The 104,688-nt window shown below is 33.0% G+C and overlaps 10 protein-coding genes, 2 long non-coding RNA genes and 1 pseudogene across 16 annotated transcripts; 1 reads left to right on the forward strand and 12 right to left on the reverse strand.

Annotated features, from left to right (window-relative positions):
• Positions 1–5,382: 5,382 nt before the first annotated feature.
• Positions 5,383–8,951, reverse strand: LOC107635699 (receptor-like kinase TMK4). Of its 3 annotated transcripts, none has more exons than XM_016339251.3 (3): positions 7,547–8,951; positions 6,851–7,408; positions 5,383–6,657 (listed from the first exon to the last, which is right to left on the reverse strand). In XM_016339251.3, exons 1-3 carry the CDS (start codon positions 8,679–8,681, stop codon positions 5,462–5,464), a joined length of 2,889 nt encoding a protein of 962 aa, XP_016194737.1. In that variant the 5' UTR covers positions 8,682–8,951; the 3' UTR covers positions 5,383–5,461. The 3 variants fall into 3 exon arrangements, with proteins under 3 accessions (XP_016194737.1, XP_088339756.1, XP_016194736.1); XM_088483630.1 differs by having other exon boundaries at positions 6,851–7,081; positions 7,547–8,937; XM_016339250.3 differs by having other exon boundaries at positions 6,851–8,937.
• Positions 8,952–12,163: 3,212 nt separating this feature from the next.
• On the reverse strand, positions 12,164–16,114 carry LOC107635702 (receptor-like kinase TMK3). The gene is made up of 3 exons (XM_016339257.3): positions 13,827–16,114; positions 12,509–13,717; positions 12,164–12,371 (listed from the first exon to the last, which is right to left on the reverse strand). Exons 1-2 carry the CDS (start codon positions 15,679–15,681, stop codon positions 12,516–12,518), a joined length of 3,057 nt encoding a protein of 1,018 aa, XP_016194743.3. The 5' UTR covers positions 15,682–16,114; the 3' UTR covers positions 12,164–12,371; positions 12,509–12,515.
• A 272-nt stretch (positions 16,115–16,386) lies between these two features.
• LOC110271397 (LEAF RUST 10 DISEASE-RESISTANCE LOCUS RECEPTOR-LIKE PROTEIN KINASE-like 2.5) lies at positions 16,387–20,490 on the reverse strand. Its single transcript, XM_088483581.1, has 4 exons — positions 19,630–20,490; positions 18,333–19,221; positions 17,965–18,006; positions 16,387–17,784 (listed from the first exon to the last, which is right to left on the reverse strand). The coding sequence occupies exons 1-4, from the start codon at positions 20,488–20,490 to the stop codon at positions 16,550–16,552; spliced, it is 3,027 nt and encodes a 1,008-aa protein (XP_088339707.1). The 3' UTR covers positions 16,387–16,549.
• LOC107635698 (receptor-like kinase TMK4) lies at positions 20,350–25,578 on the reverse strand. 2 transcript variants are annotated; one of them, XM_088483629.1, is made up of 3 exons: positions 23,544–25,578; positions 21,013–22,205; positions 20,350–20,430 (listed from the first exon to the last, which is right to left on the reverse strand). In XM_088483629.1, exons 1-2 carry the CDS (start codon positions 25,399–25,401, stop codon positions 21,028–21,030), a joined length of 3,036 nt encoding a protein of 1,011 aa, XP_088339755.1. In that variant the 5' UTR covers positions 25,402–25,578; the 3' UTR covers positions 20,350–20,430; positions 21,013–21,027. The 2 variants fall into 2 exon arrangements, with proteins under 2 accessions (XP_088339755.1, XP_016194735.1); XM_016339249.3 differs by lacking the exon at positions 20,350–20,430 and having other exon boundaries at positions 20,979–22,205; positions 23,544–25,527.
• Positions 25,579–28,160: 2,582 nt separating this feature from the next.
• LOC107635703 (receptor-like kinase TMK4) lies at positions 28,161–31,576 on the reverse strand. 2 transcript variants are annotated; one of them, XM_021122270.2, is made up of 3 exons: positions 30,133–31,576; positions 28,383–29,564; positions 28,161–28,296 (listed from the first exon to the last, which is right to left on the reverse strand). In XM_021122270.2, exons 1-2 carry the CDS (start codon positions 31,574–31,576, stop codon positions 28,384–28,386), a joined length of 2,625 nt encoding a protein of 874 aa, XP_020977929.2. In that variant the 3' UTR covers positions 28,161–28,296; position 28,383. The 2 variants fall into 2 exon arrangements, with proteins under 2 accessions (XP_020977929.2, XP_016194745.2); XM_016339259.3 differs by having other exon boundaries at positions 28,161–29,564.
• A 7,445-nt stretch (positions 31,577–39,021) lies between these two features.
• On the reverse strand, positions 39,022–40,327 carry LOC107624448 (uncharacterized). Its single transcript, XR_015880810.1, has 2 exons — positions 40,124–40,327; positions 39,022–39,653 (listed from the first exon to the last, which is right to left on the reverse strand). It is a non-coding gene; the product is annotated as an uncharacterized LOC107624448 (long non-coding RNA).
• Positions 40,328–43,598: 3,271 nt separating this feature from the next.
• On the reverse strand, positions 43,599–47,543 carry LOC107637470 (uncharacterized). The gene is made up of 2 exons (XM_088483627.1): positions 45,572–47,543; positions 43,599–44,892 (listed from the first exon to the last, which is right to left on the reverse strand). The coding sequence occupies exons 1-2, from the start codon at positions 47,427–47,429 to the stop codon at positions 43,703–43,705; spliced, it is 3,048 nt and encodes a 1,015-aa protein (XP_088339753.1). The 5' UTR covers positions 47,430–47,543; the 3' UTR covers positions 43,599–43,702.
• Positions 47,544–66,762: 19,219 nt separating this feature from the next.
• On the forward strand, positions 66,763–70,726 carry LOC107637472 (receptor-like kinase TMK2). Its single transcript, XM_088483628.1, has 2 exons — positions 66,763–68,720; positions 69,400–70,726. Exons 1-2 carry the CDS (start codon positions 66,869–66,871, stop codon positions 70,590–70,592), a joined length of 3,045 nt encoding a protein of 1,014 aa, XP_088339754.1. The 5' UTR covers positions 66,763–66,868; the 3' UTR covers positions 70,593–70,726.
• Positions 70,727–72,207: 1,481 nt separating this feature from the next.
• On the reverse strand, positions 72,208–73,419 carry LOC107637474 (PR5-like receptor kinase). Its single transcript, XM_021122273.2, has one exon. It carries the CDS (start codon positions 73,346–73,348, stop codon positions 72,347–72,349), a length of 1,002 nt encoding a protein of 333 aa, XP_020977932.2. The 5' UTR covers positions 73,349–73,419; the 3' UTR covers positions 72,208–72,346.
• A 1,221-nt stretch (positions 73,420–74,640) lies between these two features.
• Positions 74,641–75,261, reverse strand: LOC110271398 (uncharacterized). Its single transcript, XM_021122277.2, has 2 exons — positions 75,098–75,261; positions 74,641–75,013 (listed from the first exon to the last, which is right to left on the reverse strand). Exons 1-2 carry the CDS (start codon positions 75,259–75,261, stop codon positions 74,641–74,643), a joined length of 537 nt encoding a protein of 178 aa, XP_020977936.2.
• Positions 75,262–77,333: 2,072 nt separating this feature from the next.
• Positions 77,334–81,241, reverse strand: LOC148569608 (uncharacterized). The gene is made up of 2 exons (XR_002358951.2): positions 80,614–81,241; positions 77,334–78,374 (listed from the first exon to the last, which is right to left on the reverse strand). It is a non-coding gene; the product is annotated as an uncharacterized LOC148569608 (long non-coding RNA).
• LOC148569609 (L-type lectin-domain containing receptor kinase VII.1 pseudogene) lies at positions 79,197–80,079 on the reverse strand (annotated as a pseudogene).
• A 16,046-nt stretch (positions 81,242–97,287) lies between the features above and the next one.
• Positions 97,288–101,410, reverse strand: LOC107635697 (receptor-like kinase TMK4). The gene is made up of 2 exons (XM_016339247.3): positions 99,399–101,410; positions 97,288–98,602 (listed from the first exon to the last, which is right to left on the reverse strand). Exons 1-2 carry the CDS (start codon positions 101,263–101,265, stop codon positions 97,431–97,433), a joined length of 3,039 nt encoding a protein of 1,012 aa, XP_016194733.1. The 5' UTR covers positions 101,266–101,410; the 3' UTR covers positions 97,288–97,430.
• Between the last annotated feature and the right edge of the window lie 3,278 nt (positions 101,411–104,688).

The raw sequence follows: 104,688 nt of genomic DNA on the forward strand, positions 1-104,688 counted from the left end.
AATTAATAACTAAATAATGGCCAAAAATAAAAAATTTTGATAACCCCTAGCATTTCTCTTAGTTATTTATGTATTACATTGAGTTTCAGGTGTCTGTCAATTTTGTCTTCCTTTGCTGCCAGATTCATTAACTGCCAGACATACTAAAGGGTTTAACACTGCCCATTATTTTTGTAACATTTGCGTGACCTGCACAGTGAGAATAGGAAAGGATGCAAACCACAAACTAATTATGATTCATATTTACTTTTAATCTAAGTAGCCAAGAAGTGGAGTAAATTTTGGATATATGTTATTATTTGTAGATCAGGAAGGGGACCCTTTGGGAAAAAGAAAGGAAAACAAGAAAACAAGAGATAAACAGACTGCAGAACTTGAAACAAGTTGTAGAATGGTGCTCTGCCAAGGTTATATTTCTTTTCTTTTCTCACCCTTTTCCTATTATTATATATCCTCGCACTTGGATCATTATAGCTAACAAATTTAATATCATCAATTATCTCTCATCTCAATCAAATATCAATGGACAAAATCATCACCAATTATCACAGTCTTTCTGTTTTTTGCTTCATGATTCCAGGGAGCCATCTTTCACCATGGTAATTGAATTGGACTGATCATCCATGTTGCTGGAAAGATATATGTGAAATTTGTAAGAAGTAGAATACAAGAAAGGCTTCGGAGAAAATGGTATTTAGTGTAGTCGTCCTTTTAATATTTTTACTACTTTATTTATTGATAGTTTATTTGATGTATTTGTTTGAATGCACCACAAACTCTCCAAAGTAAGTTTTTTTTATCAGATTATTTTTTTTCATCCGTCATAAGTGAGTACGAGATGATATATTGCATTGCTCAAGATTTTTATAAATCCAATCTAAAAAGTATATTTCGTTGAAATTTGACAATCAACTCTCCTAATTCTTTTTTCGTCCAATTATTTCAAAGAATTAACATGGCATAACTTTATACATTATATTTGTAAGAAATACCATCATACATGCGACTAAATACATTGATGGTTATCAGTGGCTAAGAGAAGGGGGAGTTGAATCTTAGCCCCCTTTTTCGCTTGATAATACTTGCTGACCTTTGAAACCAACTTTGAAAACTTCTTGTCTTTTTATCTCGTTACTAGCCACGAGACTTTTTCTTTTGTCTCGTCCCTGGCCACGAGATTTTTCTTTTTGTCTCATCACTTGACACGAGATATTTTTTGTTTTTGCTCTTGTGCAGTAGAAACAGAAATGGAGTAGAGAAGAGAGAAAATTACACCCAGATATATCCTGGTTCGGCTGCTAAGTGCAGTGCAGCCTACATCCAGTCTCCATCACAAACATGATGGAATTTCACTATAATCTTCCTGATTACAATTATGACTTTTTCTTTTAATTTTGCACTCTCTGTCTTTTTCCGCTCTATGGCTTTTTCATACAAACCTCACTGTTTGCCTTTTTCCATGAGACTCAAGACATGACAAAATTAAACAGAAAAATTACAAAACAGAATACATTGAAGGAGAAGAAAAATCTGTTAGCTCAGGTAGCTCTGAGAACTCTGTGCCTTGCACTCTCAAACTTTCTCCTTACTTCAAACAGTGACTGTTCTCTCTTTTTATAGAAGAGGGAAGCCTCCACTTTTGAAGCCAAAAACCAAGCCAACTTCTTCTTCTCCAAGAAACAAAACCGGTTCGGCCACATAGAGAGAGAAGAGATAACCATGCAAAACCCAACATGCAATTACCTCTAGTCCTTTCTTGGTCATCACCATTCATCAATCCGAACGCTCCATCCTTGGCTTGCTCTCCAAGATGGATTTCTGACCCTTGATACTTCATGATGATGATGGCTTCATCTGCTCCAGTCTCTGCCTCTTCCATCACTTCGCCACTCTAGCTACTTCCTGTGGTGGTTGAGCAGAATCAAAGACAAGTCATGCCTCCAAGAATCTCTTTCTTGTTGGCCGAGATCTTCTTCTACCATTTTTGGTATGAAAAAGCCAAGATCTCATCACCATATCTTACCATTCATGGTTGAAGATCTTAGCCACAGCATACTTTTCTTTTTCTTTTTCGTGCCATCATTTTGATGGTCTTGTAGCGTGCTTCTTTTTCTCTTCGGTGGCTATGCTTAGCTTCCATGGTTTCTCTGTGTTATGACCGAAGGTTAGAAGCAAAAGAGAGAAGAAAGGAAGGTATGAACATTAACTAAAGGATTTAGACAAAATAAATTAAATGTCCACTTCCTTTTTGTTTCTTGGTAGTGTGCCTTTCATTAAAGGCCATCAATCAAATCAATGAAACTTTCTCTCTCATATTTCCCATGCATTTATTAGCTTTACTCAATAAAATTTTGAATTCTACTTTTTGATGAGTAAAGAAGTTCTGTTGGAAGCAATAGAACTTTGCTTTCTATGCTTAGTGGATTCAGATCATGCATTGGATCTTGTAGCATCAATATTAATTTGGGCTTGTAACAATAATAGCTTCAATTTGGCCCAAATAATATCACATCAATATTAATTTGGGCTTGTAACAATAATAGCTTCAATTTGGCCCAAATAATATCACAACAATTCAGCCATACTTCTTTGAACATTTTTGAATCAAATCTGAATTAGAAATAAAATCACACTTGGGCTTGTAGCAATTATATTTTATTTTCGGCCCAATTATAAAACCTGCAACACAAAATTATTAATTAACATATGTTAGATGAAAATCAAATTAATAAATTTGCAATTAATTATTTTAATAATATTTAATCATCACAAATATTAATTTAGAGTTTTCCAAACTCATCATACATCAAGTGCAATAGTTCTCCTTGTTCCCAACACAGACACAATACTCTCTTTTGACATATTTTGGGACAAAAATTTCCGTTCAAAAGAATATTTTGAGATTTAATATCAAAATACAAATATTCTAGTCCACAAGCTATGTCAATTGCAATTTGAATATTTGATACAATGTGTTGCAATCCAAATTACAAGTAAGAGTTCGAGATCCATTTCCATAGATGGGAACTATTAAAAACGAACTTAGAAATGAGTGCCCTTTTATTTCTCTCATACAAAACCCAAAAGTGAGACAATATTCACGTGCAAATGGTTTACTGATACTAACAACTTCATTTTCGAATTATTCTCCACTCCCTCTTCATTCACTTTTCACTTTCACTGCAACAAGAGAACCATCAGCTAACTTCCATTCTTCCACGACACCATATCCTTCCTTGCCTAATTGATCACAAAATGAATTTGTGATTCTCTTCACTTCTGAATAATTATGTGATTCATTGAATATTACGTGAATTAAATAGAAAAACATGCGTCAGATTTAATTACCTTATGGCAAATATAATAAATCTTGCGAATTCCAATGGATCAGGGTGAGTAAAAAGTAGCTGTTAATGAAGTAATGCACAGTGTTTTCCCGTAAACTATCAAGAATTATGTTTAATCTAAGTCATCCAAGTGTAACTGAAATTGCTGCTTTTAATATTGATTGATAAGTCACTTTCTTAGTTAAATCTCCTCCCTCTTTGATAAGTCACTTTCAACCCGGTATCACCGGTTCTTAATTCACAAACCTGTAACTAGAAACTATAAAATTAAAGCATATCAGATTCATAAATTAATTTAATTTTAATTGGATTTATAAGAACCTCTCTTTCTATAAGTACTAATAGGCATTTTGAGGCAATGAGTAATAGCTCAAATGACATAGTCTCCCTATACTCAATTAAGAGGTTGCGGGTTCGAATCTTCTATCTTTGGTAAAAAAAAAAAAAAATAGGCATTTTGAGTATTTCTTGCTTAACTTACACACCACCATCTACTCGTCCATATACATATTCAACTCATTGAAACTTAAATGAAATATAATTTATTCTATATATATATTTATTATCTGTCCATGTGTTGATAAAAATGCATTAAAAAAAAAAACCTCATTCAAACATAGCTTCACAGAGGAATTCAATACCAACCTGTCTTTGAGGTATCAGCTTATACATTGCTTCAATTCAAGCAACGGATTGTTTTGCAATCAAATAGTGTGAGAAGTGACTCATTCCCTGCAATTGTTTTTACTATTTTTAAGAGTTAAATCTCAAAGTGGTCCGAGATTCACGGTTTGCACCAATTTAGTTCCTGACTTACCAATTGCACCATTGGGCAAATTAATGAACGCCGGCAGTGACCTGGCACTAGAAGCCACGCCCGCCCAACCTTCTTTCTTTCTTCACTTCTTCTCTGAAACCCAGCCCAGCCCGCAGACCTCCACACCAGCCTTCTGTCCGTCCGTCCGTCCCTACCGCCGGCGACCACCGTCGCTAACCCTCCCTCCTCCCTTCTTCCTTTTCTTTCTTCCCTATTTCTCCATTTCTTTCCTCCTGTACGCAACACCCCTGTTCGTGGCGCCACCTATGTCTGCACCTTCCAGTTCCGGTGAAAACCACCAGCGGCGGCGAAACTCTGTGCCACTACGACACTACCTCCGCTCCTTACGCTATCTTCTTTTTTCACTCCTCAACGCAGGTTCCATTCCATCCTCTGTGTCTGTTTCTTTTTTTTTCTAATTATTTTTTTTTATTTCAGTGCCTTTTGATTCTGCTTTTACTGATCTTGTTAGACTTAGGATAGTTGATTATTTGTGTTTCTGGACTGAATGTGTATTGGCTGGTTGAAATTTTTGGGTTGATTGATGCTTACATTAAATTGAAATTGCTGTTTATGAATCCTGCATACAACCTGTTCGATAAATTGCCTGAAAGTTAAATCTTATGTCTGATCATCATAGGCTTCAAATTTTGTTTTCATTAGGCATTGTAACTCATATTGTGCAGTTTTCTATAAGTTTTTATGATGATTTAGATTGAATTTTGGTTATGCACTTGGTGAATGTTCTTGCTTAACACCAAATTGAACTAAAATAGTAGAATTCATTCCTTGTTTAGTGTTATATGTTAAGTGCATACAGAGTTAGCAAGTGAATTGATGATATTGCGTATCCCTGTAGTTGTTGAACATAAATGATCATATACACAATCACACGACGATGCCATGCTAGAAATTGGGATTAAAACTAGGTATAGGGACCACATTGGGTCAAACAGTTTCAATTGCCACCTCAGCTTGCCGTTATCTACGCCAGCGTGGCTTCTCAGTGCCAGGTCACTGCTGACGTTCATTAATTTGCCCGGAAATGTGGCTAGGGACAACCTTGGTGCAATTTTTACAAAGTCAGGGACATAAATAGTGCAATTGGTAAGTCAGGGACTAAATTGGTGCAAACTGTAAATCTCAGGAACCACTTTGGAGTTTAACTCCTATTTTTAATAGAAGGAATGCAAGGGCCAAAAAGGAGAAAGAAAAAAGTTATGGAAAGCAATATATGTCTCATAAGGGGAAAATGCATGCAAAACTACAATCACAATGAGTATTACTTACATTACATTTATTTTGCAAATTTTGAATTATTGATGGAAATAGTCTCCTCAACAATCTCAGAATCCTCCTCATCTGTACTGTTATAGGAGATTCGTGAAAACTGTGAGATAGACATTTGAGGAGAATATAAGACAGGTTTTGGAGGATATGGCACTGACTGAAGTGGTCCTTCTAACATTTCTACTACTTTGTTTATTGATGGTCTATCCAATGGATTTGTTTGAATGCACCATAAACTCACCAAAGTAATTTTCTTTATCATATCATTTTCTTCTTCAGTAGTGGACAAACCCCGTCCAAGGATATTTTGCTCTTCGAGATCCTTGTAAATCCAATCTGGAAAGTACATTTCATTGGTAAGTGATCCGCCGGTGTCGTAGTTCTTTCTACCTCCCACCAATTCAAGAATCAACATTCCATAACTATACACATCAGATTTGTGAGAAACTTTACCAAAGGTTCGGCTAAATACTTCTGGTGCAATGTATCCAGGAGTTCCTCTTGTACCTTGTATAGATACAATACTCTCTTTCTTTTTGCATATTTTTGCCAATCCAAAATCAGCAATTTTTGGACAAAAATCTTCATCTAACAGAATATTTTGAGGTTTAATATCAAGATGCAAAATTTTTGTCGCACATCCTCGGTGCAAATATTCTAATCCTCGTGCAATACCAATTGTAATTTGAAATAATGTATTCCAATCCAAAATACAAATAGCATTGGGAGATTCTTGTTTATAGATAAACTTATCCAAAGAACCATTTGGCATGAATTCATAGATGAGTGCCCTTTTATATTTTTCATAGCAAAATCCCAACAGCGAGACAATATTCATATGAGAAGTTCTACCAATACTAGCTACCTCATTCAGGAATTCCTCCCCACTTCCGCTAGATTCGGTCAACACCTTCACTGCTACTGGACAACCATCACTTAAGCATGCTTTGTATACAATGCCATATCCTCCTCTTCCTAATTTATCACGAAATGAGTTTGTCATGCTTTTCACTTCAGAATAACTATATCTCCTTAACATCAAAGATCCATAAATTTTCATAAATTCTTCAAATTCATTATCAATAAATGGTCCTGTTTTCTTCCACAAAATCCATTGTAAGAAGCTAAGACACCTCTTTCGGTTACAAATAACTATAACCAAGGAAACAAGACCTCCAATACCTGCTGCTGCTGCTATTGCGCCTGCATGCTTGAAATGAAAAGTATAATTACAAACAGCGACTTTTATCCATAAAAGAAAGCCCTACAACTATAAAACTGATACTGCATTGTAAGTTCATATATACACACACACTCACAGACTCATATATACTTGCAAACAAGCTAAACATGCATACATAGACTGATGCACAATGCAAATAGATCATTAGTGTACCTTTGATCCAAGCAGGTGGATTTCTCTTGAACAAAGGGTTACCTTCAGTATTCAGGTATACTCCACGTGAGAAATGGGGAATTTTTCCTGATAAGTTGTTGTGGGAGACATCGAGATTCTTGAGCTGATGAAGAGTGGTCAAGTTTTCAGGTATTGAACCTTTTAAATTGTTACCACTCAGATACAAGTTTTCCAAATGAGTTAATTTACCAAACGCACCCGAGATAGTTCCTGTCAAATTCTGCCTTGTCAAATTCACGGTTGTAATCATAGTCGCAGTACATGCAACAAAACTCCAATTATGACATGGATTATTTCCTCGCCATGAACTGGCCAACAAATAAGGATATCCAAATGCAGATGCAATTTCAAGCAAAATGGTAACTCTCTCGTCACAAGGATCAAAGTTGTCTCGACAAAAGGCATCGGTGGTGTTATCTCCAACATTCGTACTCTCGGTAATTACGGAAAAGATAGGCATAGGGCCCTGAAAAAAGTTGTTGTTCAAAGTAACAGTTTGCAGGTTCCTGAGATTTATCAGAGAATGTGGAATGACACCTGTAAATCGATTGTGCGCAAGTCGTAAATCTTGTAAAGCGGTACAACGAGACATGTCAGGGATATATCCATCAAAGGAGTTCCCCTGAAGCCACGCCTCAGACAAATCGATCATATTTGAAAGGACATCCATTGTACCTGAAAATCCTTTGCCCTTCTGGTCGTTGAGGTGCAATGTGGTAATCTTATTGGGTCTTCCAAAAGACTCAGGCAAGACACCGGTGAGGCTGTTGTTGGAGAGCAGAAGAGTCTCCAAACTTGGCAATGAGTCAAATATTTCTGGTAGAGAGCCCATGAGATTTGTAGCAACAAGATTGAGCTCTTGTATTTTTGTGGACTGAATCAAGTCGGGGAAGGTCCATGGTCTGAGGTTGGTGTTGTTGGCCAAAGAGAGGACATTCAAACTGGTTAGGTTGTGGAAGCAACCCTCAGGGATGGAGGAGAGGTTGTTGTTAGAGAGTGAGACTAGGTTCAAATGTGGGAAGAAATGAGACAAGTATGGTAGGGATCCCATGAGATTTGTAGCCTCGAGGTCGAGGTGGTAGAGTTGCAATGAGGAATGAGTCAAATCGAGGGGGAAGGTCCATGGTGAGAGGTTGGTGTTGTTGGCCAACTGGAGACTAGTCAAACTGGTTAGGTTGTGGAAGCAACCCTCAGGAATGGAGGAGAGGTTGTTGTTAGAGAGATAAAGATACTCCATAACTGGGAAGGAATGGGATATGTTTGGTGGTAAGGAGCCTTTGAGATTTGTAGAAGACAGGTCGAGGGTATGGAGATGGGAGGAGTGAGCAGTCAAATCGGTAGGAAAGTTCCATGGTGGGAGGTTGGTGTTGTTATTCAAGCTCAAGTGCCGCAAACTAGTAAGACCATGGAAGCAACCATGAGGGATGGTGGTGAAGTTGTTGTTGTCGAGGTACGCTACTTGGAGGAAAGAGAGGTTGGCGAGAGAGGGAACAGGCCCACTCAGATTATTGTCGGAGAGATCGAGATATGTGAGTTGGGAGAGGGAGTCGTTGAGGCCTGCAGGAACTGTTCCCGTCAGTGACATTGAATTGATAAAGATCTGTTCAATCCTTCCACTTTGATTGTTGCAAGCCACGCCTATCCAGTCGCACACGGGCTTCGTGTTGGACCAGGCAGGGGGTTTGAGTGCATTCATAAGCTTCAACATGTATGCAGCTTCTCGTTCATCAGAAAGGACAGAGGTCATGAAGAAGAGCACAAGAGTATAAAAGCCAATAATAATTTTGGATTCTGATTTAAGGTATGCCATCGGAGCAAGCAAGTAGCAATAAACTTAGATGATGTTATTACAAAACTCGTTATAATTCTATCTATCTGCCTTGCTTTACTGCACACCTCTCTCGTAAAAGACTTATTCAAACATGAACCCAGTAAAATGATTACATCTCATGAATGTAATAGAATGTTGAAGCTCAATAATACATCACCAACACCATGCCAAATATTATATGAATCAAATAATGTTACCTACATACAATAGAATTTGAGTAGGAGAACGAGGGATAATATGCCAATTGCCAGCCAGAGTAACTGGGAATATAGTACTAAAAAAATGACTAATGTTAGGTGAAGGTACACTTTAATTCGTTGCCATTCAAAGCTAACCTAGCTGCTTCTTTTGGACTAAATGTACCCACTAACGTTAGTGGTCTCTAGCATAAAACAACCAATCAACCATGGTCTCTGGATTTGTTATTGTTATTTTATACCACGCATGCAACATGTGAAGATCATCGATTTCTACAGATTTTATAACAAAAATCCTATTTATACACTAAAATCAATCATCAATATATTTATATATAGATATATACGTGGTTTAATTTATTTTTAATGTATATTTGTATTCTAATATATATTTTACACTAATAAGTAATAACTAACTTTGATGACTGATTTTAATATACACATAACATAGTTATTCTCATCATGCATGCACTAACAAAAACATAGAGTGATATATTAGCCTCTAAAATATTAGATATGCTAGATAATTTAGTACTTCATAAAATAAAAAGAACAAATTATTCTTTTAAAGAGTCTTAAATAAATATGTTTAAACAGGATAAATATGGTTTACATAACTCTTCTATTTATAGATCCTCACATTTGGATAATTATAGCTAATAAATTTAATATCATCAATTATTCCTCATCTCAATCAAACATCAAAATCATCACCAATTGTCACAGCATTTCTCTCTTTTGCTTCATTTGATTCTTGGGAGTCATCTTTTACCGTGGTCATTGAATTGACTCATCATCCATGTTGCTGGAAGATATATATGAAATTTGTAATGGTAGACTTGAAGTAGGATATAAGAAAGGCTTAAAAAGAAATGGTATTAAGTGTAGTGGTCCTTTTAACATTTTTATTATTTTATTTATTGATGGTCTATCCGATGAATTTGTTTGAATGCACCATAAACTCACTAAAATAATTTTTTTTATCAGATCATTTTCTTCATGTGACACAAGTGAGTGAATATGAGATGGTATGTTACCTTGTTCAAGATCTTTGTAAATCCATTTTGAGAAGTATATCTTGCTGGAATTTAACCCTCTACTTTCATAGTTCTTTCTTCCTCCAATCATTTCAAGAATTAACATACCATAACTATATACATCAAATTTGTGCGGAACACCACCAGTCCACCATACATGCAACTAAATACTTCCAGTGCAATATATTCAATAGTTTCTCTTGTTTCAATATGGCCTGGACACAATACTCTTTCTTTTAACATATCTTGGCTATTCCAAAATAAAAAATTTTAGGACAAAAATCTTCATGAGAATATTTTAAGGTTTAATATCAAAATGTAAAATTCTTATACCGCATCTTCGATGCAAATATTCTAGTCCACAAGCTATGTCGATTGCAATTTGATATAATGTGTTCTAATCCAAATTGCAAGTAGGAGTTGGAGATCCATTTTCATAAAAATGATTCTATTAGATGATTAAATACAAAATAAAAATATTTATTATATTTAAAAATAAATTTATGAGAAAAAACACTTTTATTATTTTTATTATGTATACTTTTTTTTATTATTTTGTAATATTTTATATATAATTATATTTTAAGATCTTTATAATTATACTTATTTAAATTCGTTATTTAAATCAAAGAATCAATTTTATTTTTTTTAGTACTACTTTAAATTTGTATCACTTAAAACATTGTCTGACAGAATGAATAAAAAAATATTAATAAATATTTTTATTTTATGCTTTTTAAATTATTTTTATTAAAAATAACTTATTCAAAATATATATATATACACATACAAAATATACATATTCTAAAAATTTTTAATCTCACTATTATAGATGTCATTGAAAAATTATATGCACTAGGAAAAGAAGAAGAATAAGTAGATGTCAGAAAAAAACTTACAAAAAATACAATTTTTGTATTACAACATAAAATATTATTAACATGTATTTTTACTGTATGCTATTTAAATTATTTTTATTAAAAATAGTTTATTCAATATATTATTATACACACACAATATATATTCTAAAAATTTTTATTTTTACTATTATAGATGTCATTGAAAAATTGTATATACTAGGAGAAGAAGAATAAGTATATATCAAAGAAAAATCCACAAAAAAAATTTTTTTTTGCGCTACAACATAAAAAAAATATTATAGATTCAAATTATAAATTTTTTTATCAAATTCTATCAAATTATACCTATCATAAAAAATTCTATCAAATTATAAATTACTAATTCAATAATTATTATAGATTCAAAATTAAATTAAAGATTTTAGATCAAAGTGCTACAATAACTTTTGTACTATTTGATAGAGAAAAAAAATAATTGAATACAACTATCTTAAATCTAATTACACTCCAAGATAGCAATGACACTTAAGTATCATCCCAATCGAAAAATTTAACTTCATACTTATATTTGAAATAAAAAAAAAAGGATTTTAACTATGCTCTAAACAATACACAATTACCAAAGGCATTTGTCCCAACAAAAAATACAGAAATTCAACTCCTATTACAACAATAAAACAGGTAATATAACAAAAAGTTTATTTATTCAAAACATCATTTATATTATTCATTTATATTTTTCATTGATGGTAGGAACTAACTTTACTAATACTAATATCATCAGACCTAGATGAGATAATAATCAAGAGATTAAGGAAAAAGAAAAGTAAACAAATTTAAGACACATCTTCAGATAAAAAATATATATACAAAGATGGAACAAAAAAAAGATAATAGATCAAAAATATATACAAGTCAACAGTTTAGAAAAAAATATATCTCCATAAAAACATATGATAGGAAGAAGAAAGAAACAACTTCGATCCAATAACAACCAAAAATAAAAAAGGATAAACACCATATAAAAAGACTAAGTCTATTAATTAAAAGTGATGTTGGAATTCAGGTAAAATGTGGAAATATTCTCTAATGAAGTTTGAAATCTCTGAGGAAAGTTTATGAGGAAATTGTCACTTTCAATCCGGTATCACCAGTTCTTAATTCACAAACCTGTAAATTGTCACTAAGAAAAACTAGAAACTATAAAATTAAAGCATATCAGATTCATAGATTAATTTGATTTTAATTGGATTTATAAGAACCTCTGTTTCTATAAGTACTAATAGGCATTTTGAGTATTTCTTGCTTAACCCACCGCACCACCATCTACTCGTCCATATACATATTCAATTCATTGAAACTTAAAACTTAAATGAAATATAATTTATTCTATATATGTATTTATTATCTGTCCATGTGTTGATAAAAATGCATTAAAAAAAAAATAACCTCATTCAAATATAGCTTCACGGAGGAATTCAATACCAACCGTCTTTGAAGTATCAGCTTATTCATTGCTTCAATTCAAGCTCCGGATTGTTTTGCAATCAAATGGTGTAAGAAGTGACTCATTTCCTGCAATTGTTTTTACTATTTTTAATAGAAGGAATGCAAGGGCCAAAAAGAAGAAAGAAAAAAAATTATGGAAAGCAATATATGTCTCATAAGGGGAAAATGCATGCAAAACTACAATCACAGTGAGTATTACTTACATTACATTTACTTTGCAAATTTTGAACTCATTTTATTGATGGAAATAGTCTCCTCAACAATCTCAGAATCCTCCTCATATGTACTGTTATAGGAGATTCGTGAAAACTGTGAGATAGACATTTGAGGAGAATATAAGACAGGTTTTGGAGGATATGGCACTGACTGAAGTGGTCCTTCTAACATTTCTACTGCTTTGTTTATTGATGGTCTATCCGATGGATTTGTTTGAATGCACCATAAACTCACCAAAGTAATTTTCTTTATCATATCACTTTCTTCTTCTGTAGTGGACAAACCCCGTCCGAGGATATTTTGCTCCTCGAGATCCTTGTAAATCCAATCTGGAAAGTACATTTCACTGGTAAGTGATCCGCCGGTGTCGTAGTTCTTTCTACCTCCCACCAATTCAAGAATCAACATTCCATAACTATACACATCAGATTTGTGAGAAACTTTACCAAAAGTTCGGCTAAATACTTCTGGTGCAATGTATCCCGGAGTTCCTCTTGTACCTTGTAAAGATACAATACTTTCTTTCTTTTTGCATATTTTTGCCAATCCAAAATCAGCAATTTTTGGACAAAAATCTTCATCTAACAGAATATTTTGAGGTTTAATATCAAGATGTAAAATTCTTGTAGCACATCCTCGGTGCAAATATTCTAATCCTCCTGCAATACCAATTGTAATTTGAAACAATGTATTCCAATCCAAATTACAAATAGCATTGGGAGATTCTTGTTTGTAGATAAACTTATCCAAAGAACCATTAGGCATGAATTCATAGATGAGTGCCCTTTTATATTTTTCATAGCAAAATCCCAAAAGCGAGACAATGTTCATATGAGAAGTTCTACCAATACTAGCTACCTCATTCAGGAATTCCTCTCCACTTCCGCTAGATTCGGTCAATACCTTCACTGCTACCAGACAACCATCACTTAAATATGCTTTGTATACAATGCCATATCCTCCCTTTCCTAATTTATCACGAAATGAGTTTGTCATACTTTTCACTTCAGAATAATTATATCTCCTTAACATCAAAGATCCATAAGTTTTCATAAATTCTTCAAATTCATTATCAATAAATGGTCCTGTTTTCTTCCACAAAATCCTTTGTAACAAGCTAAGACACCTCTTTCGGTTACAAATTATTATAACCAAGAAAACAAGACCTCCAATACCTGCTGCTGCTGCTATTGCGCCTGCATGCTTGCAATGAAAAGTATAATTTCAAACAGCGACTTATATCCATGAAAGAAAGCCCTACAACTATAAAACTGATACTGCATTGTAAATAGATCATTAGTGTACCTTTGATCCAAGCAGGTGGATTTCTTCTCTTGCCCGAAGGTTTTCTTCTCTCAAACGAAGGGTTACCTTCAGTATTCAGGTATACTCCACGTGAGAAATTGGGAATTTTTCCTGATAAGTTGTTGTTGGAGACATCGAGATTCTTGAGTTGATGAAGAGATGTGAAGTTTTCAGGTATTGAACCGTTTAAATTGTTACCACTCAGATACAAGTTTTCCAAATGAGTTAATTTACCAAATGCATCTGAGATAGTTCCTGTCAAATTCTGCCTTGTCAAATTCACGGTTGTAATCATAGTCGCAGTACATGCAACAAAACTCCAATTATGACATGGATTATTTCCTCGCCATGAACGGGCCAACAAATAAGGATATCCAAATGCAGATGCAATTTCAAGCAAAATGGTAACTCTCTCGTCACAAGGATCATAGTCGTCTCGACAAAAGGCATTGGTGGTGTTATCTCCAACATTCGTACTGTCAGAATCTCCTAAAATGTTAGGCATAGGACCCTGAAAAAAGTTGTTGTTCAAAATAACAGTTTGCAGGTTCTTGCGACTGAGATTTATCAGAGAATCTGGAACCACACCTGTAAATCGATTGTGCGCAAGTCGTAAATCTTGTAAGGCAGTACAACGAGACATGTCAAGGATATATCCATCAAATGAGTTCCCCTGAAGCCACGCCTCAGACAAATCGATCATATTTGAAACAACATCCATTGTACCTGAAAATCCTTTGCCCTTCTGGTCGTTGAGGTGCAATGTGGTAATCTTGGACCTTCCAAAAGACTCAGGCAAGACACCAGTGAGGCTGTTGTTGGAGAGAAGAAGAGTCTCCAAACTTGTCAAGGAGTCAAATATTTCTGGTAGAGAGCCCATGACATTTGTAGCAACAAGATTGAGCTCTTGTATTTTTGTGGACTGAATCAAGTCGGGGAAGGTCCATGGTGTGAGGTTGGTGTTGTTTCCCAACTTCAGCAGCCCCAAATAGGGTAGAGCCTGGAAGCAACCTTGGGGGATGAAGGTAAGGTGGTTGTTGGAGAGAGAAACGGTAATCAAGTCGGGGAAGAAATGTGATAAGTTTGGTAGGAATCCCATGAGATTTGTAGCCTGGAGGTCGAGGTAGGAGAGTTTGAATGAGGAATGAGTCAAATCGAGGGGGAAGGTCCATGGTAGGAGGTTGGTGTTGTTGGCCAAAGAGAGGACGTCCAAACTGGTTAGGTTGTGGAAGCAATCCTCAGGGATGGAGGAGAGGTTGTTGTTAGAGAGAGAAAGATATCGCAGAGTTGGGAAGGAATGGGATATGTTGGGTACGGATCCCATGAGATTTGTAGAAGAGAGATCGAGGACATCGAGTTGAGAGGAGTGAGCAGTCAAATCCGTAGGAAAGTTCCATGGTGGGAGGTTGGTGTTGTTATTCAGGAGCAAGGACTGCAAACTAGTAAGACCATGGAAGCAACCATGAGGGATGATGGTGAAGTTGTTGTTGTCGAGGTACGCTACTTGGAGGAAAGAGAGGTTGGCGAGAGAGGGAACAGGCCCACCCAGGTTATTGTAGGAGAGATAGAGGTATGTGAGTTGGGAGAGGGAGTCGTTGAGGCCTGCAGGAACTGTTCCCGTCAGTGACATTTCTTTGAGAAAGATCTCTTCAATCCTTCTACTTTGATTGTTGCAACTCACGCCAGTCCAGTGGCACATGTGGGTGGTGTTGGACCAGCCAGGGGGTTTGAGTGCATTCATAAGCTTCAACATGTATGCAGCTTCTCCTTCATCAGAAAGGACAGAGGTCATGAAGAAGAGCACTAGAGTATAAAAGCCAATAATAATTTTGGATTCTGATTTGAGGTATGTCATTGGAGCGAGCAAGTAGCAATAAACTTAGATGATGTTATTACAAAACTCGTTATAATTCTATCTGCCTTGCATTAGTGGACACCTCTCTCGTAAAAGATTTATTCAAACATGAACCCAGTAAAAAGATTAGATCTCATGAATCTAATAGAGTATTGAAGCTCAATGCATCACCAACAATAGAATATATATACATGACAGAATTTGAGTAGGAAAACGAGGGATAATATGCCAATTGCAAGCCAGAGTAACTGGGAGTATAGTACTAAAAAATGACTAATGTTAGGTGAAGGTACACCTTAGTTTGTTGCCATTCAACGCTAACCTAGCTGCTTCTTTTGGACTAAATGTACCCACTAACGTGGTCTCTAGCATAAAACAACCAGGGTCTCTGCATTTGTTATTGTTATTTTATACCACGCATGCAAGCCTGCACGTGAAGATCACGGATTTTTACAGATTTCATAACAAAAATGCTATTCATACACCAAAATCAGTCACTAAAATCAGCCATCAATATATTTGTATATAAATATATGTGTAGTTTAATTTATTTTCAATGTGTATTTGTATTCCAATATATATTTTATATTGGTGACTGATTTTAGTGTACACATAAAATAATCGTTCTCATAATGCATGCACTAACATAAACTTAGAGTGATATATTGGTCTCTAAAATATTAGATATGCTAGATAATTTAGTAGTTCATAAAATAAAAACAAATTATTCTCTTAAAGAGTCTTAAATAAATATGTTTAAATAGGAGTTAAATATTCTACATCACTGTTCTATTTATAGATCCTCACACTTGGATAATTATAGCTAACAAATTTAATATCATCAATTATCTCTCATCTCAATCAAACATCAAGGATCAAAATCATCACCAATTATCACAGCCTTTCTCTCTTTTGCTTCCTTTGATTCTACGGAGCCATCTTTTACCGTGGTTATTGAATTGGACTGATCATCCATGTTGCTAGAAGATATATGTGAAATTTGTAAGGGTAGACTTGAAGTAGAATACAAGAAAGGCTTAGGAGGAAATGGTATTGAGTGCAATTGTCCTTCTAGCATTTCTACTATTTTATTTATTGATGGTCTATCTGATGGATTTGTTTGAATGCACCATAAGCTCACTAAAGTAGTTTTTTTTATCAGATCATTTTCTTCTTCTGTCACAAGTGAGTGAATATGAGATGGTATGTTACCTTGCTCAAGATCTTTGTAAATCCAATCTGGAAAGTACATCTCGCTGGAATTTGACCCTCCACTTTCGTAGTTCTTTCTTCCTCCAACCATTTCAAGAATTAACATGCCATAACTATATACATCAGATTTGTGCGAAATGCCACCATACATGCGACTAAATACTTCAGGTGCAATATATCCAATAGTTCCTCTTGTTCCCAATATGGACACAATACTCTCTTTCTTTTGACATATCTTGGATAATCCAAAATCAGAAATTTTAGGACAAAAATCTTCATCCAAGAGAATATTTTGAGGTTTAATATCAAGATGTAAAATTCTTGTACCGCATCCTCGATGCAAATATTCTAGTCCACGAGCGATGCCAATTGCAATTTGATACAATGTGTTCCAATCCAAATTGCAAGTGGGAGTTGGAGATCCATTTCCATAAATGAACTTATCCAATGAGCTATTAGACATGAACTCATAAATGAGTGCTCTTTTGTTTCTCTCATTGCAAAATCCCAAAAGCGAGACAATGTTCACATGAGATGTTCTACTAATACTAGCAACCTCGTTTATGAATTCTTCTCCACTCCCTTTTGATTCATTTATCACTTTCACTGCAACAAGACGACCATCAGATAACTTCCCTTTGTACACAACACCATATCCCCCTTTGCCTAATTGATCACAAAATGAGTTTGTGATTTTCTTCACTTCTGAAAAACTATATCTCTTTGGGGCCAGAAAGCCATAAGTTGTGATGAAATCCTCCACATTCTGGTCATCAGATTCCCCTGTTTTTCCAAAGATTAACCTCTTTTGTGCTAAACTGAAGTATCTCTTGCGGTTGCAAATGACCACAGCAAAGACTACAACAATTCCAACACCAGCTGCTGTTGCACCTATATATATTGAAAGAACACCTATAACTTTAAAAATACATTTTCGGTAACTGATTTTTTGTATATATATATAAGATGATTGTTGTTCTAATTATAAAAGATACTAGCCACTGTATCCTAGCAAAAGAGATGATGGTAATAATTATTGTAAAAGGAACTTTAATTAACTTTTATTTTTACCTATAGCTGTCTTAAGCCGCCAGTTCCACTTTGAAGATGATCCTAAAATTTAAAAGATCAATAACTTAGACGTGGTAAAATTAAAGACAAGATTAATACTTAGATAATACATAATAATCTCGTGAAATGCATATAACTATGCAGTTAAAACACTATTAATTAGTAACACGGAAGTAACAGTGTTAGTGGTTCTATAAAACCTCTTGGTTTAAGATTATACTTCCTTATTGCTAAAAGCCTGTTTTGATAGAGTTGATTTCAACATGAAAATGGCAGTACATAGTTTAATTTATAGACAAAATTTATTGCAACAGAATATAGAAGTCAACAGGCGCATGCATGTTCATGAAATTAAGAAACATATATACCCGATGAACAAGAATTAGAACGAGTTCCATCATTACAGAAACAGGCGAAATGTCCATCATTGCTACCACAATTGCCACCTGAGTTAGTGCATCCTCTGCACTGATCATCAATCTGAGGCAATAATTTCAAGCCAAAACCACTTTCCAACGCTTGCTGAATTGTAGTAGTAATGGGGTTATTGGCACTGTTAGCAAAAGTCGAAGCTAGGGCCTTTGAAACAGGAAAAATAACAGTGCTGCAACTTCCATAATAAGGCAGCGCCTCATTATCTTGTTGTTCAGCATAGTAGACACTACCGCTGCTGCAACTTTGAACAAACTTAAACTGATCCGAAGGCTTTGTTTCTGAAGAACACTTGTACAAGAGTGTGATATTAACAACACTGTTATCATCATATTGAAGTATGGTTTCATCCAAGGTGTTGTTGCTGAAATCTCCTGAACAGAAATCAATGCTAGTACTAAAGTAATCGTCCCTAGCAACTGTCAGATTCTCTTTACCGATGTCCCAATCAAGAATCCTGTATTTGACAGAATCCACTATGAACTTTGGGACTCCATTATTATTGTTGTTATCTTCACATGTGATCTTCAAGTTAGGCTCACCGCAATAGTTTGACCTGTTATTAGTGTTGTCAATTTGACCCCAGAAAGGGTAAGTGAGTTGGCTGATGGATCCGCAGCTTAAAGTGTTCTTGCACGCCAAGTAACTAACGTTATCAGCAGCACCTACAGATGTTGGAACGTGGGTTGCCATGGCAATAAGAGCCAAGATGAACATCCATATGGAAGATAGACGGCGAAGACGACAAAGAGGTTTCATTGTTGCAAAGGCAGAACAAGAACAAGAAGGAGAAGTGATGATGGAAAAGAAGAAGAAAATATATAGGAGTTGGGTTCAAACTTCAAAATGCAGCAGACAGAGGAGAAAGGAGAAAGGAGACGAAGACTTGATATAATAAAAATAAGGTAAACGATATTTGCATCCATGGAGATTATTAGTACATGAATGAGGCAAAGAAATGGAGTAACGCGTTTCGCTGACTTTTTCAGTGCACGAAGTCGTTGTCACTGCTCACTAGTCAGCTTCACATGGATAATATATAGTTGAAATTTCGACAGCATGAAAATTCAAAGCAAGGCTAACAAATTATTTGAATTGCATATTAGATCATTAGCTTATTTGTTTCGAAAGTACATACATGAATAATAAATTTAGAAATTGAAGGGAAGGTAGGAAAACTTGTTTAAGCGGCTACTTACAGGAAATACCTGCAATTGAAATAGCCATATATCATGTATATAACATACCTGAATTTGGAAGGACATGATCATCTTGATGAGGTGGTGAGGTAGCAGAAGAATCACAAGTTTTGATGAGCCCATCACCCAGATTTGAATAATTAGACTCATCTTTGCAATAACATGTTGCCTGTTTTGAATTCCAATCATAGCCACAGGCTCCACCTGAGTTCATACACTTGAAACATTCTGTTACACTTCCTATCCATTTCACCAAGAATCCATTTTGGATAGCACCTTCTATGTTGTTCCATGTCAACTCCACTTCAACATCAAGTTGCAACAACAATGGAATAAACACACTTGTTGTGCAAACAACACTAGAAGGAGGAGCACCTAGAGCTTCAGGCCTAGCATAAAAGTATTCATTTGAAGTCCTATTTGAGAAACAATTAAGAAATCCGGGGATGGAATTGGGCAAACCATTATTTAAAGAACAATGATAGAAGAGGGTAAGATTCTTATTGCCAGGCCCATAATCAAAGAGCTCAAAGTCAAGGCTTGTGTTTACTGGTTTTGAAGGGCATAAACCTTCAAAGTAGTCAACTCTTGCTATTTTCATGGTTTGGTTTTCCGAGTATGCCTCCAAAACCCGGTATGTCATGTTCTTGATGGTTATGTAAGTAGCAAAGGCATGATCAGGATCACAGTTGAGTTGTAGAAGAGGGTGGCCACACTGCTTTGGACGATTTCCTCCCCAGAATGGAAAACCAATGTTGTTAATCTTCCCACAATCATAGCGAGTATCAGCACAACTTGTATAGTTATCATCATTGGAGCTTAAGTATGGAGGAATCTGAATCATTATCAAGAGGATCATTAAGTGAGGGAGAAGCATAACAAGCAGAGAAGCCATTTTAGAAAATAGCTGAGGATCGTAGTGTTTGTGTTTAATCAACTTCGCAAAATGAATAAGATAGTTAAACAAGATTAAAGGGATACTGCAAGATATGAAATTTCAAAGAAAAGGATAGTAATTGCCTTTACTCTAACTAATGTAATGTTTCGGATAGTTTACTTGATTTAAATACAGAATAAAATTGTAATATTATTCATTGTACGTATTATATGAAGAAATTTGAGTATCAATGGTGTAAAATTAAAATCCAACTAAAACAAACTATATTAAAGTTCTGTTTGTGACAGATTGCACAGTGAGACAAGAGGTTTGATTCTTGCAGTTGAAGTAAAGACAAGAAGAAAAGAAAACAAAAGAAAAGATTACACACACTACTCATATACAACTATAACTACCAAGTGCCCCTAAAACAATGAGAAGCTTCACTTTTCTCACGTCAACAAATTGTTATAGCTCCACAAAACATACCATTTGAGAAAAAGAGATACCATGTAAGAGTGGTGTCAAGAATATAATTACATAAATATTGTTGCCTTAGGCAAACTCATTTGGATTGATGGAATCATTCTGCACTGAAGTTGATGAATCTGGCTCATGTGTATTGTCATAAGCTATATCTGGAGATTGCAACTTTGATCCTTGAGGAGAATACCACATTGGCTTCGGAGGAAATGGGATAGAATCAAGTAGTCCTTCTAACATTTCTATCACTCTTTTCATGGACGGTCTATCCGATGGATTTCTTTGTATACACCACATGCCTACTAAAATAATCTTCTTTACCAAATCATTTTCATTCTCTGTGTTTGTCAAGCATCTTGTTGAAAGATTATCTTGCTCCAGTTCCTTGTAAATCCATTCTGTAAAGTATATTTCACTAGTACGTGTATCTTTATCATTATAATTCTCTTTTCCTCCAATTACTTCAAGAATTAACTTCCCATAACTATACACATCAGATTTGTGAGAAACTCGAGAAACTCCACTGTATATCTGATTATATACTTCTGGTGCAACATATCCCACTGTTCCTCTTGCATACTGTAGAGATACAATACTCTCCTTCTTTGTGCATATTTTAGCTAATCCAAAGTCAGCAATTTTAGGACAAAAATCTACATCCAAAAGAATATTTTGAGGTTTAATATCAAGATGTAAAATCTTGGTACTACATCCCCAATGTAAATATTCTAATCCTCGAGCAATGCCAATTATAATTTGATAGAGTCTGCTCCAATCCAATTTTGATGCTTTTTCATCAATAAATTTATCTAAAGAACCATTTGGCATGAATTCATAAATCAAAGCTCTCTTATTTGTCTCATAACAAAATCCTAAAAATGGGACAATATTCACATGAGACGTGCTATTAATACTTGCCACCTCGTTTATGAATTCTTCTCCATTAAATTCTTCTCCATTCCCTTTAGACTCTTTCAATATCTTCACTGCTACGTGACGACCGTCACTTAAACTTCCTTTATATACAACACCAAATCCTCCTTGTCCTAATTTCTCACCAAAGAAATTGGTCATCCTTTTCACCTGCGAATAACTATATCGTTTTTGCACCATAAACCCATAACTTTGTATCAAATCCTCAACATTGCGATCAACAATTGTTTTCTTGAACATGATTTTCTGTAACCTCTTGCTTTTGTAAATAACCACCACACATGTTATCAAAATTCCAACACTGGCTGCTGATAAGCCTGCACGTATATAATGCAAGGAAGTGGATACCAATTACAAACAATAATTTAAATCTTTTGAGAAAAAAATCAATTAGTTTGATAATACTAAAGCAAAGGATCAACAAAATTTTTTAAGTATGTTAGCATGATAAAATCTAATTAGATTCTTTAAATACCTGTCCAAAATATTATTAAGAATAAAGGACAAAAACAGATATGAAATTATGTAAAAAAAAAATACTGTAAAGTAAATGTTGATTCATATAATAAATATAACAAGAAGTGAACATGAAATGAGAAGATGATTTAATTATATTTTATTACATAATTTATACATATTAAAAATTATTAACATTGAAGATATATAGTATTTTATATAAAATTTTGAGAGTAAAGTATTATTTTGGTCTACAACATTTGTACTGAATTCTAATTTGGTTCCTAACATTTAAATATTTTATTTCAATTCCAACAACTTTTAAAGGTCCTATTTCAATTCTAAAAAAGTTTTAAGTGAGTTCAATATTGTCTCACCATTAAACTTACAAACAACTTGCATATTAAAGAGTCAATAACATTCAATTTCAGTATGTAAGTAAAATCGATCGACCAAAGATCACTAATATAAAAATGTTTTCTTTGATTTTAAAGCGTTGACTATTAATTGTTAGAATTTTGAATTTTAATTTGTACAAAAAGAAAATGGAGGAGAAGAAGTGTTATTCGAAGGTTTTAGTTATGTTTTTTTAACACATAAAAAAAGATATGACTTAACTAGTAACTTATAAACGTTCACGTCACTCATTCTGTTAACTATTATTGTCAAATTTAAAGGTAGGACCACATTTAAAACTTTTTGAGATAAAAATAGAATGTTTGAATCATTTAGGACCAAATTAGAATTTGACCCAAACGTTGAGGATTAAAATAGTACTTTATTCAATTTTTAATATATGTTTATTGTATTTAATTAGTACTTTATTAATTGTAATAATAAATAAGAATTTTTTAATTTTTTTTAAATTTTTTTATTAAAAGATGATTGATTAATTTTTATCTTTTGGTAAATTATTAGAATTGCTAACATGGCATCATTAACACAAAAAAAAATATTACTTTAACTTATTATAAAAAAATTGGTTACAACTTTATATGTTATAAATAGATAAATAAAGAGCTATGTTATAGATAGATAGCTAATTTGTGCGTATAAACGAAATGAATAATTGTTAAATATGTTTTACAAATTTATAAAAAAAAAATTATAGTATTTATCTTTTAAGTAAATTAAATAATTAAAAACGATCATTTCAAATTAAAACTTGTTATGCTATACGTGAAGGTAGGTGGAAGTACCTGTAATCAAAGCTGTTGGGATTCGCCCATTAGAAGCAAGCACAGGAAAATCATTGCCTGTGGCAATAAAATTGACCTTTGGTGAGAATTTGGGAATATTTCCAGCAAGGTGATTGTTAGAGACATTCACAACCTCAAGTTCATGCAATGTTGTCAATCCTTCAGGTATTTCACCTGTCAAATTATTCCCATCCAAATACAATTTCCGCAAATCTGTTAAATTGGCGAATGCAGGTGAGATTGTGCCCGTCAATTTTAGATTTGATAAATTGACCATTCTGATCTTGTTTTTGTCATCACATGTAATGAAACTCCAGTTTTTACAGGCATTATTTCCTCTCCATGTACGGGCCAAGAGAATTGGATAGTTGAATTTTGCAGCAATTTGAAGCAAAATGGTCACTTTGTGATCACAAGGTCCTGGATCTTTGTGACAGAAGCCATTTGTGGTGTTAACACCAAGATTCACATTCTCCTCAGGATAAATGGCAAATTCGGGCAAAGGACCTTGCAAAAAGTTATTGTTCAAAGAAATACGTTGCAGCAAATCGAGTGTTGTTAGAGAATCTGGAACTACCCCTGTTAATTGATTGTAACCAAGTTGTAAATCTTGTAAAGCAGCGCAATGAGACATGTCAGGAATAGGTCCTGTAAACGAGTTCCCTTGAAGCCAGACTTGAGATAAGTCGAGCATGTTTGAAAGGACATCAATCGGACCCGAAAACCCGTTACCCTTCTGGTTATTGAGATGCAAGGTGGCAATCTTGGTCCCTCCGAAAGACTCTGGCAAGACACCGCTGAGGTTGTTGTTGGAAAGAAGAACAGTCTCCATACTTGGCAAGGAGTGAAATATTTCTGGTAGAGAGCCCATGACATTTGTAGCAGTAAGATTGAGGTCTTTCAGTTGTGTGGAGTGAGTCAAGTTGGGGAAGGTCCATGGTGTAAGGTTGGTGTTGTTTCCCAAGTTGAGACTCACCAAACCGGGTAGACCTTGGAAGCAACCTTGGGGGATGAAGCTAAGGTGGTTGTTAGAGAGTGAAACTTCGTTCAAATCTGGGAAGAAATGAGACAAGTTTGGTAGGGATCCCATGAGATTTGTAGCCTCGAGGTAGAGGTAGGAGAGTTGCAATGAGGAATGAGTCAAATCGAGGGGGAAGGTCCATGGTGGGAGGTTGGTGTTGTTGGCCAAAGAGAGGACATACAAACTGGTTAGGTTGTGGAAGCAACCCTCAGGGATGGAGGAGAGGTTGTTGTTAGAGAGATCAAGCCGGCTCATACTCGGGAAGGAATGGGATATGTTTGGTAAGGAGCCCATGAGATTCGTAGAAGAGAGGTGGAGGAAACGGAGTTGGGAGGAGTGAGCAGTCAAATCGGTAGGAAAGTTCCACGGTGGGAGGTTGGTGTTGTTGGTCAACCACAAGGACAGCAAAGTAGTAAGACCATGGAAGCAACCATGAGGGATGGAGGTGAAGTTGTTGTTGTGGAGGTACACTAGTTGGAGGAAGGAGAGGTTGGCGAGAGAGGGAACAGGGCCACTGAGATTATTGTGGGAGAGATCGAGTACCGTGAGTTGGGAGAGGGAGTCGTTGAGGCCTGCAGGAACTGTTCCCGTCAGAGACATTGATCTGAGCTCGATCTCTTTAATCCTTCCACTTTGATGGTTGCAACTCACGCCTCTCCACTGGCACATGTAGGTGGTGTTGGACCAGGCAGGGGGTTTGAGTGCATTCATCAGCTTCAACATGTATGCACCTTCACCATCACTATCGATAGACTCCACACAACCCATGCACACCACAATCATACACAAACTAATAATAATACTTCCATTTTTGCATCTTGATTTCAGGTATGCCATAGATGATGAACAAACAACTTGTTACCTTTCACTACGTCGATGCTCAATCACACACATTAAGCACCAACACATATAATAATAATGAATGAAACAACTCCAAACTTCAATTAACAATATTCTATTTGCAAAAGAAAAAAAATATTGATTTAATTTTTATATATTAATATTATTATTATCAGATAACATTGTAATTCTCATTCATTATTTTGCACTAATTCACATTCTCATCTTCCTATATTTAAACGATAAAAAAATCTATAACCAAATACATGTATTGTTTAACTTATTTTTAATTTATATTTTATATTTTAATATGTAATTTTTGTTAGTGACTAATTTTATTAGCTGATTAAGTGTACATCAAAATTAATTATTAAAATTAATTACTATATATTTGTGTATCAATATATATATACTGTTTAACTTATTTTTAATGTATATTTTATTTTTTAACATGAATTTTATTATAATTTTGCTACTTTTTATTTTAGTATAAATTTAATTTTAGTTTGTATTTTTTATTAGTATCTTTATAAAATATAAAATAATTAAATATTGTGTTTGATTGAAAAAAATATAATTTATTACAGGTAGAGTCAGTAAGATCGGATAGCGAACTTTAGAGTGCAAATAGAGTTAGAGTTAAGAGATTCTCAACTCACAAATAGAATAGAGTTGAGTTTAGAGTGCAAATAGAGTTAGAGTTAAAAGATTCTCAACTCACAAATAGAATAGAGTTGAGTTTTATAGAAAATTTAAATTTGCGAGCAGGGTTAGGGTGGAGTTTAAACGACTTCATCCTACTCTACCCATTACCCAATACTCATTGCTACTAAATTCATTGGACTAACAATTTTGCCTCTAAAATTAAATTTTGGGTTAAACGAATTAGCTAACTCGAAAAAATAATGAATTAAACCGGACGGCATATTTATCTTTTTGTATCGTTAAAAAAAATAATAAACGAATCAATTCAATAAATTAATGGAATTGATCATAAATAATCCGATTAAAAATTTTAATCCCTTAAATAAATCAGAATTAAATAGGTCAACTCGTTTATTGTGTATACTTAGGTGGTAGAACTTAAATAGGATGAATTATACGGTAAAGATGTAAGTTTACAGATCTTTCCTTTTATGGGATGAAAGAGAAATTAAAAAAGGTAGGATCTACACTTAAAATAATAAAAAATAACTATAAAAAGAATTTATTTTCTCTCTTTATACCACTTTAATCGTATAGTAGAGTGTCCCCTTAAATAAATATTGAATTGGTCCATTTGCCAGTCTTATAATCTTATTCATTGTTAGCTCTAATTATTCTTTAAGGTCACATTGTTAGCCGTGGCTGACCTGTATTTTATTGTATTTCGCCTACTAAAGTCATCTCAAAAGTATGCATTATCAATTTATCATTTTGGGACCACATTGTATTTATCATCTTTGTTTTATTTTACGGGAAATTTTTTTTTTTCCTTTTTGATCATGAAAGTATGCATCGTTATTGTTGTGGACGTTTGTGGTGGAAATGTGGAACAAAAGAGAAATAAACGTGCAGCACAAAAATATATGCATTATCGGTATAATTAAGTATAAAAGATGGAGGGTAATTTATTTTCTAATTGGTGCACAAAGATTTCCCTTATCCATTCTTTTTTCTTTTAATTTTAATTTTTAGTGCAGGGAAATGGTCAATTGCATGTGTTGTATCTTCCATTGATGGTAAAGCTAAGGAAAAACCAGTTATATCGATGGTGATCAGAAAAAAGAAAAGCTTACGTGCAAAATGTGCAGATCGCTGAAGCTAGTTTCCTTTTCGTTTTCTTAGCTTACTTTTTATATCATCAATGTGCAAACAATAAAGAGCAGGACAAGAAATGCTGTGAATTTTCCAACCAGAGAGTAATAATAAGCCGCTTAAAAAAAAAAAAAAAATCATACTTCAAATCTCTATATTGCTGAAATTTAAAATGAATTTATTATATCACCAATTTTATAGTATCTATCATTTAGTGTCGAATTTTTATTGAATTTATTTTTTATATTTAAAATTTATTAATTTTTATATTTTTAAATTAAATTTTAACTTTGCAAAATGATAAGATAGTTAAACAAAATTAAAGAGACAATACAAGACACGAAATTTCAAAGAAAAGAATCGTAATTGAGACTCATAAACGTATTGTAAATTTAGCTTGACTTATATATATAGAATATACGTAATACGTGTATATAGAAATTTAAATATTCAACATAGTACTTTTAAAAAAAAAATATCAATATTATTAAACATTATTTCTACATAACAAACAGAGTAGCCATCATAGAAAAATTGAAGGATAGACAAAAAGAGAGATAGAGAAAAAGACAACAATGACTTAGAATATTATTTTTGGACTTTTTTGAGACATAATGTATGTAAGATACAATACAATTGTTAAACGTATTCCATGAAAGAGACAATATTAGAGACTCACACTAACGTAGTGTTTGGGATGATTTTTTTTTTTTTTTTTGTCGGTTTGAGATAGTTTACTTGACTTATATACAGAACAAAATTATTGTAATATTCTTTTTATGTATTATAGGAAGAAATTTGAGAATCAATGTGTAAAATCCAACTAAAATATACTATATTAAAGAGTTTTGTTTGTGACAGATTTTAAAGTGAGGCAGGGGTTTAATTTTTGTAGTTGAAGTAATTAATAAGAACTAGAAGAAGAAAAAAAAAGAAAGAAAATATTAACTCATATAGCAAGGCATTGAATCTTCAGTTGTTTAGTTATAGCAAGCAAACCACACAGCTCATGTACAACTACAGGTGCCTCTAACACAATGAGAAACTTCACTTTTCTCAGGTCAACAAGTTCTTATAGCTCCACAAAACATACCACTTAAAAAAAAAAAGATACCATGTAAGAGTGGTGTCAAGAGTATAATGAGAAATATCTTACACAACAATTACATAAATTTTGTTACCTTAGGCAGATTCATTTGGATTGATGGAATCATTCTGCATTGAAGTTGAAGAATCTGTTTTATGTGTATTGTCATAAGCTATATCTGGAGATTGTAACTTTGATTCTTGGGGAGAATACCACATTGGCTTTGGAGGAAATGGGATAGAATCAAGTGATCCTTCTAACATTTCTATCACTCTTTTTATGGACGGTCTGTCCGAAGGATTTCTTTGTATACACCACATGCTTACCAAAATAATCTTTTTTACCAAATCATTATTTTCATCCTCTATGTCCATCAAGCATTTTGCTGGAAGATTATCTTGTTCGAGCTCCTTATAAATCCAATCTGTAAAGAATGTTTCACTGGCACGAGAATCTTTACTATTATAATTCTTTTTTCCTCCGACTACTACAAGAATCAACTTTCCATAACTATACACATCGGATTTGTGAGAAATTCGAGAAACTCCACCATACATTTGATTATATACTTCAGGTGCAATATATCCTGGAGTTCCTCTTGCACACTGTAAAGATACGATGCTCTCTTTCTTTGTGCATATTTTAGCTAGTCCAAAATCAGCAATTTTAGGAACAAATTCCTCATCCAAAAGAATATTTTGAGGTTTAATATCAAGATGTAAAATTTTGGTGCTACATCCCCAATGTAAATATTCTATCCCACGAGCAATACCAATTATAACTTGATAGAGTATATTCCAATCCAATTTGCATACTGCATTAAACGATGCCCTTTCATCAATAAATTTATCTAAAGAACCATTTGGCATGAATTCATAAATCAATGCTCTTTTATTTGGCTCATAACAAAATCCTAAAAATGGGACAATATTCACATGGGATGTTCTATTAATACTTGCAACCTCATTTATAAATTCTTCTCCATTAGTTTTACACTCTTTTAATATCTTCACTGCTACTTGACGACCATCACTTAAACTTCCTTTGTATACGACACCAAAGGCTCCTTTTCCTAGTTCCTCACGAAATGAATTAGTCATCTTTTTTACCTGTGAATAACTATATCGTTTTTGCACCATAAACCCATGACTTTGTATCAAATCCTCAACATTGTGATCAACAATTGTTTTCTTGAACAGGATTTTCTGTAACCTCTTGCTTTTATAAATAACCGCAGCACATGTTACCAAAATTCCAACACTGGCTGCTGATAAGCCTGTACGTATATATGCAAGGAACAAAGTGGAGATCAATTACAAACAATAATTTGAATATAATCCTTTGAGAAAAATTCTTAAGAAACATGGACCAAAAAATCAATCACTCATGACTGTTTATATTGATGAGCTGGTCAAACTTTAAAAATGATTCTACAAGTTAGATATTTAAATAATAAAGTAAAGGATCAACAAAAATTCTTTAACTGATGAGTTACCATGATGAAATCCAATTTGAAAAGTGTTTCATGCATTTGATTTCTATACATTCTAGTACTCTATTATGCATATTAATTTATTATTATTTATATAATATTTGTCTAATTTTTTAAACAATTTAAAAATCTTGAAATCTCTGTATATACATAAAAGAAGGGGAAAAAAAATCTCAAGCATGTCCCACTAATTAAATAAATCTATATGTACATGCATGGACCAGCAAATAATGACATATATAGCATTCTATATCATAAATCACTCATTTATGACTAAACCACTGAAAAAAATTATTAATTCTATAACTGAACTGATAATATAATCGTATATAGCAATAATGATTGTACTTACCTGCAATCAAGGAAAGTGAGAATGGAGCTTTAGATGGAGCAACTGTGGTTGGCTGAGAAGCATTGATGAGCAGAACATTACCCTTAGTATTGAGAGTGACATCAGGTGAGAAATGGGGTATGTTCCCTGACAGATTGTTATTGGAAACATCAAGAATCTTAAGTTGAGGTAGATCTGTTAAGCTCTCTGGTATTGGACCGCTCAAATTATTTCCACTGAGATACAACTCCCTCAAATCAGTTAAGTTTGTAAATGCCGGAGAAATGGTCCCTGTCAAATTCTGTTTGGTCAAATTCAGGGTTCTGATCTTGTTCTCTACGCACACAACAAAACTCCAGTTTTGACATGGATTGTTTCCTCGCCAAGATCTCGCCAACAAGAGAGGATACCCAAAATCCGCAGCAATTTGAAGCAAAGTGGTGACTTGCTTATCACAAGGCCCTGCATGGTCTAAACAGAACCCATTATTGCTGGTGTTGACATCAGTAAAAGAGGATTGAAACACAGGCAATGGACCCTGAAAATAGTTTCTCTCCAAATGGACTGAAATCATGGAGAGATTCATCAAGGAAGGTGGAACTAAACCAGTTAACAAGTTATCTTGAAGATCCAGATAACCCAAGTTGGTGCAATTGGAAAAATGAGGCAGGGGACCAGTGAGCTTGTTGTTAGAGAGGAAAAGAGAGTACAAGCTTGGGAAGGAAGTGCATATGTCTTCCGGTAAGGTGCCAATAAGATTTGTAGCGTCCAGTCGGAGGCCTTGGAGTTTGGAGGAAGACTGAAGCAAATCAAGAGGGAAACTCCAGGGTGGGAGGTTGATGTTGTTACTTAGAGTGAGGGTTTCCAAACTGGAAAGACCCTGAAAGCAATGATGAGGGATGGAGGTGAAGTTGTTGTTGTCGAGTTGAACCTCTGTGAGCGTGGAGAGGCCGGCGAGAGAGGGAAGAGGCCCCGAGAGAGAGTTGTTGTCTAGAAGAAGATGGTTGAGTTGGGTGAGGGTGTTGTTGAGATCTGAAGGGATTGTGCCGGTGAGGGACATTGAAGAGAGTTTAAGAGCGTAGACTTTGCCCTCCTTACTGCACTCTACGCCATTCCAATTGCAGACATATGTGTCTTCGGACCAGTTGGAGGGAGCTGGCTTCAGAGCTTTCAGAAGCTTCCACAAGTAGCCAGCTTCTGGATCTCGAGCTTCTTGCAAATCGGAGTGGACGCACAAGATGAACAAGAAGAAGATGACTATAGCAAAATTGGTAAAACCAACTTCAGATTTTAATATTATTCTGGGAGCCATTCGATTTAATTTGAGGTTTGAGGCACCAATAATGTAGCATGCAGCAACATAACATACATATTTTAACAAACAACCCAACTTCAAATCTCTGGTAATATTAAGTTGACTAGCGGTGACTATGCCCAGCCAATAAACAAAGAACACGTCTAGCATAGCTGGGATAATTAAGTTTCAGCCTAATAAAGTTTTCTACTTAACACTTAATTACGGAAATGGATCATCTCCAGTGAAAAAAACACTTGAGAGAATAAAGTGTGATGTTTCACCTTTAATTCTCTGAGTGGAACCAAAATTAAATAGAAGAGAAAAAGTAATGAAGAGTTAGATTACACATTGAACAACATCTAGTCTTTTTTTTCACGGCAGATCCACTCCCAGACATTACTACTCTTCAAAAGTGGCCATTAATCATTCAATCGAGGTAGTGTCACGGTGACACATGTCTGTTGTTTGGTTTGGTGAGACACAAATTTTTGATGGACACAGGAGGATACGGATGGACACGGAGACACTAAATTTGTGTACCTCCAATTTGATGAGACACTGAGACACAACTTGTGAGACACTAATTTTTTACTCTTTTACCTTTATTCAATTTTTAAATTTTCAAAATTTATCCTCTTATCTCTTCAAATATTTCTTCTTTTATTTTCTCTTTTAGATTTTACAACTAAATTTGTTCCCCATTTTTTTCAAAAAAAATTATACATTTAACTTTTTATTTATTTAAATTTTAATTAATCTTTGATAAATTTTAGGCTTTGGTTTTCTATTTTTTTTAAAAAAAAAACTGTATATTTAATATTTGAATGATAATTTGAAATGATATTAAAAGAAAAAAAATACGAAAAGAAATAAAAATTTAATTGTAATGACATATGTAGCGTTTGAGGTGATGGATATGTAGTGGTGTTGATAAAATTGTGGTTAAATGAAGGGTAATTCAGTCTTTTTTAAATATTTGTGTCTTATTCATTATTTTTACCAAACACAAATATTTTATGTCTATGTCTTTAATGTTTATGTCTCATCCTATACATCAACCAAACGGAGCCTCAAGTTACACCAAAATTAAAGTAGTGTGGATTATTGCTTTATTTTCTTGTGCTTTAATAAAGACACTTTCATCAATTATTAGGGCATACATTGACCTATGCATGCATGCATACCCCACACGATGATTCAATCATACGTGTTTATTAATTGGCCACTTTTTTTACGGTATGTTTGTTAGAGACTTTGAATTACCTTAGATGTTAGAACTATTTTTTTTAAATAAAAAAGTTATTCCGATCCATATATATTTACTAATGAATACTACAAAAAACTTGGAAACCTAAGTTATTCTAATCTCTATTCAGAAAATAATTTGTTTTCAGCAAAAAATTTCATTTATTTTATTTTTTTAATAGTTATTTTTAGGATATTCATTAATGAAAGTGTTGTATGTCATGACTTTGTGTCTACCGTCTTCTCCTGTTGATTATAGTTCCAACAAGAGATAATAAGCAAGTTAGAACGTTCATTGGATTCCTTCAATAATTCAGTTATTAATATCACATCACTACTATATATATCAATGTTCTTGTTTCTTGGTGGGTGTGTTACTTTTAAAAAGAAAATCTTGATTAATATGGAATATATATCTCACTAATTACTATGTCAGTCCCACCATTTGCATTATGTGAAGTGAGCGAAATAAGACATACACATGTCCAAAGTTATTTTAAAAAATATATTCAAAGTGTTAGTGGAATACACAGCTTTCTAAAGTGTTTAAAGTATATATAAAATTAAAGTTGGAAGGACATGTAAAAGTAAAAGTATTCAAGTCATAAAGAAGATAAAGGAAGACATGATGGCATGAATGCTACTATGCTACTACCAAATATTGCATTTGGGGTTGGTTGGTGTTGGACCAACCGTGGGGAGCTCTCAACCATCGGGGAGATTTCGCCGCAAAATACCGCGGGACACGCCGTCCGAACCACCTTTATCGGGTCTGATACCACTTGTTGGGTAGGCCAACCGTAGAGAGATCTTAACTACCGGAGAAATTTCGGGGAGGAATCAAGTGAGAGAACATAAGATAGGATGACACCACATCCAACTCAAAATCTTAAGGTGTCAAGTTAATGGGTCTCTCATCTTATAAACTCCTCACTCTTCCTTGCTTTCTTTGATGTGGGACTAATTTCAACACTCCTCACACTTGCAACACTAACAGTTGGAATCTATTGCATTCCTACTGCAGTGTTCATTTTTGTGATTTTGGTCATCAAGAATTATATTTGGAGTCTCAATATTGGACATAATGCACAATAATGTACTTATGAAGGTGGTTATAATAATTTGTCTAGAATATGAAAACTGGAGGAACAAGCATTGTACTTCCATGTAATATGGTTTATCATTATATCAACGCCATTAATCCCATTATGGCCTTATAAATGTACATAAATAATTAAATGTACACAAATAAAATAACATGTATATCCCTTAGATTATTCATTTATGATGGATGGTAATTTCAAATTAAATATTCAGATTTGTTACTTAAAAATAAAATGACCGAATAAAAAATAGGCAGAGTATTAGAAAGTATTGTGGAGATGCAAGACATTAGAGCTAATCAACTTCATTCCCCTATTGAATATATAGTTATTAAAAGTATACTATATATTGAAACTATATTGTTTAAAATTTGATTTATATAATTGATATAATCATTGTGCAACAGGAGAAGTTTATAAAAAAATTGGCAGAAGTTCAAGTCCAACATGCCGAGACTCAAGCATAGGGAATGGAGCTATCACTAATTGATGAAAACTTGATTTGGGAGGAAGTATGTAGTGGGCAAAAGAAGAGTCGAGTTTACAGAAAATGGTCATTCTTTTCTAGCTCTATCAAGTCTGAAACCACTTCTACTAATTCTGTATCTGAAAGAGCACTTAGAAATTAAAATTCTGTTCCTGATTTGCGAGAATAGATTCATAATCTCAATGAAGAGCTTTTTCAGCGTGTTACTCAACAAACAGATGAGCGTATTAGTAAGTTGTTAGATACACGCTTGGTTCCTTTGGAAAAGACTCAAAAGAAGTTAAAAAAGTTGGAACGGATAATTGGAAAGGCCAAAAGAAAAGCTGAAACAGAAGAGATGGAATGAGACTTATGTTAGTTATTATGAGAATGTTAGAGCGTCAAGTAGTTCAAGTGCAGTTCCACTACCACCCACCGTCGCCACCCTCAGTGTCTTCGGATGAGGACTATGATGATGATGAAGATGAAGATGACACTGAAGACTATAGCTGATAGTTTTAGCATGGTTGAACAATATACTAGGAATTATAGTCGATGATCAATACACTTTGTTTATGTTTTGAATTATATTGACTTGCTTGTTTATAGTACTTTTCTTTTAGTTTGATAATACGATGAATTTGTTTATTTTTTGAAATATTATAAATATTTGAATACAAATTAGATAAAAATTTGTATTAATTTTATATTTATTTTGAATGAAAATAAGTTTATTTTGTAATTATAAAAAATTAAACAACTTATTGACACATCAACCAATCAAAATTGACACATCATAAAAAATAAATTATATATTATTTTAGAGAGAGTAATCAATCCTAATAAGTTGTCCTTTATAACTTATTGAATTTGAATTGCCATTAAGAATTAATTAACCAGTTGTTTGATGTTTATTAGCTTATCCAATGGCAAATGGATATATATATGAATTTAAAATTTGTCAACTGTAGTGGCGTTGGTTCCTAAGAATCACTAAACAAAAATAAATTAAACATGATGAATGCATGAAAAGGAACAAGGAAAACAATTGAGACTACCATGGATTCATTTAAAATGGATTTGAGAAATTATTGTGTAGTGTTGTGATACTTGACAAAAAAAATTAAATGATCACATGTTCTTTGATTTTAGTGGACGAATTACTTGGTTTCTACTTCATTGGAACAGGAAACAAGTTGCAATTAGATTTTAGATAAATTATCTCTAATTCTTTCATCCTGTGTTTGGATTTTTTTTATATATATATATATTTTAGCTTTTATTTTTTTATTTTTTTTTGTCTAGAATCGATTAATAAATAATTGAGTGATTTGGGAAGAAGAAAAAATTAGACTTTTTAAAAATCTCTTGTAATTTATAAAAATGGTTTTATTAGGATTGAATGATTTGATTTTTAAAACTAAGTTACTAGATGGTTAATGTTTATTATGATAATACAATTGAATTCCTCAAATAATTATTAAACAAGTCATAGAGAGTAATTTATTCTTTATTTATGAGATAATTGATTAGAAATTATATATATATATATATATATATAAATTAACATCAGTAATTAATTTAATTCCCTACCTGCTAATAAGTTGCTGTTGCCTTTTATTTCATTTGGTAGTAGCATTCATGCCATCATATTTTTTTTTAGGAAAAGTATGAAAAATCAATAGAATATTTGTATAATGTATACAATGGAGGATTAGGGAGTATTAGAGATATAATCATTAGTGTTACTTTTTACCATCAATTGAAGCTTTTGGGATGAGTGGTATCATGACATGATTAAGCTTTTGGAAAGATGTATTCTTTATTACAGACATATTTTTGGTTACCGACGAAATTAGGATTGATTACTCTCTCTAAAATAATTAAAATAATCATTATATTTTTGGAAAGATGTATTCTTTATAATCATTAGGATTGATTACTCTCTCTAAAATAAGTTTATTTTGTAATTTTGATTGGTTGATGTCTCTTCTCCTTCACACTCGGCTCCAGATTTTCTTCGACAGCTCCCTTCTCCATCCTCTTCCTTCTTTTCCTCCACGGCGCCCTGCCAAGGTCACCGCAGTATTCGTCGCGCGCCTCACCCAGCCGAGTAGAACGTCGTCGCGTCAGAGAGCGTCGCCGTCTTCCTCGTTCCAGAGAGCATCGCCGTCTTTCTCGTTCTTCATCACCGTCGTCAGCCTCTCCCTTTCGGTAACTCCCCCTCTGTGATTTCTTTTAATTATTATAGCACTGTAGTGATTTCTGTAATTAATGGGATTTACTTTAATTTCTGTGATTTTATATTCGTTGTTGTTAATTTTGTCAATTCTTGCTTTAATCCAAAGTCTGCCTTAATGTCTGCAATCAAGAAGACTAACATTCAATTTTTTTATGATTCATCAAGAATGGAGCAAAATGTAATAATCCTGGTTGGCTAATTACCTTGTGGTTGGTCTTGAACCAATCACCAATGAACAAAGTGAAATCACTAGCAGGGTTTGGATAAGGGATTGGGATGACAGATCTGTGATAGATATTGAGTCCTCCAAATCCTCCAGCGGCTTTGTGAAATGCAGTTGATGGAAAGTAGGAAAAGGTGCCAATCTGATCCTTGGTTTGAAACTTGTATGTGTAGTTTGAGTTTGGAGGAATGGCACAGTTTGTTCCCAACACTCCATCTTGCCATGAGTTCTTCTTTTGCTTAATGCCATTCCTAAATATGTTTTTTGCTTCTTTTTTTTTTTATTTGTGTTCAGAAAAATATTCCTGGCATTGTTGCTGCCATGAATTATCTTCCCACCTATTTATGCCTTGTATAAATTTTATTAATCATGACCTAATAATGTGATTTGACTATCATCATCTTATGCTTAATAAATTTACCTCTCTTGCACCAGCTATGCTTTAGGTCATCTCAAATTAATGTTGGAACTTGCAGTTTAAAGCATTATTTTGGGTTATCATCTTGTGGTTTGACTATTATCATCTTGTTTGTTATCTGCCATAAGCATGATCTGTTATTTTCTATACACACTTGTCTATTTAATTGCAGGCATTGGTGAAGATGATGGCTGTTTGATGTACCTATCATCGAATTACTGCAAGTGCCTATAATCTTTTAGATGTGGTTCTTTACCAAGCAACTTATGGTAATCATGTGAAGATTCTGTTATATTTGCTTCTCATGTAGTGTAGAAAGTAGAGTCTATCCATCATTATTGTTGCCAATGAACTTGTTCGAGTTTTGCTTATTTAGGCCACAATATATCAGCAAAAGGTGGTCGATATAAATGAGAGGGAGCTTGGGCTTGATCATCCTGACACAATAAAAAGCTATGGGGACCTTTCTGTCTTTTACTATCGTATGCAACAATACGAGCTCGCTTTGAAGTAGGTTACAATGACTCTCCTCTTCAAAATGGTTTAGATGCCTATGCCATGAAGAATTTCTGTTGATTGTTGTATTCAGGGCACCAAAAAACTGTGACTCTTTTAATGCAGTGTGTCAGATCTTCTGGATTTTATAAGTCCCGAGCTTGATTCTAATGGAAATGAACAAGCTCAGAGAAAACAGCAGCGTGGGAAGGTTCTCTGCCAAATTTTTACATGGTGTTACCTTATATATTTGACATTAATTGCTTTATTATTATAAACTGCTGCTACCTTTGTTTTGTAAAATTTTCTATTGTATTGCCTCATTATGCAAGTTGTCGTTTATATCTCTAATCTTTTAGATACTTCTACCAATAAGTGAACAAAACCTTCAACGTGAAGATGCACCAAGCAATGTGGGTGTTGTCTATAATGGCTTGGAATATGCTACTGGTACGGCAGAAAACAAAACAAAAGAAAGATCTGGCATGGTGGATTATGAAGTTATGAACGAAAATGGCAATAATGTCCCTATGTATAGTCCACCTACCAGTGTCAAGTGAATCTATTCACCAGGAGGAGACATCATCAGATGAGGGCTGGCAAGAAGCCAATTCAAAAGGGCGATCTAGGAACAAATTTTTCTTTTCTATTTAATAAAATAAAAAAGGAATTGAACTATAACCACATAATTAACAAGGTTCTTTTTTTACTTTACACTCTGCATAAAGAAAAACAGAGAAAATACAATGAAAAGCCAGCATCTTAATTATATAATGATATATATTTTTTATAATTAAGATCAATGATTAAAAATCATTAAAACATCAGGATATCGATACATTTTAAAATTCTTATTTGATTTATCCGTGATTTTTTTAACATAATTGACTGTGTGCTTTCATCATTGCTTTCTCATCTGAATTAATTAATTATGTAAAATACATTCATATTAACATCTTAATATTTGTTCATAAACGTTTATCACCATTCAATAATTCATATCTTTTAGGTGTCGTGAATAAAATATACAAATGATAGCTTTACATGTCAAAGACCCTCTGCTCAAGTATAGTATACACCTATCCCCCGGTCAATTTTAAACATTTATTTTTCCTTTTCTAATTAAATAAAATAAATTTAGAGATGAGATAATTTTGTAAAAGAGAGGAGAGAGAGAGTTGAAAGAAAACAAAAAGAAGTCTTCATATACAAATCCATACATTTGATTTAGAAAGCAATCAACGATAGAAAAGGACTGTTGCTTTTATCACTGTCTATTACTTTAATTAGAAGTACACTTATGAAGATAATAAGCAAGGCCAAGGTTTTGTAAATCTAGCTCTAAGAGCATCACTAATTGGCAAGTTTGTCAATATATGCTTCAATTTCTTGTCACCCTTTTCCTCTTTTCTAATAGCATATTTTCTTTCTAATGATAAACTTATCATCTCTGGCAGCAACTGTATTAGACCTTGGAGACTCATTTAGCCATAGACCATAGTTTCCTTTGCAGAAATGATATATGTATTATTGTCATCTTTTTTCTCCTTATGATATGGCTCATCTAAATTAATTAAAAATTTGAGAGCTGATCAAACATTAATCAAAGTCCTATCAGCATACAGTTCTATAGAAATTATTGAGCCTAAAAGAAAAGTGATAAAGTGCATCACTCAACTTCTCCATACTCGAGTCCTTCCTTGTAGAAAAATTTCATTGCTTCTAAAATTAAGAAGGATCTTGTGGTCAAACTTGGACTTTTCCACCAATAAACACACTGTCCAAAGGTCAAAAGTAGATATTGCCTTCTGTTATGCCCCAATTGTTATGTGCTAGTGTCATATCCCGTTGCCCAAATAGGTACATAGTAGATCAAGATTACAAGGACAAATGAGGCACACATTGTGATAATGGCATACACATAGGCTCTCCAAGGATGATTGCTTTCTTTCATTGCATTGAACTCAGCTGCAAAAGTTGAGGCAGTACTCAAACACCCCAAGAGACCTAACTGTGTTCCGATTACAATAGTGTCACAATCTTTGGTATTGACCTACAAAATTTGTAATGAGAAAAATGAGTTTTTCTTTTATTTTTGCAATGTGAAATTGGTTTCTCTTTATCTAAAGCTAAACTTTATATCACAAACCCTTTATAGACTTCGTACCAGCCATCGAATATCACATCAATCACACTACAACTTTTTTGTGAATGACTCATATGAATCCACCTTTAGAGGTTGTTGAAGATTTGGATTTGTAACAATAAAATCTTTACGTCAGGAATATATTGATGTACAAATGATTCTAATTTGCTATTTCTTGTATGTTTAACACAGTACTTTTGATGGTTGTACTAACCTTTTTTTGTACATTCATAAATTAATGTATCTAGACACAATTTTAACAATTTCTCAATTGTATCTAATTTAATTGCAATCCTATTACTATTATTAGGTTAGAGATTAGCAAATGCAGCAAATATTGGAGCACTGGGAGACAGAGCAGCACAAAAGAAACTTACTGCTTCCTTTACGGTGGAAAGTGCAGCCATTACACAAGCAGCTGATACATTGGCAATAAGAGTTCCAAATGGCATCCATTTAAACAACCCTGCCCTTCCTAATCCACGACGGTTGAGCCGAGCTAAGAACCATCGAATCCACATGCCTACAGGTCAAACCATGCAAGCGAACCATAACTCGGCACCACTTCCACCATTCTTGAACTTAGCCTTCACCAGTGCACCACTCACACCCCATAATATTCCTAAAATCACCAATATCGGCTGTTATATTCTTTCAACCTTCTAATAACTTGTACTGCAATATTTGTTTTTTTAGAATTTATATAATTGATAAAACTTGTATTGCAATTTCAAGCAGTAAGTGAGATAGATTATTAGATTTCTGGCACTAATATACAAATGTTCTATTCATGTCAGGAGAAGGATGCAAAGGATATTGAGATTCTAAATATTAGATGGGAAATTTTTGAGCTGATGATGAGGTCTAATAAATTCTGCAGCCATATCTTTTATATAAACTTTCTAGTAGTTTTTGAGCAACTAATATTCTTTTTATTTGATCGATGACCAGATTTATATACACGATCGACTGAAATCACTCTAGATATAGCTCAAGACCTTCTCCAAACAGCTGATCAATATCTATTAGAAGGACTTAAGAGGCTCTGTGAATACACAATTGCAAAGGTGAGCTAGCAAGTCTTGCATATGGCTGCAGTAATATTAGATTATAGATACAGAAAGTGGCAAAACCACTATCCAAATAACCAAACCCACCACAACTTATGTACAATCCCTCACAAGACCTAAACTTCGTGTTGGATTTAGACAACAAAGCCATTTAATTTTGCTAAAGCTGTTTGTTGCAGCCTATAATAATTGAAAGTCAAAACTAGTAACTGAGCTCTTCTTATCTGCCATCCTTGAGTAGTTAAGTTTGGCATTGATAGGGTTTAAAGTTTTTCCTTTTTCAGCCTCTACACACTCAATAAATAAAAAGAATGAATCAGAGATCTAACCAAAGCCAAGACCATCATAGGAAGTTTGTCTATAGGTATCCAAATCCATAATGTAATGGTTTCAATTTCTAGTTACACCACCCCCTTCTTCAAAGGCAACAAGAACACATCAAATTTGGGAATGCTTTTTCTTTTCTTTTCTGCTTAATCCAACAACGAGAGAAATTAAAGTGTTTAAAAGACTATATAAACATGGAAAATCACATGAACTAGAACCTGAAACTTGTTACACATACATCATAAAATCGTCAACAATATTTGATTATTTGAAATTGATTGATGTTAACAAATTTAAAGAATAAACAAAACATCTTCCATGTTTTTAACCACCAATTAGGCATCAGTGTCTTAAGATTCAACCTTTATATCCAAATACATCCTTGTCAATTAGATTGTTCAGAAACAAGAATAATAATAATGCAATCACACACTTTAGTTCATACTATGCATTGTATTTGTCTTTTTTAGCTCAAACGATGCAAAATTATTTGTAAAGAGACAAGAGGGCCAACACAAGCATGCCACAAATTCTATTATTTGTAAAGAGACAAGAGGGCCAACACAAGCATGCCACAAATTCTGAAGTCAAAGTCTTTCTTACAGAGAGGATGTTACCGGAAGGGAGAGGCTCACGACGGTGATGATGAACGAGGAAGACGGCGACGCCCTCTGACACGACAACGTTCTCCTCAGCCGGATGAGGCGCGCAACGAATGCTGTGGTGACAGGGCGCCGTGGAGGAAGCTTCTTCGTCTTCTTTACTGGAGAGAAGAGAGAGTGCGAAGAGAAGAGAGGGAGACAGAGAAGAGATACGAAGGTTCTGGGAGAAACCTAGGAAAAGAAAGAACAAAGTGATATTTTTTTTGTATTTTTTAAATTTATTTATTTTTTTGGTATGAATGAATGATTAAAGTTTATGAAAGTTGTTAATAAGATTGAAATAATTTTTTTTAGTATAGATAAATAATTAAATGTGTTTTTGTTTTTGTTTTTTAAATTTTAAAACTATAAAATTAAACAATTTAATTCAATTTAATTAATTTAAAAAGATAATTATTTAAAAAAGGGTATTTAAGTCTTTTAAAAAATTAAATAAAAAATATTATTTTTATTTTTATTAAATTATAAGGATATTTTAGTAAAATTAGTGATATAATATATATTTTCTTTTAAAAAAATTAAATGTCGACGTGGAAAATAAATTTCACATGACTTATTGTTATTTGTCCATATATTAAACGTATCGGTACGTATGAATTTATGATCGTACCGTAGCAAACACCATATATATAATTACTAACTATACTAATAATTTGAGTTGTTTAAATTTAACCAAAATTAATATTTTAACTATAATAAAAATAATTTGTAATTAACTTACGGTTTAAAATAACTCATTATATAATTTGTTAGAATATTAATAACTAAACCCTCCTTCTCCAAATCTTCTTGCCTTTAATGGTTTATGTTTATTAACGCTCGCTCCCTCTCATGGCTTTTATTTTATTTTAACATCATTGTTAGATCTGAATTCATCGTCATTGCCAAAATTAGATAGTAGTTGTTATGCAAATTGGTTGAATTACTTGAATTTGAAATTACAGAAAATAGAATAAATGATTTCAAATTAAAAAAAAAACAATAAATATTTTCAACACAGTTAAAGGACTTTAAATTTAAAAAGATAATGCAAAAATTAACATGTTATAAAAAATAAATTACATGTTCTTTTAAAAAAAATAAATAAAATTTACTCTTATATATTATTTATCAGGATAATGTTACATGTACACCAAAATTAGCCATTAAAGTTAATCATCAGTATAAAATATATATTAAAATACAAATACACATTGAAAATAAATTAAATTACATATGTATTTATACATAAATATATTGGTGGCTGATTTTAGTATACAAATAATATTTTTGTATTTATTAAGTACTTGATAGTGGACAAATTCAAATATTAGTGTGATTTGTGAACTAGCTAGAAATCTCTGTTATTATTGGATTATTAATAACTTCTATTGTATGTATAATTTATTTGTAAATAATTTAAATATATATAACATTATTTTTATATTTTACCAACTTGACTATTTTACTGGGGCAAATCGATCAAATGTACTACAACTAACAATGTATCATTTACTATATCTTCATATAAGAGGTAGTGATCAGGTATATTTTTTCTTGATCTAAATTTTGTATAATAATATTTCTCATCTTAATACAACAACCCTTTTGATCTTTCTTGTTTGCTTGATAATAGCAAACTTTAATCAATGAACTTTGATTTAATAGGACAGAGGCATGTAGCTGTTTTAAATTAATTGCTTCTTCAATAGGATAGGATTTCATTTTTGTTATATTTAGACACTTCAGAAGCAACAACTAATAATGCTTTATCTCATGCATGAATTTAGTTTTAGTCACTCAGAATCACCTTAATATAAATCATCAACATATATATTATAGGTCTATATGAGAACAACATTAAACATGTTTACCTGCACTCAAATACAAAAAAGGTACAAGATATTTTACAATCATATTAACATGAGACATTTTTATTGATCTCATGTATGGAACTACTTTCCTCTGTGGTTGTTAAAATTGTCTCATGCTTGCTACTAGAAGATGTATCTAACATTTCTAACTGAGACCTTTCAGGAGAATACAACACAGGCTTTGGAGGAAATGGCACGGACTCAAGTTCTCCATGCAACATCTCCACAACTTTACTCATTGATGGCCTATGTGATGGATTTGGTTGAATACACCACAAACTTACTAATATAATCTTCTTTATCATATCATTATCTTCATCTGAAATATCAGAGTGTCTACCAAGAATATTATCTTGATCAAGATCTTCATATATCCAATCAGGAAAATACATTTCACTGCGATGTGATTCTTTATTGTTGAAATTTTTTCTTTTTCCAAACATCTCAAGAATCAACATACCATAACTATATACATCAGATTTATCAGAAATTCTACCGTATGCTCGACTAAATATTTCTGGTGCAATGTAACCTGGAGTTCCTCTTGTGCCTAAAATAGATACATTACTCTCTTTCTTTTGACAGATTCGAGCTAATCCAAAATCTGAGATTTTTGGACAAAAGTGTTCATCTAGAAGAATGTTTTCAGGTTTTATATCAAGATGCAAAATTTTTGTTGTGCATCCTTGATGCAAGTATTCTAACCCTTGAGCAATACCAATTGCAATGTTGTATAAAACACTCCAATCCAAACTACGAAAAGCTTCGGCAGATTTTGCTTTGTAGATGTATTTATCTAGAGAACCATTAGGCATGAATTCATAAATGAGTGCTCTTTTGCCTTGATCATAACAAAATCCTAAAAGTGAGACAATATTCACATGAGATGTCCTACTAATACTAGCAACTTCATTTATGAATTCTTCCCCACTTCCCTTAGATTCACTTAATATCTTTACCGCAACTTGACGATCATCAGTTAAACTTGCTTTGTATACAGTACCATATCCACCTTGTCCTAGTTTATCACGAAATGAATTTGTCATTCTTTTCACTTCGGAATAACTAGATCGCTTTGGTGCCAAAAAATCATAACTTTTTATAAAATCCTCGATGTTGTGGTCATTGTATGTTGTCTTGAAGATAACTCGATGGATTAAATGAAGGCACCTCTTGCGGTTATAAATAACCAAAACAAGTATTATAATAACTCCAGCACTAGTTATCGACATAACTGTAGATATGCAAAAAATGGAGAACAATTACATACACTAACTTGGATCTTTAAAAGAATATAATAGTCACAATAAGTATAAATAACATGACAGAAGGAATTATTATTATTATTATTATTATTATTATTATTATTATTATTATTATTATTATTATTATTATTATTAAGTAGAAGGAAGTAGTATAGACATAAAAATAAACGACAATTCTTATTTTAACTCTCTTTTTTTTGGATAAATCTGAAAAATACTACTAATTAGCCAATATCAATTCATATAAATCTTGGATTTATTTTGAAATATTCAAGTACTTTTTATTATTTTTTATTATCTCGGTAACTAACGAGACCATCTCTTTTTTTATTGTTTTCTAAATAAAATTTTGAAGATGGACAGAATACTAATATGAAATTTGAGAACAAAATATCGAAATATCAAGTTAGACACATGACAACAGAAACAAAGTTAAAAACCATGGAAAATCAATAAAGCTAATGCTACTAAAATAGAAAAAAGGAACTAGCTTAGTAACCGTTAAATATGGTTTGATTTGCAAATTTGTAAAAGATAATTTGTAGTATTGTTTTTTTATTAAATTAAATAACTAAAAACGATAATTTGAAATTAAAACATTTCACTAAAAGATTCTTATATGCTACATGCAAAGGTAGGTGGAAGTACCTGTAATCAAAGGAGTTGAGATTCTATGGTAGGAAGCATTAGGAAAATCATTGTCTATGGCAATAAAGTTGACCTTTGGTGAGAATTTGGGAATATTTCCAGTAAGATGGTTGTTAGAGACATTCACAACTTCAAGTTCAGGCAATGTTGTCAATCCTTCAGGTATTTCACCCGTCAAATTATTCCCATCCAAATACAATTCCCGCAAATCTATTAAATTGGCGAATGCAGGTGAGATTGTGCCCGTCAATTTCAGATTTGATAAATTCACCATTCTGATCTTATTTTTGTCATCGCATGTAATGAAACTCCAGTTTTTACAGGCATTATTTTCTCTCCATGAACGTGCCAACATAATTGGATACTTGAATTTCGCAGCAATTTGAAGCAAAATGGTCACTTTTTGATCACAAGGTCCTGGATCTTTGTGACAAAAGCCATTTGTGGTGTTAACACCAAGATTCTCCATACTATCAAAATTACTGAAGGTAAGATTTGGTAGGGGACCTTGCAAAAAGTTATAGCCCAAATAAAGATATTCCAAATTTTGAAGAGCGATGAGAGAATCTGGAACCACACCTGTTAATTGATTGTGACCAAGTTGTAAATCTTGTAAAGCAGTGCAACGAGACATGTCAGGAATAGGTCCTGTAAACGAGTTCCCTTGAAGCCACACTTGAGATAAGTCAAGCATGTTTGAAAGGATATCAATCGGACCCGAAAACCCGTTACCCTTCTGGTTATTGAGATGCAAGGTGGCAATCTTGGTCCCTCCGAAAGACTCTGGCAAGACACCGCTGAGGTTGTTGTTGGAAAGAAGAAGAGTCTCCAAACTTGGCAAGGAGTCAAATATTTCTGGTAGAGAGCCCATGACATTTGTAGCAGTAAGATTGAGGTCTTTCAGTTGTGTGGAGTGAGTCAAGTTGGGGAAGGTCCATGGTGCAAGGTTGGTGTTGTTTCCCAAGTTGAGACTCACCAAACTGGGTAGACCCTGGAAGCAACCTTGGGGGATGGAGGTAAGGTTGTTGTTGGAGAGAGAAACTCTTGTTAAGTTGGGGAAGAAATGAGAAAAGTTTGGTAGGGATCCCATGAGATTTGTAGCCTGGAGGTTGAGAAAGGAGAGTTGCAATGAGGAATGAGTCAAATCGAGGGGGAAGGTCCATGGTGGGAGGTTGGTGTTGTTGGCCAAAGAGAGGACATACAAACGGGTGGTTAGGTTGTGGAAGCAACCCTCAGGGATGGAGGAGAGGTTGTTGTTAGAAAGATAAAGATTCTCCATAACTGGGAAGGAATGGGATATGTTTGGTGGTAAGGAGCCCATGAGATTTGTAGAAGACAGGTCGAGGAGACGGAGTTGAGAGGAGCGAGCAGTCAAATCGGTAGGAAAGTTCCATGGTGGGAGGTTGGTATTGTTATTCAAGCTCAACCGCTGCAAACTAGTAAGACCTTGGAAGCAGCCATGAGGGATGGAGGTGAAGTTGTTGTAGCCGAGGTGCACGTATAGGAGGAAGGAGAGGTTGGCGAGAGAGGGAACAGGCCCACTCAGATTATTGTTGAAGAGATAGAGGTATATGAGTTGGGAGAGGGAGTCGTTGAGGCCTGCAGGAACTGTTCCCGTCAGCGACATTGATCTGAGATCGATCACTTCAATCCTTCCACTTTGATCGTTGCAAGTCACGCCTCTCCACAGGCACATGTGGGTGGTGTTGGACCAAGCAGGGGGTTTGAGTGCATTCATAAGCTTGAACATGTATGCACCTTCATCATCGTTGGACTCCACACAACACATGATGCACACCACAACCATACACAAATTACTAATAATCCCATTTTTGGATCTTGATTTCAGGTATGCCATATATGATGACCAAATAAACAACTTATTGCTTGTTCACTAATCCGTCGATGCTCAATCACACACATGTATAAAAGAAACCTATGATGAACAACTCAGTCCAAACTTTTAACTCATAAAAATGCTATTTGCAAAAGACAAAAAGTATTGACTTATAATTTATTAATAGGTATAGAAAATTAATTTCTAATTAGTTAATATTAATTTTTTTATTATCAATAACATTGTAAATCTCATTCATTTTGCACTAATTTACCTTTGTCATCTTTATATTTAAAATATATCTAACTAAAAACTAGTTTTATCATAAATAGCATTTTTCCTTTGCTAATAAGCTTGGCAAGAAATTTTCTCATCACTACGTCATTCTTTATTCTTCTTTAAACAGGTTATAAAAACACTTTATGTGGTTTAAAATAATCACAACTAAGTTTTTTGTTTATAATATTATTCTTTTTTTAACAATATTATTCAAACATTATATCAAAAATAATAATATTTTTTTACTTTAAATGTATTTAATTAACAATAATAATGAATATATCTTATTAACACAATTTTGTTTTGGGGGTCGAACAGAAGCATTTTCGAATAGCAATAATTGTTTGTCTATGAGGCCACAGATTTTGCTGTTCACCTTTTTTTTTTTTTTTTCGTGTACTAAAGTCATCTAAAAAGTATGCATTATCTTGTTTCCTTTTTCTTTACCGAAAAATTATTTCTTCCTTTTTGGTCGTGAAACAATGCATTATTGTTGTTGTGGACGTGCGTCTATGGCCGCGGAATAAAAGAGAAATAAATGTGCAACACAAAAGTATACATTATCAGTATAAGTATAAAAAAGCTGAAGGGTAATTTAGTTTCGATTGGTGCACAAAGATTTCCCTTATCTATTTATTTTACTTTTGATTTAGTTATTGGTTGTTATGGTGTTTAAAAGGTAGTATTTAATTTATCAAAAAAAATTAAAAATTAATATTTATTTTAAAAATATAAAAATAAATTATTTTTAAATATGTAAAATTTATTATAAAAGATAAATTAAATAAAATTAAAACACCATGTAATAGACATTATAAAATTTACCTTAGTTATTTGAGAAAAGTTCAAGAATTAATAAAAATTTATTATTTTCTGTTAATATTTTTAGTTATTATGCGAGTTAGATGAATTAGAGACAGAAGAAAGTATAAAAGAGTATGCATTGAATGGTAGAACTCATCTTACACATGAGGTTTCAGGTCTTTATATACAATAGATAGTAGCTTGTGACTAGTCACTCATAATCACAAGTCTGTAACCAACTTCTCCTAATTAGTCCAACTAGCACTAAATTATTCAGATGATTAGTTGCTATATGTAACTGTATATTCTAAATACAAAAATTTAACAGCAGTTAGTTAGGAATCCTAACATGTATATTACGTAACATTTCCTTTATTTTTATTTTACAGTTCTATCTCATCTATGCTTTTCTTTCTTTCTTCTTTTTTAAATATTTTTTCAGTTGTTAACGGAATATATATATATATATATATATGCATCAATCAATTTATTGGTGTAGTCATTATCACCATGAGACGATTTTGAAACGTTAGGAACTTAAATAGGACGAACACGTTGGAGATAAAAACGATACATAAAAATAAATTTAAATTTTATCTTTCAATAATCAATTTTTTACCGTACATAGTTATTGAATTATTTTATAATCATATTCAACTAAATTACACTTAATCACATTAATTTTATTCTGAATAAATTTATTTTTTTTTATAGTTTTACTTTTAAAAATTTTTACTCATCATAAAATATTTATAAAATGATTAGTACATAAACTTGTGAAAAAAATGATACATATACAATAAAGTAATGTGATTCTAGTCATTTTATAAATATTTTATAATGAGTAAAAATCTTTAACAGTAAAATTATAAAAAAAAATAAATTTATTTAGAATCAAAATAATGTGATTAAGTGTAATTTACTTAAATGTGATTAAAAAATAATTGAATAACTATGAACCGCAAAAGATTAATATTAGTAAAGGATAAAATTAAAATTTATTTCTATGTATCGTTTTTGTCTCCAACGTTTTCGTCCTATTTAAGTCATTAACGTTTCAAAATTGTCTCAATTTTGTCCCGTTATCAATTCCGTTAACAGATTCCTAACGACAGGACAATATTGAGTCAATTTTGAAACGTTAGGGACTTAAATAGAACGATTCAAACGTTAGGGATAACTTTAAAACTTATCTCAAACGTTGGGGACAAAAACGATACTTACTCTTTTTGAGTATATTCGAGAGATTATTTTGAGAAAAAGTATAAGATGTGTTTGGAAAAAAAAAACTATTTTTGTAATTGATTTAGTTTGATTTGAAATTAATTGAATTGAAATGAATTATAGTGTTTAAAATTAATTATGTAAAAAAAGAAATAATTTGATTTAAAAAATAATATAATAATCTAAGATAATATTTTTACCCTTTATTTAACATTGTACAAAATTCTATTGGCTCCTCATACTTTTTCATATTTAAATTATTTACAAATAAATTATACATACAATAGATAGAAGTTATTAATAATCCAATCACAGAGATTTCTATAGCTAGTTCACTCCAATATTTGAATTTGTCCACTATCAAGTTGATGGTTTCAGTGGCTAAGAGAAGGGGGTTGAATCTTAGCCCTTTTTTGCTTGATAACCCTTGTTGACTTGTGAGACCAATTCAAGAAACTTTTTGTCTTTTTATCTCGTTACTGGACACGAGACTTTTTCTTTTGTCTCGTCCCTAGTCACGAGACTTTTCGTTTTGTCTCGTCACTTGGCACGAGATATTTCTGGTTTTTGCTCCTGTGCAGTAGATACAGAAATGGAGTAGAGAAGAGAGAAAAATTACACCCAGATATATCCTGGTTCCGCCGCTAAGTGCAGTGCAGCCTACATCACAAAAGTGATGGAATTTCACTATAATCAATCTGATTACAACCTGTAAAGTGCTAATCCAACTTACAAGGGGATTCTCACAGAATCATGAAACACAACATAGATGAACAAAGGAACTCTAAGACATCTATGACTTTTTCTTTTAATTTTGCACTCTCTGCCTTTTTCCGCTCTATGGCTTTTTCATACAAACCTCACTGTTTGCCTTTTTCCATGAGACTCAAGACATGACAAAATTAAACAGAAAAATACTTAAACATAATACATTGAAGGAGAAGAGCAAACTGTTAGCTCAGGTAGTTCTGAGAACACTGTGCCTTGCACTCTCAAATTTTTCTCCTTGCCTCAATCAGTGGCTGTTCTCTCTTTTTAAAGAAGAGGGAAGCCTCCACACTTGAAGCCAACACCCAAACCAACTTCTTCCTCCTTCAACAAACATAACCGGTTCGGCCACATAGAGAAAGAAGAGATAACCATGCAAGACCCAACATGCAATTACCTCTAGTCCTTTCTTGATCATCACTCTTCATCAATCCGAGCTCTCCATCCTTGGTTTGCTCTCTAAGATGGATTTCTGGCCCTTGATGCTTCATGATGATGATGACTTCATCTGCTTCCATCTCTGCCTCAACCATCACTTCGCCACTCTAGCTACTTCCTGTGGTGGTTGAGCAGAATCAAAGACAAGCCATGCTTCAAGAATCTCCCTTGCTGGCCGAATCTTCATCCTCCATTTTTGGTATGGAGAGGCTAAGATAACATCACCATATCTTACCATATGTGATAAAAAAGCTTAGCCACAGCTCTTTTTTATTTTAGTATGTTTTCTTGCCATCATTGTGATGGTCTTGTATCTTGCTCTTTCTTCACTTCGGTAGCTCAATGTAGCTTCCATGGCATCCATTGTTTCCTGTGTAATAACCGAAGAAGAAAAAGAAACGAGAGAGAAGAAAGTATGAATAAAAGCAATTGAGTGTATCTGAGTAAATTAATTAAAGTGAATTGCTTTTACTTCCCTTAGGTGGAGTAGCGGGTAGCAATGCTAAACCCCATCATGTCAACTTGTCAAATTCTCTCTCATAGTTCCCATGCAATAAATGGCAATTGAATGAGTTTTGGAATCCATCACATGTTTGAATTCTTGGATCCGTTGGAAGCAATTTTGCTTTCTTTCTTCATTTATTTCGGATCATGCATGAGGAACTTTTATCAAATATAGAATTGGGCTTAGTTGCAACAACAACAATTAATTCTGGCCCAATAATAACATTTGCTTTCCTGATGAAATTTGGATCATGCATTGAGCATATAGGAAAGCATGTATTTGGGCTTTTAGCAATAATAACCCAATCTGGTCCAAGTAACAACATATTATTTCAGCCACAATAATTCAACATCAAAGCTGAAATTCTTATAAGCACATTTGGGCTTGCACCAGATTTTCATTTTTTGCCCAAACTAAACCTGCATTGCAAAAATTACTTTAATCATTTTAATTTAATATCAATAATTTTTGCAACTGATTTTATTAATAATGTTTGATCATCACTTAATTAAAAATAGAGTTTTCCAAACTCATCACAAGTATTTAATAAATAATATATAAAGATAAATTTTACTCAATTTTTTTCTAAAATAACATGTAATTTATCATTTATAACGTGTTACTTTTTAATTGATTGATATTTTAATTTAATTACTAACTATATTAATAACTTAAATTTAACTAAAATTAATATTTTAATAATAATAAAGACAATTTATAATTAACTTATTATCTAAGAAAAATATTATATAATTTTTAAAATATTAATAAATAAACTCTCCCCAAATTTTATTGGCCAAAGAAGTTGTTAGAATAATTAATATGGAAGATGTTATTGATGAACTATTACAGTTTTTTTTTTTAAAGTTAGAAATGAAACTCAAACCTGTAATCTTTAAGTGGGTATGAAAAAAGAGAAAAATTATGTCATTTAAGTGTAGTCGACTTTATGTAAAATAATTGAGAGTTGTTAGATGATTTGACTAAATTTTTATTTACTGATTTTCAACTATCAACTTCACGTGAATTACACTTAAATTTCCACCTTTTAAGTTATAGCTCATTGGTAAGAACTATTACAAATTTATTAACTTAAACAATATTAGTTCTAACTAACAATTAGTTAGGCCCTATGACCAGGACAAAGCATAAGGAACCTGTCCTAACATAGAGAGCATTTAGGTAAAATTTGAGGGGCTTGTAGAAATTTTGATTTGATTAGAAAACAGTACCAAATGAAAAACCACTCTCGCACACACTTCGATTCTCTGCAATTCGTTTTGATAATGCTGGTGAATTTACTTCTCAAACTTTTGATGTTTACTGTATGATTATGGAATAAGCGTTGAATATCCAGTAGTTTATGTTCGCACACAAAATGGGTTAGCAGAATCACTTATTAAACGCCTCCAATTAATTGCTAGACCCTTACTTATGAGAACAAATCTCTCAACATCGGTTTGGGGACATGCTATTTTACATGCCGCAGCACTTATTCGTTTGAGGCCAACGAGTTATCATCAATTCTCTCCTATGCAATTAGCTTTTGGCCAGCAGCCAAATGTTTTCCATTTAAGAATATTCGGGTGTGCGATATATGTTCCCATTGCACCACCTAATCGCACCAAAATGGGACCCCAAAGAAAATTGGGGATATATATTGGATATGATTCTCCCTCTATAGTGAGGTATCTCGTGATACAAACTTGAGATGTATTTAAAGCCCGGTTTGCGGATTGTCATTTTGATGAATCAAAATTTCCAATATTAGGGGGAGAGAATAAGCTTACTGAAAAGGAACTTAATTGGAAAGCATAATCTTTGATGCATTTAGATCCTCGATCAAGTCAATGTGAACTAGAAGTTCAAAAGATTATACATTTGCAAAGAATAGCAAATGAATTGTCTGATGCATTTTTCGATACAAAGAGGATAACCAAATCTTATATACCAGTGAAAAATGCCCCAATTCGAATTGATGTCCCAGTAGGACAAGTAGCCACTAAAGCAAATTCACGCCAGGCAGGCCTGTCGGTTCCAAAGACAAAAATTTTCGAAAAATAAAAGAGGTAAATACTATTCCTATTGAAAAAGACATAGTAGAGACACATGCAGTTGTCCAAAATTCTGATATAGTTTTAACGTCAGAAGACGTTCAGGTACCTGAAAATTGTGAAAATGACGAGATCTCGATAAATTATGTCTTTACAGGAGAAAAATGAGACCGAAATAGGACAATTGTCAATGAAATATTTGCATATAATGTGGCATTAAATATCATGCATGAAAGTAAGGATCTTGAGTCAAGATCAGTCGAAGAATGTCGACAAAGGAATGATTGGCCAAAATGGGAAGAAAACATGAAGGCTGATCCACTACAACAAATTCGGGTTGAGGCAACCCTTTAAAAACGTTGCCTAGAATAAGGAAAAGTGTTATCTTTGATCAAAAGCAACACTTTCCGACAAAACGCAATGCTTTTTGGGGGGTTAGCTATACGGCCGTTACCTTTGGTCTAAGGCAACGCTTTTGTGTATTAAAGGGAACCCTTTTTATGGCAACCTTCAAAAAGCGTTGCCTTTTCTACAAAAAAAAGCAACTCCTCATGAGGGTTGCCTTAGAGGACCCAAACACAACACTTTAGACAAAATTTTATGGCAACACATTTTACAAGTTGTATTTTCTAAAACATAAAGCAACACTTGTCCAGGTTTTTTTATGTTGCCTTTTCATATACTTAAAGCAACACTTGTCCAGGTTTTTTTAAATTGCCTTCTTCGTATACATAAAGCAACACTTATCCAAATTTTTTAAGTTGCCTTTTTCATAGACCTAAAGCAACACTTATCTAAGTTTATTTGCAGTTGTCTTTTTCTAATACCTAAAGCAACACTTTATTGAGTTTTTCTTAGATTCTCTTTTTTTTTTATATCTAAAGCAATATATTTTTTACCTTTGTTAATGACAATTGAAGGATATATAGCACACACTAATAATATTTAAAAATTTAAATTCAATTTATTCAATATAGGGAGAATAGGCTAATAATATATATTGCATGTATATAGAAAGGTGTTCCAAGTATCAATTAACATATACTTGCTAAGTTACCAAGTCAAATAAAAATTAAACATAAGCAAATAAAATACATGTTTTTCTCATGATGAACTTGAACAAAAAAAAATTAATTTTTTCATTTGAAACCAAAAGGACTTTGTGCTTTACTATTGTGCCAAGAATCTCCTTTATCTCTTCAGAAAACCTCATCCAACTATAAGCAAGTTGTAGCCAAATCTAAATCGACAAAAAAAAAATATAGTCAAAACATCAGTTTAACAATAACAAGTATACTCAAGTGTTACAACAATTTAGCTATACCTAATCATGATTTGGTATATGAGTCGATGGAGATTGGTCCAAATTCTTAAAATATTAACATGTTTGAGAAAAATATGAATACATTTATTAAATATCCCTCTGAAAAAGAAACTAAGAAATCCTCGAAGATTATAGGATATGAAATAGAGGATTTTCATCTATTTTGTAGTGGGGTGTAAATTGTTTAGAGTTTAGTGGGAAAGGCTCCATGTATGTGATTTGTCTAATAGTTTAATGGATGGCAGTTCACAGCCGCTTGTTTACAGTGTCACCACAAATGGATGCCTCAGTAACATAAAAGAAATCAAAAGAAAACTCTTAGGAGAGACACTCACTGCTAAAGAGCCAAGAAATGGTTAGGTTCTCCTATCTGTATACTTTGTGTACACAAACATCCACAATAGTACGAAACTTATTGTTACCTTTTCAAAAACTATGGCCATAAAGATCTACTGAGCTATAATTCTAAAATTTCTCCAACTATTCAGTTTTGGTGTATTTCCTTATCCTATTCAGTAATCAGTACTATGTATGTAAGTATGTTAAATGAAAGTAGTAAATTTCAGACAAACCTCGAGTTCAAATGGCATTGATAGCCCTCCGTTACTGTTCTTGGGGTTCAACCTGGGCAACAATGACTCCAGAAAAGCTTGCCCTCCTTTACTAATAAATATCAACAGAGGCAGAAGTTTGGCTTTAGTCCACTCAAATAACTTTATCCATGAAATGATGACAGTGATGTAACCATAATGTATTAATTTGGAATTAAGACATTACCAATTATATTCAAATATAAGTACACAATCTTTCATTGATATTGCTTGAAGGGAGCCCAGATTTAGAAGTATCGCATACTCATGAACCTAACTCAAGACAAAGAAACTGAAAATTAATTGATATAAAAGGCAAACTGCAGTGAAATCTAAATTGACAAAAAAATATAGTCAAAACATCAGCAATAATATGTTTGAGAATCTAAATTTCTCATTTGGAGGGTGTACATGATAAATAAATGTGACACTCAGATTCAAACATTTAAAACCAGAAATGAATATTACATACAAATATAAATCAGTGTATCAAACATTTTTGGAAAATGAAAAACATCAAACAGATCCAATCCTACAGGATAAAACAGAAAGCATAGTTATATCACTAAGATTATGCCTTGGAATTGGCATAGAACAATAATAGCACGTCCAAGTAATCAACAAGTTAAAGCAATAGTCTAATCTTGGTACCTGAGTCCACCAAGATAAAACTTTGCATATCTTGTTATTAGAGACCTCTATATACTTGGAGAAGGCAGGGACAAGATATAACACAACATTAACTGCATTACTTGTTAAGTATATGGCTGCCGCAACCATATAGGATGTAAAGCACCATTTCTCAACCAAGGTTCCATACTTAGTAGAATAACAAGTATATTTTCTTCTTGAATTAGCATAGCAAACAGGAAGAACAATAGTCCATATAAGAGCAAAGATCAGCTTCATCAAGAGTTTCACTTTTTGAGAATATTCCATTGTATATCTGGCTTTCCATGTAAAAAGGTGATGTCTAAAATTGCTGTTGAAAAGGAGAAATAACTGAAAGGGGGATCCCAAGTCATGGCAAGCAATGATTATGATGGTCTGCAACCAGTACATAACTGAATTTTAGACTATCCATTACAAGGGAAAAGAACAAAGCTTGTTAAAGACAGGAATGAAAGAAAAAGTGTACATGAAAAAGGAAGCCACTGTAGTAGAGAGCGAATATAGCCGCAAAAATCTTCCCTCTTGTGAGCTCACCCGTGGCTCCTATGACAGCACTGCAAACGGAGGGTCCACCTTATCTATCACAAAAATCATGGCAAATAAACTGAGAAAATTACTGAATAAGTAGTTCATTTTTCCAAAGAGATGAATTATAAGTCTCTGTTTTGAGAGGGAATATATATTTTGCTAACAAGATCTCAGTTTTGCCGGCATAATCATAAAGAAAAAGCAGCTCGAAAGGAAAACAAAATAATTTCAAGAGTATTGCTACAAGTTTTGTCATGCTATTACTTCTTTTAAGCAACACTTTCTTATTAGAAACACATGTGAGTATCCAAAATTGTTTGGAAGGAGCCATACACTAAAATACTGAATTTTAGTTTTTTCAGAGAACAGCAACTCATGTTTTTTCAGAGAACAGCACATCACAGAACATCAAATCAGACAATTGCAAAATAATTTACTAGCTAAAAATTAAAATCTAAGTAAACTGTAATGAATTAATTCAAAGAACATGAAAATCATTTTTCTCAAATACCTGGAAACAGAGGAATAGAGGAAGAATAAGAAGGAGAAGAGAAGGGATAGGGGTTTCTTGCGATTGAGCACCGCTCCCGTCGAGGAGAGCACCGTGCTGTCGCCGTACGTAGAGGAGTGCACCGCGATTGAGCGCTGCTGTCGTCGTTAGGAAGGGGAGAAAGGGTGCGTTGTTGCAGTGGCTATGTTAGGGCTTGTGGAGAGCACCACACCGTCGCTCGTCGAAGATAGCACCGCACTGTCGCCGTATGTGGAGGAGTGCACCGCGATTGAAGGCTGCTGTCGCCGTTAGGAAGGGGAGAAAGGGTGCGTTGTTACAGTGGCTATGTTAGGGATTGTAGAGAGCATCGCGCCATCACCCGTCGAGGAGAGCACTGCGTCGTCGCCGTACGTGGAGGAGTGCACAGCGATTGAACGCTGCTGATCTGCTGTCGCCGTTAGGAGGGGAGAAAGGGCATGGTGTGTGCTTTGTTGCAGGGGAGAATGGCTATGTTAGGGCTCTTGTGGGCGTGAAGTGGAAGTGGAAGTGTGGAACTACTGAAGCACATCTGTTTTTTTATGTTTAAGTTATTTTTTCATTGAAAAAATTTTATTGGTGGGAATATGATTAAAAGTTTCTCTCTAAAATTTTTAACCATAAATAATTTTAGGCAACTCTTTATAAATGTTATTTGTTCAATTTTTTTACAATTCTTATAAAATGTTGTATTTTATTTAAAAATGTTGTCTTAAAGTTTTTATTTTGTAACATTTTGTAAATGTTGTTTTAGATATCAAAGACAACTCTTTTTATGGGTGGCCGAAAATTTTGTTATCTTTGCCTTACTCAAAGACAATTCGTTAAAAATGTTGTCTTTACCTATCTAAAGCAACTTTTGTTAAATGTTGCTTCTAATAAGGGTTACCTTAGGCCAAAAATGTTGTAGTGTGAGTTAGACTCACTTGCAAAACATGAAGTCTTTGGACTTGTAGTCCGTACACCAGAAGATGTAAAACCTGTTGAATACCGATGAGTATTTGTGAGAAAACGAAATGAGAAAAATGAAATTGTACGCTACAAAGCTCGGCTTGTGGCACAAGGTTTTTCACAAAGGCCCGATATAGATTATGAAGAAACGTATTCCCCTGTAGTGGATGCGATAACATTACGTTATTTGGTCAGTTTATCTGCATATCATAAACTACATATGCATTTAATGGATGTGGTAACAGCCTACTCATACGGCTCATTAGATCGTGATATCTATATGAAAGTCCCTGAAGGACTGAATATATCTAAACCATCCAATGGATATTTGCAGGGATTATACTCAGTCAAATTGCAAAGATCTTTATATGGTCTGAAGCAAGTTGGACGAATGTGGTATAATCGTCTTACTGAGTATCTGGCCAGAAACGGATTCAAGAATGATGATATTTGCCCATGTGTTTTCATAAAGAAATCTGCATCAGGATTCATTATAATTGCTGTGTATGTTGATGATTTAAATATCATTGGAACTCTTGAAGAGATTCCAACAATTATTAAAACTCTAAAAGAAGAGTTTGAGATAAAAGATCTTGGAAAGACTAAATTTTGTCTCGACTTGCAGATCGAACATATGAAAAATGGGATCTTTATTCATCAAACAACATACATAGAAAAGATCTTGAAGAGATTTTATATGGATAAGTCACATCCATTAAGTACCCTAGTGATCGTAAGATCTTTGGATGTGGAAAAAGATCAATTCCGTCCTAAAGAAGAGAATGAAGATATCCTTGGTCCTGAAGTACCATATCTTAGTGCCATTGGAGCGTTAATGTATCTTGCTAATAATACACGACCCGATATATCATTTGTTGTGAATTTACTAGTAAGGTATAGTTCCTCTCCAACCAGAAGACATTGGAATGGAATCAAACAAATCTTTCGATATCTTCATGGGACGGTTGATGTGGGATTGTTTTACCCATATGGATCCAAGTCACAATTAGTTGGCTATGCAGATGCTGGATACTTGTCTGATCTACATAAAAGGAGATCTCAAACAGGATACCTGTTCATATATGGTGATATAACTATATCATGGAGGTCCACAAAACAGACGATAGCAGCAACCTCCTCTATTCATGCTGAAATACTAGCGATACATGAAGCTAGTCGCGAGTGTTTTTAGCTCAGGAGTCTAATCCAATATATTCTGTTATTATGTGGACTGATTGATCATAAGATAGCTCCAACTATCCTGTTTAAAGATAATACAGCATGCATTGCTCAACTTAAGGGAAAGGCGATAGAACAGAGCATATTTCTCCCAAATTCTTCTTCACTCATGATCTTCAAAATCAAGGGACAATTGATGTCCAACAGATTCGCTCAAGTGATAATCTGGCAGATTTATTCACAAAGTCACTCCCAAAATCCTCTTTTGAAAGATTGGTATATCAGATTTGGATGCGCCGATTTCGAGATATTAAATGATGTCGACAAGAGGGGGGAGACTGTACTCTTTTCCTTGGTCAGGTTTTTTTCCATTGGTTTTTTTCGACAAGGTTTTTTTAATGAGACAATCCGCATCACAAAGGATTTTGTACTATTTTTCCTTCGCTAAAGTTTTTCCCATTGGATTTTCTTTAGTAAGATTTTAACGAGACATAATCCTAAATGGTCATCCAAGGGGAAGTGTTGTGATAAGGATGAATGACGTGGATGACCATTTTTCATGAGACTTAGTTTACCAAGAGTGATTGCATTTAATTATGTTTGAAAAGTAAAACTTCTTTGTGCTTATAAATAGCAACGTAATATGAAGCATATGGAACACACATAGAAGTAATAAAATACCCTTCTCTCTCTTTATACACTACTAATAGTTTCTCTCGCTCTTATATTTCTTTATTTTATATTTGTTATCTCTTCCTTATATTTTTATTTAATTTTTTCATAACAGACAATACGTTTATTGGTCTTAATTACTATCCTTTTCTTTGAAATTTCTTGTATTATCCCTTTAATCTTGTTTGATTACTTCATTCATTTTGCAAAGTTAATTAAACACATACACTCCGATCCTCTGCTATTTTCTAAAATGGCTTCTCTGTTTGTGATGCTCCTCCCTCATAACTCTATTCTTCTATACTTAATGATCCTTTTGATAATGAATCAGACTTGAATATGGGCCTGGCAATAAGAATCTTACTTAATGATCCTCTTGATTTGGTGGAAATATTTTGACCGGACCGATGTCAGAGTTTGATCACTCTTCTTCATTGATAGTGACTACATTTCTTGTTGAACCTCCAAATCTTTATGTAATTTATTTACTAGAGTTATTTTCGTGGCTTAATGCAAAGAACATTTGCAAATATGAAACTTTAAAATAATATAAACACCTTAAACAAGGAAATATTCTTAACTAATTATAGAAGGGAATGAGTATGACTTTAAACCTTCATATGGCACCTAGTATGATACTTTATTGGCAATATAAATTCATTTCGAATTTCTCCAACGCAGAGACTTGGAGTAAGATTTCTTTTTTAAGCAGCTTATTATTATTCTCTGATTGGGAAATTCACATGAATTTCTTATTGTGGTATCTTATTCCTGCTCTTCTTTATTGTTTGCTCATTGATAATATAAAAGTAATAAGATAATGAAAAAAGCAAACTAGGTTCAGCGATCAACACATTTTACAATTTCTTTGTCGAACTTCTAGTGACATGCCAAGCTGGAATGGTAACGGTTAGAAAGGATAAGATAGAACATAAGAGAGAACATTAAAAAAAAGGTTTATGTGTATTCAAATTGTATAAAATTATACAATATAAAAATATATTTATATGTACTAAAAAAATCGAAATAATGAAAACATAATATCTTATAATAAATATATAGATATGCTAAATAATTCTAATCAAAACTAATTGATCCTAATATATTCTAACAGCGACCATAATGATTCTAACTTGTATTCAAGAAGTGAATTGCAGTGGATTATTGCATGACAGGGAGACTGATAGATTATTGGATGGCTTAGGACCTCGGTTCGTCGATTGGTGTTATCCCAAGCCACTTGCAGTAGATGCTTATCTACTTCAAAGTGGTTCATGGGTTTAAGCCTCCATTTATTAATAAAATTAAGTTACAAATTAGAGTAAAGGATATGTATAAGAAGAGTAGTGCTAGGAGGTCAGCATCTTTTGTGATTTGTAGTTATCAAATAGTCATTAATAATGATTTTAATGGTATAAGATTAGTGTGAGATTTCATCCAATGACTCACTTTTCTTTGTTGGTTGGCCAGAATTTAATAAAATTGTTGGTCCCTAAACTTTTCCTTTGTATAAAGCTTAGTCCATTTTACACTTAAAACTCTTCCCCTCTTCCCCTCTTCCCATCTCTTCTAAAATTCACTAACATAAACGAGCAGTACGTTACGATAGATTGATTTGTGTTAACTTTAATCATTAAACTACACTAATGATAATTCTTTCTCTTATTAAGCTTGTTTTACAAATAATACAAACAATCCAGAGTACGTCCCATTTGTAGTTAACAAGCTTGTATATAAACACAATTAGTTTATGACAAGGGGGAAATAGAAGTAATTTCCTAGTCAAGTACTCAAATTTTCGTGCTTCATGCATGTTTCATAGACAATCATGAATCAAAACAATCTCCGGAATATACTCAAAAAGTTATTGGGGTGTAACGGAACACTTACTTTTACTTTTCTTGAAAAACATTCAAACCTCCCGTTCTCATTCTTTATAAAAGAGTAATAGAGGAGCATTGGTGATAATGACCACGCCAATGAAGTGATTCATTTTAAAGAAGATCATTTACCTGCACTTTAGGTTAACAACTTAAAAACATAATATTAGGCTTACACTATTCGCATATTTTATACATAAATTGTGGATTAGGGAATTTATAAAAAATTAAAGTTAGACAAGATTTTATAAAAAGTAAAAGAGAAAATATTGAAAAAAAGAAAGAAAAGCATAGACGAGATTGAAGTGTACAAAAGTAAAATAAAAGAATTGATATATTTTTTGTAGATTCATCTAATATCTAATAGGGAAAAGCTCTACATCCATATAATTTTTCCATCCAAGCTATCTAAGTAACTTCAATCAGAGACGCGCCTCTCCAACCTCCTTACGCGTTTGTTATTATACATGCGCCTCATATAACGTATATAACGTAAACCTTCTGCTGCATGATAAACCATTTTTAACGTAAGCTTTGTTCTCTTTTCGCGTTTTCCTTCTTCTTCTTCAACCAAATAAAATTCGTCGTTCTCCTCTATTCGCGCTTTTCTTCTCTGCTCGCATTCTTTATTATTGATCTGCATTGAATTCAATATAATAAGCTCCGTCGTTCTTCTTCTTCTTCGTTTTCTTCTTCAATCTATACTTCTGAATGGAAAAAATGAATGATTCAACTTCAAATCAGTTGAATGAGGTTATTACGTTGAGAAAGCTAGGAAATGATTGCTGCATGCTATCACAATAATCTTATAAACACTGAACAAAGTAAAAGGAGGCCACCGAACTGAACAACATTCACCAGGTGAATCAAAATCATAAAGGCTACCGAACCGAAAAATGTTCATGTAGTGAATAAATGGTGATCAACTTTCAATCAACAAGAATAGTATTTCTCCTCCTTTTCCTCCTCCTCCTTCTTCTTTTAAATTCGCGCTCTTCTTCTTCTTCTTTCGTTATAATCATCACCAACAACCAGTGACGGACCCAGAAAATTTTTATAATGAGGACAAAAATACACTAAAATAATTTTTTTTAAATATCAATATATTTATAATTTGAAACTAAAATTATATATATATATATATATATATATATACATAAAAAAAACTAATAATTTTACTTATATTTATAATAATTATGTATAAGAGTTAAAATAAAGAATATGAATTAGAATTCAATTAAAAAGTTAATTTTTTTCAACTAATTTCAATCAATATCAGTCAATTTTTTTTAAAATTATGTTATTTATCTTAAGATTTAAACCCTCAAGTCTCTAAAAAATTAAAAATTTTTATAATTAAAAAATAATTAATGTTAAATAACTAAAAGTCAGCTTTTTATAAATTTATTATTATTTAATATATAAATAATTTTTTTATCTCAACTAATTTAAAAAAATTTATTTATATTTAAAAAACTAAGCATCGATTTAGTAATTAATTAATTGACTATTTTAAAAAGAACATTTTCATTATTTATTATTGTTATTTTTTAGTTTTTATACTAAATTAAATTTAATGCGATATATATAATTACATATTAAATTTAATAAAATATTTTTTTAACGTAATTTTCAAAAAAAATAATTTATAATTTAATATAAAAAAATAATATAATAATAGAATCAAATATATTCATTTATATATAATTATTATTAATTTTTTATTACCTATTTATATATAATTATTATTAATTTTTTATCATCTAATGGGGGCAAGTGCCCCCTCTCTCCCTAACCTAGGTCCGTCCCTGCCAACAACACCAACATTTTGCTCGGTTAAGTGGAGTTGTTCATTTTAATTCACTTGATTATTAATGTGTTCAGTTGAGTTCTTGTGCATGCAAAAATATTTTTCTTATTGATTGAATGCTTATCACGTTTTATTTAGCATATGATTGATGTTCGGTACGGTTCAGTGGTGTTGACCATTTCAGTTCACCTGATTGTTATGTGTTCAGTTAACTTATTTTGCATGGAAAAATGTTATTCTTGATGATTGAATGTTTACGACATTTTATTCAGCACATGAATGTTGCTCGCTTCAGTGGAGTTATTCATTTTGATTTACTTAATTGTTAATGTGTTCAATTGAGTCCTTGTCCATGTAGAAATATTTTTTTTGATGATTAAATATTTATGACGTTTTATTCAACACATGAATGATGTTCGGTTCAGTGGAGTTGGCCATTTCGGTTTATTTTTGTTCTGCATAATTTAAAACTCTTCCTCCTCACCTTCTACTACTTCTTCACCAAGGAGAGAAAGAGGAAAAGACAAAAAAATACAGCAGTAATAATAACAGAAGAATGAAGACAAGGAGAAAACACGTGAAGAAGAAGGAACGTGAAAAAGAAGGAGGATGATGAGGAGAAGGAGGGAGGTGAATTTCTGTTGCTGTTTTTGTTCGTTTTTTGTTATTCCTTGTCAAATCTTCTCGCGATTATTCTCCAGTAGTAGTTTTTACAGAGAACGTGACTGAAGTTTGAGTAATTTTGAGAGAAATTCGAAAAAAAGGAACAGTTTCGTATAGCGATTTCGTGTTGAGAAAGAAGTAACGTTTTTTATAATGAACGCGAAGTAACGAAGAGTTTTCAAACGCGTGTTTACACTTGTCATTACTTGGATCAATTTGATGACATGGTTACATAGATATGTAGCGCGCCCTATATAATATTATTATTGTAATTGTGTCACTTATTACAATCTCATACACGCAATTAATCACTTGCCCGCCGTAAAATGATTAGATAAATGTTAGTGGGTGAAAATTTATTATTTTTAATTATCGGTCAGTAATATTTAAAAATATAAATTAAAAATATATTATTAAATAAAAAAATTAGATTTAATAACTAAAAGTATTAAATAAAAATAATAAATTTTATGAATTCTTAAATTTTTTTCAAATAACTAAGGTAAATTTTATAATGTCTATTACTAGGGACGGACTTAGAGGGGACGAGTAGTGGCCTCGGCCCCCCAAAATTTTTAGAAACTATATTTATATATGAGATATGTATTTAAAAAAATAAAAAATATTATATAATTTAGTATTTTTATATGTATTATTTTTTATTATGTAATAGATTTATGTCTTAATTATTTAATTCACTAATATTTTTCATTTAACTAATTTAATATCATACCCTCAAGTCTTTGTAATTTTTAAATTAGTTTTTATATAATATTTTCTATATTTATATAAAAAATCATTTGTTTATTTTATATTAACATATTTAAAATTTATATTATTATATTAATATTTATTTGCGTAGTTATATTTTGGTAATCACATTATGTACTTTAGATATTCTTTTCTTATAAAAAATACTTATTTTCTTTTAAATTTATGTTGTTGAAAGAAAAACTTTTATAAAAATATCTTATCTCTTGTATTCTATAAAGGTATTGTGTCTTTCAAATAATTAATAATTTATCATTTATTTTCAAATTTTAAAAAATTTTTGAAAGAATTAATTTTAATTAATAAGATATGTGATTATTTTTAACTAAACACGCTATAAATTATTGGTACTTTATAATTTTATAATGTACTATTGATATTGTTATATTTTTTTTATGTAACTATCATATTAAAAATAAAATTGTAAAAAAAATTTAAAATTATATATATATATATTGATAATTTTTTTGAAAAATCAACTCTAATAACTATATGTTAATTATTTTTATGAAATGAAAAAAAAATATCTAAAATTCGGCCCCTCCACACTAAATTTTCTGGATCCGTCCCTGTCTATTACATGGTGTTTTAATTTTATCTAATTTATCTTTTTTAATAAATTTTACATATTTAAAAATAATTTATTTTTATATTTTTTAAAATAAATATTAATTTTTAATTTATTTTTGATAAATTAAATACTACCAATTAAACACTACAACAACCAATAACTAAATCAAAAGTAAAATAAATAGATAAGGGAAATCTTTGTGCACCAATCGAAACTAAATTACCCTTCAGCTTTGTTATACTTATACTGATAATGTATACTTTTGTGCTGCACATTTATTTCTTTTATTCCACGGCCATAGACGTCCACAACAACAATAATGCATTCTTTCACGACCAAAAAGGAAGAAATAATTTTTCTGTAAAGAAAAAGAAAACAAGATAATGCATACTTTTTAGATGACTTTAGTACACGAAAAAAAAAAGAAAAACAAATAAAGGTGAACAGCAAAAAATGTGGCCTCATAGACAAACAATTATTGCTATTCGAAAATGCTTCCGTTCGACCCCAAAAACAAAATTGTGTTAATAAGATATATTCATTATTATTGTTACTTAAATACATTTAAAGTAAAAAATATTATTATTTTTGATATAATGTTTGAATAATATTGTTAAAAAAAGAATAATACTATAAACAAAAAAAATTAGTTGAGATTATTTTAAACCACATAAAGTGTTTTTATAGCCTGTTTAAAGAAGAACAAAGAATTACGTACTGATGAGAAAATTTCTTGCCCAGCTTATTAGCAAAGGAAATGCTATATATGATAAAATTAGTTTTTAGTTAGATATATTTTAAATATAAAGATGACAAAGGTAAATTAATGCAAAATGAATGAGATTTACAATGTTATTGATAATAAAAAAAAATCAATATTAACTAATTAAAAAGAGGAGTGCTAGAGGCTAGTAACTTTTGTGATTTATAGTTATCAAATAACTATCAATAGTGATTTTAATGGTGTGAGATTTCATCTAATAATTTACTTTTTTTTACTTTTTTTTGCTGGTTACATGCTACCCAGAATTTACAAAAGTTGATGGCCCTAAATTTTTCCAATTAGAAATTAACTTTCTATACTTATTAATAAATTATAAGTCAATACTTTTTGTCTTTTGCAAATAGCATTTTTATGAGTTAAAAGTTTGGACTGAGTTGTTCATCATAGGTTTGTTTTATACATGTGTGGGATTGAGCATGGACGTACTAGTGAAAGGTAGCAAGCAATAAGTTGTTTGTTGATCATAGATGGCATACCTGAAATCAAGATGGAAAAATGGCATTATTAGTAATTTGTGTATGGTTGTGGTGTGCATCATGGGTTGTGTGGAGTCCAACGATGATGAAGGTGCATACATGTTGAAGCTTCTGAATGCACTCAAACCCCCTGGCTGGTCCAACACCACTCACATGTGCCAGTGGATTGGCGTGACTTGCAACCATCAAAGTGGAAGGATTGAAGAGATCGAGCTCAGATCAATGTCTCTGACGGGAACAGTTCCTGCAGGCCTCAACGACTCCCTCTCCCAACTCACGGTACTCGATCTCTCCCACAATAATCTCAGTGGCCCTGTTCCCTCCCTCGCCAACCTCACCTTCCTCCAAGGAGTGGACCTCGGCTACAACAATTTCACCACCATCCCTCATGGTTGCTTCCATGGTCTTACTAGTTTGCAGTACTTGATCTTGAATAACAACACCAACCTCCCACCATGGAGCTTTTCTACCGATTTGACTGCTCACTCCTCCCAACTCCGTTTCCTCCACCTCTCTTCTACGAATCTCATGGGCTCCTTACCAAACATATCCCATTCCTTCCCAGTTATGGAGAATCTTTATCTTTCTAACAACAACCTCTCCTCCATCCCTGAGGGTTGCTTCCACAACCTAACCAGTTTGGATGGCCTCTTTTTGGCCAACAACACCAACCTCCCACCATGGACCTTCCCCCTCGATTTGACTCATTCCTCATTCAAACTCTCCTACCTCTTACTCCAGGCTACAAATCTCATGGGATCCCTACCAAACTTATCTCATTTCTTCCCCGACTTGATTACCGTTTCTCTCTCCAACAACAACCTTACCTCCATCCCCCAAGGTTGCTTCCAGGGTCTACCCTCTTTGATGTGGCTGTGGTTGGAAAACAACACCAACCTCGCACCATGGACCTTCCCCGACTTGATTCAGTCCACAGAACTGAAAGAGCTCAAACTTGCTGCTACAAATGTTGTGGGCCCTCTACCAGAAATATTTGACTCCTTGACAAGTTTGGAGACTGTTCTTCTCTCCAACAACAACCTCAGCGGTGTCTTGCCAGAGTCTTTCGGAGGGACCAAGATTGCCACCTTGCATCTCAATAACCAGAAGGGTAACGGGTTTTCGGGTCCGATTGATGTCCTTTCAAACATGCTCGACTTATCTCAAGTCTGGCTTCAAGGGAACTCGTTTACAGGACCTATTCCTGACATGTCTCGTTGCACTTCTTTACAAGATTTACAACTTGGTCACAATCAATTAACAGGTGTGGTTCCAGATTCGCTCATCGCTCTTCAAAATTTGGAATATCTTTATTTGGGCTATAACTTTTTGCAAGGTCCTCTACCAAATCTTACCTTCAGTGATTTTGATAGTATGGAGAATCTTGGTGTTAACATCACAAATGGCTTCTGTCACAAAGATCCAGGACCTTGTGATCACAAAGTGACCATTTTGCTTCAAATTGCTGCGAAATTCAAGTATCCAATTATGTTGGCACGTTCATGGAGAGGAAATAATGCCTGTAAAAACTGGAGTTTCATTATATGTGATGACAAAAATAAGATCAGAATGGTGAATTTATCAAATCTGAAATTGACGGGCACAATCTCACCTGCATTCGCCAATTTAACAGATTTGCGGGAATTGTATTTGGATGGGAATAATTTGACGGGTGAAATACCAGAAGGATTGACAACATTGCCTGAACTTGAAGTTATGAATGTCTCTAACAACCACCTTGCTGGAAATATTCCCAAATTCTCACCAAAGGTCAACTTTATTGCCACAGACAATGATTTTCCTAATGCTTTCCACAATAGAATCTCAACTGCTTTGATTACAGGTACTTCCACCTACCTTTGCATGTAGCATATAAGAATCTTTTAGTGAAAAGTTTTAATTTTAAATTATCGTTTTTAGTTATTTAATTCAATAAAAAAAACAATACTACAAATTATCTTTTACATATTTGCAAATCAAACCATATTTAACGGTTACTAAGCTAGTTCCTTTTTTCTATTTTAGTAGCATTAGCTTTATTGATTTTCCATGGTTTTTAACTTTGTTTCTGTTCTCATGTGTCTAACTTGATATTTCGATATTTGTTTCTCAAATTTCATGTTAGTATTCTGTCCATCTTCAAAATTTTATTTAGAAAACAATAAAAAGATGGTCATTAGATGCCGAGATAATAAAAAATAATAAAAAAAGTACTTGAATATTTCAAAATAAATCCAAGATTTATATGAATTGATATTGGCTAATTAGTAGTATTTTTCAGATTTATCCAAAAAAAAAAGAGTAAAAATAAGAATTGTCGTGTATTTTTATGTCTATACTACTTCCTTCTACTTATTAATAATAATAATAATAATAATAATAATAATAATAATAATAATAATAATAATAATAATAATAATACTTCCTTCTGTCATGTTATTCATACTTATTGTGATTATTATATTCTTTTAAAGATCCAAGTTAGTGTATGTAATTGTTCTCCATTTTTTGCATATGTACAGTTATGTCGATAACTAGTGCTGGAGTTATTATAATACTTGTTTTGGTTATTTATAACCGCAAGAGGTGCCTTCATTTAATCCATCGAGTTATCTTCAAGACAACATACAATGACCACAACATCGAGGATTTTATAAAAGGTTATGATTTTTTGGCACCAAAGCGATCTAGTTATTCTGAAGTGAAAAGAATGACAAACTCATTTCGTGATAAACTAGGACAAGGTGGATATGGCACTGTATACAAAGCAAGTTTAACTGATGGTCGTCAAGTTGCGATAAAGATATTAAGTGAATCTAAGGGAAGCGGGGAAGAATTCATAAATGAAGTTGCTAGTATTAGTAGGACATCTCATGTGAATATTGTCTCACTTTTAGGATTTTGTTATGATCAAGGCAAAAGAGCACTCATTTATGAATTCATGCCTAATGGTTCTCTAGATAAATACATCTACAAAGCAAAATCTCCCGAATCTTTTTGCAGTTTGGATTGGAGCATTTTGTACAACATTGCAATTGGTATTGCTCAAGGGTTAGAGTACTTGCATCAAGGATGTACAACAAAAATTTTGCATCTTGATATAAAACCTGAAAACATTCTTCTAGATGAACATTTTTGTCCAAAAATCTCAGATTTTGGATTAGCTCGAATCTGTCAAAAGAAAGAGAGTAATGTATCTATTTTAGGCACAAGAGGAACTCCAGGTTACATTGCACCAGAAATCTTTAGTCGAGCATATGGTAGAATTTCTGATAAATCTGATGTATATAGTTATGGTATGTTGATTCTTGAGATGTTCGGAAAAAGAAAAAACTTCAACAATAAAGAATCGCATCGCAATGAAATGTATTTTCCTGACTGGATATATGAAGATCTTGATCAAAGTAATATTCTCGGTAGACAACAGGCTGATATTTCAGATGAAGATAATGATATGATAAAGAAGATTATATTAGTAAGTTTGTGGTGTATTCAACCAAATCCATCACATAGACCATCAATGAGTAAAGTTGTGGAAATGTTGCATGGAGAACTTGAGTCCATACCATTTCCTCCAAAGCCTGTGTTGTATTCTCCTGAAAGGTGTCAGTTAGAAATTTTAGATACATCTTCTAGTAGCAAGCATGAGACAATTTTAACAACCACAGAGGAAAGTAGTTCCATACATGAGATCAATAAAAATGTCTCATGTTAATATGATTGTAAAATATCTTGTACTTTTTGTATTTGAGAGAAGCTAAACATTATGTTTAATGTTATTCTCATATAGACCTAAAATATATATGTTGATGATTTATATTAAGGTGATTCTGAGCGAGTGACTAAAACTAGATCCATGCATCATGAGATAAAGCATTATTAGTTGTTGCTTCCGAAGTGACTAAATATCACACTATGAAATTCTATCCTATTGAACAAGCTATTAATTAAAACCAGGTACATGCCTCTGTCCTATTAAAAACAGCTATTAAACATTTTCTTTACTGCTTTCTCTTACCCTTTCTAATAGTTACCATTCCCGCTTTGCATGTCACTAGAAGTTCGACAAAGAAATTGTAAAATGCGTTGATCGCTAATCCTAGTTGCTTTTTTCACTATCTTATTACTTTTATATTATCAATGAGCAAACAATAAAGAAGAGTAGGAATAAGTTACGGCAATAAGCAATTCATGTGAATTTCCCAATCAGAGAGTAATATGCTGCATAAAAAGGAAATCTTACTCCAAATCTCTGCGCTGGAGAAATTCGAAATGAATTTATATTGCCAATGAAGTATCATCCTAGGTACCATATGAAGGTTTAAAGTCATACTCATTCCCTTCTATAATCAGTTAACTTGAAGTTAAAGAATATTTCCTTGTTTAAGGTATTTATATTATTTTAAAGTTTCATATTTGCAAATGTTCTTTGCATTAAGCCACGAAAATAACTCTAATAAATAAATTACATAAAGATTTGGAGGTTCAACAAGAAATGTAGTCACTATCAATGAAGAAGAGTGATCAAACTCTGACATCGGTCCGGTCAAAATATTTCCACCAAAATCCGGGGATAGAGTTGGAGAAACCATTATCAAGAGGATCGTTAAGTAAGATTCTTACTGCCAGGCCCATATTCAAATAGTTCAAGTAAAGAGGAATCTGAATCATTATCAAGAGCATCATTAAGTATAGAAGAATAGAGTTATGAGGGAGGAACATCACAAACAGAGAAGCCATTTTAGAAAATAGCAGAGGATCGGAGTGTATGTGTTTAATTAACTTTGCAAAATGAATGAAGTAATCAAACAAGATTAAAGGGATAATACAAGAAATTTCAAAGAAAAGGATAGTAATTAAGACCTATAAACATATTGTCGAGTTTAATTTGACTTTATAGAGTATATACATAATACGTGTATATAGGAACTTAAATATTCAACTAGTTAGGTATTTTTTTTCTTAAAAAATATAAATATCATTAAACATTATTTCTACATAACATGCAGAGTAGCCATCATAGAAAAATTAAAGGATAGATAAAAAACTAGAGTGAATACAAGACAACAATAACTCAAATATTAGTTTTAGACTTTTGAAATTCATATGTAAGATACAATATAATGATAAATGTGTTCAATGACAGAGACAACATTAGATACTCAAACTAATGTAGTATTTGGGATGGTTTACTTGACCTGTATACAGAGTAAAATTGTAATCTTATTCATTTTATGTATTATATGAAGAAATTTGAGAATCGACGTTGTAAAATCACACTAAATCACATTATATTAAAGAGTTCCGTTTGTGACAGATTTTACAAATGGGAAGCTTCACTTTTCTCACGTCTAACAAGTTCTTATAGCTCCACAAAACAACACCATTTGAGAAAAAGAGATACCATGCAAGAGTGGTGTCATGAGAAATATGTTACACAACAATTACATAAAGCTATATCTGAAGATTTTAATTTTCTGGCTTTGGAGGAAACGCGACAGAATCAAGTGGTCCTTCTAACATTTCTATCACCTTTTTCATGCAAGGTCTGTCTGATGGATTTTTTTGAATACACCACATACTTATCAAAATAATCTTCTTTGTCAAATCATTCTCATCATCTATGTCTGTCAAGCATCTTGTTGAAAAATTATCTTGCTCCAACTCTTCATAAATCCAATCTGTAAAATACATTTCACTGGTATGTAGATCATTATTATTATAATTCTTTTTTCCTCCCATTACTTTAAGAATCAACTTTCCATAACTATACACATCAGATTTATGAGAAACTCGAGAAACTTCAGTGTATATTTGACTATATACTTCTGGTGCAATATATCCTGCAGTTCCTCCTACGCGTTGTAGACATACAATACTCTCTTTCTTTGTGCATATTTTAGCCAGTCCGAAATCAGCAATTTTAGGAACAAAATCTTCATCCAAAAGAATATTTTGAGGTTTAATATCAAGATGTAAAATCTTGGTATTACATCTCCAATGTAAATATTCTAGTCCTCGAGCAATGCCAATTATAATTTGGTAGAGTCTGCTCCCATCCAACTTACACACCTCTTCATTAATAAATTTATCTAAAGAACCATTTGGCATAAATTCATAAATCAAAGCTCTTTTATTTGGCTTGTAACAAAATCCTAAAAATGGGACAATATTCACATGAGCTGTTCCAATAATACTTGCAACCTCATTTATGAATTCTTCTCCCTTCAATTCTTCTCCATTAAATTCTTTTCCATTATCTTTGGACTCCTTCAATATCTTCACTGCTACTTGACGATTATCGCTTAAACTACCTTTATATACAACACCAAATGCTCCTTTTCCTAATTCCTCACAAAATGAATTGGTCATCTTTTTTACCTGTGAGTAAGTATATCGTTTTTGCACCATAAACCCATAACTTTGTATCAAACCCTCAACTTTGCAGTCAATCATTGTCTTTTTAAACATGATTTTCCGTAAACTCTTACTTTTATAAATAACCACAACACATGCTACAAAAATTCCAACACTGGCTGCTGCTAAGCCTGTACATATATATGCAAGAACTGGAGATGGATTACAAATAATAAATTGAATGCTTTGAGAAAATTTGATAAGAAACATAGACCAAAAATTCAATCACTCATAATTTTTATTTTGAGCTGGTAAAAATTTAAAAACGATTCTACAAGTTTGATATTTTAAATACTAAAGCAAAGGAACAACAAAATTCTTTTAAGTCTGTTACCATGATAAAATCTAATTCGGAAAGTGCTTCATGCATTTGGTTTCTATATACACTTTACTATGCATATTAATCCATTATTATTTATATAAAATATTTGTCTATTTGATAAGAATTTCCAAATCCTGAAAATCTCTATGTATATATCCAAGTATATATCTAAAAAGGGATCTTGTCACCGCCCAAAATAAGCATAATTAGCGTTTAGGAAAATAGTCTCTTAGTAAATCTAATAAATTTAAATATAAATTAAACAAAAAAATTACATATTATTTTTAACAAAAACATAGAATAAATGAGTATGATTGAACTAAAACAGTATGCGACTAAACAAAAATAAATTTACTTTTATGAATAATAAATTTAAAATAATACTACACGCTAAATTGGAAAAGTATATGGAACCAAAAAGTAATTAGCCAAAAAGTAAACAAAACCGTTTAATTAGAATCACTTTTTGAATAATATGTTTGAAAACTGCTCCTGGAATCACGGAGCACAAACGAAAACCCGATTTTTCATGGAGCCCAAACACATTTTGGCTGGTTTTTGGCTGATATGCTTTTGGTTCCCTAGTTGTTTTCGCATAAATTTTATTGTCAGCCAAGTCTAACTAAATCACTACACGCATAAATTTTATTGTCAGCCAAGTCCAACTAAATTAGTCACCATTAAAAGAAGGGGGATGCTCCCATAAAGTTGTAGAAAATGTCTTTTTATAAAGACGCCTACGTGTCGTCATATTATTGGACGTTTTTAGTGAACCAATTTTTTTAAAATTTTTTAATTAACCAAAATAAAACCAATTTCAATATTCTAAAATCCGGTCAGACCGACCGGTCTAATCGGTTCAATCAAAAACCGACTTAAAAAATGGTCTGATCCACTTTCCAAACCCACCCCTTCCCCCTAACAAGTAACACCCACCCATTTCCCCTAGCACCCACCCATTTCCCCAATACGTGAATCATATATCACTATCACCTGAAGTATGAACCCATAGCACCTTCCAAATTCACCCTACCAAAACCCTAAGTTCTCCCTGCAACCGTTCTGCCGCGGTGCCGCCGCCGTCCGTGCTGTCGGCGCCTCTGCTTCCTCTCTCGTAGTTCGGCGTCCTCCTTCCCCCTGTCCCCGTCCTCCCTGGATTCTCTCGAACTTGGAGCAGCTCGCCGCTATGTCGCCACTCGCTGTCGTCTCGCCGGGCACTGTCCATGTCGTCGTCGAAGGTTAGCGGCACTGCCTTTACTTCGGTTCTTCTCTTCCTTTTATGCCTTGTTGTTGATTTTTTAATGTGAAACTGTGACTGGGTTAATGAAAAATCAAATAATTGATTTTGTGCTGTTGCTCTTTTTTTAATTCCTGAAGCTTTTGTTGAAATTTTCTTGCTGCTGCTAAAAATAGAAATCAAATCATTACTGAAATTTTTGTTTAGCTTTATTGATTTCACGTTTAGTGTGATTAGGGATTACTTGTTACTGATTTGTAACGATTGTTGCTGAATGCTAAAAATGAAAATCAAATCAAGTGTTGTTTGCCTGAATCTCTTGATCTCAGTTTGTATGTCCATGAAGGGCTTCTTCTCCATGTTTTCCTTTTCGCATTCCAACATCCTTTGCCTCCTCACCATCGCCATCGCTGCCACCTTGTCCTTTGATTCTTGGTGTTTCGCCTCTTCCTGCACGAAATCTCTGTATAAGTTAGGGAATGTTCCGCAGTGCGGACTCCAAATTTTAACTTTGTAGGGAGTACAAGGCTGTCCAAAAGATTTTACTCAGGGACCACTTATTCAAAACGCAGTTGAAGCATAAAAAAGTAAATAACTAAAGAAAGCATGAAGCAAAGATCATAATAAACCACACTCAAAAGCCTTCAAATATAGGGAAAAAAAACAACACAGGAAAAAGAAAATCTATGAATAAACTATAACAACCAAGTCTTGTCCAGTAGATGTCTAGATGAGTCAGTTATGGCCCCATTTGATAAAACTTCAACTTTTCAAGATTTGTATTAGCTATGTTTGGTAAATCAAAATAAAAGTAACTTTTAATATGCATAAGCTACAAAAAATGCATTTGGTAAAATTACTTTACCATTAGTGAGTACTAATACTCGCAATGCAACAATAGTTATAATCAACATATCACAAATTTTCACCCCTAGTTTCTATCAAGAAAAAAAAGGGGACAAAATACTTAAAAATGGATTAATAAAAATATACATGTCTAACTCAAACATATCGAGTTATGTTAAGACGACATAACCTTTTTAAACTCATCTTTAACTCCTTATTCATTCACTAAAGGATGGATGAAGAGTGAACCCACCATCAAAGCAAGTTCCACACTCTATCTTATGATGATGTAGTGATGAGTCAAAGTATGAGTTTTTAAGAATTGTCACCCCAACATTTATCGTAAATAAAATACTACTTAACCTTGAGGATTACGACTTCTATCTTCAATTTTTTCCAGCACAAGGATATTACCCTTGTTGTCCCTTCCAATCCTCATGGTGTCATCAACATATCTATGAGAAAGATTGAAATAAGAAACAACAAGAATTTTCATCAATGATAGAATAAAAGACAGAGAAAAACAAGCGTGTTTCACAAGCGTGTTTCTCATTTACTTTGCGCCAAAAATTAAAATTTTATTCAAAATCGCCTTTTAATTTTCGGATATTTCAGTTTTGGAGTGCTTCTCCCTCGTATCACATCTAGCTAGCTAGGTTACCACGCCAAAAACCCAATCTTTTTTCAGACCCTAAATAGTTATATTTTATTTAACACTATTTTGGATACAGCCTCTCAAACACTTGATTAGGAATAGGATTCAAAAGCTTCTCAATTTCCTTCTTCTTATCCGGATTATTAACAGCATCATTCTTGAGCACTGCAAGAATCTCATCAGCCGCGCCGCGAACAATGCTGAGAGGCTGCCGGCCAAGATGCTGTTGAATGACACTAAGCATGGCCTCATAGGCAGCCCTAGTCTCTTTGGTCTTGGGCTGATACACGCCTTCCTCAGTGGCAGTGAGGACACTCTCTTCCAGGAGGCGCCGGCGCTTGCCCTGTCGAGACAGGGGCTCGGTCAAAGGGTCACGCTCCTAATCATCACTGCATTCTTTTCCCGTTTCTCTGCTTCAAGAACCCTAGTCATCACCTCAGGTTCTCTCTTTGCTCTGCTTTCTAGTCTATTTTCTTTAATTAGTTAGTTAGTTAGAATTTGCATGTTGTTAGTGGATTTAAGCGGTTAAGATAGGTTAGGATTAGTTTAGTAGATCTTTGTTAAGTTGCAAGTGTTGGATTATGGCTATTATGGATTGAATTCCGCTGAAAATTGCTTGATTATGCTGAATTTCTGCATTGCACACCACATGCTTGATTGAATGCCTATGTAATGTTTTGCATTTTATTTATGTGTTGTATCTACTATAAAGATTAAATTGCGAAAATGTTAGGCACACTGTTCTTGGATGAGGCACTTTTGGCTATATTTTGATGCTTGTTCAACTTACAATTCATTAGCACATTGATTTTGTTGTTTTGTCAACACCTATAGGATTTCTATGTTCATAATTCTTGAATTTTGGGTGAATCCTCAATTTGTGTGCATTTAATTTGTTGTTTTCTACAAGTAAAGAACCTTCACCGAGAGAATGTTATCTACTAAAAAAAATGAAAATAGCTAACAACTTTGAGTATGCTTTATTTTTTGTTCTGGAAAAGAAGGATGGTATTTCAAAATTTATATAGGTTCCAATGAACAACATGTTCTAATAGATCAAGCATAATCCTAAGATGTAAGCTTATGACAGTACTGATGTAAGCATGGTCTGAGTAAATTGGTGCCATCTTCATTTGTCCACTATAGACATTTTAACATAGAGCAATACTTGAGATGCCAAATTTCCAAGGTCCCATCCACTTTAGGTAATTTGGGTTTGTAGCTTCTATCTATTTCTTTCCAGTAGCCCACCACTTGCCAATAACTGCTGGATGCCCCTCATAATTTTTTGTTCCTGGAGTTTTGAGTTATCACAGATAAAGCACTGTCTTTGTGATGAAAGAAGAAAAATTTTAATAACTCCATTTATTTATTCCTTTGAGAAACTGCTTTTAGATGGGCTTTCTGCTTTGCTTCTAGTATATTTTATGTTGGTCCTTGTTTTCAAGTTTGGATATGATCTTGCAGGGAAGATGATAAATGCTGTCTTTTTCCGGTCATCCTTTTTCTGTTCAAGTCGATACAAGCTCGCTTTGTCAATTGGCACATAGCAAATAGAGAAATCCACGATTTTTCTCTCTTTTGTCCGGATTCAGATGCTTTTTGGGCTCATGAACCTGGTTTATGATAGCAAATAGGAGGAAAGAAGTATTAGAATGTGAACATGGATGTTAAGCTTTTTGACAAACCCATTGCTTAGAAGGAGGCTTTGTTTCGTCGTGGTTTTGAGTCATGCTGTGTAAATACATTTAGAGATATGTATAGGAGAATCAATCAAGTACAAATCTGTAGCTTTGCTTCATTGTAAAAAATCAGAGAGTACAGCTTCAATGGATAATGCCAACAAAGTCTTTAATTGTAATTAACTTTTTTATGACTTTATTATGTGTTTATAATTTCAATGTGTTTATCTGACCACTGACAACTCCCATTTTGCACCAGCACCTTGCTTGACTTTGCAATAGCTTTACCACTTTCTACCGAAACAACATTAACAAATAGCTTCCCATCCCTTGGGTACCTACAAACAAGAAAATCAGCATTTGTTATTATTAACAGAACCATCTATTTCCTTTATTTCCCCGCACACTGAATTACTATTGAAAACAATTCTAAAATCAACATACAACTTTTTTAGCAGCAAAATTTGGATAAAAAGAGTATAATTTTGGTGATTTAGACATTTCCCCCCTTGATTACAACTACTTTAGAACTTAAAGATAAATCATCTTTGCTTACTTTTAACATGTCACTTGTAGTCATTCAATATTATGGAATGTGGCCTTCTGATATTTAAACCATTTGACATGGACTAGATAATAAGACTTTTTAAAAAAAAAAAAAACTAATTAATTTACGTATTGTCATTCAAGAGAAAACAAAATACAATGAAGACCATAGAAAAACTAGAAATTGATATAATACTTGTCTAAGGTTTATATATGAGTAGTTTGTTGACAAATCTCAAGTTGAATGAATGATGAATGATCACGTTTTCTTTTTCTTGGTTATGTAATGTGTATCTTTCTTTTCTTTAGCTTATTAGGTGCAGACTAAGCAAAAATTTTCACCTAACAGCAATCTTAAGACATCATAAAAATAAATAAATAAATAAATAAATAAAACATTGTGCTTATTTTGCTTCTTTACGTTAACCAAAGAAAGGCTAAACATTCCTCATCATGTAATATGAAAAAAAATTGACAGCCGGATTTCTTCTATGAAAATGTCCTCAATAATATAATCAAGGAGTTTAAAAAGAATTACTAGATCACAATCATATGTTCATCAATTCATTTATGCTCTGATACATTATTTACATCAATATATAATGTGATAAAATGGATCAAAAAATTCATCACCTAAACACATCATCTCCATAATTGCATTGATGGGAAAAGATTCATCTACCCTCAACTACAGATTTAGACCAAGTAAGAGACATTGAAGAAGTATTAGACTGGCGAATATCTTCAAATGTTGGGTGTGTTGAATAGCTAAAATAATTAGAATACTCAGAAAAAATATCCCCAGATTTCAACTTTAGAAGCAAACAAGTATCCGCATTCTCATTCTCTGATTCTTCTCCTCCCTCATTGTTCCCTTCTAAAATACTCACAACTTGTCTCATGTTTGGTCTTGATTTTGGTTCAGGGTATGCACACAACAATCCCAACTGAAGAACCTTCTCAACTTGTTGCAGATTGAAGTCTCCTTTAGCACTTAACCTCTCATCAAGTGCATTCATTAGTTCCCCTTTAACCATTAGTCCCCACACAAGCTCCACAAGAGGTGGCTTACCTTCTTCCATAGGCCTCCTTCCACACGACCTCTAAAATCAAGATTCCAAACATGTACACATCCGTGCGAGTCGAGGCTTGTCCAGTCTTGATCACTTCTGGAGCCATGTAACCAACTGTTCCAACCAACTTTGTTGTGCTAGCAACTTGGCCATGGCTATGCATTCTTGCTAATCCAAAATCTCCAAGCTTTCCATTCATATCCTTATCAAGTAACACATTGCTGGCTTTGATGTCCCTATGCAGAACTTGTTCTTCCCAACCTTCATGCAAATACAACACAGCAAAGGCCACACCTTTGATATTTCTTATTCTCTCTTCACAGTTCAGCATCATGCTCTCATCACAAAACACTCTCTTATCCAAACTCCCATTATCCATGTATTCATAAACTAACAAGAAATTTTCCATGTCTTTCTTGCACCATCCTCTCAGAGCAACCAAGTTTCTCTGCTTCAATCTTCCAAGGCTTGAAATTTCTGCTAGGAACTCTCTCACGCCGTCATTCTCTTGTGATATTCGCTTCACTGCCACCTCTGCGCCGCCTCTTAGAACACCCTTGCATTTGATAAAACATTCAAGTCTCAAGGATTCTATATTATAGCTAAACAGAACAACTTCACTTTAGTTCACCTTAATTAATTATCATCCATTTCCAAAATACTAAGCTTCTTCACATAATAAATTTCCTCTTCTTTGATAAAATTCAACAAATAAAGCACTAGTTTTCGCTGTTTCTAAATTACAATAGTAGGATCTAAGATTCTGAGGCTTGCATTGCAAATTCCGCACCAAACGCATAATCAGTTCATCACCGCGAATCAACAATTGCGAAAATACAAAGCGTATTAACCTAACGTGAAAAAAAAAAAAAAAAAAACAGAACTCTACTTCACACACTATTGCATTAGCATACGTAAATGGAAGAATAAGGGAAAAATAAAAATTAAATTAAATTACCTGAAGAGCCTTAAAATGAGAGAATCAGAACTCAAATCTTGTATCAGCTGCAGATTTCGAAGAAGCCTTGTTCTTACTCAACCGAAATATCCTCTCGTCTATCTTCTGAATCACACTCACGTTCGTAATTGGTAACTGGTAAGGTTTCGTGTGATTAATCGTAATGAATGGAATACAATACTACTTACCATTCCACATTTCCTGGTGACTGCTTGTGCTTCGGTTCAAGGGTGTCGGAAGAGTACCCGTATGGATTGTGCGTTACAGCCACACCAGGATTCACCTGTGTTGATTTGCTTGAAATAGGTCTATGTATGTTCCTATGGCTCCAGAGAAACATCTTTCACCAGAGTCTCTTACTTCCAGAAGGAAGAACTTGGCTTGAGGAATGCCTTCTCAACATAAATCTATCAGCACTGCAGTGAGTCATCACAGACCTGGGGCTTTCAAGATTAGCAGCCACTTTACCTGCTGTAAGTTCCTGTAAATTCTCCAAAGATTGCGACTTTGAATCTGGGAATTGATGAATTGTATTACCGAGAACATCCCTTCTTTCCAGGTTTGAGCATGATCGAGTGAGTTTGGGAGAATCTCAAGAGGCTGCAAATTATTTCACCATTTCACCGTTAGGCTTGAATTTGGACTTGGGCAGGATAAGGGGTTAGTGTTAGAATTTTTTTTAATAGGGATTTAATTGTATTTTTAAATTATTAGAGATTTAAATATTTGTAAAATAAAAAATTAAGGATATATTTGTCTTTTTATAAAAAATTCAAATATAATTCAGTTTATATTGTGTAAATTGATCGAATAAACCGAATCTAATAATTATAATACGGATAATTAGGTTTATTATTTTTCTCTAATAAACCGATTTTATTTTGAATTATTAAAAAATAGCTTATTAACCGGTTTAATAAAAATGTCCAATCATATTATGCCACGTATGAATGTCTTTAAAAAAAGACATTTTTTGTGTCTTTATGTAAGTGGCCTCCTTAAAAGAAACATGGAGGTATAACATTTTTCATAAATTTAATTGGTGTAATTGCTCAACTTAGATATGGCAACGGTAATGAATATACCTGCAATCCACGGAGTTGAAGGTGAAGTTTTAGCTGTCATTCCAGTTGAATAAGGAGATGGAGCTGTTCCATTTCCTCGAAAAGGCACAAGAAAATCATTGCCCATAGCATTAAACTTGACCTTAGGTGAGAAATTTGGAACATTTCCCGTTAGGTTGTTGTGAGAGACATCCACAACCTCAAGTTCATGCAAAGTTGTCAAACTCTCAGGTATTGAACCCGTCAAATCATTCCCATCGAGATATAACCGCTGCAAATTAGTCAAATTCCCGAATGCAGGGGAGATAGTCCCCCTGAAATTCTGCTTAGTGAAGTTCACGGTTTTGATCTTACTTCCATCATCGCATGTAATGAAATTCCAACCTTTACATGGATCGTTCCCTTGCCATGAACGCGCAAATGAAAGGAAAGAACAGCAAAAGTAGTGTAGTGAAACTCAATGGAGGAGTAGTTCTTCTGAATTTGGTGGTGGACTTGAAGTAAGCCATGCTTTCACAAATCAACAATGTCTTTTCTGTTGTTTCCCTTAGCCTGTGTGACTAGCTTATAAGTGCCACAAAGTCATGGGAATTGAGAGAGGATCATTTTAAAAGTTATTTAGGTCAGTTTGGGTAACCAACTTAATTAAGCTCTTTTTGATAAAATAATTTAAACAATAAATGACTCTGTTAAAAGTAATTTATAAATAAGTTATTTTGTATTTGTATTTTTAACTCTAAAAATGCTTATTTTATAGAAATGTGATGAAAAGTAGAAGTATTATGAGAGAAGTCATTTTTTTTAACTTCTCTATAAGCTCTTAAATAACTTTTTAGAAAGTTGTAATTTGATTTTGAAAATTGCACCAAACATTAATACTACTACTTTTCATAAGTCAAAAATTAAAAAAAGTTAATTCTAGAGTTTCCTAAATAGACTCTTAGTATTTTGTAAGTTCATTTTATACTAAATTACTAATGTCACAATAATATGCTATTGATTTTTTTGTATAAATTTCCTTTTATATTTCAGTGCATAAAAATTAAATTTTATAATTGTACAATTTTTAAGAGTAAAAAATAATTAGTTGCTTTTTGAAAAACACAACAATATACCAAAACTCATACATCCCGTGCTTTAGACAGTAAATAGAACCTCTCAATTGTTAAAAAAAATTGAAAGTATAAAGTGTAATTTTTAATATTTTATTATCCTCTCTCTTATATTTATTTTTTATTCCACTTATAAAATTAATAATAAGAAATTACATTTTACTTCCTCAATTGTTAAAAAAAATTGAGAGGATCCATCCTCTTTTAGACACAAAAATAGAAAAGGAAATACATGACATGTTTTTGTGGCTCAATATGTAATAGTGACTCACAACGTGTTGGACGAATTAGGTAACTAATTATATGCAGAGTAAAACTTTACAATTCACTGCAATTTATGTAGAAGAAATTTTACGTGATTAATACTTCTTTTTATTTAATATTACATTTAAAGTAATACTCATTTTTTTAAACTAAAACTATCGATCTTCTAACATTATTCATTTATATATTCATTAATTACATAGTTTCTTTTTTTTTTTGTTTGTGTCATTAATTACATAGTTTCATTATTCTCTAAAACCAGCTCAATAATACTATGATTTAGAGATGAAAAAAGTAATAGAAAATTTATATACAGTTGTCTTGGTATAAAATTAATAGATAAAAACTTATAAATAATTTAAAAAAAATATAAGTAGATAATGAAAATATTAAACGATGTGAACAATAGATATATCGGATATTTATTTTACTAGGTGTACGAATGATTATTTTAATATTAAGATTTAAATAGTTAATTTAAAAGTGTAGTGTATTTTTATTTAATTGGTGATTGTTCATGTTGTTCAAGATGGTCATTGTTTATCTAATATTCTCCATAATTTAATACATATTTGATTCAATTATTATTTAATAATTTTTAATTATTAATTTATTTAAAAACAACTGTGTAAGTTTCCATCGAAAAATGATGTAGAATATTATTTTTGTTGTGCCTTACTGCCTTTACAAAGACGCTTTCAATTATTAATTAGGCCATATGTTGACCCGTGCATGTCCCGTCTAAGATTCATTCAATAATACGTGTTTGTTAGCAACTCTCTTTTTTTTTTTTTTTTTTGATTAACGGTATGTTTGTTAGAGACTTTGAATTATCTGAAAAATTAGAAATTTTTTAAATAAAAAATCTTATTCAGTTATTCTAGTTTACTAATGAATACTATATATATTTTTTAAAAGGGTAAATATACTAAAAAAAATTAAATTCTTTAACGTATTCAATATACAAAAGAATTGAAAGTTAAGTTATTCTCATCATCTCTTAAAAAAAAATTTCAACAAGAAGTTTCATTTATTTTATTCTCTTAATAAGTATTTTTAGAAAATTCATTAACAAAAATATTGTATCATGACTTTGTATCTGGCTACGGTCTTCTTCAATTGACCCCGGGTCAACAAGAGATAATAAATTAGTTAGAATGTTCATTAGATTCCTTCAGTTCAGTAATTAATATCACACATCATTATCATAGTTCTTGTTTCTTGGTGGGTAACTGTACTATTTGCCCCTGATCAATTATCATCAGATAGCTAGAACCAAGAGAAAAGAAAATCTTGATAATATAGAATATAATCACTATGTCAGCCCCACCATTTGCATTATTTGAACTGGGCGAAATAATACATACACAAGTCCACAATTATTAAAAAAAAAAAAAAAAAACTCAAAGTGCTATTAGTGGTATAAACAGCTTGGTAAGCGTTTAAAGTATATAAAATTAAAGTTTCATGAGCCTCACGGAATTAAGTCTCAAAATAATTTTTGAAGTTATATTCAAATATTAAAGTAATTTTTGAAGTTAATAATTATTTAAATTTATCTTCGAAGTTATACTCTAATATTCATAGTAGTCCCTGAAACTTTTTTCATTTATCGAAACTTTAAAACAACGTCATTTAAAAAAAAAGAAAAAAAAGATACGTAAAAAAACGTCGTCGTTTTATATTTAAAAAAAAAAATCTCTTTCTTCTTCTTCTTCAACTTTGTTCTTCTTCTTCTTCAACAAATCACAAAAATAAAAACTAATACAAAATATCACAAAAAAAAAATCAACATTAATTAGAAAAGATCAATCAACTTAAATAGCAAGCATCAATCAACCTAAACAGCAACAAGTACAAAAAATAGTAACAATAAAAAAAAAGTAATAATTACATAATAAAAAACAACTAAAATTAACCATTGTTATATTAAAATAGGACCAGCAACATCAATCACCCAGCATATTCAAGAACAATGATTGAATAACTAAAAAATTAAAAAAAATCACCATGGCTAAGAGAGAGAACCGTGTCAGAAGAGAGAAGAGGGAGACCGAGTAGAGATGGAGGCTGACGAGCGGCATGGCAACAAGGCGAAGGCTGGCGAGCGGTGCAACGATGACAGAGAAGGTTAAGGCTTTGTGCCTCTGCCTCTACTGTATTTGAGTGTGAGAGACCAAGTTGGAATGGGAGATGAGCGATGCGGCACTGAAACGGAGGCCAGCGAGAGATGGCAGCAGCAAAGGTTGAGGAGAGCTCTTGTGAGTGTGAGTTAATGGTTGGGGAAGGGGAGGACATCAGATTAGAAAAGAGAAGGAAAAGGGGAAGAACTTCAGGTTGGAGAAGCAGAGAAGGAAGGGGAAGGAGAAGGACATCAGGTTAGGGAAGTAAAAGGGGAAGAAGAAGGATTGGGAGAGGGAAAGGGGATAGGTTGGGGATGGAAAAGGAGAAGGGGAAGGTTTGGGGAGGGAAAGGGGTTGGAGATAGGGATGGGAATAGGGATGGGGAAGAGGAAGGGAACAAATTGGGAATGTGGGGGCGGAGGGGGAGTGAGTTCTATGCTAAGCTTCTTCTATCTTTTTTATTTTTTATTTTTCGAATCGAGGGATTTACCTTATGCTTTTTTCTTCTTTTTTTTTTTTTTGTTCAAAACGACATTATTTCAAATTTTAAGGTTCTGATAAACGAAAAATGCTTCAAGGACTACTATGAATTTCGGAGTATAATTTTGAAGATAAAATTGAATAATTATTAATTTTAGAGATTATTTTGAGACTCGAGTGCAACATCAAAAACTACTTTAAAACTTAACTCACCAGTCAAGTGATGTTGGAAGGACATGTAAAAGTATTCACGTCATAATAGAGACAAAAGAAGACATGATGGCATGAATAAAGCTAAAAAATATATATCTGAAACACAAGTCATCGTATGAGATACACAAGTATTTATTAAGTATTAGTATTGAATAAATTCATATCGTGAACTTGAAATCTCTTTCAAGTATAGCAAATGCGCTGAACATTAACATGGAAACTGTAAATGCAAGCTAATGCTTAATTAGCTCGGTTAATTAGATTATTAATAACTTCTATTATATATAATCCATTAGCAAATAATCATAGCCAAATAATCATCGTCGGGCAATTTCAAACAGGTAAGGAGCATAGCTTCGGTCAGCCCGGATTACAGCCATCAGCCCCCTCGACCACGACTGTATGGATCTTGCTCATATTGCCGGGTTCTGACACTTTATATGGCACACACTTTCCACTCGGTTATTAGTGCGCAACTCTCCTTTCTCGAGATTACGGTCTATGATGACGGCATCCATGAGTCCTCCTGCACTACCAGTACCTCCACCATATGTGCTTTAGTACTAGCCACTGTCTGCTGTTCATCCCATGACCCCATCCTACCACACACCCTCCAGCAAAGCCACGACCCAGTAGACCACAACGACAGGCACGACCCCCTCCTTGTGGCACCAGACATCGGCTGCATATGCCAGGTGACCACCATAGATGATGGTTCTTATTGTCGTTGTTATTTTGTTTTGTCGATGTGTATTTACTTTTATGTGATGTACGTGATGACACTATCTATGTTATGTTATTGTATTCAGCGATTTATTTATCTTTATATTTATATTTATATTTAGCTGATTGTTTATATTTATATTCATATTTCAATTGTCATTATATTTATATATTTGATGAAGAAACTACAAAGGTGAACCAATTTAAACCTAAACAATTACATATTTGATAAAGATACTACAAACGTGAACCAATCTAAATGCATGATCTAAGCATCGTCCATCGGATTATTAGGACAACTTCTTTTGGTATGGCCAATCTGCCTACAAAGGCCACACTTCTTCTCTTGGTGCTCTACCTCGTCCATCTCATTACGAAACCTGGTAGAAATAGGTCTCCTAGAAGCCTTCCAGTGCATGGCAAGGTTAGGATGGAGTTGCACCCCATATATACCACTCTGGCCAGAATTTCTCATCTGGGATCGACGGAAACTCCTTCTCATACACCCTATATACCCCCTCTTGTCTGTACATCGGATGGACGTATGAACCCCATTTCACACTGGCAGCAACACGGCCAGCAAGCGCATGACAACATAGGAAGTGGAGTGACTGGAAAATCCCACAGTTAACATGCTAGCAGTTAATCGAACTCAAAACGAGCCTTGTGACCAACCATCAAAAGACTCTAACTCCTCAGCCAGGAACACTGAAGCCCGTCTGTCACAATAGGTTATGCACATCTTCAAAATTTCGTCTCTGTTCTTTTCAATAGCAGTTATAAACCACTGTGAAAACTGATTACCTGCCAATAATTGTGCATGTCCCTCCTGTCCCTTCCTGATGAACAATTGCTTCAGTCTCTCGTACGTGCAACGCACGATCGCTGAAATTGGTAAATACCGTATACTTTTAAGTACTGCATTTATGCACTCGAAGAGGTTTGCTGTTATATAACCAAATCGGCAGCTGCTGTCGCAGTGTTGTAGCCAGATCTCCTTGTTAAACCAACCGGCCCAGTCAGCCATCTCCCGAGACAATGTCCTCGGTCCATCCATGTACCAATCGTACCCGGCCTTACTTGGACTGTAGGCAACATTAATCAAATACCTCTTTCCTTCGGCAGATTTGAAATGAGACATGAATTTTACCGTCATGTGCCGTACACAGTAAGCATGAAATGCTCTAGGAGGATGCCAACCATTAATGTCTTTTACAGTGCAGCTTTTATCGCTTAAGATCTGTCAGAAATAATCAAAAGGCCTTCCTGTGGCATGGCATGTCGCCTCATATTGGTAAGGAAGAAAGACCATGACTCCGACGTCTCGGACTTAACAAATGCAAAGGCAACGGGAAGGATGTTTCTGTTCTCGTCCTGTGCTATCGATGGATACGAATGGATTACAGTTCTTGAAAGCTTCCACACAAGTAAGGAAGGCCCAAAATACCTTGTCAAACATACTGCATTCATGCACCAAAAGGTGACCATCATAGTACGGTACAACACTGATCTCACATACTATTCCAGGACAACAACTCTGCAGTGCTTACAGTAACCTCGACACCTTGTTGTATGGCTCCTTCCAATCACCGTATATATGCACAATTGCCTTTTGCTTTGCCATTCACACCTTCTTGTATGAGGATTTGAAGTAATAGCTTTGCCTAACTGCACCCTGTAGGGTAGATATCCTCACGGACGGGTTGGATTATATCAATGGGAGGATGACACGGCAGATGAGACTACTGTCCAACTGCCGGTGGTCCTGAGACATGGTGGGTGCTAAACACGTGTGCGCACCTGTCACCCTTCGGACCTTCCTAAAGAAGTAAAACAACCATGTTTCACATGTACATCAACCATAAAAGTAATAACTGAGAATATAGATCACGGTTAAACTTACCAATATCCGAGATTTTGTCGGAGAGCAACTCGGAGACTCCAAAGACATCCTACTTCGTGTTGTCGGTAACACACATGGTACTTTAATCGATTTGACTCCAGAACTTGGTACTTTACACTTCTGCGAATGCTGTAAGTCTTCACCCACTGTAGTATTGTATCTCTGCTTTTGAATCTGTGGCCCACCCTGAACTCCAGACCACCGTCTAAGTTGTAATCGTCTTCACCCATATTGGAAAATATATTTTTCTATGATAGTGACTGGGTACCAACGACAACGCTGGAATTGGGTGTGGGGCAGGTAGAAGATACCGACATGATGGATCCACCGAAGTCTCCATCACAAACTCTTCCTCGTCATCATCTTCTAACAAATCGCTCTCGTTGCTATCCGCAACATACTGCTCGTCATATTCACCGTCAACATCCATGTCATCCAACGGACTAGCAACATGGATCGGTGGTGGTGCAAGACATGGATCATCTTGCACAAAGTCCGACTACCCAGATCTACCGCCACCAATATCACCAACCTCTACAGAAAGCTTCATCACTTGTTCGGCCATGATTCTTCCATGGATGTCAAATATCAGCCGCATATGTTCGTCGCCTTGCAAGCAAAACAGACGAAATCGAAAAACTCAATTTTAGATCAGTGCTAGCAGCTTATACCCTACCCGTCCGATCTCTTTTCTCCCACTACCAGCAACGTTACTCAATATCAGACTCTTTAGCTTCGACAACGAGGCAACTCACTATGTATGCAACAAAACAGAATTCTCACACTCAAGAATGACCTCATTATCACCATTTCTCATAAGGCAACTGGAATACACACGTACAATCAAATATCCAATACTACTAGACATTATGGCTAATTTGCGAAAGAAAAAAGGTTTAGAAGAAGTAGTAAATTTGTTGTGAAGAATACAAAGGGTTGCACATTCTTTTATAGCTGTTGAAAATTTGTCATAACGTATTTCGTTTACACTGTAAACGTCATAATATTTCACGTATTTCGTTTATAGTGTAAACGAAATAATTATCTACGTATTTTGTTTACACTGTAAATGAAACAAACACATCTCAGCATATCAGTTTTATTTCATTTATAGTGTAAACAAAATACGTAGATAATTATTTTTGTTTACACGGTAAAAGAAATAAGTCATACGATACAATTTTGTAAAAAGATTGCAAAATGTTTATTTTCGTAAATAAAATATTTATTTAATTTGTTTTAAAAAAATCCTCGATCATATGTATGTTTTTCTTTATTTTTCTTCTTTTTTGGAATCGATGGACCATACGTACATACTAAGAATAAGAAAAACTATCCATTTTCTTTAATTTTTGGACAAATGAATAGAATAGGCCCAAGTTAAAAATGCAAAATCATTCTGATATTGAACCTCACATGAAGGAGAAAAGACCAAACTATGAGTCCACAACCCACAAAATTGGCTACATTAATGAGAATTGAGGTACTTCCATATTATGTGATAGGATTAATACATTTCTTGTTTTAAACTTTTTATCTCCAACAAGAAGTGGAATTAAATTCCAAAGTGGTCCCTGAGATTCATGGGTTGCATCGATTTTGTTCCCTAACTTACCAATTACACTGTTTATGTCCCGGACTTTATTAAAAATGCACCACAGTCATCCCTCTCCACATCTCCGACTAATTTATCTGCCGCTGTCAGTGAGATCGTTATGGTGAGAATTGAAACTGTTTGACTCATTGTGGTCCCTCTATCTATTTTTAACCTTAATTTCTAGCATGACATCGTCATCACTCTTCATCTTCTTCTCTTTGCTCAGGAACGTTCTTCTCCTGCCTCTTTGTTGTTACTCTTTGAAATTAAAACTAAAATCATGATTGGATGTGCGAGCCAGGGTCAAGGAAGCTCTACATGATCAACGACGAGAATTCAAAGTCAGAGCAGACCGTCACGAGTGCCAGAGCATTGTGGGTGCGGCTGCCGCCCTGTGCTTCGGTGATCCGAAACAAATACCAACCCAGATAAGCCCTTCTTTGGTTGTCCCAATTACAATGTGAGTTTCTCTTAAGAAAATTTTCTAAGTGGTTTTATGTTCTTCACTCCTAACCATACTTTATACACAAAGTAGGGGGAAAGTGTGAATTTTTGGTCTGGACTGGTGATGTAGAAGAAGAAGAGGAACATAAAGAAAGACTGGATGCTACTACAAATGACAATGAACAAGTGAAGGTCAATTTAGCTTGGAGGATTGAAAAATTGGAAACGGAAGTGAGGACCCAAAAATGTATAGTCCAATTCTTAGGCATACTGATTTTTTTCACTGTAGTTGTTATGTTAGTTATGACTTTAAAGTTCTGACAATGTTGTATGTAATATGTTAATGGATGAATGAAAGTAAGTTAGAGTTGCTTTTTTTTAAGTAATGTGCCCTGTTTTGAGGAGTAGTTACTGTAAAGGAAAATTATTAAAAATCATCTAATTTCATAATAGCAGAATGCATAATGCATAATTACTTAAACTGATAAACATGATTGAGTAGCAAACATTAAAGGAACAAAAGAAGTGCAATACAAAAGATCCAACAAGAAATGAATAACTATGCTATTTCAAGATTACTACCATTTCTCCAAAACAATAAAAACACATCAGACATGTATATAATATTAAAAGCAAAGGAAAAGGATAATAACCTTTTTCATATCAGAAATAAAGCACCATTCGTGAGTCTTGTAGTCTCCAAGATCATGAAGCATCTCTGAGAACCATTTCCAAGTGTCTATATTTTTTATTTCAACTATAGCCCAAGCAATCACATAAATGTGATAATTGGCATCTTGCGCCATAGCAGACAATATCTAACCTCCAAATTGGGTCTTCAGAAATGTCCCATCAAGGCCAATCAAGGGACGACCACCTGCCTTGAACCCCATCTTGCAACTAGTCAAACAGATGTATATCTTATCAAATGTAACCTCTCCATTTGGTTGAGGATTGACACAAATCTACACTATAGATCCAAGATTGGTCTTTAGTAAAGTTTCAGCATAGTCCCTAAGCATTGCATACTATGCCTTCTCATCCCCATATACCACATTCCTTGCATCTGCCAAGGCCTTTGCAATGGAATTTCTATTCAGCATAAGATCACACTTTATCCTGAAGTACATAGCAGTTTCGCATTGCTTGAAATTAGGGTATATCTTAAACTTTTTGACTAATTTACTAGCCAGCCAAGCCTTATTTGTTGCTCTATTGGTGTTCTCCCTCGCACATGTATAATTGTCATTGAAAGTTTTGATTTACCAACATGAGTTGTCATAGTCCCTTTAGGCATAGACAACCCGAGCACGCTCTTTCACCTTGCAAACAGTCATGCATCTAATATTATCATTTTTCTTGAATTTAATCCTCCTGCCCTCTTGAATAGTATACTCTCTTACAGCCTCTCTAAAGTCATACTTGGTGTTAAACTTTATTACTACTTGGAGCTATAGCTCACCGAATCTTGCACCATTTCTAAAGATTGGGAATTCATCTGAGTCCTCATCAAATTGTAGCTCATCCTCAAAATTAGGAGGAGTCTTTATTTCTTCTGAGTGCCAAGAATTAGCACCATCAGATTCTGCACTTGGGTCAAGTTCTTCATACACATTATCAATTCCTAGAGTTTCCACAAACCCCAAATCCACCTTTCCATCTGACATATCCTCAACCAAAGCATCATCCGGTTGCATTATTTTCTCTTTTCTCTTAGCCACAGCAGATGCACTTTTCTTGCTATTTCTAAGCTTCTTATTTCTTGGTTTGGAAATATTTGCATTGTCTTCACTACTAGAGTCATCTTCTTGCATTAGCTTAAATGAACTATCCTCTGAACTATCATCATCACCATAGTCATTATTCACAGTTAAATCAACATGAAGAACTTCCTTCCCTTATTAGCAGACTTTCCATATGTTCTAACAGCTTGAGATCTTGTAATTCTCCTAGATAAGAACTGAAGTTTCGACTTCAAATTTGATTTGCTTTTGCCTTCTATGGAGCTACTCTTGGTAGTCTCTTTCAGTTTGGACTTCAGATTTGGTTTGGGCTTTTGAATGGGCTTTTGGATAAGTTTTGGTTTGTAGATGGATGCAGGGTTTGGCTTTGACTTGGACTTGGACTTCAGGTTAGATTTGGGCTTAAGAATGGGTTTGACATAAGTCTTAGTAAGATTTGGATTAGGGGTTGTGTTAGCATCAATAGGATTTCGAATAGGGTCAGGGATGATTTCAGGAGGGTTTGGAATAGAATTGGGGATAGGGCTTGGGTTTGCTTTAGTATCAGTATGGCTTGGGTTGGGGAATGAAACAGGTTCTGGATTCGATTTTGTAGTTGGATTGAAGGTGTTAGCATCAGCTTTGGGACCTCACTTGTGTTCTTCTTGCTCACCAAGTCCCCCTCACAAGGATATTCTTTTTCATCATCATCAAGTCATATCACAACTTCCTTTCCTATTAGCAACTCTGGTGTGGACACCCTATGCTCAAAGTACACATCAATAACTCCATCATTCCTCTGTGCATGAAAGCACATCTTCCTTAACTCATCATCACTTGTAAGAGCCCTCAATCCACTATCTAAGCTCCTCCCCGGAGGCATCCACCAGCACTAAATTATGTTGTCATACCCAAACTTCTTGTAATAGTTTCTTATAAAAAAACACATCTAATGTAAAAAATTCATTTATTGCCCACAAAAACCCTAGCAAAGAATGAAAAACTTTAAACTTTCATCAACCTATATCAAATTTTCACTAAACAGAGATAATGACGCATAACTTTAACTTGAAAAGCATTATTTTTTTTTCCAATTCAGACCTACCTTCATGTGTTCGCAATGAACTCTTTCTCCTTCTGTCAGCGACAATGATCGCACACAACTATCACGGTGTCAGCGAACTCTACAAAGCCGAATATTTTCACCCTTCAAGCCCTAGACAGTAGCTAGGACTGAGGATTTTATAGCGCGGAGTATTGGTGTTCAGAAGAAGAAGAGGAAGATGAAGTGATTACAAATGCGTTATTTGGGTTTTGACTACTCTCAACATTTCTCAAACGATGTCGTACCATCAAGTTTTCTTTTTAGTACTAAAATTGACATGCCAACGTCGCACTCAGTGTGGCATCTCAGCGCCATGTCACTGTCGGCGGTAGGCAAATTGGCCAGAAATATAGAGAGAGACGACTGTGATGTATTTTTAACAAAGTCGGAGACATAAACAATGTAATTAATAAATTAAGGAATAAATTTCTACAATATGTGAATCTCATAAACTATTTTAAAATTTAACTCACAAAAAAATAATTGACGCCATATGCATTATGCAAAATTACTTAGCTAGGTTAACCATTTATAAACGTATCAATTATTGAGAATGTTAAAAATATTGTCACAAGATATTTTTTGTCCGATGATAATCACTGTCTGTCACAGAGTTCACGATAATATTTCTCAAATTAGCAACCTGGAGAGATATTTTACAATTTGCATGCATTATTATATATGATATATCGCACGATAATAATAGATCTTGATCGGCTCCAGTTAGAATACAAGAAAAATTAGTTACCTAAATTCTCCAAAGTAAACCATAGAGTCATGCATGCACTATTATAATTAATTTTCACGATTGATTTTAACGTACACCAAATATAATTATTGTTTTTTTTTTTCGGGTTAGTTGACGGGAAATATAATTATTATTAAGCCATACATTATTGACCCGTTCATGCCCCGTCTAAAAATTCAACCATACGTGTTTGTTAGCGAGTCTCTCTTCCTTTTTTTTTTTTTTGGTTTTACGGTATGTTTGTTTAGAGATTTAGAATTACCTAAAAAATTCTGAATTTTTTAAATAAAAAACTTATTCAATTTACTATTGAATACTGTATATTTGTAAAAAAGGTAAATACACTAACAAATTTAAACTCTTTGACGTATTCAATATATAAAAAAATTTGAAAGTTAACCTATTCTCATCTCTTTTAAGAAAAATTTGTTTTCAACAAGAAATTTCATTTATTTTATTTTCTTAATAAATACTTTTAGGAAATTCATCAACAAGAGATATTACGTTCATTGGATTCCTTCAGTAGTTCACTTATTAATATCACATCACTATCAATGATGTCGGTGCTTTTGTTTCTTGGTGGGTTAGTGTGCTGTTAGTCCCTGGTCAATTATCATCAGATAGCTAGAACCTAGAGGAAAAAGAATCTTACTAAATATGGAATGGGAAAGTATGAGGAGCCAATGGAATATTTATACAATGTGTACAATGGAAGTTTAGAGAGTATTAGAGATATAATCATTAGTGTTACCTTTTCTCATTAGCTGAATCTTTTGGGATGAGTGGTATAATGCATGGTATTAGAGCGCTAGATTCAAAAGGTCAAGAGTTCGAGTTTTGGTGAATCCCAAAATTAGTTTAAACTTTTGGGAAGATGTTTATTATTGCTAGTACTCGGATGGTTATTCTAGATAGTATGAGAGATGTTCATTATTTTGTAACTCAATCCATAAGTGTTTAAAGTATGGCGAAAACTCGAGATCCAGTAATGAAATTGATAATTAAAAATTATTAAATCTTAACTATTACTGCAAGTGTCATAATGCATGAATCTAGCTTTAATCACTCAGATAGAATCATCATAATATATATCTATCATCAATAATAATTAATATATGTATATATCAAAAATATTTGCTAATAAAAAAATAATTAATAAATATTAAATCAAACAACTTCAGACTATTTTTTTAGTTTTCTGTATATATATATATATATATGGTTATATGAGATATAACATTAAATATGCTAATGCTAAGCTGTACTCAAGTACAAGAAGAGTATGGAATATTTTACAATCATAATGACGAGACATTTATAAATGATTTCATACGAGACTTTCTTCTGTGATTAAAATTGTCTCATGTTTACTCGTCGAAAAATACATCACAAGTTTTGGAGGAAACGACATTGACCCAAATTCTCCGTGTAATTTTCCACAATTTTACTCACTGATGACTTGTGCAATAAATTTGGTTGAATATACCATAAACTTTTAATATAATTTTTTTTATCATATCATTTTATTTTATTTTCTGAAATATTTGAGTGTTTATCAAAATATTACCTCAGTTAAGATCTTTATATATCCAATAAAAAAAATACATTTCACTTCGATGCGATTTTTTATGGTTGAAGTTCTTTTTTTACTCAAATATCTCAAGAATTAACATACCATAATTATATACATCAGATTTATCTTCTATAATGTGTCAATTTCTGATTAATTGATATTTTAATTAATCTAATTAGTAACTATACTAATAAATTGAGTTGTTTAAATTTTACCAAAATTAATATTTTAACCATAATAAAAATAATTTGTAATTAACTTATTGTTTAAATGACTCATTATATAATTTTTTTAGAATATTAAGAACTAAACCCTTCTTACCCAAATCTTCTTCTTCGTCGAACGAAACAAAGAAAAACAACTCTTATATGTTCTTGCCTTTATTGATTTATGTTCATAACGCCTTTTTTCTTTCATGGCTTTCACTTTATGTTAACATCATTGTTAGATCTGAATCCTTCATCGTCGCCAAAATTAGATAATAATAAAGCCAAAATTAGAGTCTACACCTTGTTATTACGAGATCATCAAACTAAAAGAAGATGTACTTTTAAATATGATATCGCACCCAATAATATAAATATAATAACATTTTTTTATATATATGAATGATGAATTATTTCTTTTGCTTAAGAAGGATCATTCCTTTTTTTTTTATTTGGCCATTTTTTCTGATCAAATCAAACTTCCAGAAACTCTTCAAACTGTACCTAATTACTCTTTATACTGGTTCAGGTTTCCTATGCTTTGTCCTAACTATAGGGCCTAATTAATTGCTAATTAGAATTAATATTGTTTAAGTTAGTAAACCTGAATAATTCTTCAATAACTTCTTCCATTGTAATTATTCCGACAACTTCCTTAGTAAAGAATATTTGGGAAGGGAATTTGTTTATTAATATTTTAAAAATTATACAATGATTTCTTCTAAAAATAATAAGTTAAATATAAATTATTTTTATTATGGTTAAAATATTAATTTTAGTTAAATTTAAATAATTTAAATTATTAATATAATTAGTAATTAGATTAAAATATCAACCAATTGAAATTAACATATTATAGAAAATAAGATACATATTATTTTAAAAAAGACACGCACACACATTATTTATTAAGTACTTGATTCTGAACAAATTCAAATATTAGCGTGAACTAAAAATTTCTGCGATTGGATTATTATTAATAAACTTCTGTTGTATGTATAATTTATTTGTAATAATTTAAAAATATATAACATTATTTTTATATTTTAACAACTTGGATACTTGACTATTTTACTGGGGCAAATCGATCAAATGTACTACAATAAATAATGTATCATTTACTTTAAGTATCTTTTAAGAGGTAGCTAGGTATATATGTTTTCTTGATCTAAATTTTGTATATAACATTTCTTATCTTAATACAATCCTTCTGATCTTTCTTGTTTGCTTGATAATAGCAAAGTTTAATCAACAAAGAACTTTGATTTAATAGGACAGAGGCATGTAGCTGTTTTTAATTAATTGCTTGTTCAATAGGATATGATTTCATATGTGCGATATTTAGACACTTCAGAAGCAACAACTAATAATGTTTTATCTCATGATGCATGGATCTAGTTTTAATCACTCAGAATCACCATAATATAAATCATCAACATATATATTTTAGGTCTATATGAGAATAACATTAAAAAATGTTTAGCTGCATTCAAATACAAAAAGTATAAGATATTTTACAATCATATTAACATGAGACATTCTTATTGATCTCGTGTGAAACTACTCTCCTCTGTAGTTATTGAAATTGTCTCAAGTTTACTACCGGAAGATATATCTAAAGTTTTTAACAGAGACCTTTCAGGAGAATACATCACAGGCTTTGGAGGAAATGGCACAGACTCAAGTTCTCCATGTAACATTTCTACAACTTTATTCATTGATGGCCTATGTGATGGATTTGGTTGAATACACCACAAACTTACTAATATAATCTTCTTTATCATATCATTATCTTCATCTGAGATATCGGAATGTCTACCAAAAATATTACCTTGGTCAAGATCCTCATATATCCAGTCAGGAAAATACATTTCACTGCGATGTGATTCTTTATTGTTGAAGTTGTTTCTTTTTCCGAACATCTCAAGAATCAACATACCATAACTATATACATCAGATTTATCAGAAATTCTACCATATGCTCGACTAAAGATTTCTGGTGCAATGTAACCTGGAGTTCCTCTTGTGCCTAAAATAGATACATTACTCTCTTTCTTTTGACAGATTCGAGCTAGTCCAAAATCTGAGATTTTTGGACAGAAATGTTCATCTAGAAGAATATTTTCAGGTTTTATATCAAGATGCAAAATTTTTGTTGTGCATCCTTGATGCAAGTATTCTAACCCTTGAGCAATACCAATTGCAATGTTATGCAAAATACTCCAATCCAAACTACAAAAAGCCTTAGAAGATTCTGCTTTGTAGATGTATCTATCTAGAGAACCATTAGACATGAATTCATAAATAAGTGCTCTTTTGCCTTGATCATAACAAAATCCTAAGAGTGAGACAATATTCACATGAGATGTCCTACTAATACTAGCAACTTCATTTATGAATTCTTCTCCATTTCCCTTAGACTCAGTTAATATCTTCACTGCAACTTGACGACCATTAGTTAAACGTGCTTTGTATACGGTGCCATATCCACCTTGTCCTAGTTTATCACGAAATAAATTTGTCATTCTTTTCACTTCGGAATAACTAAATCGCTTTGGTGCCAAAAATTCATAACCTTTTATAAAATCCTCAATGTGGTGATCATTGTATGTTGTCTTGAAGATAATCCCATAGATTAAATTAAGACACCTCTTGCGGTTGTAAATAACCAGAACAAGGATCATAATAACTCCAGCACTAGCTATCGATATAACTGTATACATATGCAAAAAATGGAGAACAATTACATACACTAACTTGGATCTTTAGAAGAATAGCCACAATAAGTATGAATAACTTGAAGGAAGGAAGGAAGGAATTATTATTATTATTATTATTATTATTATTATTATTATTATTATTATTAAGTAGAAGGAAGTAGTATAGACATAAAAATAAACGACAAGCTAAGTCTTGTTTTATCTCTTTCTTTTTTGGATAAATCTAAAAAATACTAACAATTAGCCAATATCAATCCATATAAATTTCGGATTTATTATTTTAAATTTTTGAAATATTCAAGTACTTTTATGTTTATTATCTCGGTAACTAACGAGACCATCTTTCTTTATTGTTTACTAAATAAAATTTTGAAGATGGACAGAATACTAACATGAAATTTGAGAACAAAATACCACAATATCAAGTTAGGATAGAAACTTAAGTGATTGTACTTGAGTTCTCACATCAAGTCAATTTCATGTAAAGTTAATAATTAAAAATCGTTAAATAATTTAATTGATTTGACTAAATTTTCATTTAATGAATCTCAATTAGTTGACTGTAATTGAGTTCTCACATCAAGTTAGACACATGACAATAATACCAAAGTTAAAAACCATAGAAAAACGCAACTAGTAACCGTTAAATATAATTTTATTTGCAAATTTCTAAAAGATAATTTGTAGTATTGATTTTTTATTAAATTAAAAAACTAAAAACAATAATTTGAAACTAAAGCTTTTCTCAAAAGATTCTTATATGGTACATGTGAAGGTCGGTGGAAGTACCTGTAATCAAAGCAGTTGGGATTGGCCTTGGTGTATGGTCGGAACCATTAGAAGGAAGCACAAGAAAATCATTGCCTGTGGCAATAAAGTTGACCTTTGGTGAGAATTTGGGAATATTTCCAGCAAGGTGATTGTTAGAGACATTCACAACCTCAAGTTCATGCAATGTTGTCAATCCTTCAGGTATTTCACCCGTCAAATTATTCCCATCCAAATACAATTCCCGCAAATTAGTTAAATTGGCAAATACAGGTGAGATTGTGCCCGTCAATTTTAGATTTGATAAATTGACCATTCTAATCTTATTTTTGTCATCACATGTAATGAAACTCCAGTTTTTACAGGCATTATTTCCTCTCCATGAACGTGCCAACAGAATTGGATACTTGAATTTCGCAGCAATTTCAAGCAAAATGGTCACTTTGTGATCACAAGGTCCTGGATCTTTGTGACAGAAACCATTTGTGGTGTTAACACCTAGATTCGACGTTTCAAAAAGACTGAAGGTAATAATATTTGGTAGAGGACCTTGCAAAAAGTTATAGTCCAAATAAAAATCTTCTAACTTTGGAAGAACGATGAGAGAATCTGGGACCACACCTGTTAATTGATTGTGGGCAAGTTGTAAATCTTGTAAAGCAGTGCAACGAGACATGTCAGGAATAGGTCCTGTAAACGAGTTCCCCTGAAGCCACACTTGAGATAAGTCGAGCATGTTTGAGAGGACATCAATTGGACCTGACAACCCCTCATCCTTCTGGTTGTTGAGATGCAAGGTGGCAATCTTGGACCTTCCAAAAGACTCCGGCAAGACACCAGTGAGGCTGTTGTTGGAGAGAACAACAGTCTCCAAACTTGTCAAGGAGTCAAATATTTCTGGTAGAGGGCCCATGACATTTGTAGCAACAAGATTGAGCTCTTCCAGTCCTGTGGACTGAGTCAAGTTTGGGAAGGTCCATGGTGCGAGGTTGGTGTTGTTTCCCAACTTCAGCTGCCTCAAATAGGGTAGACCCTGAAAGCAACCTTGGGGGATGGAGGTAAGGTGGTTGTTGGATAGAGAAACAGTAATCAAGTTGGGGAAGAAATGAGACAAGTTCGGTAGGGATCCCATAAGATTCGTAGCCTCGAGTAAGAGGTAGGAGAGTTGCAATGAGGAACGAGTCAAGTAGAGGGGGAAGGTCCATGGTAGGAGGTTGGTATTGTTGGCCAAAGAGAGGCCACGGAAACTGGTTAGATTGTGGAAGCAACCCTCAGGGATGGAGGAGAGGTTGTTGTTAGAGAGATCAAGATATCGCAGAGTTGGGAAGGAATGGGATATGTTTGGTAAGGAGGCCATGAGATTCGTAGAAGAGAGGTAGAGGGAACGGAGTTGGGAGGAGTGAGCAGTCAAATCGGTAGGAAAGTTCCATGGTGGGAGGTTGATATTGTTTCTCAATCTCAAGATCTGCAAACTAGTAAGACCATGGAAGCAACCATGAGGAATGGAGGTGAAGTTGTTGTAGCCGAGGTATACGTATTGGAGGAAGGAGAGGTTGGCGAGAGAGGGAACAGGACCACTCAGATTATTCTGGGAGAGATCGAGTTCTGTGAGTTGGGAGAGGGAGTCGTTGAGGCCTGCAGGAACTGTTCCCGTCAGCGACTTTGAACTGAGATCGATCTCTTCAATCCTTCCACTTTGATAGTCGCAATACACCCCAGTCCACTGGCAAACTGGCTTCTTGTTGGACCAGCCAGGGGGTTTGAGTGCATTCATAAGCTTCAACATGTATGCACCTTCACCATCGTTGGACTCAACACAACCCAAGCAAAGCAGAAGCATGCACAAACTAATAATGTCATTTTTGGATCTTGATTTCAGGTATGCCATCTATGGCTTCAATAATAATCCACAACACACACGCCTATAAAATGATCAACAAAGAACAAACAATTGTTTTAACTTTCACTACCTCGATGCTCAATCATACACATCCACCACCAAAACATATAATAATGAATGAAACAACTCCAAACTTCAACTAATACAAATTCTATTTGCCAACAAAAAAAAATTTTGATTTAACTTATACTAGAACGAGACTCCCGCGAGACGGTAAATTAATGATAGTATATAATAAATATTAAAAATTGTTATGTTTTGTAGAATTAAATTAAATGTGTAAACAAAAGTTAAATTTAAAAGATATTTTAGTTAAAATAATTTGTAGTATAAAAGATTTGAATATTAGAGTTGTATGTACAAAGTGATATTTTTATTTGGTGGTTTGATTTTTGCATTTATTTTAGTTGATGAACTTAGTCTTCTTATGTAGCGCTCGTCCTCCTTTTTTTTTATTGGTTGTTGTTAGAGTTGTTACTTTCTTCTTTCTGTGTAAGTTCTTGTGAAGACATGTTCTTTATGAATTATTGAATTATATGCATTTTTTATTGTGTTGTTTGTTCCATCTTTGCAAGTATGTTCTTTTTCTGAAGATGTGTCTTGAATTTGTATAATTTTCTTTCTCCTTAATCTCTTGATGGGTATGTGATCTTCGTCCGACGATATTAGTGTTGGCGAAATTGGTTCCTATAATCAATGAATAATTTAAATTAAAAATAAAAATAATGTCTAAAATAAGTGATTTTTTTTTGTATTACCTGTTTTATTTGTTGTAATGGGTGTTGAAATTTAGTGTTTTTGGTTGGAACAAATGTCTTGGTAACAAATGGGTGTTGAAATTTAGTGTTTTTGGTTGGAACAAATATCTTGGTAACAGTGTATTGTTGAGAACTTTCTTTAAGATTAAAATCATTTACATTAACTTCAAATATAAGTGAGGTTGCACAAATTTTTCCATGTCATTACTTTTTTGGAGTGCCATAGATTTGAAGCAGTTGTACCCAACAATTTTTTTGCTTCGCATCAAATAGTACAAAAGTTGTTGTACTACTTTGATCTGAAACCTTTAATTGAATTTTGAACCTAAAATAAGTATTGGGTTAGTAACTAATAATATGATAGATGGGATTATGAAAAGTATATAGAGTTACCTTATTGTTGGATATTGTGCGGTGTTTGATTACATGTGCTACAAATGTAGTTATCTCCTTTTTCATATGCTTTTTTCGTACACTTTTCATATTCAACATAATTATCTCCATTGAGTAAGTTTGAGATGTTGTGTAGTTCGAAATAAATTTTTTGTGCTAAATTTGATGTAATTTGAAGGAATAGTGATAAGAGATTTATATAAGTAGTTAAAATAGTATGGAATTTAAATATTTGTAACGTAAAATTTATTATGATTAATAATATTATTATGACATTTGTAATATGGATGTTTATTACATTGAATGAGTTATTTATAAAAATTAATAAAATAATTATTGGAGTTATAAATTTCTTGTATTTATAACGGTAAGATATAATAAATATAGGAATATAAATTTAATATCTTTGTAAGTTACAAATTTAGTTAGACACTATTAATTTCTAATTATTGTCATTGATAATTATTGTATTATTTTTTGTACTTTTTTTTTGCTGATTTAAAAATAATAGATAATTTGACAAAAATTGAGTAGTTAATTCTAAAATTTTATCAAATAAGTTTAAAAAATAATATAAATAAACTTATGTTTCTACTTTTATATATTAAAAATAGATACTAATACTATTATTATCAATAGCATTGTTAAATCTCATTCATTTTGCACTCATTCACATTATCATCTTTATATTTAATATCTATACACTACTTCATTTTGTCATAATACCATTTTTCTTTTGCTAAATAGCTTGCAAGAGAAGAACTTTTCTCTGTCAGTAAGTAATTCTTTATTTAAACATTATATAAAACTTAATCATAACTAATTTTTTATTTATAATATTATTTAAATATTATCTAAAAAATTATAAATGTTTTTTATGTAAATGTATTTAAGTAACAATAATAATGAATTTTTCTTAAAGCAAATTTGTTTCTGGGGTCCACCTGAATCATTTTCGAATGCCAAAATTCTAAGTCTTTGAGGCCACATTGTTCGCCACAATTGACCTGTATTTTATTTTATTTCTCCTACTAAAGTCACCTCAAAAGTATGCATTATTAGGGGTGTACGCAGATTGGATCGAAAATAACCGAAAATTTAATTCGATCCGCATAATTTCTATCGAATCGGATATCATATATGCATTTTTTAGTGTCAAATCTGATTCGCAAATGTTAGGATCGGATATATCCCACATAATTGAACATTTTCTTTTTAATCATATTTCTATATAAAAAATTTACTAAAAATATTTCTTTCACACTTTTAAACTTATTTATTTCTAAAATATTTTTAATCAAACTTTTCCTAAATAATAAAAATAAAATAATACAATATATAAATAATAATTACTAACTAAAACATACAAACAAATAAATATAATACCAAACATATATATATTTATTTTATTTTTTAATTATTATTGTGCGGATCTGCGGATCGGATACACAGATATAAAGCAGATATCCACGATCCGATTCTTAAAGGGTGCGGATCGGATCCTATCCGATCCAATCAATATGCGGATCGGATACGGATATTTAACGCGGATCGAATACGGATATGATCGGATCCATGAACACCCATATGCATTATCATTTTGAGGCCACATTGTATTTATCATGTTTGTTTTTTTTTAATTGAAAAATGTTTTTTTCCTATGAAAGTTACGTTTGTGGTGGAACATAAGAGAAATAAATGTGCAGCACAAAAATACATACGTTATCGCTATAAGTATAAAAGATGGAGGGAAACTTGTTTGTGCAGGGAAATAGTCAATTGCATGTGTTGTGTATCTTCCATTGATGGTAAAGCTAAGGAGAAACCAGTTATATTGATGGTGAACAGATAAAAAAAAAAAAGCTTAGGTGCAAAATGTTCGGATCGCTGATGCTGGTTGCTCTTTTCATTGTCTTAGCTTACTTTTATAACATCAATGTCCAAACAATAAAGAGCATGAATAAGATAAATAAGAAATTGATGTGAATTCATAGAGTAATAAGTCAATATAACTCTCTGCATTGCTGAAATTTGAAATGAATTTATTATATGACTAATTCTATAGCGTCTACAATTTTTTGTCGATTTAAAATTTATTAATTTTATATTTTTAAACTAAATACTAACTATTTAATTTTGTAAAATAATAAGATATTTAAGCAAGATTGAAGGCAGTGACAGACTCAAAATTTATGTTAGAGGGCAAAAATAATATACATTACTATAAAAAAATATATTAATCCAAATTTTAAAAATAAAA

The sequence above is a fragment of the Arachis ipaensis genome, chromosome B4, assembly GCF_059453495.1.
Source record: "Arachis ipaensis isolate K30076 ecotype BB chromosome B4, ASM5945349v1, whole genome shotgun sequence".
Classification (NCBI taxonomy): Eukaryota; Viridiplantae; Streptophyta; class Magnoliopsida; order Fabales; family Fabaceae; genus Arachis; species Arachis ipaensis.

Coding starts and splice junctions, on each gene's coding strand:
- LOC107635698 (XM_088483629.1), bottom strand. CDS start 25,401: ATGGCATACCTGAAATCAAGATGCAAAAATGGAAGTATTATTATTAGT. Junction 22,206..23,543: donor CCCAACAGCTTTGATTACAG/GTACTTCCACCT, acceptor ATATACGTGCAG/GCTTATCAGCAGCCAGTGTT.
- LOC107635699 (XM_016339250.3), bottom strand. CDS start 8,681: ATGGCATACCTTAAATCAGAATCCAAAATTATTATTGGCTTTTATACT. Junction 6,658..6,850: donor TCCACCTGCTTGGATCAAAG/GTACACTAATGA, acceptor TCAAGCATGCAG/GCGCAATAGCAGCAGCAGCA.
- LOC110271398 (XM_021122277.2), bottom strand. CDS start 75,261: ATGGCGATGGTGAGGAGGCAAAGGATGTTGGAATGCGAAAAGGAAAAC. Junction 75,014..75,097: donor TCGTTACAAATCAGTAACAA/GTAATCCCTAAT, acceptor TTTTAGCAGCAG/CAAGAAAATTTCAACAAAAG.
- LOC107635702 (XM_016339257.3), bottom strand. CDS start 15,681: ATGACATACCTCAAATCAGAATCCAAAATTATTATTGGCTTTTATACT. Junction 13,718..13,826: donor TCCACCTGCTTGGATCAAAG/GTACACTAATGA, acceptor GCAAGCATGCAG/GCGCAATAGCAGCAGCAGCA.
- LOC107635697 (XM_016339247.3), bottom strand. CDS start 101,265: ATGGCATACCTGAAATCAAGATCCAAAAATGACATTATTAGTTTGTGC. Junction 98,603..99,398: donor CCCAACTGCTTTGATTACAG/GTACTTCCACCG, acceptor ATATGTATACAG/TTATATCGATAGCTAGTGCT.
- LOC107637472 (XM_088483628.1), top strand. CDS start 66,869: ATGGCATACCTGAAATCAAGATGGAAAAATGGCATTATTAGTAATTTG. Junction 68,721..69,399: donor CTCAACTGCTTTGATTACAG/GTACTTCCACCT, acceptor GCATATGTACAG/TTATGTCGATAACTAGTGCT.
- LOC107635703 (XM_021122270.2), bottom strand. CDS start 31,576: ATGCTAGACGTGTTCTTTGTTTATTGGCTGGGCATAGTCACCGCTAGT. Junction 29,565..30,132: donor CTCACTTTCCTTGATTGCAG/GTAAGTACAATC, acceptor ATATACGTACAG/GCTTATCAGCAGCCAGTGTT.
- LOC107637474 (XM_021122273.2), bottom strand. CDS start 73,348: ATGTTTAAAAAGACAATGATTGACTGCAAAGTTGAGGGTTTGATACAA.
- LOC110271397 (XM_088483581.1), bottom strand. CDS start 20,490: ATGGCTTCTCTGCTTGTTATGCTTCTCCCTCACTTAATGATCCTCTTG. Junction 18,007..18,332: donor TTCTAATTCTTGTTCATCGG/GTATATATGTTT, acceptor TTTAAATTTTAG/GATCATCTTCAAAGTGGAAC. Junction 17,785..17,964: donor GCGGCTTAAGACAGCTATAG/GTAAAAATAAAA, acceptor CAATATATATAG/GTGCAACAGCAGCTGGTGTT.
- LOC107637470 (XM_088483627.1), bottom strand. CDS start 47,429: ATGGCATACCTGAAATCAAGATCCAAAAATGGGATTATTAGTAATTTG. Junction 44,893..45,571: donor CTCAACTCCTTTGATTACAG/GTACTTCCACCT, acceptor GCATATCTACAG/TTATGTCGATAACTAGTGCT.